Source organism: Eschrichtius robustus, chromosome 5 (assembly GCF_028021215.1).
Source record: "Eschrichtius robustus isolate mEscRob2 chromosome 5, mEscRob2.pri, whole genome shotgun sequence".
Taxonomy (NCBI): Eukaryota; Metazoa; Chordata; class Mammalia; order Artiodactyla; family Eschrichtiidae; genus Eschrichtius; species Eschrichtius robustus.
The window spans coordinates 28,309,721-28,434,234 of record NC_090828.1 but is presented as its reverse complement, the minus strand read 5'-3'; the positions used below and the strand labels follow the sequence as shown (position 1 = coordinate 28,434,234).

General features: G+C 38.5%; 2 protein-coding genes across 12 annotated transcripts; one reads left to right on the top strand and one right to left on the bottom strand.

Moving 5' to 3' along the window:
• Window positions 1–21,741: 21,741 nt before the first annotated feature.
• On the bottom strand, window positions 21,742–40,749 carry IDH1 (isocitrate dehydrogenase (NADP(+)) 1). The gene is made up of 10 exons (XM_068544569.1): window positions 40,597–40,749; window positions 39,513–39,578; window positions 37,031–37,168; window positions 33,335–33,626; window positions 31,074–31,179; window positions 29,617–29,794; window positions 28,341–28,492; window positions 25,525–25,665; window positions 24,659–24,821; window positions 21,742–22,682 (listed from the first exon to the last, which is right to left on the bottom strand). Exons 3-10 carry the CDS (start codon window positions 37,150–37,152, stop codon window positions 22,592–22,594), a joined length of 1,245 nt encoding a protein of 414 aa, XP_068400670.1. The 5' UTR covers window positions 37,153–37,168; window positions 39,513–39,578; window positions 40,597–40,749; the 3' UTR covers window positions 21,742–22,591.
• A 3,933-nt stretch (window positions 40,750–44,682) lies between these two features.
• On the top strand, window positions 44,683–120,829 carry PIKFYVE (phosphoinositide kinase, FYVE-type zinc finger containing). Of its 11 annotated transcripts, none has more exons than XM_068544561.1 (43): window positions 44,683–44,706; window positions 48,364–48,544; window positions 50,126–50,275; window positions 50,526–50,561; window positions 53,314–53,432; window positions 54,299–54,470; window positions 60,079–60,286; window positions 62,087–62,176; window positions 68,811–68,949; window positions 70,093–70,250; window positions 71,389–71,500; window positions 72,467–72,614; window positions 73,156–73,323; window positions 78,761–78,820; window positions 80,439–80,568; window positions 80,999–81,179; window positions 81,791–81,865; window positions 84,971–85,078; window positions 88,256–88,396; window positions 89,068–89,194; window positions 89,431–90,590; window positions 92,352–92,452; window positions 93,649–93,720; window positions 94,390–94,561; window positions 96,594–96,772; window positions 98,725–98,838; window positions 99,228–99,336; window positions 99,441–99,595; window positions 100,497–100,587; window positions 103,789–103,849; window positions 104,728–104,865; window positions 105,686–105,806; window positions 106,598–106,693; window positions 108,302–108,385; window positions 109,147–109,244; window positions 110,889–111,053; window positions 112,452–112,511; window positions 113,198–113,374; window positions 114,163–114,266; window positions 115,190–115,318; window positions 116,418–116,679; window positions 117,102–117,176; window positions 117,729–120,829. In XM_068544561.1, the coding sequence occupies exons 2-43, from the start codon at window positions 48,373–48,375 to the stop codon at window positions 117,842–117,844; spliced, it is 6,333 nt and encodes a 2,110-aa protein (XP_068400662.1). In that variant the 5' UTR covers window positions 44,683–44,706; window positions 48,364–48,372; the 3' UTR covers window positions 117,845–120,829. The 11 variants fall into 11 exon arrangements, with proteins under 11 accessions (XP_068400662.1, XP_068400661.1, XP_068400660.1 ...); XM_068544560.1 differs by having other exon boundaries at window positions 44,689–44,794; XM_068544559.1 differs by having other exon boundaries at window positions 44,689–44,804.
• Window positions 120,830–124,514: the final 3,685 nt, after the last annotated feature.

Here is a 124,514-nt window from a genome sequence, read left to right as displayed (position 1 = left end):
TCACTCTGGCCCATCTAGTCCTGGGTGTCTGCTATCATTACCACTTAACTCTCTTTTCCACCCCTCTGCACCGTCCAAGTCTCTCATTTACCTGATATCTCAGGTGTTCTGTGAGTGACAGTAACACTCTAGATTTGGACTTTTATAGACTAGTTGTTCACTCCATCTTGAATTTATATTGTACTCAGAACATTCCAGGTTTTGTGAGCCTGAAGTTTATACAATTCGGGGACGCTCTTTAAGACAAAGAATGCAAAAATGTGAATACAAGATTGAATGTTTATTTAGAACTATTAGTCACCACAAGTTACACATTTGAAAGAGCTAACAAATACCACAAACATTAAAAATAAAGAAAAGAATCTCAGTATTAATATTATCTTTATTAACTCACCAACATACCCTAAAATCTTTTTTTCTTGCATACTCTTTGATTACCTCTTGATGTGACAAAGATTTTGTAATAATTATTTTCTATAGAGAGATTGGAAAGAAAATTGTCTTTCCTCTAGTGCAGCTGTTTACAATTTATTTGAAATTATAAATAAAGTATTAGAATAGACTAAAAGTTATTTTTCAGCTTATTGACTCCATGTTGGTAATGTCTCCTTTATTACGTTTTCCACAATTTCCTTCTCAGGAGATGCTCCTTCCTCGGGGAAACTCCTGGAAGGCTTTAGCCTTGACCTTGCTAGGCTTCTTCACCCCTGCCCTCCCCCTCCCCTCAACCCCACACCCACACCCACCTCCATCCCCCCGCCCACCCCAGCTGAGGTTGCTGAAGCTTGTCCAACTCAGCCAAGTACTCATCAACTTCAGTGTTCCCCTCCCCAGCTCTGGTCCTTGGAGACAGAGAGAAGGTTCGGGTGCTCAGTGGTCCGTCAGGGGCTGCTTGTTGCCAAGACTCATTGGTGGGACATCCCTGGTGGTACAGTGGTTAAGAATCTGCCTGCCAATGCAGGGGACACACGTTCGATCCCTGGCCCAGGATGATTCCACATGCCGTGAAGCAACTAAGCCTGTGCGCCACAACTACTGAGCCTGTGCTCTAGAGCCCGTGAGCCACAACTACTGAGCCCTTGTGCCACAACTACTGAAGCCCACATGCCTAGAGCCTGTGCTCTGCAACAAGAGAAGCCACCACAATGAGAAGCCCCGGCACCGCAATGAAGAGTAGCCCCTGCTCACTGCAACTAGAGAAAGCCCGTGTGTAGAAGCAAAGACCCAATGCAGCCAAAAATAAATAGATAAAATAAATAATAATTTAAAAAAACCCAGACATTCTTTACTTCTAAAAAAAAAAAAAGACTCATTGGTGAAGGCAATGCTAGCAGTGTGCCTGTCCTGCCGCAATGCCAGGACCACCTGCCGGGCATGGAGGGTGACCTCTGGCTGGGGCCAGGCTGCCTCCTCCTTGCAACCCCCATGGAGGACACATTCAGCCTTGGAAGAACCCAAGAAAATGAGAGACCCTCCACCTTGGCTGCTTTTGCTTTGGGAGAAAACCCACCTCTCAAACTTCTTAATCTCAGGACATTAAAATCAAAACAAAACCACTCTTACACCGCAGTTAGGAAATTCTCTGTTCTCATGGCATGTCCTTGAGGCAGGTGTAAAAATAGTATCCATGTTTTATACATAAGGAAACCACGGATGGAAAGGGGGGTGGTTTGCTGGGGTAAGTCATTTTATCAGCTCTGACTTCCCAAGCACTGCATCTTCACCAGACATTTTAATGTCTTCTTTAAACTTTCTAAAATTCCTAAAATAGTCATGATAGCTGCATGTAATATATTGACTTGATACCGTGGAAATGGAATTACATTTTCACAGAATGTTGGTATGAATTTTTTGTCATCATCAAAATGTATATTTAAATTACTGAAGAATAATACTACCACATAGTATGATAATGGAATAGTAACTCTGTGATCTGGGGTAAGTTACTTAACTTCTGCACTTTATTTCTCTGTTCTTTAAAGCACAGGGAGAATCTACCTCACAGGTTGTTCCAAACATTAGAAAAAATTTCTATATATAAAAAATATATATATACATATATAGTTGTGGTGCACGGACTTAGTTGCTCCACGGCATGTGGGATCTTCCCAGACCAGGGATTGAACCCATGTCCCCTGCGTTAGCAGGTGGATTTTTAACCACTGCACCGCCAGGGAAGTCCAAGATTCATGTTTAAAGTTGACAGATAAAGATTTTTTTTTTGTTCCTTTCAACCCTGAGTATAGATACAATTAGAAATGATGTCACGAGTGGGGTGAATGCGAGGTGGGAGCTAAATGGACCCCCTGCCCTGATCCTCCACTCTCATCCCCACTCTAAGATAGGTCCCGCTTATTAGATAGAGGACTGTTAAGAAACCTTAAAGTGGGAATTGTCATGTTAAAAATAGTATCCATTAAAAGTAAACATGGGTATATTTGTCTCCAGTACAACAGGTGAAATGAGACTGATTCTCTGTGTCACTATCTCCAACTCAAGACTGTGGCTTCTCTCTGTATTAGCTGGTTGGGCTGCAGCAGCCTGCATGTGACAGAGGAGAATTCTGGCTGTGCGGACAGGGCGTCAGGGGATTGGCGTTGGAATCATAGAAGCATAGGCTGTAAGAGCTAGAAGGAATTGGGGTCATTTAGTGAAACTTCCTCTGGCTCAGAGAGATAAGAAATGTCCCTAAAACCAGAGACAGAGCTGAGACCAGAAGCCAAGCCTCCCAACTGAGTCCAAGTGACCTTGTTTTTACAAATAAGCTTTAGAAATCTTATGGGAAGCAGGTGCCCGAGGTTGTCCAAATCAATGCTCCTTTATTCATCTTTCCTTCTTATTGAAGTAAATATGGCTAGCTTTGACATTTGTCTTAGGATATTTGATGCCATGATAAGTCATGCGCTGGTGACCCTAAAGTGAAGAAAAGTGAAAAGTCTTTGTTAGTCATGTGAAACCTTATTTCATTCGGTACCCTTACATTCTCAAAAGCAAATTTGCCTCAAAAAGTGCTATGTAAACTCTACTCAGGTAAGGATGAATCCCAACACCATAATGTTGAAGGAGAGAAGCCAGTCACAAAAGAACACGTATGACCTGATCCATATATATAACATACAAAAAAAGGTAAAATGAATCCAGGCTGTCAGAAGTCAGGGTAGTGGTTACGAAATCTTTGTGGCCAGGGGCACAAGTGAGGGCTTCTGGGGTTCTGGTAATGTTCTGGGTCTTCATCTGAGGTTGGAACAAGACTATGTTCAACTTACAAAACTTCATTGAGCTGTATACTTATGACATGTGCTTTTTTCTGTATATTTACTATTTTTCAATAAAAAGTATCACAAAGGAAGGGGGCATTGTGGTGGTATTGGATCTATCTTGAGTGTGTCTGGAATGAGCAAAATTTAGAAATATAGCTATTTTATAATCTGTTCTTCTGTATACCCCATCTCAGCTGGACACATGAAGTTGAATTTTACTATGCTTTTCTTTGAGAATAAAATGATTCAGTTTTTACTTCTTTGGTGACACATCAGAAAATGTCCACTCTGTAGTGCAGTCGGAGAGAGGTATTTTCTTTGCTCTTGGCTGCCTCTAAAATGCTTTGGTGTGTCACGTGCAGGCACTCATCTCACCAGCTGTTACATGATGGTCTGCAACAACAGAAGAGGTGAGATCGAGGATGGTCTTTCAGAAACAGTGGGTAATAAGTAGAATCTCTACAGTGAAATCCTCATATGTCCACTCCTTTGGGGCGGAATGTATCTAATTGGTGCTTGATGACAACTATCAGAAAATTATTTACGCATCTGCTTTGACTCTCTCTTTCACTTAAGCACTTTTTCTTCTTTTAACAGTTGATCAAGATTCAGTCATCTTCTTGGATTGTAACACAAAATAATTACAATTTTTCTGACCTGATTGTTGCCCCTGTTTAATGTCTTCACCCATACACCCATTTATTCATTTTTACAGACATGTTTCTGTACATTTATATGCATGTTGGGAGAACACATCCCCCCCCCGTAAGCATAGCCCCGTCCATTAGAGAAATGCCCTTGGCCTTCAAACCTATCTTCACCCACACTTGCTCCTCCCGTGGGGAAAAGGAATGAATTATCTGGCTGGTAAGTTGGGGAATATTTTCTGCCTTGCTCCTTCCCATGGGAGAGACCTGGGGTTGCAGAGCAGTGCTGTGGCTGGGTGGGAAAGTCGGCCTCATTGAGAGGGAAGCAGTAGCAAGGCTGCTGGGCTACAAATCCAAGCCATCCTTCAGTATCAGCTTTCTCAGTAGTCAAACTGACTTTCCTTGCCTGGTTTTTGTGTCTCTCAATGATTCCAAAGTTAGGCAAGGAGGAAAAAGTAGATTTTATTTATTAGCGCACCCCACCCCCCCCAATTTCAACTCTTTACAGTCTGTGTAGAGTAGGGTTTCAGAGAAGGATCTCTGGGTTCAAATCCTGCTCTGGCTACTTACACGTGTGTAACCTAAGTTGCTTAACTTTTCTGTACCTCACTCTTCCATCTGTTATAGGAGGATCTTAATAGTATCTACCTCAAAAAGCTATTAAGAGAATTAAGTGGATCATTCATGTGTACAACTTAGAATATTACCTGACATATCAAGACTACTCATTACAAGCAACGAAGACCCAACTCACCCAAAAATAAATAAATAAATTAATTAAAAAAAAAGAAAAGAAAAGTAGGGCTTTTAGGTAAGTAAATAAGATTCGGGGAGACTATTCAAATTAGTTAATTTAATTTTTTTACAGTCCTTTTTAAGAGTGAGTAGTTAAAATGGTACAACTAATTCTCAAATACACCTTGTTAAAAACTCAAATGGTAGAGGTATACTGACTCAATGTGTGGGGGCGTCCCTCCATTTCCCCCAGTAATCTTTTTTCTTTAGTTGTAAGCGCTATCACATCACTCAAGACACTACACTAAGCATTTACATACACAGGTAAATACAGAAACACTTGTTTATTTTAATATAATTGGATTATACTGATATTTTTTGCAGTTCCCCCACCTTCTTAAAATATGTCTTAGGGCTTCCCTGGTGGCTCAGTGGTTGAGAGTCTGCCTGCCGATGCAGGGGACATTGGTTCGAGCCCTGGTCTGGGAGGATCTCACATGCCGCAGAGCAACTGGGCCCGTGAGCCATAACTACTGAGCCTGTGCGTCTGGAGCCGTGCTCCGCAACGAGAGGCCATGACAGTGAGAGGCCCGCGCACCGCGATGAAGAGTGGCCCCCACTCGCTGCAACTGGAGGAAGCCCTCGCACAGAAACGAAGACCCAACACAGCCCAAAATAAATAAATAAATTTATTAAAAAAAAAAAAAAGAAGAAGGAGCAGGGCAGAGTCTTTTAAAAAAAATGTCTTAGAAAGCTCTCTTTGTTAGGATATATAAACATATCACATTCTTTTTAACTGTGGTGTATATTTCACAGTAAAACTACACTGTCATACGTTCAACTGTTCCTCTATTGAGAGACATTTAGGATATTTCTAATTGTTTGCCACAATAAGCAATTCCGCAGTGACATTTTTCTAAAAATACATATTTAACTTTGTGAATAAGCATGTCCTTAAGAGAGATCTTTCATAGTGGAATTGTTGAATTAAGGGACGGGTGCATTTAAATATTGACAGAAGCTGATAGAATGGCTCTCTCCATTTACTTTCCCCCTAACATTGAGTGGAGTCGTCAGTCTCACTGTCAACTGAGTCTCCCTGTATGATGGGGGATCACCAGGATTTTGTGTGAGCAGACAAAGAGAGATTTTGGAAAATTTTCCAGAGTACATTGGACCCCTCAGCTATTGAAAGCAGTTCTTCAACTCCTGGGTTGTAGAGTCTGCTCCAGTAGGTGATGGAGGACAGGATTTGTACGCTTGTGGTTTCTGAGGTAAGCATTTCTTTTCGTGTCTGTGAGGTTTCTTTCATAATGCTATGCTTTATTAATAAAACTTTCCAAGCACATTTCCTCCCCTCGCAGCAGTTTGTGCTCTAAGTGTGGCTACAGCTGTCAGTAGGTCAGTTGTAATTATCTGATCTGGATTGTACTGAGACAACCCTCTCTCTCCTCCTTAACGACTCAGGCGGGAGAAGCCAAAACCATTTTTTAACCCTAAAAATCATTCCCTTTGGCTTCTCCAGAGCTTACGTAGGAAGAGAGACCTACTAAACTCTTAGCTTCTCTCCAGTGAATAGCTTCATTATTGTTCAGTGGTTAAGGAATAACACTGATAGCTGGTATTCTGTGCTGTAACCCCCCTCTAATCACACTGTGCTCTCTTGTCCCTGCAATAGTCCCAGCTCTCAACTTTGCAGGACCCTCCAGGCCTATCTTGAGCCGGAGAATTAAAATGCCATAGTTGTCTTTTTTTTTTTCAGTTTATTTTATTGAAGTACAGTCGATTTACAATGTTGTGTTCATTTCTGCTGTACAGCAAAGTGATTCTGTTACAGATAAATATACATTCTTTTTCATATTCTTTTCCATTATGGTTTATCCCAGGATATTGAATATAGTTCCCTATAGGACCTTGTTGCTTATCCATTCTGTATATAAGAGTTTGCATCTGCTAACCCCAAAATCCCACTCCCTCCCCCCCACCTCCCTCCTCCTTGGCAACCACAAGTCGTTCTCTATGTCTGTGAGTGTGTTTCGTAGATAAGTTCATTTTTGTCATATTTTAGATTCCACATATAAGTGATATCATATGGTATTTGTCTTTCTCTGTCTGACTTACTTCACTTAGTATGATCATCTCTGGGCCCATCCATGTTGCTGCAAATGAAAATGCCATAGTTTTATGACACTTTATGGCTCCTATGACAATAAATTATCTGTAGTGGGGGAAAAAAGCTGTGGAAAATTAATATGTGTTCTCCATATTACATGAAGTAGAGTGGTAATGGGTGGGGGGAGAAGAAGGCTGTAAAAATATTTGGATTTTAGACGTATTTTAGATCAGAAGTAGAAGGAAGGATGAAGCAGAAAATATAACAACAATTTAAGAGGATTAACCAAAGGACATCATCTTGTTGAGCACTTGCTAGTAGCAGCATTTGCTTATTTCTAATCCCCATGACAACTCTATGAAGTAATGTCATTTCTTCATCTGAAGATGTGGAGATTGAGGCTCAAAGTAGCTATATGACATGGCCAGAGCCTCATGAATAATAAGCAATTTTGCAGGATTCAAATCTATGTTCGCCTTGTTTCAAAATCTTTGCTGTTCTCACCATAGTACAGTTTGCTCCAGTCAAATGTGAATTTCAGTTAGAGTAAATAAATTTTTTTTAGCATAAGTATGTCCCAAATATTCCACAGGGGTATACTTATACTATAAAATTATTCATCATTTATCTGAAATTTAACTAGACAGACTGTATTTTTATTTATTAAATCTGGCAACAGAAGACTCCCTAACCTACTAGAGCCAAGAGCAGGGGTGGAGGAGAGGAAAGGGTGAAAATCTCTCTTCCTCCTATCCATTGTTCATTTCCTTGTTTCTGGGTTCTCTTTATAGCTCTTTCCCTGCTTCTCTCAAGGTAGCATGACCCATACCCGGTGATATTCTCACATATGCCCTAGATTTTGATAGTAGTTTCTAGAGAGAATGTGACTGTTTTTGATGACCTGTGTCCTAAATCAATGGGCCAATTTGGACACCAAGGTTAAAGATTGCCAATCTTGTTTTAGATAATGCAAAGATGTTCCTTAGTTTTAAAGTTGTCAGATGTTAGCTTGGAAGATACAAAACTTATTCTAAAGGAAGGATATGCAAGGTGGTGGGGAGGCAATCATGCCCAACCGTGATTAGATATAGAATTTGTTCTACGGGGGTTGTAAATCAGCCAAAACTTGCTACCTCATAACAAGCACTGTTTGGTTCTCTGCAGAATTCAAAGATAACCTCCTATTCTTGAGGATAAGATAAAGGCACTAATAGAGAAATATATTTGGAAATGGTGCTTTTACGAAGTTTGAGGACATCTGTAAAGCAACTATACTCCAATAAAAATTAATTAAGAAAAGAAAAAAAGAAACAAAGTTTGAGGACATCTGTGGACACTCAGCTGTATGCCACTGACACACCATCAAGACTGGGACATCTTAAAATGGCGGCTCTAGATGTATTGAAGTGGTGATGCCATAGACTCACGGGGTCAGGCCAGGAATGTTATATGGGTGTCAAACAGAGTTGTTATTGAAGCTGTTCCTCTTTAGCATTCACCTCAGCATAAAAGAAACCTTTGTGATTGCCTGGCCAGGTTTACTTCTGGCTGCTCTTAGTCTGGTAGCACCCTAGGTCCAGGAGGGCCCAGGGACTCTGCATCTACTCACCGTAGTTGAGTCAGGGGTGATTGGGAGTGTTGCTGTAGCCTTATCTAGCTTGGTGGAGTGGGGCACTGGGTGCCCAGACACCCTGCCAGTGCTGAGAACGTTCTTCAGCATGGGATTTATTAGAGTAAATGACTGGACATGGGCTCTAGGTTTTGAGTGACGATAGTTGCTTAAACAAGTCTTTCTATATAATAAGGAGTCCTATCCCAGTCTATTCCTGCCTCCTCAATTTCTTTTAGAATTTATGCTACATTCTAAAGGCATGTACTATGCTGAGAAATGCTCTGAAAGGCGGTTCTATAAAGAACGTCATTCAGAAAGATGACAAAGATGACAAATACTGTACTGTAAACTCTTCATCTCGGAATTTGGAATAAATGAACCCACTATTGTAATCAGTATAACATAGTAGTATACAAGTGTCAATCTGAGGGGAAATCCAAAAAAATCAGTGAAAGGCTTTTTTCTCTAACTTTCCTTTTCACTTCTAATTCCTTACTTTCTCTGATTTATTTGCTTGATTAAATCCAACTTTTTTGTTACCATATTTGAACAGAGCTTAGTTTCATTCCTTCCAAGGTTCTAACTTAAAGTGAAAAGTTGGTAGGTTCTGTAGATTGTTTTTAAGAGTACTTTCTTAAATTTAATTTTTTTTTTATGTTAAAGTATAGTTGATTTACAATGTTGTGTTTGTTTCAGGTGTACAGCAAAGTGATTCAGTTATACATATATCCATTCTTTTTAGATTCTTTTCCCATATAGGTTATTAAAGATTATTGAGTAGAGTTTCCTGTGTTATACAGTAGGTCCTTGTTGATTATCTATTTTATATATAGTAGTGTGTATATGTTAATCCCCAAGCTCCTAATTTATCCCTCTCCTGCCACCTTCCCCTTTGGTAACCATAACTTTGTTTCTGAAGTCTCTGAGTCTTTTTTTTTGTAAATAAGTTCGTTTATATCATTTTTTTAGATTCCACATATAAACGATATCATATGATATTTGTCTTTCTCTGTCTGACTTACTTCACTTAGTATGATAATCTCTAGGTCAATCCATGTTGCTGCAAATGGGATACATCCAGAGAAAACCATAATTGGAAAAGATATTGATACATGCAACCCAATGTTCACTACAGCACTATTTACAATTGCCAAGACATGGAAGCAACCTGAATGTCCATCAACAGAGGAATGGATGAACATGTGGTACATATATACAATGGAATATTACTTAGCCATAAAAATAAGAGTACTTTTATTTGTCTTTTGGAGAGAGAAATGCATGCAGCTTAGTGATGAACTCAAACCCTGGAATAACAGAGATTTGAATTATCATCCTAGGTTTACCCTTTACCACTGCAGGGCAGGAGGTAGAGCTCAACTGATTGCTATGTTTATTCAGAGCATAAAAGTGCCAACTGGGGATTTTTATGGAAGTTTCATCACATAGGCATGATCGAACATTAACTGAATTTCCAGCCCCTCTTCAGAGAACTGGGTGGGTGGGTGGAGGTGAAAGTTTCAAGCTTCTAATCATGGCTTGGTCTTTCTGATGACCAGTCCCATCCAGAAGCCCACCAAGAGTCACCTCATTAGAGCAAAATACATTCCTATCATCCAGGAAATTCCAAGGGATTTAGGAGCTCTGTGTCAGGATGCAGGGTCAAAGACCACTATTAGAATAAAAGATGCTCCTGGTGTATTTATTTAGGAAATTACAAGGATTTTAGGAGCTCTGTGCCAGGAACTGGGAGCAGAGGTGAATAGATACATTTTCTATTATCTCACAGCAACAAAGGCTAAGCTATGAACGTTGGTGCCAGGCTGCATCTGCCCAGAGGAAAGGGCGTCTTCTTCTAATTCACTTAAAGGTGCCTCTGGGCTAGTGATGGTCCTAGAGAGGACAGAAGATTAACTTATTTGGGGCAGTAACTGTGCTGTGGTTCCAGAATTCTTTCCTCTCAGAAAAGTATTCTGGATAATCTACCTCTAAGATAGGGCTTTTTAGGTTCCAACTTGAGTTAGAGATCTTCCTAAGTAGTAAACATTCATGGAGTATTTCCAGTCAACAGAAAGCTAGGAGATCAGAAGTTCTGTAAAATGAAAAAGGAATTATAATATCTGTCTTTTTACTTCCAGGATGCTTACCTAAACGTTTCTTTCTTTCTTTTTTTTAAATGGGGCAGAAGGAAAGAAGCTTTATTTATTTATTTATTTATTTTTGGCTGCGTTGGGTCTTCGTTTCTGTGCGAGGGCTTTCTCTAGTTGTGGCAAGCGGTGGTCACTCTTCATCGCGGTGCGCGGGCCTCTCACTATCGCGGCCTCTCTTGCTGCGGAGCACAGGCTCCAGACGCGCAGGCTCAGTAGTTGTGGCTCACAGGCCTAGTTGCTCCGCGGCATGTGGGATCTTCCCAGACCAGGGCTCGAACCCGTGTGCCCTGCATTAGCAGGCAGATTCTCAAGCACTGCGCCACCAGGGAAACCCCCTAAACGTTTCTTATCATCATTTTTTTTTTCAGCGAACATATAGGATTCTAATGTTGCCAAGCCTTTCCTAATTGTCTCCAAATTCTTTAAATTAAATATAACGAATGTTGCATATTTAAAATATGCTTATCAGCCTGTTCTTCAATTAAGTTTGTAATGATTTCATTCCCTTTGTTGTGGCAAGAATGGCCATGTTGTCACCCTAAAAATACGGGACCTGGAGTCAAACTACCCAGATTTGAACCCCATCTTTGCCACTTACCCTCTGTGGCAGGTTACATTTTCCCAGATGGCCACAGCAGTCCTCCTGTTCCTCATGCTCTTCTTTTTTTTTTTTTTTTCCCTTATAAATTTATTTATTTATTTATTTTTGGCTGCATTGGGTCTTCGTTGCTGTGCGCGGGCTTTCTCTAGTTGCGGAGAGCGGGGGCAACTCTTCATTGCGGTGCACAGGCTTCTCATTGCGGTGGCTTCTCTTCTTGTGGAGCACCGGCTCTAGGTGCACAGGCTTCAGTAGTTGTGGCACGCGGGCTCAGTAGTTGTGGCTCACGGGCTCTAGAGCGCAGGCTCAGTAGTTGTAGCGCACAGGCTTAGTTGCTCCGTGGCATGTGGGATCTTCCCGGACCAGGGCTCGAACCCGTGTCCCCTGCTTTGGCAGGTGGATTCTTAACCACTGCACCACCAGGGAAGCCCCCTCATGCTTTTCTTATAAGGGGATATTGACTCCACTTTTATCAAGGTAGGGGGCAGATTTCTCCCCTTGAATCTGGACAGGTCTCTAATTATCATAGAAGTAAAACTATGTGACTTTCAAGACTAGGTCTTAAAAGGCATATGTGGACCATTACACAGCAACACAAGGAACTAACAATTGATACATGCACAAGTGGATGGATCTGAAGGGCATTATGTGTAGTGAAAAAAAGCCAATCTTAAAAGGGTACGATGTACTGTGCGATTCTATTTATGTAACATTCTTGACATGATAAAGCTATAGAGTTGAAGAACAGGTGCGCTGTTGCCCAGGGACAGGTATCAGGGTGGGGAGGGGTGGGCGTGACTATAAAGAAATAGCACAAGGGAGTCCCTGGATGGAACAGTTTTGCATGTTGATTGTGGTGGCAATTACATGCATCTTAACGTGAAATCGAATTGCACAGAACACACGCGCAGGCGCACACATACACACATGAGGGCGTGTAATAACTGGGAAAATGGAGTAAGTTCACGGTCTAGTTAATTGTATTGTTAATTTCCTGGTTATCATATTGGCCTCCAGTTACAGAAGATCACTGCTGGGGGAAGCTGAGTGACAGGTTCATGGGACTCTATTACTATATTTGCAACTTCCTGTTAGTCTATAAGTAACTCAATATAAAAAGTTTTTTTTGTTCGCTTGTTTGTTTTTTAAAAGGCTGTACAGGTTCCATCGGTCCTTTCGGGATGCTTGTTTCTGGAGCCCAGCTGCAATGCTATAGGTATGTCCAGGCCACATGGAGAGGTTATTGAGGGGTTCTGCATGACAGCCCCATCTGGGGTCCCAGTCAACAGACGCATGAGTGGGGAAACAGCCACAGCTGCCATCTGACTGCAACCGCACGTGAGACCCCAGGTGAGAATCTCTAAGTAAGAACTGCCCAGCTGAGCCCAGTCAACCTCTAGCGAGGTAACAGGAAAGTAATATTATTGCTTTAAGCCACTAGGGTTTGAGATAATTCATTAGGCAACAAAAGATGACCAGAATACCATCAATGTGACCTGGGCACCTCTGTGCCCCAGGTTTTTTATTTACTTATGAAAAAGTAATAGTGCCTGCACCACAGTTTATTGCAAGCATGAAACAAGTAATCGAGTAAAGAATCTAGGGCAGTGCTTAATGAGGTTCATAAATGTTAGCTCCAGTTATTATTACTGTGTATCCAAACTATAACAACAGGACAAGCAAGATATTAAATAGCCCATTTAGCTCTGGGTCAATTCCAAAATGACACTAAATGACTTGTTTCCTCTTATCCCCAGAGATTGAGAGCAAGACACAAGAACTTGGCAATGGAGTGGCTTCTATCTTGAGCACATCCTTGTATGACCTCTACCCTGTGGTTTGCCTGTGGGGTAAGTGTACATTCTAAAAATAAATGATGGCTCTATTAAGTTACCCCCCTCTCCCTCAACCCCAGAGGGAGTAACTTTTTTCTTCCATATGGGTTAAAAGTATTTGTGGGTGCTAATCTGCTCCTTGGGACGAAGAACATTCTTTTATGGAAAATGTCTGTTGCTTGAGCACCATTTCAGCTAGTTGGAAGCCCACTTTGTAATACACAGCATTAAGAAAGGCCTTCTCCCTTTCCCCAATTTGAGCACAGAGTGTGCTAAATCAAAGCCCTCTTTTCACTGCACCATTAAAAAAAATTATCCTATAATTCCCACCCTACTCCTACCTCCTGACCACACAGTTATTGCACCTACAGGTCAGGACAGCAGACAACCTTTGGAAGGAAGAATTGACAGAAGGGGAGGCAGAATTGATTCAGAGGAGCATGGTGTCCTGAGGCCACCCCCAAGGAGTCTGAATTTCTCTCAAGAGAGAGTGCCTGGTCGGAAACCAAGGAGGGGTCATTTCACCCGAAAGTGCTGACTACAGCTGCCTGGCAGGGCAGGGATGTGCTGCAGCAATAGAAGCCCTTGGGCAGCATCTGGATAAATGCTTAGAACTTCAGACTTTGGAAAATGCCGAATCATTAACCCTTAGGTTTTAGTCCTTGCCTGTGATCTGTATGGGTGTTTCTGGAGGTTGCCCTGGAATCTGGATTCACTATGACTAACTCAGCCCAGTCAACCTTGTCTGTAATAATCCCTACACAGAAAGAAAAAAATGAGAGAGGAAAAAAACTTGATGTGTGGGACAGGGGAAGTAGGATAGGGATGCTGGGGGCACACCCACACCCACACCCACACAGATGATGGAACAGTTTCTGCATCATCAGTTTGAACTCTTTATCTGAGTTATCACAAAACACCATTAAAATATAACCTGAGCTATATTTCCCTGCTGCAGTTGTAACAATATTGTGATAGCATATCTCCTGATGTATCCGTGATTAATGGCCTTTATCATTAAGGTTTTCACATCCAAGGTGGCTTTGAATGCAAATGTGCATTTTATCCAGGAGATGTTGGGGAAAATATCATAGAATTGCCTGAAAACCAGGACAAATATCTCAATAGCTAGAGAATCAAGAACTCCTGCTTTACAAATGACCTGTTGTACAAAGTACCACAGCTGGCCCTGACACCCTCCTGACCTCACCACTGGGAGTCCTTAAAAGAATGACAGTGACACCAACCCTAGCTGAAGTATTTGATAAAGCCTATGGGTTCTGAAGTGGAAGAAAGGAAGGAAGTTGAAAACAACAGGTTGGATAGTGAACCTCAGAGAAAGTTTCTATAAATGAAAATTGCCGATGGGGCATAAAGTAAATAACACAAGGGGCATAAATAATACAAGTAATTCAAGTAAATAATACAAGGGGCATAAAGTAAGTAATACACCTTAAATTGCACCTGTTAGGGATTACTCGCAATTCATCATCATCCCCCTCTTTATTAAATGGCTATTAGCCAATCAAACTTTGCGTAAAACTTTGTGTACATCTGGGGGCTTTTTCCTAACCCTCTTCTGCGGTTCTCAAACTTTAGCATTCATAAGAATCACCTGGGAAGCTTGTTTAACCTAAAGGTTCCTGGAATGCTGCCTTCAGAGTGTGATTCGGTAGATGGAGCCCAGGAATCTGCATGTGAATATCCAGTTGGGGGTTTTCCATTTAATTTTCTGTTTGGGTGTTCTGCCCATCCCTAGTGAGCCTCAGGTTCATGAGGCCCGTGGTTCATGTTTTGAGAAACACTCTGTGTAGCTGACTGAGAAGTCTGACCTCTATTCTGCTACTTATTAGCCGCCTCTGGGCAATCACTTTTATTCTCTGGGCCTCAGTTTCCCCCTATAAAATGCAGTGCTATATCGTGGTGGGAATTAAATGCAAATGCATGTTAAGGACCACATGCACAAATGTGAGTTCTCTCAACCTAGTTAGAAATTAAACACTTACTACGTTCCTTCCGCAAGAAATTGTGTTCTAGTGGCAAACAGCTGAATTATACAAACTTTGGAAACACGGTCTATTTGCAGGTTTGCAACTTCAGCCTGGTATAAGGTTAACCTTATTCACAGAAAACCTCGTGTCCAGAAAACAATTTACTTTCTGATTATATGGCTTGTCAGCATAAATGCTAAGGTCATTAATTTTGCATAGAACTCAGTCTATAATCTGCTTTTCCATAACTCCAGTTTACGTGGGTAATTCTACTCATATACCCCAACCACTCTAACTTATGTCTAGAATTGGTCACCCTTTCACTGTCTAGGACTCTGCAGGTGTTCATTTGTCTCTTTTCTTTGTACTTCTTTTCCTAGTCTACCTTACCCCTGCAAAATGTTAACTAATTTTTTTCCATAAGCAGATCAGAATGAGAAAACTATATTTAAGATATAATTATGCCACTTGAGACTAAAACTTCAAAAGTGCCTACTCACTTTGTATCTGAATAAAAACAAGACCAAATCCTCCATGAGGAATTGATATAATTATTGAAATGACAAATGGATTTACATTTGTTTGATGAAAATTGCCTGTATAATTTATAAATGCAGGCCCTAAATGCCGATCTAAAGTGATATGTAATATACATAATATATATTCTTACCAGCCCCCCTCTCTCTGGGTAGAATGTAAATGGTGTAATATTAAGCTTCAAGAGGGCAGAGGTCAAGTGTAAGTCACCACAGTGTGCCCATTATTTAGGCCAGTAACTGGCCCACAGCGGATCCTCAAAAAATATCTGTTGGATTAATACACAGGTTTGGAGTTTCAGTAGAGTTAAATTTCTCCTAGAACTTTATTCAGTTGTTCAGATATAGAGAACAAACTAGCGGTTACCAGTGGGGAGAGGGAAGGGGGGAGGGGCAAATTAGGGGTAGAAGATTAAAAGATACAAACTACTATGTATAAAGTGAATAAGCAACAAGGATATATTGTACAGCACAGGAAAATATAACCACTATTTTGTAATAACTTTAAATGGAGTATTTTCTATAAAAATATTGAATCACTATGTTGTACACCTGAAACTAATATAATATTGTAAACCAACTATACTTCAATTAAAAAAAGAACTTTATTCAGTTGCTTATGTGATGCCCTTTATATTGTTCCCTTACTGATAATGATTTTACCGCCTTTGTTCAAGGTGATTCTTAATCATAGATGGCAAGGTGTTATCAGTTTAGAAGATGGGAATGTGATAAGCCTCATACAAATGAGTAAAACATTTATTTCAACGTTTATTTTAAAATCTTAGGAGGCCTTTTAGAGTATAATTGTCAGGAGTTGCCAGTGATAGTTTTTCAGTTTTCATTCACCTTGAACCCTCTCTCTAACATTTTTCTCTAACATCTACCTGAATGCCTACCCCTTTCTACATGAATTAGCTTTTCTTCTGACTTTCTTTGACACTGACCTCCCCTGTCTGTCAGACTGTTCCTCCTTTGTCCTTCTTCCTGATTCCTAAATGTGGCAATCATTGACCATCTATTGTTCTTATTTTGCTATTCTTTCTTAGAGCATATCTATTTGCAAGACTTCAGCTACTGACTACATCTCTAGCCCTGACTTCAATCCTTCATCTTCAAATGCTGCTAGGAATTCTCCAATTGGGTGTTCTGCCTATCTCAAGAATGTGTCTATAACCGAACTCATCTTTAGCTTGGAACCAGCAATCTTCTTGGGACTTCTCTATTTTCGACGGTGGTCCCTTAGTGATTCACTCCTCCAGACTCAAAAAGAAGAATCTTTAAAATGCATTTTCTCCTTTTTATTTTGAAAGTGAAATCTCTGACTGCTGAGTGGATAATGTGGAAACTAGGACACTATCATTCCAAAGACATGTGAAATGGCTTCTACCAATATAGAAGATTTACTGAATAGTGTATCAGTTAATCCTAAAAACCAAGTTGATAAAGAGATTAAACAAAATAGATAGTACAGAGCTCCAGACTATACAATGCTTACTTGTATTTTTTCCTAATATTTTTACCATAGACATGAAGTATGTGTGATAGATATAAATATATGCAGAGTTAATAGTTGTTAACAAGGCCTTTTAGTGGTTGTTAGAAATCCATACTCTTTATACAGCAGATTAGGAAAAAATGTTTGTGTGATACCAATAAGATGCTGGATGTTACTTTGAGACATATTCATTGAAATATTTTTAGGTTGAACAGATCCTGGTAGTAAGAAAGGAAGTTCAAAACTGATCTAACTGGGACTTCCCTGGTGGCGCAGTGGTTAAGATTCCACCTGCCAGTGCAGGGGACACGGGTTTGAGCCCTGGTCCGTGAAGATCCCACATGCTGCGGAGCAACTAAGCCCATGCAGCACAACTCCTGAGCCTGCGCTCTTAGAGCCCGCGAGCCACAACTCCTGAGCTCGCGTGCCACAACTGCCAAAGCCCGCGTGCCTAGAGCCTGTGCTCCGCAACAGAGAAGCCACCGCAATGAGAAGCCCGTGCACCACAAGGAAGAGTAGCCCCTGCTCACTGCAACTAGAGAAAGCCCGCTCGCAGCAATGAAAACCCAATGCAGCCAAAAATAAACAAATAAATAAATTTATATATTAAAAAAAAAAGTGATCTAACTATCCTCAGAAGTCATTCCAATTCCTAGGCTATTCTTACATATAGATTCAATAATTCTCAAGTGTGTCTGGACTATTTTTTCACCCCCAGCACTTTGAATAGATTATTCCACTGCCTTTTGGACTCCATGGTTACTGATGAGAAATCAGCTGTTAATTTTATTGAAGATCGCTTGTACATGATAAGTAGCTTCTCTCTCACTGCTTTCAAGATTTTCTCCTTGCCATTGGCTTTTGACAGATTCTTCTTAATGGGGTATGGTAACCTCTACTGCAAAATCAGATTACCTCACAGTTATAGCAGGTTTTATATTTTTAATCTGTGGCTTCGAACCCAACGAAGTTTATAGCAAAGAAACACATGGTATTAGTTACATAAAAAATAAACCTATGGACTTGATTCCTATTATGGTATTTATAGGCAAAATAGTTAGTGGCCTGCTATTTCTCAAGGGTGACTGACACTATATAATTAAAATAACCATCTGCAAACTATTTCAAGTGGAAAGGCTTATGTCTTCTTGACTCTGAGAAGGTATCACATGCCACCTTGTTTCTTACGGGAAGCATTGGAAGCATTCCAAATGTAGTTGAGAATCCAAAAATGGGTTAATGCCTCGTGTACAGGCAAATGATAAGATCTGAATACCACTTCTATATACAAAAATCACTAATGAGTCTATCACCGGAGACTCTGAGAAAGGAATAACCTCAAACCACTTCCTAAAAGAGAATTAGACTAGAAATAAATGTGTCGGTAGGAAAATTCCATCCTCTGATGTCTTAGATCTCCTCCTGTGCTCAGCTGGGAGTCTGTGAAGCAGTATCACGATTACTGATACTTTTCCAGTAATTGTCTGAGGAAATAGAACCAGTATCACTGAACCAGGTGAGTTAGACATAACTGTGTAAAAGGGCGAGGATTAAAGCACTTATTGTACAGATAAAGATGTTGTGTATCTTGCCATAGCTTCAGGACATTTGAAGAATGTATTCATGGAAACAGAATTAACTCTAAAAGTTAATTAACTCTAGTTAACTCTAAATAAATTCTGAAAGTCATTCCCATTACAACAGTAAAGAAACACTGTAATGAACCCAATGACTCAAAACCCAAGCTGCCCGGTACAATTTGAGCATCTGGTATAACCCTAACTGTAAGAGAAGTACCCCAACCTAGAGGTTGTGGGCCTTATGGGACACTGATATCCCAAGAAAGTGTCAGAATTAGAGGATATACTTCATCTGTTTGTTGGGTGAATTGTGTTCAAAGATATAAGAAAAGAAAAAAACCCTCATATAAATAAGTTGATACAGATGGAAAAAACAGAATTAAAACATTGTCTGAGATCCAAGTTGTAGGTTTCATGGACTAGTACTCCACTGTGTTAATTAATTTGCAGCAACAAACAAGTCACCAACATGCAGGCTCTCTCAAACAATAAAAATAGAAACATGAAAAATAAACTCATTGAGTAATTCTAGCAATTGGAATAATTGCAACCAGAAAATATGGAAATTTTTAAACAGGTGAGAGTAGCTCTAGAATGTTAGAATCAAAATTCAGAATCAAAGTTTTCAGTTTCTATCAAATAATAAAACACTTTGGAATTTACATGGGAAATCTGCAGTGTCAAAAATCTTATAGGGGGAATTCCCTGGCAGTCCAGTGGTTAAGACTCTGCGTTTCCACTGCAGGGGGCTCGGGTTCGATCCCTGGTCGGGGAACGAAGATCCCACATGCCACAAGGTGCAGCCCAAAAAAAAAAAAAAAAAAAAAAAAAAAAAGGAAAGCTAACTTCACCAATATTGGGACAAACCAACATCATATGTCCTTTCCCCCTTTCCCCACTACTGTACCCTGAGAAGGATACTACACCACTTCAATTGTATTTCTGGTATTTCTACCAAAAATGTGTAACTTGGATCTAATTGCAAGGAGACATCAGACAAACTCAAATGGAGGGACTTTCTACACAATAACTAGCCTATACTCTTCAAAATGTCAAGTTCTAGGAAGAAAAAGAAACGTTTAGGAACTGTTTCAGACAAAAGGAGACTTAAGAGATAAGACAACTAACTATAACGCATGATCCTGGATTGGATTCTGGAGGGGAAGCTGTAAAGATAATTGGACCAGTTGTTGAAATTTAAATAGGGACTATACTGTATTGATATTAAATTTCCTGATTTTTATCATTGTATTGTGGTTATACAAGAGAACGTCCTTGTTCTTCTTAAGAAGTACACACTGGATTACTTAGGGATAGAGGGTTACAAGTTTTCAACTTTGAAATGGTTCAGAAAAAAAAAAAAGTGTGTGTTTGAGTAAGAATTTGGTAAAGGATTATGGGATTTCCTCATGCCGTTCTCACAATTTTTCTGTAAATTTGCACTATCAAAATTGCAAGTTATAAACAATGCTATAATGTCTGCAAATGTCTGCTGTCTTCCCATGAATAGTACTCAGTAACAAACCAATTGCATTTTAGTTGGGCAATGCCCCTACCCACCCTCAGACCCCTTCCAGCTAAAACTGTTCCGTCCTCCCACCATGTGTTTCTCAGTTTCCCTTTTTGTTTGTTGGATTGTTCCCATGTCCCTCCTCCTCACCTTACCACCCTTCACCTCTTTCAGAGTTTGAGAAACCATCCAAATTCAGAGTTGTTCAAATTTCTTGTTGCAGAGGAATTAGCAGTTTGGATTTTATATTCTCCCTAGTATTAAAAACAGGGACTATGAAACAAAATATTAAGTGATAAAAGTACATTTTTATTAGTATTTATATAAATATTCAAAGTCTTCCTTAATATTTTTTATGTTGCTTTCTAATCTTATTTCCTTCTTCACAGGAAGAGATAAAACCCTGAATTTTGGGGAAATTTTTATTAGGTAAATATTCAAATGGAAGATGGGAAATGACTTGTCAGAAGTGTCTCAGAAAGATTGTATCGGGCAAGAACACAGGCAGCTGTGATTCTAATTAAGATTAGATCTTAAATATTTTCAGTTAGAAATTTTACCTAAGAAACGATACTTGCAATACAGAGAATTTCAAACTCTCATCTTCTCTGTCCCTGGATCCTGCTGCCTTCAGTGTTATGCTAAGCACCAGTCATTTTCCAGGCCAACAATTCTGATCCTCTAGTTACAAAATAAACCATTAGCTTCTGGATGTATTGGTCAGCATCTGTTCATTTGCTGATTATTTTAGAACATTAACTGGTTCTTGGTCAAATGCTGATCCTGACAGACATCGTTCAGAGTGGGGTTTGGTGTCACGAACTCATCTGATTGACTCCCAGGATGAGTGCTGGAAGGACTATTTAAGATCAACCAATCCAACGCCACCATTTTGTTTCACGGGATGCTTTCCCCCTCCATCCAAACCTGAACGTATGCTGGTATAGTAGAAAGAGCCCTAGCTCAGCTATAAGGATTCCTGGATTCCAGGCCAAAATGGCCACAGATGTATCGTGTCAGCTTGATCAAAACTCCTCTCAAGCCTCAATTTTCTTCCCCCAAATACAGATAATGTTGGGATGTGGACCAACCTTTCTCCAGGTATGGAGTCAGAAATTTGGGAAATCTCTGACTTGTTTCTTTCCCTCAACCCTCACATATCTTGGGATCCCCCAATCCCCATCCATTCCACTTTCATTTCTCAGGATCCACCCCGTTCTCTCTACTTTCAGCGCCATTGTCCCAGTTGAGATCTTCACCTTTTCCCACCTTGTAACTGGTCTTCCTTCCTCAGTTGTGCCCACTACTCCCTGCCTCACTCCACTACTATCCATTCTTCATAAAAGCTGCCCAGAGTGCTATTTTTTTAAATGAAAATATGATCACGTCCCTCCCTTCCTAAGTCTTAACTGGCTCCCTATTAACTTACGTGCTAATAATACCTAAACCCCTTAGCATATGCATAGACTCAATTCCCTAATATTCCATTATTACCCTTTTGTTCTCTTTGGTCTTCTTTCCCTTTCACTGTAGAATCTACATCTTACTGTCTGTTTACTTATCCATTTTCCCCTCAGTAAACTCCTTGAGGACAGAGACTTTTTAAAATCAAATTCCTATGGCTAGGACCTAGCCTGGCAACTGAAGTATACTTGATAAATAAAAACTCAGAAGACTACTCATCAGCACTTAATTTTAATTAAAATTGATAGTTTAGATTAAGAACAGGTCTAGAATAGTGTTTACAATCAAATTCTGAAAAATCACATTTATATAAAGGAAATAAAACAGGTCAGCAGAAGTCCGAGAAAGGTGCAGCTTGTAGTATTGCACGTGGATGAAATACGCTGTTCAGGGTAGCATAATACTTAGGCCACACAAGGCGAGGAGGAGGAGACAAACACAGAGGACAAACCCCCAGTTAGTATTTATTCTGGATTCTCCAGTGAGCTCAAAAATATGTAGTATTTTTGAAACATTCAGCTAGAGCTCTTTACAAGGATGACTGTGTCTTCAACACCTTTTAGTTACAGCCATGCTTTTCATTCCAAATCATGCGCAAGTTTAACGTACAGCTTCTACCTCACATAATGGGACATCTGTTAAATCAAATCCACCCAGTGCCACAGGCCATGGAAAGTGGGAAAGGGAATGAATTTCTACTTTATACAATTTTAGGGAATAGTACCGTGGCTATAGTTTACTCTTCCAAGCACTCTTCATTTTGGTCATTTATATCAGAACATGAAGAAAAGTGACAGTGAATACAAATGGACACTAAAAGTAATTCCTAGGCTACTAGTAGAAAATAAAATAAGATTTAAAAAAAGTCCCCTGCCACGTTCACAGAGGTGGCATAACTGTATGGATAAGAAAAAGGCTGTAAACTTATAGAAAAGATAAACTCTGGCTTCTAAACAAATTACAGAATTGATTTTGCCTTTACTCTTGAGTGTTATAGAGAAAAATGTAAACCGGTGGACCTAGTTACCAAAAACACACATCCTCCAAAGACGAGGGATGACCTTAAAGTTTGGCCTGAGCTAGTTTTGTCTTCAAGTTTTCTCCGAGTTTATCCATGAACTCAAATGTATTCAAGTAGTCAGAACGCTGCACACTAATAGCAGAGGAAAAAGAAAAGAAGGAGATTTAGTTTGTCTTTGATCTGGTGGCAGGTAGAGGAAAAGTCCAAGACATGCTACTTAAAGTAACATTCTATTTCTTTCTAGAAGGAAACTGATTAATATGAACAAGCTGTAAGTTTATGGCCAATGACTGCGTTCAAGGTTCAAGGGGCTAACCCAGGTTACAGGCAGTCTGAGCAGAGGCTGGGCCACACACACACTCACAGAAGGTTCCTGGCCATGTAGCTCTGAGGGTGAAACTGCCCCAGAGCTTCATTCAGACTAATGCCTGGGACACTGAAATCATCTCACTTCTTATTCCTCATTCTTAAAAATAACAGAGCATATCCAGGTACAGTCATGCTTTTACTCATATCCCCACAAAATGTCACATGTCCTCAAAAAAAACCTTTTGTAAAAAATGTATTCCTAAGTATTTTATTCTTTTTGATGCTATCATAAATAGAATATTTCAAATATGTTTTTCAAATATTTGAAAAAAAATAGTTTTGCTCCGTGAATGTGATGGTTCTTCCATTTCCATTTTTGTTTATTGGTGGTGTAAGGAAAAGCTACTTTGTTGTTGCTTATTTATCTAATATCCAGCTACCTTAGCCTTTTTTTGTTGAATTGTTTGAATTATATAGATATATAATTTATAAGCTGAAAATAAAAGACAATTTCATCACTTCTTTTCACATTAAAAAAAAAAAGAAAAGCTTTAGTGCTCTTATTTCTACCTTTGTCTTACTTAAAAAGCAAAAGACAGGGCTTCCCTGGTGGCGCAGTGGTTGAGAATCTGCCTGCCAATGCAGGGGACACGGGTTCGAGCCCTGGTCTGGGAAGGTCCCACATGTCGCGGAGCGATTAGGCCCGTGTGCCACAATTACTGAGCCTGCGCGTCTGGAGCCTGTGCTCCGCAACAAGAGAGGCCAAGATAGTGAGAGGCCCGCGCACCGCGACGAAGAGTGGCCCCCGCTTGCTGCAACTAGAGAAAGCCCTCGCACAGAAACGAAGACCCAACACAGCCATAAATAAATAAACTACATTCCTTAAAAAAAAAAAAAAAAAAATCTTCTAAAAAAAAAAAAGCAAAAGACAATGGACTGGCTATCTAATCCTGCTAATAGGTGCCTATTCAAATTGGCTTGGCACCCATAGGAACATTTCAAACACTGTATTCTTGCGGGAAATTTAAGATGAGAAAGATGTAGTGATGGAGTGTATCCCCATTACTGAGGTATACTGAGCCCTAACAGAGATCTCTGAGGACACATGGATGGGACATGGGACTGGCGTTAAATTTTAGTATTGTTTCTTGATGTGAGTCATAGTAGCCAACTTTGAGGGAGGAATTCCTGATCAGCAGCTGATCCAGCTGGGATACAGGCTACCATGTTCTCAAAAAAGTCCTGGGCGATACATGGGCCCTCAAGTATCTGACTGCTGGTTACAGATACTTAAGGAAGGGACTATGATAAACCGGACATCTTATACCTGCACTGCTTACTTTTCTTACTGTAAATTGAAGAAAATAAAGAGGTGGAATAAAATAGTCTTGGGGGTCCCTTTGTTTCTAAATGCTTATAATTTTCTTGTTAAATTAAGCAGAACCTTGCCACCCACTTGATTGTAACTAGATCAGGGGTGAGCAAACTACAGCTTGGCCCATGAACCCAGTCTGGGCTGCAGCCCAGTTCTGTACACAGGGTTTGACTGGAACACTGCCACACCCATTAGCTTTTGTGTCACCACTGACTGCTTTCCTGCCATGGAGGCAAAGTTCAATAATTGCCGTATGTTCCACAAAGCCTGAAATGTTTATTATCTGACAATTTACAGATGTCTGCTGACTCCTGAACCAGATGACAAATACTAATTCATGCAACTCCAAAAAGCACTTGATATTTTGAGTCCAGTGAGGATAAATGGTAATTTGATCACAGAGCTTAGGGCATCTTATACTTACTTGGGTAAACCTTTAATACAAGCAGCCAAGTCCTTGGTCATGAAGCCAGCCTCAATGGTCTCAATACAGACTTCTTCCAAAACCTTTGCAAAGAAGCTGAGGTCTTTATTGTTATCAAGTTTAGCTCTGTGGGCTAAGCCTCTGGTCCAGGCAAAAATGGAAGCTAAAAGAGAGGGAGAAAAAAAAAAAGCACACTTCAATCACACTGGTTAGAAATATTCCCAAGTGCCTCAGTTCCCCAAAATAGAACATTTTTTTTGTTTGTTTGTTTAGGTAACCGACTTCATTGGATGCTATCTGCATGAGCTGTTAAGTTTTAGGAAAGTTGGAAACATTTTACCAAATTGAAACTTTTAAAAAAACCTGCATTTTTGTAGAGGAAGTGTTTTGGATTTTGTTAGACCTTTAAGAAAGCACATATTCAGGGTAGGAATACATGACACTTAAGGCATTTACGAATTTGGAAAAGGTCACAATCTCTTCTACCTCTTGTCTATATTGGTCTCTTCTCCTCTTTCCAGGCTATAATCTGTTTTTAAAGTGCTATCCCTAAAACCTAGTTAAAAGGATCTAACAATGTGGCTTTAGATTCTTAGCTACATGTGACATTTCACTGCAGCAGAGGAAAAGGAAAATGCTTGTTGATAACATTCTTCGCTGTAATGAATATTCTCCCACAAACTGGAAAAGCACATATTGTGTATATTTTAAGAAACATATTAAAACAGTTCTTATGAGTAGAGCAAATCAGCTGTTTGGTGATGATTTTATACACAAGGCATTGGGCAGCCAAAGGAACACGTCTGAGCTCCTTTGGAGATTTCTATTCTGGTTGGCAATCAATGTAGTAGCAAACACTATCTTACCAATGGGATTGGTGGATGTCTCCTGTCCTTTCTGGTACATTCGGTAGTGACGTGTTACAGTCCCGTGGGCAGCCTCTGCTTCTACTGTCTTGCCATCTGGACAAACCAGCGCACTGGTCATCATGCCAAGAGAGCCATAACCTATGAGTGGCAGAACATGAAGTATGGGATTCAACTGCATGAAGAGCACTGGGTCTCCCAGAGATGAGAGAAAATGACTTCGTCTTGACAGGTTTCAGTGAGCAAAATAAACATGAGCGCATGGAGTCACCAATAATTCTTCTGCCTTTCAGAAAAGGCTGTGCTTTTTCCTCACTTATCTACCTCAGAGGCACCTGCTCCATGACGAAGAACTCATGGTCTGACTGCCTGCATTCCACCCTAGTTCCGTGACTCCCTAACTACTGTGGCTCAGTTTTCTTACCTGTAAAATGGGAATAGTAGAAACACCTACTTCATAGGGTTGTTGTGAGAATTAGATGAATATGCATATGTTCGTGAATATATATGAAGAGAATACATATTCCTATTCCTTAGACTAGTACCCGCCACAGAGTAAGAACTCAATATATTACTGTCATGCTTACGTGCAGATACTCTGCTGTTCCAGGAAAATAAAGATTAATGAGTTGTCTCCTGCCATCAAGCTGCTCACAGGCTCATGTGGGACTGGGAGAAGAAAGCTGATTAAAAACAGAATGGGATGGGGCTTCCCTGGTGGCGCAGTGGTTAAGAATCTGCCTGCCAATGCAGGGGACACGGGTTCAAGCCCTGGTCCGGGAAGATCCCACATGCTGCGGAGCAACTAAGCCCGTGCGCCACAACTACTGAGCCTGCGCTCCAGAGCCCGTGAGCCACAACTCCTGAAGCCCATGCGCCTAGAGCCCGTGCTCTGCAACAAGAGAAGCCACCGCAATGAGAAGCCCGCGCACTGCAACGAAGAGCAGCCCCTGCTCTCCACAGCTAGAGAAAGCCCACGCACAGCAACAAAGACCCAATGCAGCCAAAAATAAATAAATAAAATAAATAAATAAATAAAAACACACACACACAAAATGGGATGGATCCAAGCACCTCCCACTCGCCCCTGCTCTTTCACAGCCTCCCCAGAACGACTCTATTCTGTGGTTTCCTATTCAGAGAACCACATTACAACTTTTAAGTCCATACAATTGATTTTTCTTTTCTTCTTTTTTCTTTTTTTACACTTGAATTCAAAGAACACTTTTCTCCAGTTTTGCTACCTCCCAATAACACCTGTGGAGTTAATAATGCGAATTTATAATAGGCTGTTACTTTGTTTGTTTGAGAGTAAGTAAATAAACCCTTTTTAAACTCATCATTGAGTACAATGGCAATTTCTGTGCTGAATTAGCAGCTCCTTTCCTATCACTGTGTTGGTATGAGGCTTTAGTAGAGTCTCAAATATTCATTTATTGGAGACGGTTAGGGCCATATCCATGGTGAATGTGTCTATCTATTTATATTAGGAGACACTAGTTGGTACCACTGTCAAAACTGAGGACAGAAATAAAATGTTTGGTGTGAGTCCAAAGTAGTTCATGCCTCTAGAGAAGAATGAATGTAAGAACAGCTCGGCTGCCTTTTAATCTGTTTAGCTACGTTGAGTTCACCTTTATCTAAAGGCGCTGCTCAGACACAGAGCCTTGGTTCCAGGTATCTTATCAGTGCACTGCTGGACACTGCAATTCCACATTCCTATTTTGAAGTCCTTTGAACCTCCATAACTTGACAATTACATTGGATATATCCCTCCAGATACCCTCTTCTTATTGCCATGAGGACATTTAGAAATGATGGAATGATTTGGGTCCCTTTCTAAGAACTCTGATTACCAGGAAGCTTTTTTACGCACCACAAAGCAACACTCCTTCCTCTGCTGCATTCAATACAAACGATTGTGAGGACTTAAGAGAAACAGAAGGAGGGTAAAGAAGGAGAACTGGGTAACTCATTTATCTGACATAAAAGTTATCTTTAACCAGGCGTATTTACTGATTTTCAAACTGATAGGAGATGATTAACTTTTCATAAGAGAAAGAAAAAGTAGTACTTCCTGGGGAAAAGCAAACATAATAATAAAAGCTACCACAAACATTCATCGGGGGAAATTCAGTTTATACAGCTACCCTGAGTAACTGAAGTTGGAGGGCAACTTGGTGCCGAGGAAATCAGGGAAGGGAGCATTTTTGCTCATTTGGTCCTTATCTCTGGCATGAAGCTCCTGGTTCCTGGAATTTCTGTGAAGAGCCCGGGGCTTCTTTGCTCAATTCTGTGTGTTTTGAGCTAAGCAGTAAACACATGTGTCTTACGTGGTGACAGAAGAGCCGCCAAGGCTGGCAAAAGGGGCATGATTTGTAACTGTCTCCAGATGAATGGGCTCTCAGAGGGAGGCCCCTCGCTTAGGACACAACCCTGGGCCCTCCTTGCCTGAGTCCCCTAGCTTTCTACGTTCTCATCAGAAGGCAGATAAGGGTGGGGAGTGGTTTTCAGATCGGGCTACCGTTGGAGGCAGGGAAGCTTCAAGCGGGGAAAGGGCTGAGACATGAGCTGTGTCAGCCTCTGAGGCTGGAGCCGGGAGTCTCGTCCCTGCCAGAAGTCGCCTACCCAGTCTGAGCTTAATTTCCTCATCTGTCAGCTGAGAAGATGGACCTGGACGCCTTGCGGTGTTCACATTTCATGACTTTTAGCAGCAAAGGGCTATAGAATCCCCCTTCCTGCGCCAGAGAGCTAGCAGGGCACGACTTGTCTGCTGCAGGCCAAGCCCACCTCCACCTGGTTCTCCAGCTCCTTACCTTGGGCCACGGAGTCCGACTGCACATCCCCATCATAGTTTTTACAGGCCCAGATGAAGCCTCCCTCTGATTTCATAGCTTGGGCCACCATGTCATCTATGAGCCTGTGCTCGTACCAGATATTCTGAGCTTCAAACTGAGATTTGTACTGCCTGAGAAACAAGAAAGAAAAGAGAACAACGGACAAAGAAAACTGGTTTTGTTGGGATACCATGTGCCTCTCCAAAGGAGTCGGGGTGGGGTTGGAAGCAGCACATTTTAGTTGAAGCAACACAAATTTGGGAACCAGACAGACATGGGCTCAAATCTCTGCCCACTCATTTTCTAGTTGTGAAACCCCAATTTCCCCTTCTGTAAGGATGATTTCATCCACTCTGCAGAGATGTGAGAATTAAGCAAGACGGTGGAGTGTTCCAAGTACTACTTTTACAGATTTCAATACACCACTAATGAGATTCATGAGATTCAGCTTACTTTAAGAATGTAATCGGGGAGAAAAAGACTACTTTACTGCTCAATATCATTCAGGAAACTAGGACAGCTTCTAGGTTTGATATAGATAGGTAGTAGAAGGAGGAATTAAAATGTCTCAGGAAAGATACCTAAAATCCTAGCCCTGGCCTGAATGCTTGTATCTAAAAGGGAGGGATGCCATCTTAAAAGTCAACAAGTGCTCAGGTAGTGTTGAACTCAAAGTTGTTATAAATGTAGACTTAAGTTCCAATGACTCCACTAAAGCAGAGTTTTATTTTATTTATTTATTTTCAATAAAATCAATCAATTAATTAATTAATTAATTTAAACTTTTTGGCCCACGGCTTATGGGATCTTAGTTCCCCGGACCAGGGATTGAACCCCTGCCCTCGGCAGTAAAAGCGTGGAGTCCTAACCACTGGACCACCAGGGAATTCCCAAAAGCAGAGTTTTAAATCATAGCAGTGGGCTTCAGAAAGAATGGAAATGGGCCCAAACTCAAACTCACACCCATGAAAAATCAGAACTTTCTATCACTAACAGGGTACCTTTACTCACACATTAAATAACTCTGGCCCTGAAGAAAATAAATGTGGGGCCTTTATCTGAGAACACATTTCCCTTCTAAAAGCAATTCAAGAGTTTCGTTTCACTCCTGTTAAATCTCAGTTTTGTCCTTATCTTAATGGGATAGTGATGATTTTCACTCAATTTGTCCCACAATCAAAGGGATAAGCATACAAATTCTATATTATAAATGCCAGCTTATGTGACAAAAAAGAAGAAAAAGAACTGTAGTTACTTGTCATATATCTCCTGAAAGATGTCTTTAAAACGTCCATCATATTTCTTTAGAATAGTGTTTTTGGTGCTCAGATACAAAGGCCAATTCTTAGACAGAGCCATCAGGAAAGAACTGTGTGCAAAATCTTCGATTGCCTTATCTTGATTGTACATCCCCATGGCAACACCACCACCCTCTGTGGGGGGACAACAATGAGGGAAAAAAGAAAGGTAAACAGGGTATAGTTGTAACAAGTCTATATATACACCCACCACCCCCAAAACACCCAATTCCCAGCTCTCATGTCTGAGTCCAGGCTTCAGACTTCAATATTCCATGAGTTCCTGAGACACATAATCGGAGGAAAGTCAGTTCTAGGTAAGGACATTCTAACTTGTTCTGAAAGGGCAACATAAATGAGAAAAACATGGTCTTTAGGATCCTAAAGTTCTTGAAGTACCAAAAGCTACTGATACGAACCAGAAATACACTCAAGAGGTGAATAATTTTTAAACTCTCCTTTCATACTTTAAAAATTTCAAGCATGTTTTTTAAACTCTAAGTGTGAACTCAATCCTTAGCTACTGAGAAAACTTTGCATTTCAAATACTGGATGAAAATTCTTGTAATTTTCTGACGGATACTGAAAGTTCATTCTGTCATTGGTAGAAATAATTACGCTCCATGTAATCACTGGTGTTTCACAGCTCTTATTGTTTGAACTTTGTTATTACTGAAAGCTAGAACTTGAATCTGTGCCACTGCCCAGGGCCAGCTTGGGCTGAGGATGTTAGAGCTGCTGAAACTGGCAGAACTAGATTCCATTAAAACGATTTGATTTAGAGGAGGCAAGGAAAACAACAGCTAGGTAAGTTTTGAGGTTTTGTTTGTGTGAGTGCTTTTAGCAACCTTAACAGTGGAGAAAGAGGGTCCTCTGTTCCTTCAACAGCTTTTGGGAGGGATTTGCCATAATGGACCTTAGAAGCAGCAGGATGGGGGGAAAGAAGAGGCAAAAAAAAAAACATTCCACTTTCACAGAACAAATACTCAGAAGGACAAGAAAACTTCAGCAAATAAATAATGCAGCCATTTTCAAATACAAACCCTAACAGAGCCAAAGGGCAGGATTACATGACAGGCGATTTGGGGCTATTAATGTTTAATTTGTACACTTTGCGCACAACAGACTCCTGTCAACCTTCCCTCCATGTTTTAAGAGAGACGCATTATTATCTACTTGCATTTCCAATTATCTATATGCATTTCCAATTAAGTGGCTAGTTCTTTGCATGCCTTTAGCAATGCCACAGGAAGCCATGGCATTGATTTTGAGTCCTATGGAAATGTTGTAGATTCAGGTTGTATTTTTAGGCAGCCACACAATTTTCACAGAACTTTAAAAAACCAGTAATAACGCTGTCTAAATGATCTGCTAAAAAAATGAAAGATGTAGCTCATGGTGGACTTAAACATACCTGTGAAATTATGTACCAGGTATGTCGTTTTGGGGGATCCATCGTTTGGCGTGTAGGATATCTCTACTTTTCCAGGCCCCGGGACAACAAAATCAGTTGCTCTGTACTGTATGGGGGAAAAAAGGTATATTAAAAAAACAAAAACAAAAAACCCCCCCACAAAAACCCAAAACTGTCCTAGCTAGTTAGTGGTAGTACACATTAGAAATCAATATTTATCAGGCGCCTACCATGCATGGGGCAGTTTTCTGAGTTCAGATATGGGTATGAGAGAGAATAACAAAGTATTTCCCCTTATGAAGCTTACGACCTAGCAAAGACATACAAAAGAAGTAACATTAGAGCTTTCAAATGTCAAAAGGGGGCACAGATAAAAAATGCTATTGGAAGACAGAGGAAGAGGAATGACTATAACCTGGAGGTCAAGGAAGTCTTCCTATAGGGAGATAATATACTAGCCGTAGCACTGAAGACGATGATGCCAATGCCAATGCCTGGTTCTCACTATATGACATACTGTAAGTGATTAACTTGTATCCCTTATTACCTCATTTGATTCTTCCATCAATCTTACAAGGGAGGAACTGCGATGTAGTGGAAATAATGCATCTAGGGTCAAAAGACTCGGGATCTGGTCCTTGGACCTTCAGGACTCGGTCTCTTCATGGTAATCACTGTTACTAATGCCCAGTCCAGGACCTGTCCACATGAAGCCATCATTCTGAAAGTAGCTGCAACAGGCTGATGACCCTTAGGAAAGGGCCTTTGGAGGACAGCTACCTTTGTCATGGGTATGGAAAATGTGCCCAGCCCACACTAGGCTTATGTCAATCTTTGCTGCCTTGTATCTTCTTCAATGGCTTAGATTAGAATACTTTCAGAGTCAGGTACCAGCCGATGCCAGCCAAACCTATTTGTCTACGTTTGTGTAGAATAATACTAATGACAGCTGGTAGAAAAGCTGTCAGATAACGATACAGATTAAATATCTACTCTATGCAGAATATTTCTGACATATAAAGTCCTTCACTATGGGTGGTAATTGATTCCCATTTCTCAAAAGGCAGAAACCGAGGCACAAAAGTACAATAAATGCTTTCTAGAGGTTTGGAATTTTCAATCTAGACTTTAATAAATAGAATGACCATTCTTCCAGGTGATTGATGCCAAAATAATAATTAAAAAAAAAAAAAGAAAGGAAAAGGACATTATTGAACTCGTAAGAACTTAAGAGTGGTGTTCCCAGGATTAGTGAGCTTGTAGCACTCCCATCTACATCCCCTCTCCTGGGCCTCCGAGAGGTATCTGTGAAGGGACTGGCCAGGATGAAGGGATAGTCTGAGCCATACAGTAGAACAAAGTGAACTACCCCTCAAGGACTGACCTGGTGACCCTGCCCCCAGGAACGGAGAGTGGTCTGCTCTATCCATACTATTTTTAAGGACGGCTACATCAAAGCCTCTGGGTGTCAGCATCAGGAGTCTTGTTTTTAAGGTTCTTTTAAGACATAAGCTGCTTTCTATGAAAGTCTAAAACTTCAGTTTCAACACGGAACTTTTATTTTGTTTAGTTGGCAATTTTTGTTTAATTTGGCAACAAGCCTACTTGTATAGAAGTACAGAAACTATACTTTTTTTTTCCCAAGCAGGAAGGGAATGTTTTAAAGAGACTGTTTTCAACTACTGAGTCAGTTTTTCCTTTTATGCATGAAACAATCATGTTTAATATAATCTTTGGTAGTTCTCAACTCTGTCTGCACATTAGAATCACCTGGGGAGCTTTAAAATGCCATGGAATTCAGATTTAGCTGGTGTAGGGTGGGACTCAGGCACTGCAATTAAAACAAACAGAATTTTTTTAAAACGCGAAGCAAAATAAAACAAACACCAAAAAACCTGTAAAGGGACCTTACTGTACAGCCACAGGGTTTGGCTGAATCACTGATTTGGCCGAACCACAGGAAATTATCTAAATAAAAATGTCTACATCATATGGTTTAATCTAATAAAAAGATAAGGAAGAAAAAAACATGCCTGAAAAAAATCATTTGTGTTGAGACAGGTACCTATCTGTAAGTTTATCTGTATTTACTTTTATCTAAATGTATACATACATTCATTTCTCAATTCTGTACCTCAATTAATGGGAGTAGATAAGATAAAGTAAAGATAAGAATAAAGCACATATAAATCAGAACTGCTGGGCAGTCAAAGCCCGTGGAAAAAGAATATGGAAAATCAAGTTATGCCAACACCACTTACTTGATCGCCATAAGCATGACGACCTATGATGATGGGTTTTACCCATCCACTCACAAGCCGGGGGATATTTTTGCAGATAATAGCTTCTCTGAACACAGTGCCACCCAGAATATTTCGGATGGTGCCATTTGGTGATTTCCACATTTGTTTCAACTTGAACTCCTCCACCCTCTTCTCATCGGGGGTGATGGTGGCACACTTGACACCAACGTTGTACTTCTTTATAGCTTCTGCAGCATCCTTGGTGACCTGGTCATTGGTGGCATCGCGATTCTCTATGCCTAAATCATAGCTGGGAGGGGAAAAACTGTAAGCGTAACTTTCCAGGCAAACCGACAGGAGATTGAGGGTACTCCTATTCTATCCCCATGCACCACTCTGTGCATGGTGATGGCATGCACGGCCTGCCCTGCAGAAAGTGAAGACTCCATATGTACCCAAATCTGCCAAGTTTTAGCATTAGTGTATCCTAGACACAGAAGATGGCTGCCAACTAAAAAAAAAGCACCAAGAAAGGCTGGACTGCTAGGCCACGCATGCCTCCCCGTGTTGTGGGAAGCTGTCTAGAAGGAAACTAAATGGAAACCACTGCGCTCTGCCCTGCTGCCTGCTCCTCACCATAGAGGCAATAATATCACACCAGCCACCTTTCTGCAGACTGCCTTCCGCTGCACGATTAACATAAGAATGCAAGCCCGAACATTAATTTTCCCTTAGTAAATATTGTGCTCTAAAACTAAAGGGGTCAGAGGGTTTAAAGGGTTTCTAGTATTTTGGCATTGAAGTGTTGGGAGTTACAGATGAGATGGACACTGCCAGAAAAAGCTAATGACCTCTTCATTAATGACAATTAGTCATATGAAGAAACTTTCCCTAAACCTTGGGCAAATCTCTTTCTTCTGGAAACAAGCCTGCAGTTTATAGAATAAGTAATGGAATCCAGCAGTGGTTTTATATACCCCAGTGAATTATAGCTTAATACACACCAACACCCAGACTGCAGGTTATTCAGAGCAGGAAAGAATGCTGGTTGTCCGTGAAGTATAGAAAAAGACTGTAAAGCGTTATTTAAAGTATGTAATAGTTTGTCAAAAGCAGGAAAAACAAAACAGTAATGAACAGTTTATTTTGTTCTCCAAGGCTTTAAAAATTTTCCAAATTTTTTCAGCTTTCAAAACTTGCTGAACCATTAAGCCTCTAGATTTCTCCCTTTAGTTCCTGTATTTTCCTTTCCTTAGATATCCCAACTTGTGATGGAAATGGAAAAGGGAATCCAATCTTACAGTGTATTTCCAAATAAAAATAATTCCAAAGTGCTTTGACTGTTTTGGCTTCCTCCCTCCCCTTGAGGGTGTATCGTGCATTTGCATTAAGCAGACCTCCTTAGGAGATATCCTTCCTTCTTAGTCTTGTAAGGGGTCATGATGACCCACTACTTGCTTTGTACGCACAGATGCGGATTGTGTGTAAACTGTCAATACATCATTTGACGTACAACCCTTCATTCAAAAACTTACTTAACTGCTCTTTGACCTCTAGCGGGCAGAACAGTCCTCAGAGCTTTCTGAAAGACTGTCTCCTGGGTTATAATCCTCAAGTTGGCATGAATAAAATTTTCCATTTCTTTCTTAGATCGATTATTGGTTAATTTTTTTTTCATCGACACTTACAAAGCCACTGACTTTCTTATCTTATGGTTTAGGGAGTGCTCAATATCTATAAATGTCTACTCCTAACTCAAACAAGCAGTGTGGTCAGCAGTATTTATGTTCATAGGAAACATTTTCCATCAGAAGAAACTGCCAGCAAATTAGTGGATTTTTTGCTTCTCTTCTTAACATTTCTAAGCGAAAAGAATGAATAAATGGCCTCGATTACTGCCTAGCCAACAGAAAATAAAACAAATGAATCGCTCCACTCCCCTCAAAAAGAACCAATCATGTAATAATAATAGCAATTTTGGAACAACTTACACTTGTTTAAGTCTCCAAAAATTCTTTAGTCTTTAGCCAGTGACTCTTTGCCTTCTAGGCATAATGACTGTCCTTTAAAACTCCTTATGCCTCTATACTTAAGCAGCTCAAAAGCATCTTTGCAGCTACTATACTGGGAAGAGCTCTGCAAGTTCACCTATTGTCATGTAAAGTGTTTGTAAAATGCTTCTTTAACAACTTGGATGATGTTTTTAAAGTGTCATTTCCTGTGTGTTTGGTGGACCTCTGCAGATATTTGCTCCCTCCCTCTCATGGCTGCAATATAGATATTATCAACACCTTAGGCTTAGAATAATTAAAAAGGGCATTTAATGACAACATGTGAATTAAATGTCTATACCCAAGCAAATAACAGGTCCTCGGACAGTCTGAGGAATAATTCTGGGTCAAGGCAAACACACTTACAGTTGCCAATAGTTTGGCTGAAACGTGTTGTTCAACATATTACCCTGCCAGTCTTCAGCCACTCCACCCCTGTGAAAATTCTGTCTCTACCTAGTCCAAATGTTCAAGGAGCATGAGCAAATGTATGAAAAACATAGGAGGAAAAAAAAATGAAAGAATTCCATAGAGATTTTCATATCTGTCTCCAAATGCTTTTAATACAGGGCAAAGGCTCCAATCTCCAGGACACAAATGGCTTAGGGAACTTCTGAAAGGTCGGGGTTGTATTAGATAATGTCAAGAATTCTTTCTGTGCTACAATTGTATGAAAAGGGTAAAAGACAAGGAATGAAAAGGTAGCAACGCCCACTGACTAGTTAAGTAGAGTGACAGAAAATACACTAACCTTCTGAAAGGACAAAATTGTGTTAACTACATTCTTTACCGATTAACAGAGGATGTAGCTCTATTATTTTCCCCTCCGCAAATAATACCTGGAGCTGCTCTTGGCCACTGATTTATTACAAATAAAACCCTCACAGGAAATAGAGGCTTGGAAAGACCCGAGAATTACTTTGTTGCCATCATAATTCTTCTCTTCTGAAAAATGACAAGTTCAGTGTTTCTAGTATTATGTTAAAATTAAAATAGAAGATTCATTTGCATATATATTTGAAGCCCAGTCCCCCTAAAATCGAATTCCCTTACTGAGTTTATGATTAATCTCTCTATCTGAAACTTTATCCCCTTGCTCATCTCCTCTGACCTCAATCCTGTGCTAATTTAACACTAATCAACCAGAATCAGATGACTGAAATTGCTATTATAGACAACATTGTTAATGACTAAAATTGCTGTTGTAGATATCATCAGATACTACAAACTCAGGTTGTTTCTCCAGGTCAAGATGAGCTAACAGACCCCCAAGCCATGAACCACCTGGCCAGAGAAGGTAAACAGGACACATCCTGACCCACTGAAACTAACATTTAAGATATGTCACAGAAATTTCACAAGCTTCTCAGTTCTTCCCCTTTAAAAACAACCCCAAATCAAAGACGAATTTGGAGTGGATCTGAGACTTGTCTCCCACTCCCTTCTTGGCGCCCTGCAAATAAACCCTTACTTTGCTGCAAACACCTACTGTCAGAGTTTGGCTTTCTGCACCAGGGGCACACCAGTTACACACTCATTTGCATATAAGCTCACCAAAAGCTTTATACACAAGATACAGTGGTTATCTATGTAAAAAAGCGACTTATACCCTGAAATCACATATGCTTTCTGACTTCGCTGCTTGGCAGAGTGATTCATTTACCTGTGCAGGTCCAATTCCACATAGGGGAAAATAAGTTTCTCTTTAATCAACTCCCAAATGATTCGTGTCATTTCATCTCCTTGCATCTCTACTACAGAACCGCCTTGGATTTTTTGAGACATTTTGACTTCAATAAACCTTCAAGAGGAAAAATGATAAGATACATATCTCATCATTTGCCTCATTACCATGTAAAAACAAAATACAATTTGGTGACTACTAAAAGAACAATTCATAACAGCATGATTGCATAAAAAGCTAATAATAACAATTACATTAACCATTAGAATTGAATACGTTCGCTGTATAAAGCATTGTGTTACGTGCTTCTTGTGTGGTTTCTGAATCAACACTCACAACAACCCTGTAAGATGGAAATTATTTTTCCATTCTACTTTGCTAAAAGAAAAAAAAGCTTTCGCAAGGCCATCCGGCTGGAGGGTCGGGGAGCCTGAGCCTGTCACATGCCCTTAATAATGTAATCATTATTCTTGACTGTTGGTTTGTCCTATAAAATGAGATTATTTCCACAATATCATGTTTATTTGAAAACCTGTATCCAACTCCTCATTTTACTGGGCCCTCAAGAGGAGCAGAATGACGTGTGCTACTATTTCCCCTCTTTTAAGAGGCTGTTTTGGTTAAAACAACTATCCTTGAGGAGATTCAACAAGTTCTAGCGACCCACTTTAAAGAAACTTTAATTAAGTCCTTTTCAAAGTGAAAGATGAAGAATTCCAGGTGGAACTATATTTTCCTAGAGACAATAATGGATATTGGGGATGTCACACTGAATACAAAGTGACTTCTCAGTTAGAGAAATCTGTACGTATAGAGAAGGACTACTGTCCAGGACATGCCCCTGTCCTGTCCTCGGTATCCCAACTCCTGGACTGTTCTTCTGGCTGTTAGTGGGCAAAGGCAAGCTGCCAGTGGGTGGGACAGGGGGTTGGAATTGTTCCAGGAAGAGGTGTCTTCTTGGGATGTAGGGGGATGCCAGATACAAATCAATCTAATTCCCAGAGAGGGCAGGGGTACACCCTTTGGATGAGGCTTAAAGAAAGGCGTGTTTCCTGAGAGGCAGAGGAGGCCTTGAGCCTGCTAAAGGTTCCCTTTCATGGTGCTCTAATGGAAACTTTCTTTTTTCCCCCTAGCAACATAACTGCAGATTGCTTTTATTCTTTTAAGTTATGGCTGAGGACTGGAAGTCAGGAGAACTGACTAAAAAAATTATGAAGTAAGAGGCCTGTAAACAGTATTTCTTAAAAAGTTAAGCTAAAGTAATTTGGCCTTTAAATTTTAAAACGTAATGATTAGTAGACTGTGAGCTTCAGTTCCTCACCACAAGCCAGGATATATTCCTAACCCCTAGGCCCATTTTCACTTCCCAATTTCTAACTCTGGGATCCTGCTTGTTAGTATTTAGGAGGTTCCCTAGACCATTACTGGGGAACCATCTGGAACTCAACTAGAAAAAAAAAGTGAACAAACTGGTGTGAATGAGTCAACTACTTCCCATTTGTAATTTCAAGTACAATTTAAAGTACAGCTTGAAGTGTATGATTTAGTCATGGTGATCCCACTGTCACATCTGTCCTTGTATTTAAAACAAAACAAAAAGAGGCAGCAAACTTATCTTAGTTTTGATACATTCCGAGGCCATATTCCTACATAGTATTATGCAAGGGTTATGATGGCTATTTTTCTTTGACGGCAAATACAGTTAATAAAAGGTTATACATCATACTTGAAATTTCAATAATGAGCGATAATGTTTTTTAGTTAATTATTTTCTTCTCAATTGAAACACTTTCTGCAGTAATCTTTCTATATTTCATAATGCATAACTGAAACATTTCATGTTTTCTTCACGTTACTTATCCATTACATTTTTACTATCTTTTCACTAAAAAAGTGAAGCTTTATTGTAGACCCTGGCTTTCTACAATGTAGGACACTATTTTATTTCTCCTAGATTTGAATTCCATGCGGTAAGCATTAGACACCACTGAATTCACTTCCTACCCTAGTCCCTCAGATTTTCTGTCTCCACCCAAACCCTGACTTCAGAAGGAAGGCCTTTTCCAACAAGCCAGTTCATTTATTCTGAAAGCAGCTGAATTCCAATCTCCTGACACACATGTGCAATGCTAGAAAATAAACCTGGACTAATACAAAGTAGTTTAAGAAAAAAGAGCTGCTCACCCTGTTTAATTTTATTTTCATTATTCCCAAATTTTTAGCCACATTTTTTGGGGGGATGAATTCATAAACTACATTAATTTCTGGGCAAAACCCCCCAAAAAACCAGTCTCTTGCAGAGAAGACTAGACTGAAAGAAACAAGGAAGCAAGTGCAATTTATTGCTGGAAATATTCCTGACTCACTCCCTTGCAGTGGCTCAGACTACTTCCAAGACCTCCAAGACCAATTAAACGCAGTATTGCCATATCAAAGAATGGAAGGAATTGCTAATTCTCACCTTTACAACTTCTAATCACCCCAACGCCTCTCAATCTTGCAGACTCAGCTGAGTGCAGTTTATCTCCTAAAACAAATCAAGAAAGGGAAGAGAAAGGTAAGGTACAAGGCACTCCTGTCAGGAGAATTTAGCTGATTTCAATACGGGCCAGGCAGCCTGGTTTGTCTGGTTTAAAGTACAGTGCTCAGTGTACACAGGGGGGGCAAAGGGCAGTTTTAGGTCCGCAGGCACCTTTCAAATAAAGTAAATATCTCTGCACAAACTGTAGGGTGCGCCCGTGGGGAGTCCCGGGTTCGTCGTCCGTTAGCTAGTCTTGGGGTTTGCACGTCCCTAGGGGACGCTGTGACCAGCGGACTCTTGGCCTGCATGCGTCTTTGGGGCCATTGTGCAAGAGGGCTGCAACCGAAGCTGGCTCGGTTTCTCCTTCCTGGTCTCCACGCCCGCCCCTTCCCTCCCAGGTGCCGGGACCTTTAAAACCCGGGCTCCAGGAGCAGCCCGAAGGACGCCTCCCCCAGAACTCGAGATGCCGGTGGCGGGGTGGTTTCCTCCACCCTCACTCCGCCCCCGACCGCCACCAGGTGGCCTAGCGAACGCCCCTCGCCGCCCCCCTTCAGGATCCCCAGGCGGACGCATTCAGCTCGCCGCACCGCCAGTCCCAGCCGCCCAAGTTCGATGCACACGCCCAAGTCCTCCAGCTCCTGAGGCCGCACGTTTTCTTCCCCGTAAACCCAAGACTTCGTCTTCCACGCGTCCCTGCATCCTCCCGCCCCGATTGTCCTTTCTGTTGCAGACCTGGCCTTCCGTCTGTCATGGCATGCAACCTTCCGCCGCCCAGTTTTCGTCCTCCCTTGCCTAAGAGCGGACCTTCTACACATCCAGGTATCCAGCACCTTCTTCCTCCCCATTTCCCTTTCCCACGCCCAATACCTGGATTTTTTTCCCTGCCTTGCTTCCACGACTCGCCGCTAAGTTGCCCCTACCATACCCAAGATCTGAGCTTCCTTCCTTTTTCCCACTCCAGCTATTGACAGAGCCTCCCCACAAAAGCCAAGGGCCGGAGACGCCCCTCGAAGCCTGCGGTTACCTGCAGGAGAAGGTACGCTGGCGATGACCCGGGAACGCCACAGCCCTCACACGCTTAACCCCACAAGCGCACACTCTGGCAATCCCAGCTGCACTCCAGCTGTTTCGGCTTCTGACACGGCCTCCGCAGAAACCGAGAGCTGAAACGGTGGCGCTTCCAGGCTTTTGTCCCGACCCAGGCCCGGCCCACTCAGTCCACCTCCCGGAGCTCCGCCCCTGCCCCGCCGCCAATCGCCGCGCGCTGACCCGCTGAGATGGGCGGGGCCAGGGGCCAGGGGCGGGTCCCGGAAGGCTAGGTCGAATTCCGCGGCGAATTCCAAGCGCTCGCGGTGGGGAAGTCCTCGCAGCGCATTTGGAGTTGGTCTCCACTCCTCTACGGCGGAAAGACGAGATTGCCACCTGCAGGCTGGGGAGCAGGGCACGCCTGGGCTGGTCTTCTGAATCCTCCGCCGCGAAGGGGCCCCCCGGGCTAACAACCTAGGGCCCGGCGGAGTGAGTTTCCACGTCTGCAATAAAGGCAAACCGGGAACGGCGCGGCTCGGACCGATCCCCTTCCTTGCGCGCCCCGGCTGTGGGGTAGACTGGAACGCGCTTGGACAGAAGGAAAAGTGCCCTGGGCAAGCGTGACGTCGCTTTGGGGGCTTCGCGCAGCTGGAATGCAAAGGATTGAACAGTTGCACAAGCAGGCATGCTACAGTAAATTTCCGCCACCGCCGATGACTAAGTCTTTAGAGCTTCTGTAGCTATAATTTCAATTACTACTGCGTACTATAAATAAACGCAGTCATTTGCGTTAGAAGATAAGGATAATGAGATTATTATCTGGGTTCCAGAGAAGTTCAAATAAAGATCGGAAGTCTTAGGGAACAGTGGATTAAAAAAAAATTCTGTCCTCTGCAAGGAATTATTTTTTGTGTATTCCTTACTCTTGAAAACATGGAAGGAGGAGGAGGAGTATTTTCGATCGTGATTTGTAGGATAATCGCATGCTTGGTCCAGGATTCAATGCCCCCAAATTTATTTTTTAAAATTATCTCTAATATCGGGTTATTATTATCACTCTTATGAAGCGTACTATGCGAGGTGCATTTTGGTCACTAGAGGGCACTGGTATTTTTCCCAAGAGAAAAGGAAGAAGGAAAGCATACACACCCTCGCGCTTGTTGATTATTGAGATGGATTAACTGAAAATAGCGGTCACTTCCATTTATTCCTATAGAACTGATTATAGAGGTATATGGTCTTGTATTTTCATCTCTAGTTTGAGACTCCAAATCACCTGAGATTGTACATTTACTCTATATTATATCAGGCTCACGTTATTATCCCTTGTCCACTACTAAAATTATTTATATTCATTCTTGTTCCAGACAGGATTTAGGGCAACCTTCAAGATACATACAGTATAGCACGACAAAGGACATTGAATATAGGTGAGGAAAAGACAGAATAAATAGAGGAAATTGTACAGAACCAAGGTGAGTTTAATCACAAAATGTATTCCATCAAATCCTAAACAGTGCCAAAAGGAGGCTACAAATTTGGCTCTAAGCCAATATGGGAGGAAAGGTAACACTTAAGGGGGTCTCAGCATCTAAAACAGCGTTTCCTAAGTCAGTAATGTAGGAAGTACTTTTCAACTGAAAAGTTTTTTTGTAGATCCCGAGCAGTGACTTATATTAATATATACAGATATATGCTCCTTATGCTGGTAGCTCTCATACAACTATAAAATGACAAACTTATAGACAAAATGACTAGAAGCAATACTATAGAAAATATATTACCATTGTCAACATTAATTAAATGTAACAAACGATGTTTGGCTGAAATTAAATTACTCCTTGCAATTTGAATATGAAACTCACTGCTTACATTCTGGTTCTTTTGAATTTAGCTTGGCTTTTCCACTGGATGCCATGTGAGGATTCATTTAGAACACCAGTCTTCCAGACCCACAGACATAGGGAACAGACCTGTGGTTGCTGAGGGGGAGCGCAGGTGGGGTTGGAATGGATTGGGAATTTTGGGTTAGCACATGCCAACTATCATGTATAGAGTGGATAAACAACCAGGTCCTACTGTATATCTCAGGGAACTATATTCAATATCCTGTGATAAAACAGATTAGAAAAGAATATAAAAAAGAATGTATACACCTGTATAACTGAATCACTTTGCTGTACAGTGGACTATCTTTACTGGGCTATCCTGTTCATATGATCTCTTGGTCTAATTTATACTTTATTGTATGTTTATGAAATATTAACATCACCAGGCTAACTACAAGAGGGGGGAATTTTTTTGCTTGCCTTTGTTTTTGTTTCTGGAAGGCATAGACTTGAGCACGTTCACAGGTTAAGGAGGAAGAGTCATTGGAAAAAGAGGTTGAAGAGACGGCACAAACTTCTGTAATAGGGAAGACACTTTGTACTCTATTATGAGTTAATCACTAAAGAAATGTTGCCTGTAAGCTTAAATTATACATAATGGCCCATCTCTGGGAATCCTGCCTCCCAGGTAATGAGTATTAAGCTAAAATACCTTTGCTTAGCTCATAGGAAACATCCTGACCAGGCGGACCTGTGGATGGCTGCAGGGAGGAAGAAATTAACACATCTTGTGTGGAGACTGAGTGGAACCAGGAAATGTTTGACTTCACTCCCTCCCCTTTTAGTATAAAAGAAGCCTGAATTCTAACTCAGGCAAGATGGTTCTTTGGGGGCACGAGTTCACCATCTTCTTGGTTTGCTGGCTTTCTGAATGAAGTCGCTTGCCCCAACACCTCGTCTCTCGATTTATTGGCCTGTCGCGCTGCCAGCAGTTGGAGCTTGGACTTGGTGACACTCCCAGGGGAGAGAGGAGAGACTGGCTTGAGAGCTGGGAGGATTGAGCAGGAGAAGAGGCTCTTTTCTCCCAGAAATGAGGGCAGGAGTCAGGCCAGGGTGGATGTGAATGCAGGTAAATGCGATTGGGGTGGTTAGGTAGTTAGGGATCGCACCCAATACCTCGCTCGGCTATTTCACTCAGGTAGATGAGATTCTCTTGCTGAGAATGATAGTCAAGGTGGTGTTGGTGCGGAATAGCAGTAGTGAGGAATGGAAGAGGAAGTTGACTGCTGACTCCTAGGAAGATTGCTGAGGGGCTCAGCTGAGGGTGGTGACTGGCATTTATACCGCTATCAGCCTTCAGGCTTCCATGCTACTCTCCAGTGGCTGAAAAGACCCAGCTCAAGGAGAAATGGGTGGGAACTTGCCAAAACTCTTGGGGAAAATGGGTCTGCAGAGTTTAATTAAAACAGCACCTCACTTTGGGTTTCACTTCCTTTCTGACTGCCCCTGCCAAGTCCCATAATCCTGTCAGCAGGTTTTGGTATGTTCTCTTCAGCTAATGGCAAAACACTCTAGCAGGACAAAATGATGGATAACGCTAGCCCGGCCGAGCAATACGGGGCTTGGTAACTTTATTTGCGCCAGTCTTTGCAACACAAAACTTGAGTGAAAAAAATAGCTATAGAGCTAACATCACTTATTCCGGATTAGACATTGCGCCAAATGTCTACAAACATTTACGTACAATGTTTTACTTAATCTCCAAAAAACTATCTGTGAAGGGTACTATCATTAGCTCCGTTTTACAGATAAGAGGCTTGGAGCCTAAAGAAATTGGTAACTTAAGGTTACTTGGCTAGTTGTTGGCGGAGTCACCCAAGTCTGATAACAGTATTCGCTTTAGGCGCAAGTGTTACGCAAGTGAATGTCAGTCCGTAAGAACGCTGAGCGCTGTAACATATTATGAGTGCCCATATCATCGGGCACATACGGTAACCGCAGTCCAGCCAGCACCCATCCGGTGACCCGGACACTTGACGCTCACGCGCGCAGTCGCCGTGGCTTCCTCTAGGAAGGCTGAGGCGGCCTAATCTTGGTCAAGGTGTCGAGCACGACTCTATCTGGGCTCGACTCCTTCTGCCTGAGCGTCTGATCCGAACGTCGTGCGGGCGGAGCAGGGAGGGCGGAGCCGGCGCCCGGGAGAGTTACGGATTGGAGGGGAGGAGGAACAGGGGGCGGAGCCTGGGGGGGTGGCGGACAAGAGAAGCCGCAGCAACCATGTAAGCAGCTTTGCCTTCCGCCGTAACCGCCGGCTGCCTGAGAACCGCGGCACTGGGCTCTGAAGCTGCCTTCCTGCGCTTGGACCCGGTGAAGCGAGGTCTGGGGTGGAGGGTGGCCGGCGGGGCCGCGGCGGGAGGCGCAGGTAAGGGAGGGGGATGGCGCGCGGCCGGCTGGGCCTGAGAGTGGTGAAGAAGGCGGGTTTAGGAAGCTTTGGGGCCGGAGCGGAGGGGAAGTCTGAAGTTAAGGCGAGAGCTGGGGCTTTGCAGCCGCGGCTGCGGCCGAGGCTGGGCAAGGAAGGGCAGAGAACCTGTGCCCGCATTCAGGCGGCTCCCTTGATTCCCCGGCTGCCGCTTGTCTGGCGAGTGGGGAAGGGAGCCGGGTGGGGCTGTTCTGGAAGAGGTTTCCTTGGAAGCATTTGAAGTTCTCTTGCTCCTCTCTTGTCCCGTGTACTTGAACTTATTTCGGAGATGCATAGTCCAGCTCCTCCTCCCTCTGATGGATAAGCTCTGAGCCTGTGTTTCAGAGGTGTATGCGTAGGCTGGACAAGAAAGTTCCTCGTCTGCAGAAACGGTACCGCTAGTGGGGTTTCAAATATGTATATACCTCCTTAAATGCTTGCCTCTGCTCTTTGAGGCTATTCCATGTGTACCTATGTTTCAAAGTCTCTTGAGGAGAAGACTTGATTTCCCAGTTAGTATTTTCCCCTTGTTTAGAACGTTCTCAACAAAAGGATGAGAATGGAATATTTTTAGGAATTAGGGGTCTTCTGTTCTATTAGAAGTCACTGTTAAGGCATTCAAGAAATATGAGAAATGCTGGAATTCTGTATTAGTCCAGTTATTCCTGTTTATCTGGTGAGTGTATTTATTATATTATCCCGTACTGATTCAGTGCATCCTTTTGTAAAACTACTCCGATATTGACAGTAGAGGTGGTCTCTTGGTATATTGTAGTGTCTTATTTCTGATTTATTTGAGTCTTGATTTTTGGCACTCCCACTATCAGGATTCTTACATAAAAGTTTCTTAGTTCCTTTCGGTTAGATTCGAGTTTGTGACAAAGAAGGGCAGGTTAAGTTTCCTTTGCAGAGCAAGACTGCTTTCCTGTGTCCTCTCTTTTTCTTCTTTCTGGGAAGAATAATATGGATCATATGGTTTTCCTTTAGAAAACCTCCATCTGTTGGTATGTCGATCAAAAATTGAACAAAAAAATCTTTGTAGATGGAAACTAACATTTCTAGTATTCAGTTGTCCTGCATTGTTAGATATATTTTGAGTATTAAAAAAAAAAAAACACTGTACTTAGAAATGACTGAACTGATACTTGCATTTTTCTGTTCGCTAAAATTTTGGTTTGGCTGGTAGAGCAGGCTTATTTTCTAAATTTCAATTCCTGACAAGCCTTTTGATAGTGCTGAGTGGGTCTGCATATACTAGTCGCATTCAAGTGAGAAGAGGCAAAGTGCTGGTGATAACATGAGAGGTCTTTGAATGAGTAAGTGAATGCTTCTATTTACCTCTCAGATAGGAAAGCATCCTAGTTTATATCACAGACAGTTAGTTATTAAGCTACCACAGAATAAGAGTTGTAAGGTAGTTTTTTCAGGGTCCTGGTATTATTATGTAGTTATTAATATTCACTCTGTGTGATTGTATTGTTTTAGAAACTACACTGGTGAGTGTTTGCATGGTAATTTTTATCCTCACATCTTCAGAACCTAATAAAAGTTTCTGCATGGGTGACCCTTAGGTGTGATGCTAAGACTTTAGGAAGGTTGCTAACTCTCCTTCTCCTGTTACTTGTGTCAAAGTAGAATGTAGGATGTTCTCTGAGGCCTTCAGGTTGTTACTGCTGTCACATTATTCTTTCTCTCCAGGACCCTCTTTTTTTTTTTTTCCTCTTTTTACCTTTTTGAGTCTACACTTGATCAATCACCAGCTGATTTCCCAATCCTTTATGCTGGAATATGGGTTGTCAAGACACTTTAGAAGGACGTGTCCTTTCCCTCTTTCCTTCTTCCTGTTCTCCCCCTCCTCCTCCGCCTCTTCCTCCTCTTCGTCCTCTGCCCCTTCCTCTTCTCCTTCCTCTTTTTCTTCCCCCTCCCTCCATTCCAATAAACATTTGTTGCCAACATTCTCCTCATCAGTGCTTTTATTTTTGCTTTGTTTAATTAATAATCAATTAAAGTTTTAATTTGGCAGTGTCCTGAGTAGTTAGAATTCAGGTAGGCCAGAATTGAAAGTCTGGGAAGAGCTACAAGATAATTTTGCTCTAAAGACTAATTCTGTGCCTTTTATGGGCAAGCACTCTGCTAAACGTGCTTCACATATACTGTCCCATTTAATCACCCTAAGCCTCAGTTTCCACTATGTAAAATGAAGATGGTAATACATATCTCACAGGGCTCTTACCCAAATTTACTCAGCTAAGATATTTCAGAGTCAGAATTTGAAACCAAGAGTGTCTGCCTCCAAAACCAATGCAAACTCGAAATATCTCTTTAATTGAAAGAAGAGGTAATTAAATAAAATGCTGCCCTCAGGAAAAAATAAAGAGTAATTCTGGGGTAAAACTTGGCATCTAGTTACAGCTCTACCACTGACTAGCTATGTGACCCTCGAGAAAGTTGTTGGAGGTTCAGTGTACGTTGGTTGCTTCAGAGGTAAAATGTGGTAATAAGCCCAGCTCTGTAACTTTCAGGCTTTTATAAAAATGAAATGAGATGGTAGATAGGATTTTGAAAGTGAAAAGCATTTTGTAAGAGTGTAGTGTCCTCCTTGTAAATATAAATTAGATTACAAGCTATAGCATTTTAATGAGTTATGCATAATTCATGGTCTTCTCTTTGAAGTATTAATCAATATGGCAGAAAATAGACATCAGTGCTTTTCTGTTACCTGCATCTGGTGATGTGGTTAGCTTTACAGCTTTGGTTGAATTATAATTTTTGGTTATTTAAAAAAAAAGCCCTTTAAGATCTTCATTTTAATGCCTATGAATTTAGGCTTAAAAGGAGAAAAACCAGGCTCCTGTGCCTAGGAGGACATATGATGGGGATCAATCAGCTTGTTGATTTGGATAGTTCTTATAGGTGATGAGGCATAGTTTGAGGTAACTTTTGAGGTTATATAGAAATGTCGTTAAGGGATGACTATTTCATTTCCTGTTCTTGGAAATATTCATTTTTTATATTTTTTTGAAAGAAAACATTGAAATAAGTAAAGTAAAACTTTGAGGAATTTGTATGCTTGTGTAAAACCAGTTTTCCCCCTTTAAAAAGCTATTTTTTCAAAAAAAATCTTAAAATGAAAACTACATAAATCATGTGAAAAACCTCTTTTTTCCTTTTTGCCTGCTCACATTTATGCCTTCAAATTTCTAATAATTTTGGTATTTTTCTGTATTTGAATAGTAATTTTGAAAATGAGATTGACTATATGTTCCTAGTTTTAGGTAATTGAGACTCTTCCTTATGATCTAGACTTCAGTGTTTTCAAGTCTTAATTTGGAGTGTATGCTGAACTAGATTTATTTACTCATTGGTTTTTTTAGGTCTGAATTTTTGAAGTCAGATTTCTAGATATTTGGATGCTGTTTGGAATCAACCTTTGGGCTTCCTGAGGAACTTACTTTTGCTTATTTCTTTTGTTTACTAGACTCATGAAATGGCCACAGATGATAAGACTTCCCCTACATTGGACTCTGCTAATGATTTGCCTCGATCTCCTACTAGTCCTTCTCATCTCACACACTTCAAACCTTTGACTCCTGATCAGGACGAACCTCCTTTTAAATCAGCGTATAGTTCTTTTGTAAATCTCTTTCGATTTAACAAAGGTAAGACTTATTCTTAAAGATCAGAGCCCCTACCATCTTGATTCTCTGAAATTCTCTTGTTCAGCTTTCATGCTGTGTCTTTGCAAGAAAGTGAAATATTAACAAGGAGGTAGCTTTATAATCATAGGTCACTGGGGTTAACTGCATAAGAAGAGAAAGCTAGAATTTTCACTTTAATCTTATTAATTATTGGCAACTGAAGATCAGAATTGAAAACTAAATGTTAAAAGGGGGTCTCTTTTTAAAGAGAAGTTAACATTCTTTTTTTTTCCTTTCTTAATATATCTCAGTTTTCTTAAGTTCATAGAATGGACTTTTCTCTTTTAGGGGTTAATAGCCAAAAGATTTTAATTAAAGCGATGAAACTAAAGGACCAGCACATGGGAGGAAGGGTTCATATTTTTCAAAAATTGAAAGCTGTCAGCAGGCTTGTTGTTGATCTGTTAAGGTACACATTTAATGACACCAAATGAAAAGATAATTTTAAAATGAGCTCTTCTTAAGTAATATATTTTTTACTTGTTAGAAGAATTAAAAAAAAAAAAAACATGGCCTACATCTTTTGCTTTATATTTGCCTGTATTGTTTGAAATGTGTTAGAAAGTAATCCCTCTAGTTGTAGCGGATTTGGGGGTTAATAGTTTAATTAACTCAGTAGAAATTTTAATAGTATTAACTGACTTTTATTAGCAGTCATGTTTAAAGCTCTGTAAAACCTGTTAGTCCATTTTGAAGACAATAATCTTTTTTTTTTTTTTAAGGAAACTGCAACAATCTTATTTTTTAGAATAGTTTTAGATTTATGGAAAAATTAGGAAAATAATACAGGAAGTTTTCATATACCCCTACACCCAGTTTCCTGTGTTATTAACATCTTACATTGGTAGAGTACGTTTATTACAATTAATGAACTATTATTGATACATTATTAGTAACTGAAGTAAGTATTTTATTCATATTTCTTCAGTTTCTACCGAATGTCCTTTTTCTGTTCCAGGATCCTGTCTAGGATACGTTACATTTAGCCATTAAATGACAGTAGTCTTTTTATTTAGCATATATTTATTGAGCACCTACTATCCACTGGGCACTATTTTAATAGTACAAGGGATCTATCCCATAAATAAAGCGGAACAACAAAAAAAATCACTGCCTTCTTGTGGAGCTTGCATTCTGTTTCCTTAAATATGCTCAAGAAATTTCTAATGAAAAGTAAAACAGGGACTTCCCTGGTGGTCCAGTGGTTAAGACTCCGTGATCCCAGTGCAGGGGGCCTGGGTTCGATTCCTGGTCAGGGAGCTAGATCCCACATGCTGCAACCAAGACCCGGCTCAGCCAAATAAATAAATATTTAAAAAAAAAAAAAAAGTGAAACAAACTGAAGGTCACATATACCAAGGATGTAACTTTGCCACCTTCTTTGAATTTCTCTCTCTTTTTTCTTTAAGAAAAACCTAATTTTTACTTAGGCATGTAATACAAGTACACATTCTTTCCTAAAAAATTCTCATCTATTTCCTTCTCTTTGCTGAACTCTGAGTCTTAGTTTTTCCAATAATTCCAAGCTTTTGTTTGCTGCAGAGAGAGGAGAAGGGGCTCAGGGAGAGCAACAGTCTCTGAGTGGAAGTTGGACCAGCCCTCAGCTCCCTTCAAGGACACAATCTGTGAGATCACCTACACCTTATAAAAAACAGCTTAATGAGGCGCTCCAGCGGCGATCTTCAGTGTTAGGTATGACACTGTTCTCGTTTCATTCCTCTCTGTGTGTTAGACTTTTCCCACAGTCATTGTGTTTTGCAGGTTGTTTATTGACTTAACTTTTTTGCTATTTGGAATAGTCAGGTGCTCTTAAGAATTAATGAAACTGTTACCTGGATAACTGTTGATACCTAAACAAGAGTTCTTAAACATTTCATTAAACTTTAGGCAAGGCAGAGCTTTCTTTGACTGTTTTTTGATTAATTACTTGCTTGGGTTTCAGCAGAGGACAGTTTGCGACACCCCCAGGAGAACACAGGTTAGTTTCAACTTTGTGACTGACTGCTGCATCTATTCTTGGGGTGGCCAGTGTAATGTGATGTGCATGCCTCTGGCTGCAGAAGTCTCTCAATTCCATTAGTGGGCTGCCACTTGCTCTTGGCCTTCTGTCCTTGTCGGGGTGCACACTGTCAGTGTGGCTGGATAAGCTGAGCTCCTCTTGCCTGTTTGTTCTCCGTCCTGGTCTGCTATGTGGTCATGTCCTTCATTTTCATGCTGTTCTGTTGAGTACAGACTGGGATCAGCCTGAATCCACAGACTAGATAAAGTGAGTTGTTTTATGTTTTATTTCTGTTAGATTATTAAACTCAGTGCAGTGGTTTGCCCAACTCAAGGTGACAGGAGAAAGGCAATGAGAGGTAGCATAAGAGAGGGAAAGGGATGTAGCATTGGAAATCAGGTGTCCGTGAATGTCAGATCCTGCCTTGTCTGACAAGTCTTCCCCATGAGGTCTTCGAGTGAAAGGTAGGCAGGCACAGGTGATGGTTGTTGGCAGAAGGATATTTTATTGCTAGTTGAGACTTGGCTCAGAACCTTCTTCTGGTGGGTCAGAGGAGAAGGAGAAACCAAGCAGAAGAAGAGTTTCACGCTAAGGACTGGAGCGGAGCTGGCTGTATCACCTCTGTAGGTTTCCCAGGGCAAAGGGACTCAGCCTGGGTCATATCAGCTGTTTGGAAGGAAGAATCAGAAGGTAGGAAGGGGGAGAGAGAGAAGTGAGCTCTTTACTCCAAATGGATGGAGGGAAGAGACCATCCCCACTTTTAACCTTAAACTCTCCTTAGCTCTTGAACCTGGCCTGTGTCAACACTCCTATTTTTGTTAAGGGAGCTCTTTTGACTAAATCCTATACTGAGTCAAGCATAGGATTTCTTTGTTTATAAAATTGAGGAGTTGGACTAGAATCTAATCATTTAGGGGTTACAAACTGACAGCCTACCAAACCTTGCCTTGGTGTTTTGATAAACTTGAATTTAAATATCACTAGGTGGAGCTTGTAATGTCTAGTTTGCTGCAATCCCCACCATTCCTTACTGTCTTTTATCAAGTCCACTTGATTCTTTGATTCTGCCTTAGCTGCTAGAGGCATTTGAGTTTCACAAGCCTGGGACTGTTTTACCAAACTTTTCCTACTAAAAGGCTGTGATTCCACAATCTACTAGCTCTGTGACCTTGGGAAGTTATTTAATTTTCTAATATTCATTTTACAAGGGAAGCAACTAAGATGATTTGCTTGAGGGCAGAGTGCTAGACCAGATTTTCTCTCATGTTTCTTTCATCTTCATCCATGATGAAACCATCATCTGTTGGTTCCAGGAACAGTCTTGCTCCTGCTTTTTCTGTGGATGATGCTGTTTTTACTTTCTCATACTCCTAAGTGGCTAAATGCAAGGGGCTTCACAATTAATTGTTGCCTGTGCATGGGAGCACAGCCTTACTGTTCTAACAGCTTCGTCTGTCTCCTTTTTCAATTCGTAAATCATGGAGAGTTGGTTTATCATAGAGACTCAAGAACAATTTGGTCATTCTAATACACATACATTTTTATTCTAGTAATAACACATCTGAGGTATCTGCTGAAATTAAGATATTATTTATAGAAAGATAAAGTTTTCAAAGTTTTCTAACATAGGTGCTGTTTAGATAATTATTTCCGTAATTAATATCTTGGAAAGTTCTTCGTCAATTTAGATTTAGATACCAACTTCACATTTTTTGTAATCTTTTCTTTCCCACTCAACCAAAACAAAGAACACCTAAATCTAATCTAGCAAACAAGTGAGTTTGGGAAGGATTTAGAGAGGGCTATTTTCCATCTTGCTTTACCATAGGTTATTAGGGTAATGAGTTTAAGCTAATAAGGATGTTCATCCTTTTTGTCAAGCCACCTCTACTTCATCCTTAGGTTTAATAACTGCTGGAGCCAGGAATAGGTAGAAACTTCAGTTGTAATCTTGCTCTAAAATAAGGAAATGATACATGACAGCTTTGGTGGACACAAAGCTGGAACATGGGCGTGTTTTATTATTGACAGGACTGGCTTCAGTATTGCTGTTTCAGGAGCAAGTGATCCCGTCTAGTTTGGAACTGTAAGAGTAGGGAGGTGGCAGGGAAGGGTAGCATTGGGGTTCTAGCAATTCTCTGGGGAAGAGAAGTCTGCTTGGACATTGGTGAAGGGAAGTTTGTGGATAAATTACCATCCTGGATGTTCTGAAGTCTGTCAGACTATGGGGTTGGCTATTAAACTCCTTTCTGATGATCTACTCCACGAGCCTTTGGGTTTGTGGTCTGCAGACTGAACTGAACTGTTCAACCCTGTCGCTGACCTGTTTGACTGTAGAGACTGGGCTAGGATAACACACGGGAATTGCTTTTCCTTCTGTTAAATTTCTTGCAGGTATTTCTAGCAGGACCGAAGGGCCCAAGAAATCATTAATGAATTTTGGGCCATGTTAAGTGATGCTCCCATCCAGGCCTTAAAATCATCAGTGGTCTCAGACAGTGTTTGTCTCAGGTAGCCCTCATTTGCTTGTGAAGCAGTGTTTCACATGGTAATAAGAAACACTTTCAACAGCCTCTTACCCTTATAGAGACTAGTTTTAACTTTCAGTCTGTGTCACTGGCTGGGAGAACGTAAGTATTGATATATGCTAAAAATAAGAGGTACTTTGCATTGGTACTAGAGACTATTAAGGTAGTTTTTTGTTTTGTTTTGTTTTGTAAATCTGACTCAGATACCAGAAGGAAGGCAGAACCTGCCTTTGGAGGTCATGACCCTCGTACAGCTGTTCAGCTCCGAAGCCTCAGCACAGTATTAAAACGCCTCAAGGAAATCATGGAGGGGAAGAGCCAGGTACTGTATAGAGGCTTTAGAAGATTACTTTTTAAGCACTTACATGGGGACCATGCGGTACTCACTAAAAATGGTACAATGCCACTTGAAAGAAAGTTCAGTTAATACTAACTTCACCTGTGGACACCATATTTTTTACTCATAAGTTCCTAATTTTAATTTATCAATTTTTTTCATTTTATGGATTGTGCTTTTTGTGTTCTGTTTAAGAAATGTTTTTCTAGCCCGGGGCAGTAAATATTCTCCCATAGTTTCTTTAAGAAGCTTTATTATTTGTGTGAAGTATATGGATCAAGATTCATTTTTTTCCCCATGGATGTCCAGTTGGACCCAGCACCATTTTTTAAATTTTTAAAATTTATTTATTTATTTATTTATTGGCTGTGCCACACGGCATGCGGGATCTTAGTTCCTGGACCACGGATCGAACCCGTGTCTCCTGCAGCGGAAGCGCAGAGTCTTAACCACTGGGGAAGTCCCAGCACCATTTTTTTTTTTAAAGACCACCCTTCACTGACTGCATTACAGATCTTGTCAGAATCCACTTATATGTGTGAGGGTGAGTCCATATATGTCCAGGGCTCTCCTTTTTCTTCCACAGCTCCATTTTTTCCTTCCACTAATACTCTGTCTAAAATTACTGTAGCTTTGGAATAAATCTTAATGGCTGACATTATACGTCCTTCAGTTTATTCTGCTTCAAGATTGTTTTGGTCATTTTGACCTTTTGCATTCCCATATGAATTTTAGAAATAGCTTGTTAATTTCTGCAAAAGAAATCTAGGATTTTGATTAGCATTGCATTTGCCATTGCATTTTAATAATCAATAGTTTCAAGAAGCCTTCACACATTTTTATTGTTACAGGATAGTGACCTGAAGCAATACTGGATGCCAGATAGCCAGTGTAAAGAGTGCTATGACTGTAATGAGAAATTTACCACTTTTAGGCGCAGACACCACTGCCGACTGTGTGGGCAGATTTTCTGCAGTCGTTGCTGCAATCAAGAAATCCCTGGAAAATTTATGGGTTATACAGGTAAATGAGCTGTATTGACAAGTTTACAATTTTTAAAGGTCATAACAATAAGATAGTTATAATACAGTACCCATGTTAAGTCATTTTTTAAATTTTGGACATGATTTGTGAGTTATGGGGGGTACAAACATGAGGGAGACATGGCTTTGCTTTTAAGGACCTTATAGTCAAATAATAAAGTAGATGGGGATATTCATAAATAACATGAGTAAAAGACAGTGTATCATAGATGCTACCAAAAAACCATGGGACCGTTAATGTTTATTAGACAAGTTGGTTGGAGTGATCACTAATTTATATTATTATGAGAGTTTTTATTTTACAAAATACAGATATTCCTTGAGTTATATGACAGTGTGCTTTAACAAATTGCATTTACTCATATTCTTCCCTAAATTTTAGTAATATAGAGATTTAAAATTATTTCTTGAAGCCGAAAAAAACTAAACGGTGTGTGTAGTGATTAGGGAATGGAAGTAGAAGGTGGGCAGAAGTTACCAAAAAGAGAACACTTCTCTTTTTTTTAAAGTATATATATGTGTGTGTATATATATATGTGTGTGTGTGTGTATATATATATAATTTTTAAAAAATATTTATTTATTTATTTTGGCTGCGCCAGGTCTTTAGTTGCAGCATGCAGGAATCTTTTAGTTGCGGCATGCGGGATCTTTAGCTGCGGCATGTGAACTCTTAGTTGCGGCATGTGGGATCTAGTTCCCTGACCAGGGATTGAACCCAGGCCCCCTGCATTGGGAGCGCAGTGTCTTAGCCACTGAACCACCAGGGAAGTCCGAGAACACTTAGTATCTCTCTCATGTTATTTTTATTATCATGTAGATCTTCCTTTTGGCCTTACTCACTTTAAAAAAAAAGATTTTTTTTTTTAACCTAAACTGCTTCAGAGTTCAGACCCCAGTTATCTTTCATCCAGATTATGGCTGCAGCCTTTAAAAGATTTTTTTACCTTTAGTTTTTCCCTATCTTGAATTCATTTTTCATACTCTAGTCAGTATCTTGTTAAATGCTAATTTGATCATGTCAAATTCCCTTGTGTAAAACCCTTTCAGAGTTCTCATTACCTTTAGGATAAAATCCTGTCTTGTTAATATGGTTGGTGTATGGATTCCCTAGGGCTTTCTTAACAAAATACCACAAACTGAGTGGCTTAGGACAGACAGAAATTTGTTGTCTCACAGTTCTGGAGGCCAGAACTACCATAATAGCCCTCATTCCACAGGTCAGGAACAAATGTAGGGATTTTGTCATTTGCTGAGTATGTCTATTCCAATTATATATTCTAGAACTGAGGGATAACCACAAATGGGTTCGGGGACTCACTGAACCCACTGTAAGATGGACCTAAGCTGGAACTCTGTTGATCACCTGACCTCTGTAAGCCCCTGCTGTGACTTGAAACTATAGTAACATTTTGAGCCTCTTGGAATTAGTGTTAATTCAGTGCCAAAGTCCAGTCATCTCCTAAAAGTTTGACTGTTACCTTTTTCTCAATGCACTGTCACTCTGGTGAAAGGCTATAGGTCCTTTGGGGAAGCCTTTTAGGAAGATAAACAGTATACATTTTTTGGCAGTGTAGTGGGGTCCTTCCTCAAGGTGACCCAGCCTCCCTTCATTCAAGGAATTCTGGGTCTGTAAATGGCTTAAGTCTGAGAATTGGTTGAGGGGTCATGACTCTTTGATTCAAGTTTGAGTTTTGTTCACTTGATCTAGAACTCTTTTTCTTATACAAATTCAGTAAGAGTTTAGAAGACTGCCCATTTACTTTTAGGAACACCATGATGAGATGTGTCATAGATCTCTGTATATGTTACACTATTCTGCTTACAGCTTTGACTCTGATGTCTGTTCTGGTAACATGCCTACCTTGTCTTTGGCGATTAAATGCCACCACTCTGCCCCTGCCAGCCTGGGATCCAGTGGTCCCCAGTGTGTTTAGATTACCCAGTTCAGCACCAGCAGTTCCCACTATAATGGGTGACTGCAAAGCTCTACAGGGATGCTGGGGCTCCCCTCACAAATTTTTTTTCTCATAGTCATGGTGAAAGGTATGTTCCCTGGATCCTCCTGGGGCAAGTGAGCAGATCTTACTTGGTAAATCTGCTCTTAACAGTCTCCCTAAGCTTTTGGATCCCTTCCTTTATAGCATTCCAGGGTAATTCTGGCATTTCAACTTCATTTAGTATAGGACACTTTTGGTCCATGTTTTAGCCAACCAACCAATTAACCAGACTGTTAGAGCCCCTTTGAACACCTTGAGCTATAACATTAAATCCAGAATCTCTGCTTAGTGGGTCCATATCAATAGATCCAGTTTGATCTGACTTTATGTTCTTTCCAGTATTATTCTATACCCTTGGTAGCCATTCCCACACGTATTCCCTGGGTTTCTCTTTGTCTAAATTGGAAAATCATGTAGTTCTTTTGGAATGTAGTGTACTTCCTCATGGGTCACACTTTATAACTCTCCTTTCAGGGGACCTGAGTCTTATTATAGGCCTAGAAGCAAAGAGGGTAGTGGGAGTGGGTCCTGAGGAGAATAAGCAAGGTCTTGCAAGGCAGCTAACTCCTGGGAGGCTGTTGTGAATTTCTCAGGCAAAGCAGGGTTAATCTCAGACAGGGTGGAAAGGCTACTTCTACTCGCAAAGAAGACTAAGTAGAAGTTGGCAGTTCAGTGTTCCCAGCTTCCCCAGATATCCCCTTCCAGTTTTCAGGATCTCATTCCTTTCTAATCGATGCCCTAACTTTAATAGACGCACTGTAAGGTTAAGTGATTCAGTGTGTGTTGTGGTTCAGTCACCTGCATGATGAGACTCTTGGTTTGATTTTCAGCAATCTCAGCTCTGCAGCTGTATATGGTTTCTTTCAGGGAAGACATAGACACTTTCAGGTACATTGTACAGTTCTTGAGCTGGGAATCTGAATTCCTGATGTCATTCTTTTCCCTTTTTGTCCAGTGCAATTAGGAGCAGCTAATCTCATACTCATTAGTTTGACAAAAATGTCCTAAGATGTGCAGTACATGGTCAATCAGGTCTTTGCCTCTTATAAGTATTTGATTAGGAGCATCCATAGGTGATACTTTACGTGACTCTGTTGCCCCATCACACCGTGGACTATCAGCATTCTCTTTACTACTGGGCATAGAGTACTTATTGCCTTTAAATCTAATTAGAGAACCAATTCCAGAAACCCAAAAACCAATTCAGAAAATTCAACCTTAAGATTTTGTTGCTCTAGAACTTCTCTTGGTACCAAAATTTGTATTAGGGTTCTCCAGAGAAACAGAACTAATAGGGTATTTACGCCCCCCCCACACCCCCCCCCAGCACACACACATTTATATAGAAAGAAAGATTTATTTTAAGGAATTGGCTCAAGTGATTAAGGGAGCTGGCAAGTCTGAAATTCTTAGGATAGGCCAGCGGGCTGGAAACTCAGGCAGAATTTCTGTCTTAAAGACTTGAGACAGGGCTTCCCTGGTGGCGCAGTGGTTAAGAGTCCGCCTGCCAATTCAGGGGACACGGGTTCGATCCCTGGTGTGGAAGATCCCACATGCCACAGAGCAACTAAGCCCGTGCGCCACAACTACTGAGCCTGAGCTCTAGAGCCCGTGAGCCACAACTACTGAAGCCCGCGTGCCTAGAGCCCGTGCTCTGCAGCAAGAGAAGCCACCGCAATGAGAAGCCTGTGCACCACAGCAAAGAGTAGCCCCCGCTCGCCACAACTAGAGAAAGCCCGCACGCAGCAACGAAGACCCAACACAGCCAAAAATAAATAAATAAATAAGACTTGAGACAGAATTTTTTTTTTTTTTAAGACTCCTCAGTCTTTGATCATAAGGCCTTCAAATGATTGGATGAGATCCATCCATATTATGGAGGGTAATCTGGTTAAAGTCAACAGATGGTAAATGTTAATCATATCTTAAAAAAAAAAAACCTTCACAGTAACAGCTAGACTATTGTTGGACCAAATAATCAGTCTTGCCAAGTTGACATATAAAGTTAACCATTGCAGATGGGACAATGAATTCTGGACACAATTGTATATCCAGGCCCCGAATAAATACCTAGAATACCTAGGCACATAGAAACAGATCAATGAATGTTAAGTTATAGTGGTGTAGCAGTGCTATCTCTGTATCTGCCATGCAACTTTCTGATTGTATGTGTCTCTTGTCTCCAGTGGACTGAGTTCTTTGATGGCAGGGCTGTGTCTCATCGACCTTTATACCACGTCCTTTAATTTAGGCATGCGCTCAGTAGGCCCTTGCTGGTGAGGATTCTTCAGGAAATGAAAACTTTTCTGGTCAGGGTTGGCTCCCTTTATTGATCTGATCATTTTCATTCTAATGGCTGAACGATGAAGGGAGATTTCCTTTACAGTGTAAGAACCAAGCCTTTGTTATGGCAACTTAAAGACCTTTCTCAGGAAGTAATTTCATCTCCTTACTACAATTCTACTTTGGTCAGCCGGTGGTGGTATGTCCTAGCACTCTCATTTATCCTGGACTGGAATTCAATTTTTTGGGGGGGCTCTTGATTGGAGATATCGTTCTTTAGATTCATCTGTTGAATCATGGTGTTAGAAATGAGTAACACAACAAGTGATATTTAATTTTGCTTAAAATACATGCATAATTTAATAAAGCTGAGTACTATGTAATAGTTGTCTTAAAATGAAAAATAAAAGACCCTTTATTGTACTTGGTAGTAATTATGGTAAAAACACAGTACAGTTGACTTTCAGAAGTCTTTTGTTCATGTCACTTCAGTTCTCTAATCTTAATGGTAAAAAAGAATTAAGGTAGAATTGTTACATAACATGTTATTAGTAAAGTTTAATTATCTTACCTCCTTTTTTAGTACACTAAATTGTTATAGAGTCACACAAAAAATTGTTACAGAAAAAGAGGGTAGAAATGAAAACTTACATTTGGGCAGGACTGCATCCTGAAAAAAAATGCATTTAAAATTATTAAATAGCCTTATTTTTTGTCTTCCCAAGAATATTTCATTTCCACCCTTACTTTCACTAAAGAATTTCCTTTATACTTCCCCCCCATATTTCATATTGCTTGTAAGCCAATTTTGTTAGTTTGTTTTTAAAACTGTGCCCCCTTGTGGAGGCCACTCGTCATGGCTTCATATAGATAACTAAATAACATTTTCCTCCTTACTTGTTATTTAGGGAAAAAGTGTTACTTCTATTTGTGCTGGTTTATGTACTCAATTAAAAAATTTTTTTTTCTTGAACCTCCTGTCTCTGATAGATCCCTTACTTCACTTTTGGAACCTTGAGGAATATTCTTTTAGCAGAGTTTTCTAGTACCTTGAGTCATATTTTCTTGTTATAAATATTTGAGGTAATTTGGATACCTGGATGGATTTTGCATAATGATGGTTTTTAAAATATATAACAGAGCTAACAGAGTTACTTCACTTTTAAAAGATGTCTTTTTTGGTAGTCTTTACTTGAGGATGGTTCCTGTTATTAGATTAACTATTAACCCAAGGGTTTAATATGTTCTGGTAAGTAATATATTAGTTATCTTTTACTTAATTTTCTTTTTTTTTTTTCCTCCTAGGGGACCTCCGAGCCTGTACATACTGTAGAAAAATAGCCTTAAGTTATGCTCATTCCACAGACAGTAATTCCATTGGTGAAGACTTGAATGCTCTTTCAGATTCTGCTTCCTCTGTGTCTGTACTTGATCCGAGTGAACCCCGAACACCTGTAGGGAGTAGAAAAGCCAGCCGCAACATATTTTTAGAGGATGATTTTGCCTGGCAAAGGTACTGTCACTTACATGTAATTTTATTTATATTTGGTAAATACTGATAGTCTTGTGACCTAAGGGTGCTTTAAGTTAACATCTAACTTCTTTGAATTGTCTCCTGAAAATACACCGTTTTCTCCTTTTTTCTCAGCTTGCCTTAGGAAGGATCACAAGAAGATGTTTATGGATAGTGATGATGTTGACTAATTAAAATGTTAGCTCCACAGGAGGAGAGACTTTTTCTTGTTTGCTCTTCTACACCTGGCACCAAGAACAGTGTATGGCGTATATATGATCCTGATAATATTTGTTGAATAAACAACAGAAGTTATTTCCATTAATAATTTCTAATGTAGCCTTCTTTGAGAAGGAGGATCCTCCTAAGATTTGTGTTCATAATATTTGCAAATGAAATTAGGTTTTTTCCCTTCCTGAGGAACATTTCATCTTTTTTCGTATGTCTAAATATGCTGCACTGTCTGGTTGTGGAGGATGTTACTCTTTCTTTACCTGGAACTGTTTGAATTAGAATCCTAGGTTCATCAGTTTCTGGTTGTTTTTCGTTAGCTAAGTAATTTTCTCATGCGTCATACCACATATGACCATGTCAAAGTGCTTGAAGTTTTAACTAGCATCTTTCTGTTATTTTCTCAGTTACCTCTTAATGGAGTGAAGAATTAATAGGTAACCAATGAATTTAGGCAAAAGTAAAAAATGAATGAATTATACCTACATTCAACATGTATGAATCTCGGGGATATAATGTGGAGGAGAAAAGAAAGTCACATATGATATAGCCAGTGATTATTTATAGAAAGTTCAAAAATATACAAATGGATACACTATCTAGGGATACAAACATGGTAAACTTAAAGAAAAGGAGGAGAATGATATATATAAAATTTACAACAGTAGTTTCATTGAGGGCAGGGAAGGGAATGGGATTGGGTCAGGGGAACAAGCACTTCAAAGTCGGTGGTAATGTTCTTTTTCTTAAATTGCTCCATGGATGCATTGGTGTTTGTGGCATCATGATTCTTTATACCTTACATATATTTTATAAGTTTTGAAGATTGACTCTGCATTTAATGAACAAGAAAGAAAGGAGAGGGATTCTTCATTTCTTACTTCAGTAAGCAATGCCATGTGGATGCCTGGCCCTGTTGTGTGAGCCCAGAATTGGCAAGTGTGATTTAATAAAACAAACCAGGTTTGAAAGCTTCCTGGGAGATGCCGGATAGATGTCAAAGGCAGAATAACTTTAGGTTCTGTGCTAATAGTTTAATGTTCATTCTCTTTTAGCCATCATATCTCTGTGGTAGGCACTACTTTCTCCTTTTGACAGATGTGGGTGCTGAAGTTCAGAGAGATTAAGTAACGTGCCCAAGGTCACACAGCTAGTAAGAGGTAGAGCCTGCACTTGGACCTAGGTTTGTGTGACTCTGCAGTGCTATTCCACCTAGTTATGGGGACTGAGAATAAAATATTTGAACTCAGGATTCCGGCCCCCCTCAGAGCACTTCAATCTTGTATATGTGATGTGAGAAGGAGTTCTACAAGTCACTCAAACAGCCAATTTTATTATTTCATTGACACCCATTATACTTAATAAACTCTATCACTCTTTTGGTATTTGATATCCTTAAGACAAAAACCATCCTATTTCCACTTCAACTAAAAGAAGAAAACAAAAATGACCCATAAGCTCATTATTGCAGAAAAACAACCTGCTTTTAAATGTTAAAGCATTTTATTGAAATTGGATTTGCCTGTAGCTCTCTTAAATCATCTCAGTATTTTCTTATTTTCTTTATAGTTTGATTCATCCAGACTCCTCAAATACTGCTCTTTCAACAAGACTTGTGTCTGTTCAAGAGGACGCTGGGAAATCTCCTGCTCGAAATAGGTAAACTGCCAAATGAAAGCACTGTCCTGTGTCTGGTTTTTCTTTTTTATAGTAATGAGAAGAACAGACATAAAATGGATGGGATTGATTGTTACACACTTTCTTAGCTCTAAAAGCTGAACTAAACTGTCGTTTCCTTTTTGCTAGTTAGCTGTCACTTGCATTCTCTCAGTGGCCGTTTTCTACTATTCTCTATTGGCTTCAGATCTCGGAACCTTCATTCCTTCTTTTTTCACGCTTAACAGGTGACCTCTCCTTCAGTTACACAGCAGAGGGGAGATAACAGAAGAGGGTGTCCTCAACTCTTAACATCACTTACCAACTTGATTACAGTTGCAGCTCATCCTTTTTCTCTTCACTTCTGGTTCTCCACTTGTGTTCTGGTTCTCATCCCTTACCAGTTTTTATTAGTTACCGTATTAGTGTTCCTTGTCTTTCACTTCTCTCTGCTGACTCCTTACTGTCTGCATTCAAACAAGCTCAAGCCTTACCTATTAAAAACAAACAAACAAACAAAACCCCTCCTTTGTGTTTTACCTCTAGTTATCTGTAGTCTCAATTTATTTTCTTAGCGAAATTCCTTGAAATAATAGCCCATAACTGTTCTATACCTGCACACTTCCTTCTCCTTTTCAACTTACTAGGGTGTTACTAACATCCACACCTCCCCACCAAAAATACTGTCATTACAAAATCAATTGGTAAGTGGTTATAAACCTGAAGAACAAGATATCTGACTCCCCATGGTTTAACATACTTTCAATGTATTCTTTCAACAAGTAATTAATAAGTACCTACGAACTACGTACTTGTATAACAGTGAATCAAATAAACAAAAATTTAAAGCATACGAAAACATAAGGAATAGGGGAGGAGGTTGGACTTTTGGTTTTTTTTTTTTTAGATTTTTTTTGATGTGGACCATTTTTAAAGTCTGATTGAATTTGTTACAATATTGCTTCTGTTTTATGTTTCGGATTTTTGGTGGTGAGGTGTGTGGAATCTTAGCTCCTTGACCAGGGGTTGAACCCCCCCTTCTCCCCCTCCCCCCCCCCCCAGCATTGGAGGCGACGTCTTAACCATTAGACCGCCAAGGAAGTCCCAAGGTTGGAATTTTGAGTAGTGTGGTCAGTGAAGACCTCACAGAGATGGTGACGTTTAAGCAAAGACTTGAGGAAGTGAGGGAGTAAGCCGTGTGGAAATTTTGTAGAAGAGTGTACCAAACAAACAGGGAATTGCTAGTTCCTGAGAGGGAACATGTCTGGCAGGGAATAACAAAGAGTCCTGTGTGCCAGGAGTAGAACCTTCTTACAATTCATTGTAAGGACTTTGTCGCTTAATGAGTGAGATGGGAAGCCGTTGTAGAGTTTCATTTATTATTTATTTTGAAAATATTTTTTACTTGCAAAAAAGTTGCAAGTAATAGAATAAAATAAATTTTCATATATTCTTCATTAAGGTTCACTAATTTACATATTGCCCATTTGCTTTGTTACTTTTTTTTTCTAGACCATTTGAGAGTAAGTTGCAGACATCATCATCCTTTACTTAAAAAAAAATTTATAAACTCCACTTTGTAGAGCAGTTTTAGGTTCACAGCAGGATTGACCGGAAAGTACAGAGAGTTCCCATATACCCCTGCTCCCCACAACCTCCCTCACTATAACCATCTCACACTAGAGAGGTATGTTGTTAAAACTGATGAACCTACAATGACACAGCATTATCACCCAAGTCTGTAGCTTACATTAGGGTTCACTCTTGGTGTTGTACGTTTTGTGGGTTTAAACAAATATGTAATGACATATATTCACCATTATAGTAAAGTACAGAATAGTTTCAGTGTTTTAAAAATCCTCTGTGCTCTGCTTATTGATCCCTCCCTCCCTGCCTCAACCCATGGCAACCACTGATCTTTTTACTGTCTTCATAGTTTTGCCTTTTCCAGAATGTTATATAGTTGGAGTCATACAGTATATTTCAGGTTGATTCCTTTCACTTAGTAATATGCATTTTAGTTTCTTTCATGTGTTTTTATGGCTCGATAACTCATTTCTTTTTAGTGCTGAGGAATATTCCATTGTCTGGAAAGTACCACAGTTATATTTATCCACTCACCTACTGAAGGACATCTTGGTTGCTCCCAAGTTTTGGCAACTATGAATAAGGCTTCACAAACATCCATGTGCAGGTTTTCGTGTGGATATGTTTTTCATTCATTTGGGTAAATACCAAGGATTGTGATCACTGGATCCTGTGGTTAAGAGTATGTTTAGTTTTGTGAGAAACTGCCAAACTCTCTTCTAAAATGGCTGTACTATTTTGCATTCCCACCAACAATGAATGGGAGTTCTGTTGTTACATATCCTTGGCAGTATTTGGTGTCATCTGTATTCTGGATTTTGGCCATTCTAATAGGTGTATAATTCTATCTCATAATTTGCGTTTCCCTAATGATGTGATGTTGAACATCTTTTCATATGGTTCCATCCTTTCCATCTGTATACCTTCTTTGGTGACGTGTCTGTCTAGGCTTTGGCCAATTTTTTAACTGAGTTTTCTTATTGTTGAGTTTTAAGAGTTCTTTGTATATTTTGGATAACCGTCCTTCGTCAAATGGGTCTTTTGCAGATATTTTCTCCCAGTCTCTGGCTTGTCTGCTAACTCTCTTGCTGTTGTCTTTTGCAGAGCATAATTTTTTAATTTTAATGAAGTACAGCTTATCAATTTTTTCATGGATGATGCTTTAGTGTTCTATCTAAAAAGTCATCTCCATACCCTAGGTCATCTAGATTTTCTCCTATGTAATTTTCTGGGAGTTAGTTTTACGTTTTACATTTAGGTCTGTGATTCATTTTGAGTTAATTTTTTAGAAAGGTAGAAGGTATGTGTCTAGGTTAATTTTTTTGCATGTGGATGTCCAGTTGTTCCAGCACCATTTGTTGAAAAGACTGTCTTTGCTCCATTGTATTGCCTTTGCTCCTTCATCAAAGATTAGTGACTATATTTATGTGGATCTGTTTCTGGGCTCTCTGTTTTGTTCCGTTGATCTATTTGTTCTTTCACCAGTACCACATTGTCTTGGTTACTGTAGCGTTATGGTAAGTCTTAAAGTTGGATTGTGTCAGTCCTCCGACTTTGTTCTTCTCCTTCAGTATTATGCTGGCTATTCTGGGTCTTTTGCCTCAACATATAAACCTTAGAATCAGTTTGTCAATATCCACAGAATAACTTGCTGGGATTTTGATTGAGATTGTATTGAATCTATAGATCAGGTTGAGAAGAACTGAAACCTTGACAATATTGAGTCTTCCTAGCCCTGAACAATGACTATTTCTCCATTAATTTAGTTCTTTGATATCTTTCATCAGAGTTTTGTGGTTTTCCTCATTCAGATCTTGTATATATTTTGTTAGATTTATACCTAAGTATTTCATTTTTTTTGGGTGCTGATGTAAATGGTAATGTGTTTTAATTTTTAACTTCACTTATTCATTGCTGTTATATAGGAAAGTGACTGACTTTTGTATATTAACCTTGCATCATGCAACCTTGCTATAGTTCTGGGAGTTTTTTTGGTTGATTCTTTCAGATTTTTACATAGAAGATCATGCCATCTGTGAAGAAAAACAGTTTTAATTCTTCCTTCCCATTCTGTATTCCTTTTATTGCCTTTTCTTATTACATTAGCTAGTGCTTCTAGTATGATTTTGAAAATAAGTCTTGAGAGGACGTCCTTGCCTTGTTCCTGCCTGAGCAGTTGAAAGGACAGAGTTGCCATTTATTGATATGGGGAAGAGGGGGAGGAACATTTAGACATGTTGAATTTGAGATACCTTCTAGACATCCAATTGAGATATCAAATAGTTGGATATATACATCTAGAGTTCAGGAGAGGGGTACAAGTCGGAGATATAAACTTGGGTGTTGTTATCATGTGGATGGTATTTAAAACTATGAACCTGTGTGGAGATCATCAAAAGAGTGAGTGTGGAAAGTGAGGAAGTAAGGACCAGGGACTGAGACTGGGGAAATGAAGAGGAACCAGAAAAGGAGACTGAGAAGGAGAGACTAGTGATAAGGTGAAAGGGAGTCAGGAGAGTGTGTTGTCTTAGTAGCCAAGTGAAGAAAGTATTGTATTTCAGGGAAGAGGGAGTTATCCTGCTGATACATCAAATGAGACGAAGAGTAAAAACTGACTATGGGATTTAACAATAACATTGGTATAGGCAATTTCAGTGGGTTGTTCGGGGTTCTGGCGAGAGTGGAAGAATTGGAGACGAGTTTTGTTATACTGAAGCAGGGGAATGCACTAGAAGAATGTGAAGTCAAGACAATTTTTTAAAAGATGGGACAAATTCCAAGATTCCTGTTGGCACATATACAAATGTAGAGATAGCTGTGCTAGTGTACAGTATATCTCTGTGTGTTTTGAATTAATGCTAATATTGATATATGTCTTTAGGAAAGATGTAATTTAGTCAGTGAGTACTTTCTCTAAATAAAATGTTAGCTAACATTCTTACCACTAGGCTACTTATTTGAATATTTGACAACAAAATTGACTAATTTTCTTTTACTCTTGTTGCCACTATATCAGAATATGTGTAGGGATGATGGACTTTTAGAGAAGAAGAATGCATGGATAAAGCACATATTGGACAAGAGACTTTAACTGGTTGAATAAGACATAGTGGCAACTTTTCACTAACAGAATATGCCAAGTTATGAAGAAGAAAAAAAAAAAAAGAGGAAAAAAAACCCATGAAGAACTGGTTACTTAAAAAGTCTTGTTTATAGACTATATTTCTTTGATACCAGGGTTTCTTATTAAGAATGATTTTTTTGCCTAAACCTGTTACAGACCTGTGAATAATTTCTTAAATTATTTTAAAAGTATCTTTATGCTAGGAGAACATAGGTTTTCAATTGAGACCTGGTTTGAATGGCAGTCCTGTTATTTATTAGCTGAGTTAGACAGATTCCTTAATCTCTGACTCTTGATTTCTTTATCTGTAGAATGGATCTAGTTGTACCTATTCAATAGGATTCTGTGAGACCAAATGAGGGAAAATACATCCTGAGAGGGACTTGAACACATTGTAGATGCTTCTGCCTTTTATCCTTTATATAGAAGCTAAAATTGGGTTTCATTTTTTCTATGTAGAAGCTAACTAAATTTCTAGTTAAAATTTATTTATAAATAAAAGCTTGCTTGCTGCTATTGATATTCCATTTACAAGTCACTTATCTGGTAACTTATTGATATTACACTTACCTAATGATTGACTGTAAACTTTAGAAATACAATTTTTTTCCTATGTTAAAAAAAAAAAGATATTTTGTAAGTACTTATATACCAAGAGAGGAAATAAATTTTCACTACTTTTTCTGTCGATCAAATTCAAAATATAATAATAATTGAGGACAATATTTTTAACATAGGTCTACTAATGAGAAGAAAGGAATTATTTTTGGGGGGATGATTTTGCTGAGTTGGGGTTCAAAATTAGTGTGTTTCTTGTCATCAGAATGTTATAGATGTTCAATTAAAAAAAAACTTGTTAGTTCAGTGGTTATGCAAAAACTTTTTGGATTGTGGGCCATAATTTCCCATGCCTGATCTGCAAGATTATTTCTGCATTTGGACTGTGATGCTTTGTATTCGTCAATTAAAAAAAAGAAAACACCCTAATTTTCAGCATTTTAAGAAGAGTTAGTATTTATTTCCTTTGAGATATTACTGGTGTATGAACTACATCTATAATTTTTTTCCTGTAGTCTTTTCATAATGACTTTTTTTTTTAAACATCTTTATTGGGGTATAATTGCTTTACAGTGGTGTGTTAGTTTCTGCTTTATAACAAACTGAATCAGCTGTACATATACATATATCCCCATATCTCCTCCCTCTTGCGTCTCCCTCCCATCCTCCCTATCCCACCCCTCTAGGTGGTCACAAAGCACCAACCTGATCTCCCTGTGCTATGCAGCTGCTTCCCACTAGCTATCTATTTTACATTTGGTAGTGTATATATGTCCATGCCACTCTCTCACTTCGTCCCAGCTTACCCTTCCCCCTCCCCGTGTCCTCAAGTCCATTCTCTACTTCTGCGTCTTTATTCCTGTCCTGCCCCTAGGTTCTTCAGAACCATTTTTTTTTCTTTTTTTTTTTTTTAGATTCCATATATATGTGTTAGCATACCGTATTTGTTTTTCTCCTTCTGACTTACTTCACTCTGTATGACATACTCTAGGTCCATCCACCTCACTACAAGTAACTCAATTTCGTTTCTTTTTATGGCTGAGTAATATTCCATTGTATATATGTGCCACATCTTCTTTATCCATTCATCTGTCGATGGACACTTAGGTCCATAATGACTTTCTTTTAAACTTAATTTGAAATAATTACAGACTAACATATAAGTTGGAAATAATAGTGCAGAGAATTTCTGGATACTTCTGTCCCAGCTTCCCCAATGATAGTATCATATATAACCATCATAACTACTTTTAAAAGTGCCCTTAACATTGGCAAGTAACCATTTATTTAAAAATGAACTTTCATTATAATCCTGTTTATTGATGAAGAATTTACAACTGTGTTTTCACTTTCTGTTTTTATTTCCAGATCAGCCAGCATTACTAACCTGTCATTGGATCGATCTGGGTCTCCCATGGTACCATCATATGAGACATCTGTCAGTCCCCAGGCTAACCGAACGTATGTTAGGACAGAGACCACTGAGGATGAACGCAAAATTCTTCTGGTACCGGTCCAGTATCTTTGACCCATTGCAACTTTAGAACATAAAGAATGTTTATCTCACTAATTTTTTTTTTAAGACAAATACAAATGAAATAGCCCGTTATCATATAAATTAAATAGAGGAAATAATTTGCTAAGTTTTTATTAGGATGACCTGAAATTGGTCAAGCATTCCATGCTCATATGCTACATTAATATTTTCTTGACTGCTTTCATCTGGCAAAATCAGAATTCAGATGCCTACATAATACTAGAGCTTAACTTTGAGTTAGGTCCCAGATTGCTGTTTAAACTTTGGAACATGTTTCTTATACACATGGAATACTTTTCAGACATTTAATATTATATGTTTAAGTAGGTAGTAATCAGTTGTTTATTGAATTTATCTTTGTAAAATACTGTGTTCAATCATAAGAGTGACTCAAAGAAATGGAAGATATGGCTTCTGTCCTCAGGTTTACAATTCAGAAGGTATAGAGGTGAGAATAAGCATGGCATTTTTTGTGGACTGAAGTGACGTTTATTAATTGGGAGATGTTGGGAGGGATATTAAGTTCAGTTCTGTGGGCAATGAGAATGGAAAGTTATTTGGGGCTACTTGGTGGAAGGTGGTGAATTCAGTCTCTGTAAGTTTTAGATTTGGACCTGTAGGTGCTGAGCAGTGTTGAGGTTTTGTTGAGCAGGGAGTAATTCCCTGACGGCCTTTCTGTAGGAAATTCACCTGGCAGTTGGGTATATGTGAGAATGGTAAGAATCTGGTGGGGTAAAAGCTACAGAAAGTTACTTTAGATTAATGTGATTCACTGTTCCCTCCTTCTCTTTTGTTCTGTCTCCAAAGAGGGGTGTGACATTCTGTGTTTAGATAATCAGGAGACCGATAGTATGTGCCATTGACTGAAAAAAAAATTATTTGGGATAGTTTTTTGTTTTTTTTTTTCTCAAGAGAAAAAGTTACGTTTGCAATTAGATGAGCTGAGTTCAAGCTGTTCCCCATGCATGTGTCATTTCTATTAAATCATGTAAGTTAGCTATGACAAATCTGAATTGAGTTTCCTTTTATGAATCTAAAAATCACAAGAAGCAGTCTGAAACGGTATATAGCATCCTTCTCAGGAGTAATTACTTCCTCATAATGTGATTTCAGGACAGTGTTCAGTTAAAAGACCTGTGGAAAAAAATTTGCCATCACAGTAGCGGAATGGAGTTTCAGGATCACCGCTACTGGCTGAGAACTCATCCCAACTGCATTGTAGGAAAGGAGTTAGTCAACTGGTTAATCCGAAATGGACACATTGCTACAAGGTAATGGAGCTTAAGAAAGACTTTTTGATATTATTTATGAATTTATTTTTAATGACATATCATGTAGATATAAAGGGAGCAAATTTCTTTGTGAGTGGGGTGCTGCTTGTTTTCTGCATTTGGTGTTTGGGCTGCTAATTACTCAACCCTCCTCCCTTCTGAGTTGTAATCGGTAGAGAGTAGATGCAAGGAGCCAAATGGGGTCACAGTTCACCTTATTTATTAAAGGCAGAAATGTGCAGTTAATTCCCAAAGCCCAGAGCTCTCTAGTTAAGCCAGATTGGGGAATGCAGCTAGATCCTGAGGCCACAGTAGATTCTCCTGCTACTGCTCCCTAATCTGAACTTTCAACCTGTCTTGAGAATTGGGTCCATTAACCACACCAGGAGTGTCCTAGCCTGCCTCACAAATCATTTGTGAGAAAGAGACAGACAGGTCTTGTTGCCTTTCAGGGTAATGCGTCACCTGGCTTTTCTGCTTGCTTAGAAGAAACAAGTATGTAGGAAGAGAAGAAACAGCTGTAAGCAGTGAAGCCCTGGGTTCCAGTTTGGGTTGTATCTCTTTTTAGTTTTGTGCCCTTTGTCAAGTTATTCAATCTCTTAGAGACTTGACCTCTCAGCTCTAATATGAGGACAATATGTGATCCTATGAAGAAGCTGTGAGAATGAAATAATATGGGCAAATGTGTTTGGTACATTGTGAACTGCCATATAAATGTAATGTGTTAATAATTATTTCATGTATATATATAGATATACATTTTATATCTATATTTATAATATTTGGTATTGTCTTCTCATCAAAGACTGTAAGCTCCTTGAGGACAGGAGCCATGCTATTCTCAACACTTTTTACTCCTAGTAAGTACAGGGGTGTGCATGCACTGAGTACTTGTAAATGTTTGTGTAATTGAAATTAGGTTTTCTTGGGACTGGTTCTCCTTTACTATGGTACATGGGAAGATCTTTTAGTTTAGCTTCAAGTCTCTCTTGTTTTATCCCTCACCTATCCAAGGACCATTTGAAATTCCAACTCTGATTAGAATGGAAAAAAAAATTCAGTTTGTGTCTGATCTTGTACTTGTAAAATTATTCTGACTGACTTTTAAAAGTTTTCACTTTTCTTGGTCTTGATTCAGGGCACAAGCTATAGCAATTGGACAGGCAATGGTGGATGGACGTTGGCTGGATTGCGTCAGCCATCACGACCAGCTCTTCCGGGATGAGTACGCGCTGTACAGACCACTGCAGGTAGTGTTCAGCGGCACTGCTAAGGGGAGTATAGTGAGCTTTGCTGCCAAGTCTTCTCCATCAGCGGGAATAAAAACTAGCTGAATAACCCAAAGATACACTTTTCTAACATGTTTTCCCTGCCGTTTGAGGAAAGTTAAACATTTTTACTTGATAGGTAGTGGTGATTAAAAATCCCATTGGAATCAAACACTGTTCAGTTGGTGTGGCTTCTCTTAAGCTTGGCTTTGTGATATTGTAGTTGCTTGTCATTTATCTTCAGTGGTTTTCAGTTTTACTGTGTCTGCATTTTTAGGACTAAGAGGGACTATACATAATAAAACAATTGAAAAAACTTCATGGTACCATTGCAATAGATTTTGACTCTATAGCAGTATTCAACTGTACAGTAATGGTAAAACGGTGAATATTCTCTTTTCTGTTTTTTTTTTTTTTTTTTTACTTTAATTAGGAAATTGGAAATTACTTAAAGATAGAACTTTTAAAAAAAGATATACTTTCACTTTTGGTTTATGTTAATTTGATATAAATAATATTCAGTAATACCTTTGTGAACTAAAATTGAAAAATCAATGGTTAGAAAAGACAAAGACCCAAAACACTAGTGTGGTGTTATGTGTTAAAATCTAACAGTTGTTTTCCAGTATGTTGGCACAGGGTTAGGATAAATTCTGAGCTGTCTTTACTCTCAGGAATAAAAGATGAGACACTATAAAATCTGTATGTTTTGTTCGTAATATGCTGCCTTTAAGCTTACTGATTCATAAATATTATAATTGGAAGAGTGGAGTTGCCAGCATGATGCTGGTTTACAACTTAGCTTCTATTAATTTGCTTATTTTTACATAAATTTATTTAGTGGTTAGCCTTGTACAAATATTGGGCTAGAATTTATTTGTAGTGTGACAGCCTCAACATTGTTGCCATTGAGGGTCAATCGCTTGGATCCTGTCTTGACCCTTTCAGAGTACAGAATTTTCCGAGACCCCTTCTCCGGACAGTGACTCAGTGAACTCTGTGGAAGGACACTCTGAGCCATCCTGGTTTAAAGACATCAAGTTTGATGACAGCGACACAGAGCAGATAGCTGAAGAAGGTGACGACAATTTGACCAGTGAGTTTCACTTTCTGACATTTTAGTTTTTATGGATCATTACTGTGTATGTATGATAAAATGAGTGTTTTGTTTATTTAGTTGAAACAGTCCTACTTTTAAGATTTATGGCTCCAACTAAATGTAACAACATCTGATAGCAATCCTTGTCTTAGATACAGTATTTTCTTAAGAAACCAACTTGTTAGGCTACTGGTGTTTTCAGATTTTGCCGTAGTCTTTAGTTTGCAGCAGCTTAAAAATAACTCCGAGCTAATATTGCAGTAGACAACTTTCTCACCTCTTCACTATGATATCAGACCTTCTCTCTGCAGAACCTCCAACATATTTCTTCATTTTAAAAATTCATTTTACATTTAACTTGCTCAAATTTTATTAAGTCTACACAGAAGTACATGAAAATACTGTATCCATTTTGGTATTGCACATTGGGCTTGTATATTAAAAAAACCATTTTTCTCCTTTCCTCCGATACCCTGATGAAACCCATTTTTACTCCCCTCCTCTCCCTGTATTTCTTTCCCCTCCCCAACACTAAAAGACTCTGCCAGTCCTAGCAAGCGCACATCAGTCAGCAGTTTCCAGTCCACAGTGGACAGTGACTCAGCCGCGTCCATCAGCCTGAACGTGGAGCTGGACAACGTGAACTTCCATATCAAGAAGCCCTCCAAGTACCCACATGTGCCCCCTCACCCTGCTGACCAAAAAGGTAGGAGGTAGTCACCATCTGCAGTCCAAACACAGGCTGGAGAGATCTCAAGCCAGCTTGTCCTTCTGGCTTCCTCTGACCCCTATGGCTGAGGGGATTTGGTGTGGGTTTTGGTCCACCCCTCCTCATTTTCCCCACACCTCTTCCCCACATGTTTTTTCTTTTTGTTTTTTGGTTGGTTCTGGTTCCTTTTATTTCTTGTTTTCTACCTCAGTACCACCACACCCAGTTTAAAGCTTGTAGTCTTTAAAAGGAACTACATCTGACTGCTTTTCCCTTAGCATAATGTGCAACTTCCAAGGTGGCATTTCTTTGCATTTATAACATGGATGTTCTGCTCTATTCATTTCTTTTTCTTCATTTAATATTTTAAAGCTTATTTGCTTACGCTGTTGCCCAGTAGCATAGTATTCCACTAAACCTTTCCAGATGCTTGAACTCGATTGGTGAAAAACGTTCACACATTCCAAAACATCTTTCTACTCTAATTTAAAATGCTTATTGTGCATATGCTATATTTATAAACAAGGTTTCTTCTTTAATACAAAACAAATTCCTTCTTTTAGCTGTCTTATTTGAGGCTTTAGTCTACTGAAAAATAATAATTCAAAAGACATTCGGTATAAAAGGAAAAATAAGGTAAACCATTACTAAAATCTAACATAGCGGTACATAGAAATGAAATGCTTTCTTTAAAAATGGATGATGAGGTTTACTTTGTTGGCTATAATTAAAAGGCAATTTAAATTTTAGCTCTAAAGTGGCATTAGTAAAGGTAAATAAATAAAAAATACATAATTGGGAATTCCTTGGCGGTCCAGTGGTTAGGACTCCGCACTTCACTGCAGGCGGCACGGGTTCGATCCCTGGTCAGGGAACTAAGATCCCGCATGCTATGCGGCCAAAAAAAAAGAAAAAAACGTAAGTAATAAGTAACTGTGGCATTTCATTATGTTACAGTAACTGAAAAATCATTATTCTACAGATGAAGCAATTTATTCCATGATTTCACCTGTAGTTTGAATTTTTAATATTTAGCGCTCTAAATTTGAATTGTCTCCTTACTTAGATCTGAAATTCCTGCCTAATTCTTTGCTGCTGCCTACTTTGAGCCTCAAAATATTATCAGAAGAGAGAAGCTTTTGAATGTAAACATCTATGCTAAAATAATTGGAAACAAATTCACATTTCTACAACAGATTTCTCATAATTGTCGATATTAGCCACTCTCATCAAGATGTGGTAAAATGTCATTTAAGGGTTATAGTAATAAAAAGGTATATCTTATTTAAGAATAGAAACTTAGAGAGGGTGTGAGAAAAGAGGACACCTGACTCGCATTGAGCACAAGTAAGATACACATCGTTATGGGAATCCTCAAAGCAGAAATTGGAAAAATGATGGCAGACATTTGGGTGAGTATGAAAGGACAGTGAAGCAGACGTGGCACTTGTGTGAGAATTAACTGTAGACTCTGGTCACGTGGAGGATATTGGATTTTTGTAATATAAATGACAGATGTGGTTCAGAGGTGGGATGATCTGTCATGACGGAGGGTATCTGTTCTCTGGACACTTCTGTTGGCAATTTCATTGTGCTGAAAGAAGAGTGTGAAATACATTTTTGACTTGCTGGTGATTTCATCTCTTGGAAAGTTAAGGAACTTTTGAAAATCATGAAGAAAGTGACCTGTCATCATGCAACTAATAATAGCAAAAGGTGGACTGCTGAGCACAGTCAGGCATTTGCTTTAGGAAACCTAACTTCATAATGTTGGGGGAAGAATGGGAATAGAAGGCTGCGATAATGATGTTTTTACAGTACAACCTCAAACTGCATTTATAAGGAAAATTAAAGGGGCAGCACCTGCAGTTGAAGAAAACCATCATGACTCCTCTGGCAACTTTCTGATCTCAACCTTTAAAAATTTTTTTTCTAGAAAAATTGTGAGAGGAAACCTTCATATGAGGAGCAGTCTGAAAGAGGGGCCAGTGCTTTTAGAAAAGTGGCAGGATAGCTGAAGTCCAGACTGCACGGAAGATTGGAGGAAATGCCAAGGATATCTTGGGAAAGATTTTTAAAATTGTGATGTAAAGAGAAAAATTAGGCCAGTTATTTGGGGAAGTTGATACAATATTAATTGAACTTTTTTTTTTTTTTTTTTAACCTCTGTTAAGATAACCTTACCCAGGAAAGAACACTGTCTGTTAAGAGGAAGTGAAGTCCAAAATAATGAAGAGTTAGAGGATGCCTCGTTGTTGTTTGTTTTCCCTTCTAGTTTTACTGAGATATAATTGACATAAAGCACTGTATAAGTTTAACGTGTGCAGCATAAGTTTACTTATGTGAACATCCATCATCTCCCATAGATAGAAAATTAAAGAAATAGAAAAAATTATTTTCTTTGTGATGAGAACTCTTAGAATTTACTCTCTTAACAACTTTCATATATGACATACAGCAGTGTTAATTGTATTGATTGTGTTGTACATCCGTCCCTAGTACTGGAAGTTTCTGCCTTTTGACTGCCTGCGTCTAATTTCCCCTCCCCCACCCCCTTCCTCTAGTAACTACCAATCTAATCTCTTTTTCTGAGTTTGTTTTTGAAGTATAATTGATCTCCAACTGTTACGCATCATAGTGATTCCATATTTCTATACATTTTGAAATGATCACCAGTTAAGTCTAGTTACAGTATGTCACCATACAAAGATATTACATAGTTATTGACTATATGCCCCACCCTGTACATTTTACACCCATGACTTAATTATTTTGCAACTGAAAGTTTGTACCCCTAATCTTCCTTACCTATTTCTTTTCTCCTTCCACCCCCCTCCCCTCTGGCAACCCCTGTTTGTTCTCTGTATCTATAACTCTGTTTCTTTTCTGTTCTGTTTGTTCATTTGTTTTGTTTTTTAGATTCCACAAATAAGTGAAATCATACAGAATTTGTCTTTCTCTGACTCATTTCACCTAACATAATACCCTCTAGTTCCACCCATGTTTTCACAAATAGCAAGATTTTATTCTTTCTTGTGGCTGAGTAATATTACATTGTATATGTGTACACACACACACACACACACACACACCCACACACCCCAGAAAGAAGGTAATTATTAGATTGACCTCTTAGGTCATTTGCAACCTTGAGAGCCTGTAATTTGAGGACTTTATAAATCCCTTAATACACATTTCTGGCTTTCACAGTTCTCTCTTGTTAAGTTTTAGCATACTAACAGGAATTATTCTTTTTTCTATTTTTCTTGTGAAGTTGAGATACAATAAATTATTTTTTTCTTCATTGTAGTTAGGAGGAACACTGGTTACCAGAAAATAAAGGTCGTCAGAGTGACCTAGTTAGGGAAGTGAAAGACTTCCTCTGCTTCTGGTTTTCATTTCTCTTAAATAAAAATGAGAATGGGTGCTTTTTATCTTTCCATTAAAGGTAAAGGTAATACTTATTAAGTCTTTTCTTTGGGATCATCTGCTAGCTTTTAAGGCTGAGGAAATTTGAATTTATAAAATTGATTGAAATAGCTATACTTAAAAAAAAACTGGTCATGTTTTTTATGTTACATAAGCAAACCCCTCATTTTCAGAAACTTGTAAAACTGAGACAGCGTGATCTTCTGGTTTGATTAATTTTTCATTATTGGTCTTGGAGAGTTATGCAATTAAAAAATATTTTATTCTGTGTTGGTCGCAGGATTCTGAACCATTGTTGGAAAGTTAGCAAGTAGAACCTAGAGAAGAAAGTGAAAATCATGGCTTCCGCAAACCTCTAGACCTAACTTCCCATTTATAGGGAAACAGGGGGTATAAGAGCAATTTAAGCAGCACCATGAGGAAACAATCCATCAGATCCAGAATGTGGGATGTTCACCAGGACATTTGGCCTGGGTTCTTTCAAAATTCAATATCATGAAAAAAAAAAGGTAGGAAGTCTACTTTAGACTAAAAGAGAATAAAGAGAATGTAATGTATGAACCTTAATGGATCCAGGTTTGAGGGGGAAAAAAACATTTATTAAAGCATTTTGGGAACAGTTAGATAAATTTGAATGTGGACTAACTCAATGATATTAAGAAATGGTCAGTTTTCTTAAGTGTGTAAATATTACGGCTATAGAGGAGAATGCCCTTATTTTTAAGAGATGCATGCTGAAGTATTAGTGGTAAAATGTCATGATATGTGTAATTTCAAATGGTCTGGAAAAAAAGCACACATATAGAGAGAAATCAGATATGGCAAATCATTAACAATTGTTCAGTCTAGGTGGAGGGTATACAGGATTTTCTGTATGTTTGAAATTTTTTCATAATGGGGAAAATCCATTGCTTCTGGAATTTTATATATATATATATATATCCTTTAGTATGAAGAGTAAAGCTTGTAAAGCCTCTACATTAGTTGAACAAATAGGGGTAGGCATTATTAATTTCTGTGCGGGAGGTATAGGAATAAAGTATAACATCTGTTTTCACTGGTCCATATAATACTTGATTTTATTGTATTTGACATGGCACACTTGTACTTTCTAAATTTTTTTCTCCACTTTCTTGTTTGAAGGATGAGCATATTGGCTTATAGACACATTGACTTTTGAAGCCCATTTGTTTATAAATAAACTCTACCTGCAAAGAATTTTGTGGAGCACCTTTGCCTTAAAGGGCTTAAAATGCATTGTGGTTAAATTTGCACGGTAGAAAGAACCTCATTTGAGCTGTGCTTGGGCACAGACCTAGAGAAAAGGTCATGGGGAAGTAAAGAGTAAGTTTCACTTATAAGAAAAATAATTACTATTCTAAAAGTTCTAAAAGAACACATTCACTGTGTGTTCAGAAGTTATCTTTCAGCAACTATTTGGAAGTATTTGGTTAGAATTTTTGAAAATTAAAACTCTAAAAACTAATATAAATCCTTACGAGTTACATCTTTATTCCCTGCCATTGTCACTTTTGTATTAATTTATTTTATAGCTTATATTCTGAAATTTTAAAAACCCCACCTTATATTGTATTATGAGGTGGCTTCTCTATCTGAACTCACTGTTTGTTAAATAATACAATTGTGCATGAGAAAAAGAGTAACTTTTTAGGCTTGTCATGAAAATTACTGACGATCTCAGTTTTCATAAACCAGTTCAGTTTTGATAAGGGAAGAATGATCTGTTAAAGATTATCTGTCATTACTGTTTCAAGGTTTTGTTGAGTTATTAATTTAAGTCTATCAAGTTTAGTATGAAGTGTGCGGAACAAGTTATAAAGCATCATTTTAGCCTAAAGTTTTGTGACTTGGCTGTGTACTGATGGGTTTAGTATGAGTAATACTTTGTGTGTGGGTGTGTTTTCTGTATAATTATGCTGGCATGTTAATAGTCATAAGCTTCTCCTTTCCTTCCTCCTCTCTCTCCTCTCTCCCTGCTATGCAGAGTATTTGATTTCTGACAATGGAGGACAACAGCTCTCAATAAGTGATGCCTTCATCAAAGGTAATTTTATCAAAAGCTATACATGGGATGGTGTCTCTTTTGTTCATGGGGATATACTTGGGGCCTAGCACATTGATAGGTGCAGAGTAGGTACTGACAATGTATATGATTATTTTAGTATCATGGGAACACAGATTTTAATATGTGTAGTAACTTTGAGACTGTTGAGAACCAAAAATATAAACTCGGACTTGGTTTGAAAGAAGGTCTCTGATCTGAAAAGTAATTGTTTAAAAGCTTTTAAATAGATTTTGAATTTTATTCATTTAAAGGCATGAATAGTTTATGCTTTCCTATATCATGAGTATAGTATTAAGTATTGACATACATATCGTCAGTGATTGTCAAGCTTATCAAAAAGCCTACAGGCAGATCTCATCCGATTGAGGATGCCGCTTGCCCTGTGGAGTTGGGGAGACAAGTGGACAGAAGGGGATAAAGAACTAGTTCTGCTGACCATTTCCCTGGGGACAAGAGGAAGTACAAGCCTTTTCCAGCCGTGACCCTACTTAGCTTGCTGTGGAGTGAAGACACACTTACTTAATTGGTCCATAACACTCTACAGCTTAGGCCTCAGATAATGGGAGGGTTTCACATAAAAGAGAGAAGGTAGGGCAAGCTGGTACAAGGGCAGCCACTTGCAGCTGGTGTCATAACTTAGCAGTGTTTCTGAATTCACCTCCAAGCATCTGGTTCAACTAGATGTTTATAGACCAGGGGTTTAAATAATTGAAATGTGCCATTTTTGTACTTCACTTGTCATGGACACTTGCTTTACTGTGTAAGCTGCTGGAATGTTTAGTTGAAAGTTTTTTTGTTTGTTTAGTTTGCTTTAAGAGGGGAAAGATTTGAGAATTTTTGTAAGCATTTCTCACCTCTCTTCTTTCCATTTATTCAATCACATTTTTCAGCATTTAGTGAGCATCTTTTTTTGCAAAGCATGTAGTATTATCTATTATTTTTTTGGTCTTGATCCATTAACAGAATTTTACATAAATTGTTATTTACCATGTTTTAATTTCTTTACAGTTAATTTTTAGGTCTGACTTGTAAAAGTTTTGCCAATTAAAAAGAAAGCCTTTTGTTCCTGTATTGAAAAAGAAACACTAAAAGGATTGTCTGAGTAGACTTTCTATACTGTCATGTACTGGTTCAGACGTATCAGGGCTGAACTTTTTAAAGTTCAGCACCCACACTATCACATGTTCTGCTTGCATTCTGATTTCAATTGAATGCAGTTTTCAGTTTGTGATTTTATAGGAAAAATTAACCACCTTGTTTTGTTTATGTCCCCAAATAAATAAAAAGACTGTAAAAAAATCTCATTTTATTTGCTTTTCAGAAGCCGTATTTATAATTATTTTCTTGAGAGTCCTGGTTGCTTATGTAAATTTACTTTTCACACTTCTGTCTCTGATTTTGTCTGTTGAGAATATTGATGATCTAACTCAGAGTTCATTTTTTTATTTATGAATTTAAACATGTCCTTGCTTTTTTTACACCAACAATTGAATTGGCTAACTTAAAAAACGTAAAAACGTAAGTTGGCAATTTCTAAATCTATGAGTAGATGGTATAAAACGTGATAATGAAGTATAATTTCTTATTTTACACTTAGAATCCTTATTTAACCGTCGAGTTGAGGAAAAATCCAAAGAGCTGCCTTTCACACCTTTGGGCTGGCATCATAACAACCTGGAGCTGCTGAGGGAGGAGAATGGAGAGAAACAAGCCATGGAGAGGTTGCTGTAAGGCAGTGAGCTTTTTAATTTTAATTCTCCATTTTTATAATCTTCAGTGACTTGATAGGCATGTGCATAGTTCTTCCTTAGAAAGTCAAAAATACTAACATTACTTAGGAAATAAAGCCTGTTCTGGTGAAATTTCTTATAAAACAAAAAGTGTCCTAAATTGTGCTTATCTGTCCCCATTGTCATTTATGTGTTAAAGTTTAATCAAATTAAATGGGTCGTCTTAGTTGAAGATATTCACAGATTTTCTTTATGTGAAAAATCATTAAGGTGCAGATATGCAGAAAGAATAAAATTGACCAAGAAGATCTCATCTGTGAACCATAATTTGTGTGCTTATTTCTTTGGTAGACTGTGTTGTGTCTTCAAAACTGTTGTCTCTGGCAGTATTAACTATGCAGACTTCTTTCCTGTAACATTTTTGTAGCTCAGCTAATCACAACCACATGATGGCACTACTCCAGCAGTTGCTCCATAGTGAGTCATTGTCACCATCTTGGAGGGACATCATTGTATCACTAGTCTGCCAGGTTGTTCAGACAGTCCGACCTGATGTCAAGAACCGGGATGATGACATGGATGTCCGTCAGTTTGTCCACATCAAAAAAGTGAGCTCTGCTAATGCTTTCCTAATGCTAGGAATTGATGAGATGGGCCTGATAGTAATTCGTCTCTTAATGGTAATCTGAAAGGCTCATTACCAGGAGGGGTGCTAGGTGAGGAGGGGGAAGTTTCTCTGCCTGCTCTATTTGTTAGCAGTGCACTTAAGGGTCATAGAAGCCACTGTTAGGAAGTGAGAGGTGAATGGGGGTGGGGGGTAAGTTGGGCTTGCAATGAGTTGGGAACCCAGACTTTCTTGCTTCCTCTTCTTGATGTGTCATCTATGAAAGGGCCTCTTTCCACAGATTACTGTCACTGTTCTGAGTAAAAGCAGTGGGTAATTGCTTTATTTAGAGAGTAGTGGAGTTTTGCCTGTAGTTTTTGCCTATGATATGTAACTTAATAGTGGTCTTAATTGACATCTGGCATCAAGTACCAGGTAGTATGTTAGAGTGTTGATGATCATGCTAAGAGGCCATTAATTATTGGTTGAAAGGAAGAAATGCATCCTGGAACTTTTTGTACTTATTTGAAAATAAATAATAAATAATAGAATTTATTTGACTGGATTCTAAGGATGTGTCATTGAATTTTATTGTTTTCTTAATTGTTTCATTAGATCCCAGGTGGAAAGAAGTTTGATTCTGTGGTTGTCAGTGGGTTTGTTTGTACCAAGAACATTGCCCATAAAAAGGTAATGTGATTCAGTTCAACAGTGACGTTCAGCAGACTGTGACTATGTGCCAAGCTAACAAGCTGGGGGTACCTTAATCGTGGAAGAAAAGGAGATTGGACATTGAGGGGTGACTAGCAATGTTTCCCATAGGGGTGAAATTTTGGGGGTTGAGGGAGAGTCTCCCAGAGCCGTTGATGATTGGGACTTGTACAGTGGGAACTCATCAGACAGAAGAAGGCTTCCCAACCAGCAGGCTGACAGGACACTGGTATCATTGTCTCCCTTCACCCCACCGCATCTCAAGGAGACAGGATTTTCTAACAGACTGGAGTCCTTCCAGAGGCCTACCATTTGACAACTTTGTTCTCCCTCATAGGGCTGAGCTCAGAATTATCACTGGAATTCTGTTATCCTTCTTCCCTTTTATCTCTACCTTCAACCCTGAGGCTCTTTCTAGCACTAGCACAGAGAGTAGGGTGAAATAACCTGGTGGACTAAGGAAACTCTGAGATCCTAAGGTGCAAGATGGGAAATGGCAGGAGATGGGGCTGTGGAGGAAGCAGGCAGGGGCTTTGTATCTCACTTTATTCTGAAGGCTGCTGATTAGCAAAGTGTAGTGTGCATCAGGATCACCTGTGGACCTTGTTAAAAATGTAGATCCCTAAGTCCAAACCCTGGAAATTCTCATTCAGTAGGTTTACGGGGGTGGGAATTGGGGGGTGGGTAGGGGAAGGGTGGGACTACTTTAAAATCTTTTTTTTAAGGAAGTATAGTTAATTTACAATGTTATGTTAGTTTCCAGTGTACAGCAAAGTGATTCAGTTTTTTATACACATATATATATTTTTTTCATATTCTTTTCCATTATAGTTTATTACAGGATATTGAATATAGTTCCCTGTGCTGTGCAGTAGGACCTTGTTGTTTTATTTATTTTATACACAGTGGCTTACATCTACCATTCCCAAACTCCCGATTTATCCCTCCCTGCACTGCTTTCCCCTTTGGTAACCATAAGTTTGTTTTCTATGTCTGTGAGTCTGTTTCTGTTTTGTATATAAGTTCATTTGTGTCATATTTTAGATTCCACATACAAGCGATATTATGTAATATTTGTCTTTCTCTGTCTGACTTACTTCACTTAGTATGGTAATCTCTAGATCCATCCTCATTGTTGGCAAATGGCATTATTTCATTCCTTTTTATGGCTGAATAGTATTCCATTGTGTATATATGTACCACATTTTCTTTATCCATTAATCTGTCGATAGACATTTAGGTTGCTTCCGTGTCTTGGCTATTGTAAATAGTGCTGCTATGGACATTGGAGTGCATGTATCTTTTCAAATTAGAGTTTTCTCTGGATGTATCCTCAGGAGTGGGATTGCGGATCACGTGGTAACGCTGTTTTTAGTTTTTTAAGGAACCTCCATACTGCTTTCCATAGTGGCTGCACCAATTCACATTCGGCTGGGACTGCTTTTAATGGAGGCACTCTGGGTGTTTCCAGTGTCGTTTATTGGTTCTCACATTTTGAGAAACCGTTGATCTGTAACAGTGTTCTCAAACCTTGCTGTGCTTCAGAATCACTAAGGGAACTTATCAAACATAGAGACACCCTGGCCCCACCTCTGAGGATACTGATTCGGTTACAGTGAGAGCTCAGGCAGATCTCAAGCCTGAACAACTAGATGGAGAAACTGCAGTCCTGTTTTCACTCTTTTCTAAGCAGAGTCTAATTATTTTTTGTAAGTCATTAAGCCTCCTGAAAGTTGTTAGTGACCAAAGAGAAATAAAAGTATGTTTGGATTTGATATTATAGCAATGATCCAGAGTTCATATTTCTACATAGAGTCTTATTAAAACATTTTACCCATCAAAGTAGTACTTTATTTTTTTAAAGATTTATTTTTTTTTTTTTTAAAAGATTTTTTTTTTATTTTTGGCTGTGTCGGGTCTCAGTTGCAGCACGCGGGATCTTTGTCGTGTCATGCGGGTTTTCTCTTCTCTAGTTGTGGTGCGTGGGCTCCAGAGCACGTGGGCTCTGTAGTTTGCGGCACACGGGCTTTGTAGTTTGCGGCACACGGGCTCTAGTTGAGGCGCGCAAACTCAGTAGTTGTGGCACGCGGGCTTAGTTGCCCCGCGGCGTGTGGGATCTTAGTTCCCTGACCAGGGATCAAGTCCCCTGTATTGCAAGGTGGATTCTTTACCACTGGACCACCAGGGAAGTCCCCAAAGTAGTACTTTAAATCAAATTAAATGATCTGTGTTGAATTCAGAGGTAGGTATGTTGTGCTCATCTCCGGAATTAAAAACTGTTATGTGGGTGTGGTAGACACATATGCATGAATGACTGTCTTGCTCCACTGACCATGTTTAGAGTTAGTCTTTAATTTGTAGTTGCTAAAAGAGCCCTGAATGTAGTTTCCCAGCTGATGAGTCACTGTTTTCAGGACCATTTACCGGTTTGGCCCTGATAGGCTTGGTCAGTCGGAAACTTGGATTGCAGGCCCTGGCTGTTCTGCTTGTGGCTTTAGTTGCATGGTTAGGATATATTGTTTGAGTCACTGCTTCAGGATATGCTTTAAGGTTTTCTGTTTTAACTTCTTATTACCCAATTTGGCTTGCAAATTTACGACTGCTTGGAAATTTATTCCATTAAAAATATATTCAGCAGGTGTTTTAATTCTTTTCTCCCTCATCTACCCTTCTTGAATTTCAGAAAAGTTAAATTCTGCCTTCAGAGTTGCTGATTTGTGGGAGTTTGTGGAGTAGTCTGTCTTTAAGCCCCTCTCTGCCCTACCCAGGGCTGGATAGCTTTTCTTGCAACATTAGAAATTAAAAAAAAACAAACAGTTAAGAGTATAGAAGATTAGGTAAAATAGCATTATTAGAAAAGAAGCCAATTTTTGAAGAATTTTGCATAGCCCTAAACTAATAATTTGCTTTGAAAAAAAGCAAGAGAATACCACAAAAGAACTAAATGAGAGTATTTTAATATGAATATAATGAGATCATCTATTTAAGAGGAATTATGAACAGTGTGAATTTAAAGTTGTGATTAAAGGAGGACTATAAGGTGCAAACTTCGAAGTTCTAACAAACTGTTCATTTATTTTTTAGATGAATTCTTCTATTAAAAACCCCAAAATTCTTCTGTTGAAGTGTTCCATTGAGTATCTCTACAGAGAAGAAACTAAATTTACTTGCATTGATCCTATTGTGCTTCAGGTAAGAACTTACTGAAACAGTAATCTGGAGGGATGTTTGCGTACTATGATGCTTGCCAGCTCTTATAACGCATTCCAGCTGGTTAAATTGGACAGACAAACTTAATTGCTGTTGTTTCATTTGAAAAATTTATTATGAAAGATGTTTTTATGTATCACACTTTAGAAGCTTACCAAAACCTCTGTCACTATTTTTAGTTTCAAAGTGTTAAAGGCAACACATGACTTTTTGGGAATATATGAAGAAAAAGTGACAATCCAAATCCTGTTTTTCCTTCCCACCTGGGTCATGGATTTACTTTAAGGATTTCTCTAGCTTAATCAGGTTCCCAATGATAATACCTGATTTTTAATACAGTCTGTTCTACTAAAACACATGTTTCTAGAACACTAAGTAGCTTACACACAGTTGGTGAAAGGGAATAACATCAGATGGAAGTTGTGTCAGTTTCTGTCTGGTTTTGCTTAAGTGAGGAGGCCCAGAAAAACTGCGGTAGGATTATAACCCTCAGCTGGAGAGAAAATCAGCCTCAGCTCAGCTCCCATAAAGGCAGGAACCCTTTTAGCTCTATTTTAAGAAATTAGAAGTGAGCTCCTGTTCGAAGAGTTCTCTCCCTAGAGAGATGCAACCCCTGGTCCTGGATGGCTCTTAGGCGTTCACTGTTCAGAGTTCCATTTCCAATTGTACTGTTGCACTTGCTTTTGTACATTTTAAATTTCCCTTGAGGCCACCTCCAGCTACACTGAGCTGCCTGTCTGGGCTGTCCAAGTTCTCTGTCAAGGTACCAATTTTTATTCTTGTTAGTGCTCTGAATATTAAGTTACATAGGTTTTAAAAGTTGTCTGCCTCAACCTCTTTTCTCCCATAAATGCTATTAATTAATTTGTAGTTGTTCAAAATGGGAAGTTTTCAGGAATGTGTATTCCTATTATAGCAGAAACACATTCAGTTCCAGAAACATTTAGGAAAAGCATTGCTTGAAAATTCATAGGTGATTGGTACATTTTCTCAAGAGTGGTTAAGAGTGGTTAATCACTTTTGTTCTGAATTCGTAGACAGCAACAGAAAAAACTTAATCGTGGTGAAAGGCACCATGGGTTATGAAACTCTGCTCTATTGCTTAATGAACTCTGTTAACTGGGACTGTTTCCTTTCTGGAATTCAGCTGTGTATCAGTATAAAGCTAGGGGTTTCAGCTAGATTTATACCATTCCTTCTAGCTCTTATTTACTATGACTTTTCAGTGACAACTGAAATAAGGAAAAAGGGGAAACACAATTATCGTTCATGGAATCTAAGGTACTGTGATGCTGGGACTTTTCTTGATCTCACTGAAGGTGTCAGTGAAAGACTTTTCTAGGTTTAGATCACAACCACATGGATTGCAAGATGCATCCTAATTGCAGAGATGTTAAAATATGTAAAATTTTATGTCTTGGAGTTGATGAACTAGTAATCAGAATCCATAGATATTTAGTTACAAAAAAGTTATACTTAAATTTATCTGCTTTATTTTAACTCCACCCTTACGACCAGGTTAACAGACTAAAATCTTTATGTTAGAGAAGTATGCTCTGTGCTCTGGGCAATGTATATTAGTAAACATGATTTAATTCATATAATTTAAAGCATCTGGTTCATCAGTGCTATAAAACATAGTTTATTATATCTTTAAGTTCTGACCTATTAAAGTTTTTAGTTTGAATTGATAGAAAGTATCAATTGATATGACTTTTTTTTAATCCTTTTTTTGGTCCACTCATTGTGGAATAACCAATCAAAGAAGAAGCTGAAAGGTAGACTGTTAGAAAAAGGAGGATGAGAAACAGTGGGCAAAGAGATAATTAGCCTGTGGTGCCATACTGTCTTCACAAGGTCGGCCCTCAAGATCTGTTGGTCTGCCACTGCTCCGTTGTGTTCCTGCCCTACCTTCTGATACTTTTTCCTTGCTGAGCCTCTCCCAGGACCCCTTTTTAGCATGGTGCTTCATGCATAATCGTAATAGTTGACTGGAGCTGGAACTGAGAGGAAATGTATTTGCTATCCCTGTATCAGAGGCCAGAAACTTAAAAAAAAAAAAAAAATCAACTTATTTTAGTTATTCTTTATTGGAGCTGCACAAATAAAATCATTTAAAATGTCATTAAATAACAATTTAGTAAGCAGAGAAGGAAATTAACACGTTTCAAGGAAAAAAAATTCCGTTTTGCTAATAATGGGAGAATTTGAAAATGTGCAACTTCTATCAGTAAAACAGAGAAGGGTGAGAAGAAATATACTCCATAACAGGGCAGGTTCATTGCAAGGAATAGGCTCGTCCATTACTGGTGGCACTGACCATGAATACAGTGTTACTCAGAAAGCACTGGGCATAGGGAGCAGAAGTGACAGACGTGCTCCCACATTCCATTGTCACCTCTCTGAGCCCAGAAATTTTATGAAACAATTAATGAATTATATTGTTTTAACTCTGGTTGTTATTTACAATATTCATTTGCTTTGAAAGTAAGCCTTTGTGATGAAATTGTATTAAAAATGTTTTAATTTTTAACTATAGCTGTTCTAGGTAGAATATTACCTGTTCGGAGATTGAAATTAGGAAGAAGCTGAAATAGCATCTGTTAGAGAGTTATTTATTCAGATACCCAAAAGAAGAGATATTCTGGTTACTTTCAGATTGTAAAAGGGGGAATTCATAACTATATTAAAAACGTTTAGAAATTGCTTTCATTTAGGGTTAGGGTTTTTTATTTATTTATTTATAACCTTTGAGAGCTAGCTAATTGGATTCTTGGCTTTTATGTCATAGGTTATTAAGAATTCAAAATCCTCCAAAGTAAAGTTAGTGAGTTGGAGAATGAAATTTCTCCTGAAACTCTTTGCAGCATAATCAGCAGATTAGAATGATGAAAAATATTCTTGGTTGTGTTTGAGTTAATTTGCTTATAGCAATGGTAAGTGATCTTTAGCATAGTTTCACCTGAGATTGGGGGACCTGAGAAATGAGTTAACACATCAGTACTACAGTGTTTACTTAGTAGGAAATATTTATTAGTGGTTTGTGGGCAAAGAAAACTTAGGCGGAGTTTGATATTAATAGTCAAACTATCCTGATATTTTTACATGTCTAGATCTTGAATTGTACCACACATAATAATTTTGATTTATCTTACTTAGGAAAGGGAATTCTTGAAGAACTACGTTCAGCGAATAGTTGATGTTCGGCCCACATTGGTTTTAGTTGAGAAAACGGTATCTCGAATTGCCCAGGATATGTTACTGGAACATGGCATTACTTTGGTCATTAATGTAAAATCAGTGAGTGTTCTTATTTTTCTATTTTTATATCATTTAAAAAAAATCACGGCTTGTAAATTTATATGCATGTATGGTAGATATGCAGGGATCTTTAATTATTTATTTCTTTGCTGCGCCATCTATATTGAAAGTAGGACAGGCATGGCAGTGATTTCATTATTTATAAGACTGGAGGATCTTAGGCTGGAAGAAAGTATGATTCATATAGCACTCATACGAGTTATATAATGCTCATCATAGGTTCTACAAGACCAAAGGTGTGATAGACATTAGTTAATAAGTAGTATTTGTGGAGACTTCATTTTGTAGCAGAAAATGTTCTCTCCCTTGAAAAGTTACCCTCTTCAGAACAGAGGTCAGTTCTGGAAGTTTCCCACCCTCCTGGAAGCTTCCCACCCTCCGCCCCTGAATCAGTACCTTTTGCCAGTGCATGATGCTTAAATGTCTTTTGATAATGTCATTAATATGAGTATGGTTTATTTTAGTAGGCACATACTGATTTCTAAGTGTAGACTAATCTAGAGTCAGTAAAAGTCATTTAATTATTAAAATCAAGGAAATTCATTGCGAGGGCATTTTCATATGTTCCTATTATTTTTTCATATTAAATTTTCTAAGAATTTTATTCTTCTCTGTCTAATTTTGTAATATAATGTTGTTCTGTGTTCTAGCAAGTTTTAGAACGAATCAGTCGGATGACCCAAGGTGATTTGGTGATGTCGATGGACCAGCTGCTTACAAAACCTCACCTGGGCACCTGTCACAAATTTTACATGCAGATGTTTCAGTTGCCTAATGGTGAGTGATCTCTAGTATAGATTTACCTGGAATTGGGGACCTGAGGACATGAGTAAATTCATCAGTACTACAAGGTTGACTTAGTAGGAAATAGCTATTAGCAGTGGTTAAATGAGGACAGGCAACTGTGGTTTTACTTAAGGGTTTTTCTCTGGTAGATGTTAAGATGGTGAGTTCTGTCTGGACTTCTGGATTGCCACCTAAGCCTTCTTAACCTTGTGTTTGTTTATTTGTAGAACAAACCAAAACACTGATGTTTTTTGAAGGCTGTCCACAGCACTTGGGCTGTACAATCAAGCTTAGAGGAGGCTCTGATTATGAGCTGGCTCGAGTTAAGGAGATCCTAATATTTATGATCTGTGTAGCTTATCATTCTCAACTAGAAATCTCCTTCCTCATGGATGAATTTGCTATGCCTCCTACATTAACACCAAACCCCTCCTTCCATTCTCTGATTGAGGGACAGGAGGATGAAGGGGCCGCACAAGAGCCATTCAGCGGAAGTCCCCTCCCCCGGGAGCCTGACTTCCCTCCGGACTTTCTGCCCTCTGATGATAGCAGTTTGCTAGAATCAAGGATTCTGTTTGAGAAGGGTGATCAGGAAACTAAAAGTGTGCCACAGGATGTTGCCTCTTCGAAGCATCAAGAGCATGCCGCAGCAGCTTGCCCAGCAGGCGCCCCCTGTGCTCTCTTTCCATCGGTACCGGAATCGCTGCTGCCACTCCACATAGACGACCAACAGGATGCCGTAGGCAGCGAGCAGCCAGAGGCTTTGCAGCAAACAGAGGAGCTGCAGGATCCCAAAAGCCAGATGAGAGCCTTCAGAGACCCTCTACAGGATGACACTGGCCTGTATATCACTGAGGAAGTTACCTCCTCTGAAGATAAACGGAAGACTTACTCTTTGACCTTTAAACAGGAATTGAAAGATGTGATCCTCTGTATCTCCCCAGTAATCACATTCCGGGAGCCCTTCCTTTTAACTGAAAAGGGGATGAGATGCTCTACCCGAGATTATTTTGCGGAGCAGGTTTACTGGTCTCCTCTCCTCAATAAAGAGTTCAAAGAAATGGAGAGCAGGCGGAAGAAACAGATGCTCAGGGATCTCTCTGGCCTTCAGGGCATGAATGGAAGTGTTCAGGCCAAGTCTATTCAAGTCCTGCCCTCACACGAGCTAGTGAGCACCAGAATTGCCGAGCACCTGGGTGATAGCCAGAGCCTGGGGAGAATGCTGGCCGATTATCGGGCCAGAGGAGGAAGAATTCAGCAGAAAAATTCAGACCCTTTCGCTTATTCTAAGGATGCATCGGGTACTTCAAGTGGCAAATCCGGAAGCAAAAGTGAAGGTGACGAAGAGAAAGGGTTGATTACAAGTGATGCAGTGTGGTCAACAAAGGTGAGCAAGACCACTTTGTGTGCTTGTGTAAATTTAAAATGTGTTGGGGACTTTCCTGGCCGTCCAGTGGTTAAGACTCCACGCTCCCACTGCTGGGGGCGCAGGTTCGATCCCTGGTCGGGTAACTTAAGATCTCACATGCCTTGAGGTGCGGCCAAATAAATAAATAAATCTACTTAACATACATGTCTTTAAAAAAAATGTGTTGAAAATCTCTGCTATGGCAGGGTAAAAATAATCAAATGTGGCAAATTGCATGCAGATTTATTAAATATTTCCTCTATGCTTTTTTTTTTTTTTTGTCTAGGTCTTTCGGCTTATGTGTTGCTTTAAAATGTATGAAATAGGAGTGTAATGTAATGAAACTGGATTTTGAGGGTTTCAGGCTAAGCTCACAGTAAACTAGGAGGAGCTCTGAGGTAGGGGGGCAGCGTGGAGCTGCTTAAAATTTCTGGCATGATGACTTGGGTTTAGTGTGATGCGTCCTTGATCCTTTTAATGGCAATGAGCAGGACAGTAAGGGTTGGAAGTTTATTGTAGGAAATGGATGTGTTTTAAAAAAAGTAAGATTTATTCATGGATACATTATTGATAATGGTGGTAATAAAACTAATGAACAAATCTATCTCTAGATGAGGAAATAGTTTTTTAATAAAACAAAAAGATGTTCACTTTCACAAGTCTGGGAATGATTAAATAATAATGGTACACCGTTTTTAATACATGAAATTGGCAAAAAAGAATGTGATAAGAGCCATGGTTAATGAGGTATGGAAAAATACTTATAATAAACTTTAAATAAATTTATGTTTATATACATTTATGTAAACTTATTAAAAGTGATAGGGAGGTCTTTTAAATTTACATGAGCACATATATGTTTTTGACTTAGGATTCCTATCTTTTATAACTTATTCCTGCAGATAAGTAAGCATTTGGTATAAGGATACTTACATTTTATTATAATATATGTACAAGGGTGTTTACTGAAGCATTATTTCTAATTGTTTGCTGTTAAAAGGATGAGTTGGATCTCGTTTCATGACCCAGAGAGAACCCATGATATATTTTCTAGTGTTAAAAAGCAAATTGTGTTTTAATATATGTAGCATCAAACCATTTTTGTAAAAAACCAAAATCACCTGTGTATACTTATGTGGGTGTTTTTGTGTGTTTATGTGTATGAGCTAGCAAAAGTACATGGTTTTTAACCATACAGTCAAATTTGTCAGTTTGGGAGGTGGGCAGCATCAAAGGAGGAGAGGCTTTAAGTACTTCATGAACTTCTTCATATACCTCTGTACTGTTTGAATTTCAGCAGAGACAGGTGTTACCTTTGTAATGATCAAAAACAGGTATAAAGTACAAATAAATAAATACCTTAGGATTTAGATTTCTGGGTATCTCAGGTGGATGTTATATCCAGCTATCAATTCAGACTGTTTCATATTTAATTAACTACTTCCAAGATAATTTAATGTAGTTTTGTAAAAATAAGAGTATTTAAGAAAACAAGCTGTTTAGACATCTATTTGTATGTTTACGTTTCACTTAAACCTTTTGGATTGCTTTACCTCAAAACCTAACTGCTCTTCTTCCTTATATTTAGTGTCTTGTAGTTTTGAATCTTCACTGAAACCCCTGTAGTGATGGCAGAGGCTTTACAAATCGAGTGGAGTGTGTCGGATGTTGGAGATGGGCCTTGGGGTTGGAGTGCGTGATGGCTTGCGGGTGCTCATCTGGATGTTCCTTCTCTTGCAGGTGGACTGTCTGAATCCTGCCAACCACCAGAGACTGTGCGTGCTCTTCAGCAGCTCTTCTGCCCAGTCCAGCAACGCTCCCAGTGCCTGCGTCAGTCCGTGGTAGGGTTCCTTGCCCACCCCACTTGCACCCCCGCCCCCCCACTATTGTACTTGAGGATAGAATTCCAGCAAGTCTGAACAAAATTCAGCCTTTAGGCTCTGTTTTTAGGTGAATGGCATGCTGCTGGTCATATGTGAATTGATGGAACTTTAGAACTTGTGAATTACATATGAAATTTGTATTTGTTCATGGGTAGAAGTAAATGAAAGTACCTTTAGTGAGAGTGAAAACGGATGTGAGGGATGGAAGAGAAATTTGTAGTTATAAAAGTGAGAAAGTTGATACATAAAAGCTAGTTTTAAGCATTTTGATAACATGTACAAATCAGGCAGGTTTTCTTTAGGCATCGTTTTCATAAGAGCAGTCAGTCTTCTGTCTTAAGTTTTATTCTAAAACTTAATTCTAAGTAGATTGATAGAAACACATTTTATAATGTTATAATTTATTTCCAGTGATAGTCACAAAAGCCTAGTTATTACATAGTTTAGTTTTAAAAGTACTAAAGAACATAACTGCTTGTTTTTGGAGTACTTTCCATGACAAAATGTGTTCCGTATTTTAATTTTGGACACCAGAAACCCTTATTTCTACCAGTGAGATCAGGGATTCTTCCAGCATCAGTAGAGCTCTAGCAGTCTGACTTGGGGCTGGGTGAGCCCATGGGAATTTTCTCTGGGAGTTTAGGTCAAGGCTTGATATAAGATGTGGGTTTCGACAGGTATGTGTAGCTGAACTCTCTTATTTGTGGGCATTTATAAGTTGGGTATAAAGTTAAGAAGTGCCTTTCCTGGAGGAATATGAGCTGCTGCTCTTCGTGCTCAGCAATGGTGTGGACTAGAGAGCAGAGGCAGGAGTCCCATTTTATACTGACCAGGCTTAAGGCTTTGTAAGGGAAACTTTTACTTCTTCCTAACTCAGATCAGTTTTACTCATTTAATATTACAGTTTGTGCATCCTGATTAAATAGTTTCATAGGATACTAATGGACTGGGAATGGATACGATGCTGTAGTGTGGCTAGTACAAACCTGGTCTATCAGATGAGGTAAAACCTGTTCCGTAACAACAAAAGAGTAGCACCTGTTTTAATACTGTATTATAAGCAGATCTAACAGGTATCAGTTTGGAGTCTCATGAAATATCTTTTGCTGGGTGGTAATTCATATGATATGTTTCTAAGAAATCTTTTCTTTTAGGATTGTAACAATGGAATTTTATGGAAAAAATGATCTTACATTAGGAATATTTTTAGAGAGATACTGTTTCCGGTAAGAACCAATTTTCTCCTTATGTTCCATTTATGCTTTTTTGATGCCTAGAATTTCAACCTAAATATAAACATGAGTTGGAGCACTGTTGTGTGACCTTCCTGTTCATGCCACGTGCCAGGGTTTACTATACAGAGAAGTAATCCTTTCATATTCAACCCGGCATGTCTTCTCCAGTTCATTCCTCAGATCTTTGCCCATCTAATTGCCCTCAATCCCACAGACTTTTTTTAGAATGTCTGTTTTCACAGTGATTCAAATGAGAGGCAAGAGAAGCTAAGGACCTCAGTTTAAGTCTTAGAGCTATCACCTGCCACTTAATATGACAAAGAGCAAGTAGTTTAATCTTTACCAGCCCCCTTTATAGGTATTAACAAACTCCACAAATGTCAGGAGTTTTAATAGGTAAAATGAGATGATGTTTTAGAAATACTTGGCAAATAGAAGGTGCTTAACAAGTGGAACCTGTCACTGTGATGTGGTTGAAGGCAGGATGTTCAGCTGCAGGCTCTGAGCAGGATGAGCGGTACCCCGAGCAGATCATCCACCAGTCATCCTTACTCTTGAGAGGATGCTGCACTTTCTCTACAGTGGTCCTGATTAGCCAGGATTCACTATACACTGCTCCTCGGTTTCGTGGTTAATGTGAGGACTTTCTTTTTGTCAAAGGCCTTCCTATCAGTGTCCTAGCATGTTCTGTGATACCCCCATGGTGCATCACATTCGACGCTTTGTCCATGGCCAAGGCTGTGTGCAGATAATCCTGAAGGAGTTGGATTCTCCAGTACCTGGATATCAGCATACAATTCTCACCTATTCCTGGTGCAGAATCTGCAAACAGGTAAGTGTACCCTGTTGCTGTAATACATCACATAGTATCTTTTATTTCTATATTTATATAGTTCTTTTTTGGGGGGGAGGGTGGCCTCTATTTTTTTGGATTTAGTATTTGTCTTTGGGCTCTTATTTATTTTACCTTCTAGTGCTGTATGTTCCCTTTAATGTTTGTTTCCTAAAGATTCCATTTTAGGATTTATCAGTCATTATATAAAACATAGGTACCATGTCCAGTAAAATAGATGGAGATTTTATCTTGACAGTTCTCCATTATGTTTGTTTATTCATTCAGTAAATGCTTATTGAGCACCACCTAGGTGCCAGATACTGTGCTAGGCCCTAGGAATGAAGGAAGAACAAGGTAAGGCTCCTGTCCTCTAGCGGGGAAGACAGACTTACAGTGATTACAGTATGCTAGAATGTTTGTGTAAGTTTAAGTCTATGTCAACATTTCTATCTTAAGACACACAGATGAGAGACCATGTTTAATTGATCTCTGCTGGTTTTCATATACATTCTTGAGGAAAGAACCATGTGTTTTATTTCTTCTGTGTGTTTTTCTAACTCTGGAGGGAATATTTGGTGCCAATATTATGTTTTTAATATATACTTTTTATTCAAATTGTTTACAGTGAGCATATGCCAAATTTAACTTCATTGTTATCTTAATTGGCTTATTTTGGAGTGTATGTTTGGAAGCACATATGGGAATTATAGATAAAATAATAGTGCAACCTATTTCAGTATCAGAGGTTGAGGAGGGCAAAGTCAAAGGTAGTGCCTTCTTCGGTAGGAACATAGAGCCATGAGATCATTTCTTGCAATGACTGGTCTTTTTATACTTGTTCTTCTAGGCCTTTAGTTGCTGTTAGACAGCTGGCAATATTTTGTTGTAGAATATGTGAAATTCTGTAGATTGACCAGTGAACTAAATGAATAACTTAAGTTCGATCTTTATATCTTGCATGTTTGGTGTATGCACTTTATTTTAAAACAAAAACTTCTGCCTTTGGGGTTATGTTAGAAAGGAAAAGGTAAACAGTTTTTGTTACACAGAAATGAAAACTTTTAGGTGTCCAAAAAAGTTATAATATATATGACCAAATATTAGTATACTTACTATTAAATTTCTGTAAGCCATGATAATAGAAAAATGGGCAAAGAGTGTGACAAAGCAATTTAATACAAATGGCCAGTAGACATGTGCAAATACATTTTACTCATTAGTAATAATCAAAGAAGTATAAATAAATATAAATAAATAAAATAAGTGGAATGTGTTTTTATTTATTTATTTTTTAAAGAAGTTACATTTCAAAGATTTATAGTTCCTGAGATTGGTAAGAAAGTAGGGAAATTGATATTCTCAGATACTGTTGGAGATTGTCTCCTGAAACAGGTGTACTGGTTTACACAATGTGGCAGAAAGTATCAAAGACCATATAAATGTTCATGCCCTTTGACCTACCAATTTCCACTTTCATTAATTTATTCCAAGGAAATAATAATTATGGATATTTATAAGTGTATACACACACACACACACACACACACACACACACACACACACACACACAGGGACGTTCATCAAAATAATGAAAAACTTGTAATGTCTTAAATGCACATCAATAGAGATTGGTTAAATAATTCCATATTATGGGATACTTTGCAGCCATTAAAAATTAAATTGTACAAGAATATTCTATGTGGGAAAATATGATATATTGCTAATAAAAAAAGGTTATGAAGCTAATTATAGGGAACAGTTTTTATTTATAAACATCCCAGCTAAGCATATATGTATTCATGTATAGAAAGAAAGCAAACATACTAGCATATTGATGGTGGTACTGGGATTACTGGCAAGACAGTTTTCCCCAGCCATCCCTAACTCCACTCACCTCGAAGCATTTTTTTCTTCTTCTAGTTTTATGCAGTCAGAATACACTAGATTTGTACTAGAGAAGAAAATACATTGTTTTTTAAAAAAGAGATTCTCAATATGTGATTAGATAACAATTTATGCTGAATTTCAGGTAACACCAGTTGTTGCTCTTTCCAATGAGTCCTGGTCCATGTCATTTGCAAAATACCTTGAACTTAGGTTTTATGGGCACCAGTACACCCGTAGAGCCAATGCTGAGCCGTGTGGTCACTCCATCCACCATGATTATCACCAGTATTTCTCCTATAACCAGATGGTGGCATCTTTCAGGTAAGAAGTCTGAGCGACCTTGTCACAATCACATACTCCCTGGAAGGCTTTGTAACATTTCCAGTATTACTAGATTGAATTAATTTTTGGTGTGTGTTGTTCCCCATTCCCACTCTTGCAAAGGCAGAGGGCCATACTCTGTGAAGAGCTTTCAGTGTTATTATTTTATTTAATCCTTTAAGAAATATGTATTATTATCACCCTAACTTAGAGAGCTTACAGCTGACAAATAGAGCTAGCAAGTCATGATCCATGATTCTTGCTACTGCAGGTATTACTCTTAACCATTGTTTTTCCATCTGAGAGCTTATCAGAATTTTTGCTAAGACATTACTTAGCATAAGGGTTATCGGATATTCCGGATAGAGCTAAAATCACTAGTTCAAAGAATGGGTATTTACACTTGTTTTTTTTTTTTTTTTTTAAATTTATTTATTTATTTATGGCTGTGTTGGGTCTTCGTTTCTGTGCGAGGGCCTTCTCTAGTTGCGGCAAGTGGGGGCCACTCTTCATCGCGGTGCGCGGGCCTCTCACCACCGCGGCCTCTCTCGCTGCGGAGCACAGGCTCCAGACGCACAGGCCCAGCAACTGTGGCTCACGGGCCCAGTTGCTCCGCGGCATGTGGGATCTTCCCAGACCAGGGCCCGAACCCATGTCCCCTGCATTGGCAGGCAGACTCTCAACCACTGCACCACCAGGGAAGCCCTACACTTGTTTTTAAATGATTTGAGAAAGCCTTCGGGCTCTGCCTTCAGAATATACCCAGAACATGTCTCACCACCTTCACCACTGCCACTCTGGACTGAACCTCTGTTGTCTTTTACTAGATTATGGCAGTAACCTCAGTCAGTTTCCTTTTGGCCTTAACCCGCTGCAGCCTGTTCTCAAGACAGCAGTCAGAGTGGTCCTGTTATATGAAAATCAACTCAGGCCACTCATGTGCTCTAGAGCCTCCAGTGGGTGTCTGTTTCAACCTGAGTGAAGGCCAGAGTCCATTTACGGGCCTGTGAGCCCCTACATGCTCTGGCTTCTCACCCCCTACTACTCCCGCCTCGCTCACCGTACTTCAGCCTCACTGGCCTCCTGGCTGGACCTCAGCTATGTCAGGTAGGCTCCTACCTGGGAGCCCTGCACTTGATCTTCCGTCTCTGAGCTGCCTGCTCCCAGATATCTGCCTACTTTTCCTTATTTCCTGCAGGTCTTTGTTCAGATTTCACCTGCCCTGACTCCCTCTCACCCCTGGCACTCCTTGCTTCCCTTTCCTGCTTTATTTTGCCCTGTAGCACCTACTATCTGGCGTAAGATATGTTTTAAGTATTTGTTTTTGTTTATCGCCGAAGTCTTATTATTCCTGAATCACGAGAGCAAGAATTTTGGCCCTTACTCCATGCTGTATCTCAGCACCTAAAACAGCATCTGACACATAATAGGCACAAATAGGCACACAAATAGGAAATACTTGTAATTGAACCCTATATCCTTTTTTAAGCAAGAGCTATTAACCATGAACCTAGGGCCTAGGTGGGGTATAGCATTTACTAGACATCATGAACTTCAGGTGGAAAGGAAACTCACAAAGAATCCTTGGGAACTGAGAAGGTAGTGAATACCTGTGTCTAAGCTAATTGTAGGAAGGAGTCCCTCTCCTCATTCATGGAGGTTTATATCCCAGTCATTTGTTTTTAAAGCACATGAGAATGGCCTCGGGGGATAAATGATGACATCACAATGCAAGGGAAAAATAAAACAAAATCTTTTTAAAACTGGGGAGGATATTTGTAATGTCTGAAAGTTGCCTTCAATGTTTTTGATTGTTTTAAAAATGCCATTTCATAGAAACTTTATGATCTCTTGTACCTCATAGGACTTAGCTGGCTGTCATGATACACCTCTACTCAAAATATTAAAATATTTTTCACTTTTCTACTATTACTTGTATTTTTTCCTCTCAGTTATTCTCCCATTCGGCTTCTTGAAGTGTGTGTTCCACTTCCCAAAATATTCATTAAACGTCAGGTGCCACTAAAAGTGTCCCTTCTTCAGGATCTGAAGGACTTCTTTCAAAAGTAAGTTTTATTTTCTTTGATCATCTGTTTTTGTTTAGTACTGCCTGAAATCTAAACTATTTTAAATATCATGTTTGTTCATTTAGCTTTCTTTGAAAACAAAAATAACCTATTTTTCTAATTGTATGTTATATATGCCTGATGTAAAAAAGGAAAAGTGTAGACAGTTCATAAAAGTATTAACAAAGAAGTCAAACGCTCTCAGGCATAACAACTATTAAAATTTTGATATACGTCCTTTTTTGTTCTGCAAAATTGTATGTGATTCTTAATTAGGTAAGACCTAGTTAAAGTTTTGTGTGTACATCTTTTTTCTACTTGTGTGAGATTAGACAATTTGATTCTGACTTTTCTAAAGTGTTTAATATTGTTTATATTTATATTGTTAGAGTTTCACAGGTATATCTTGCTGTGGATGAAAGACTCGCATCTTTGAAAACTGATACATTTAGCAAAACAAGAGAGGAGAAAATGGAAGATATCTTTGCACAAAAAGAGGTAATTCATTTTTCTGACAGAAACCCAAATGTTAGCTGTGAACTTGTTAGAGGTTCCTTTTGGGGTGTGTCTCAGATTGCTGGAGCGCTTTCTGTTCCTCGTAGATGGAAGAAAGCGAGTTCAAGAACTGGACTGAGAAGATGCAAGCACGGCTCCTGTCTTCCTCTGTGGAGACCCCTCAGCAACTGCAGTCGGTCTTCGAGTCACTCATCGCCAAGAAACAAAGCCTCTGCGAAGTGCTGCAGGCTTGGAATAACAGGTGTGACTTTGCAGTCTGGTGTTTCCTTTATATTATTGCAAAATTTGCTCTGCTATCATGTTTTTGATGTAAATGTCCTTATTAATTCGGATGTTTCCTTTTACTCTCAAGTTGTAGGAGCTTTATTTTTATTGCCACTACGACCCTCCACCTCTTTCATCCTTTAAAGTGTAGGTTGTGAAGATAAAAAAAACAAAGATGAGAATAGCCTTCATTGCTGTTTCAAGTACAGTGTGTGTGCTTACTGAATCTAATTTATCTGTATTAGTATGTCATGGAGTGATTATTGGGTTTTAGGCCATGACTTTCAACTCTATTATTTTGTGTATCTTGTACCTTTATTTAAATATTTATTTGGGGAAATATTTCCCTTTAATGCTTATTGAAAAGTTCAGTTATATTATTATAGCATTTATTTATTGAGCACTTGGATCATGCTAGGCACTAAGTAAGGCAGTAGATGGACATGCACTCTTTTATTTGATTTTGAGTCCTACAATGTATATATACTGATTCCATTTTACAGAGGAAACTGTGGCTCTACGAGACTAAGGGATTTGCCCAAGTTATATAGCTGTTAATTGTCAGAGCTCGGCTTTGAGCCCAGGTCTGTTGGTCTTTAACACTCGTATTTTTTACGTTATGTTTTATTGTCTCATAACTTGCTATTCTTTTATAACTATAGTTGTATCAGTAACAAGTGATTAATTGATTAGAAAGAAAACAAAAATTTAGTCTTAGTTATGTACAGTTTTAAAATCTATTGCATTCGAAATAGGAAAATCTAATCTAATTCTTGTGGTTTCAAAGTTATAAGGAGAATATGTGTAAACATTATTCAGGATATTAGAAGGAAAATCATATTCTTCTTTTCTCTTTTCCTTTTTTTCATTAACTATAGGTTGCAGGACCTTGTCCAGCAAGAGAAGGGTAGAAAGCGGCCTTCAGTTCCTCCAAGTCCTGGAAGACTGAGGCAAGGGGAAGAAAGCAAGGTAATGAAATGTAGTTTTGTCTTTGGGCCTATATATATTGGTATAGATATAATTAATTTCTCTTATGACACTTAGAAGTGGTAGTTTAAGGACTTCCCTGGTGGTGCAGTGGTTAAGAATCCACCTGCCAACGCAGGGGACATGGGTTCGATCCCTGGTCTGGGAAGATCCCACATGCCACGGAGCAGCTAAGCCCGTGTGCCACAATTACTGAGCCTGTGCCCTAGAGCCCGCGAGCCACAGCTACTGAAGCCTGTGCACCTAGAGCCCATGCTCCACAACAAGAGAAGCCAATGCAATGAGAAGCCCGCGCACCACAACGAAGAGTAGCCCCCGCTCGTTGCAACTAGAAAAGCCCACGTGCAGCAGCGAAGACCCAACGCAGCCAAAAAAAAATAAAGTGGTAGCATAATATATACTTTATTAATAATAGTAGGAGTTTTTAATTTTGAAGTTATGAGGTTTCTTGGTGGTGTGACCTGGATTAATTTTTTTTGTCTTAGCCTGAAATAAAATACATTATAATTCATTTATTGGAAACATTTATCAAAAGCTACTATCTACTGGCATCACTGAGGATAGTATCACAGAGGCAGTAAGTGCTATAAAGGAGAAGGTGTGGATGTGCTGAGTGTATAATAGAGTCCTAATTTACTTTACTATGAGTTTTGGGTGTTCTTATCTCTGTGCTTAAGTGAGAAGCTTTTCTTAAGGGGTATGCACCAGGTTAGTTCTACATGTTGATTTAATTAACCTTTCCTAACTGTATTAGTTTTCTCTTGCTGCACAGCACATTACCCCAAACTTAGTGACCCAAAACATAAATTTATTATCTCACAGTATGTCAGGACTCTGGCACAGTGTGGCTGGGTTCTCTGCTCACAGAACTGAGATGAAGGTTTTGGCCAGGGCCGTTACCTGAGGCTCAGGATCTTCCAAGCTCATCTAGGTTGTTGGCAGAGTTCAATTCCTAGTGGTTATAGGACTGAGGTCCCCCATTTGTTGCTGGCAGTTGACTAGAGACAATTCTCAACTCCTAGAGGCTGCCTGATTCCTTACATGTGGCTCTGTTCATCTTCAAAGCCTACAGCAGTGGATTGAATCCTTTTCATGTTTCAAATCTCTGAATTCTTCTGCTGTGTCTGACCTCTGGACACAGATTTAAAGGGCACATGTGATTAGGTCAGGCCTACCTGGTTAATCTCCGTAGTTTAAGGTTAACTGATTTGGGACCTTACATACATGGTAAAATCCCTTCACAACAGTATCTGGATTAATGTTTGGTTGAATAACTGTGTGTGTGTGTATGCCAGGGGGCGGAGTTCCTGGGGGCCATCACAGAATTCTGCTTACCATGCTAACCATGAACAGATGAGTTAATGTCAGTATATTATAAGGGCTTAATATTCTGTTATCATGAGGGCTTTTGAGAGAATATCTTTTTGTACAAGTGTGTAGTATCTGTAGCAGAGTATTTTCATGGAATGATGGGTTCAAGTGCCGTGGATCTTTGTGTTATTTAGTAACACTGTGTAACTGAATTCCTCCTTTTTGTCTCATAAATAACTGTGTAGGAATCACTTTTCCTTAAAGTTTAGGTGAGAGTAAGAATAAGAATTACTGAAGATGATTTATTAGTATTTGCCAAGTAGTTCAGGACAGTTAACGGCTATCACAAACTGCTAGTGGCCTTTCTGTTTGCTTACTGATGAAACAGTGAAGCTAGTGGTGTAAGACCTCTCATTATAATATTGAGACATAGAATTGAAAATACAAAATCAGTCAGTAGATGATTATCTTTTTGAAAGATGGAAAGTTGATTTGAATCTGTAGCACTGCCTTTGTATTCATTCATTTGATAAATAGTTCTTGAGTGCTTTTAAGCACTGTTCTGAGTGCAAGGAATTCACGTTTGTGAATGAAGGCCGTAGTTATTGTCCCTATGGAGCGTTTGTCTAATGAGACTGACAATAAACAGATGAACCAATAAACATTTAAAAAACAAATGGAAACAAGGCTATGAAGAAAAAATTAAGAGAAATGGAGAGTATTGCTAGGGGAGTAGGTGATGGTGAGTTATTTTATATAGGATGCCCAGGGAGGTCTCTCTGGTATGGTGAACAAATCAAAGAACGTTTTAAGTAGCAATCTAAGAAATGACTTTGTAATGAAATTGTACACAGGGCTGATAGTCATTTAAAATGTATCTTATCTATGAATAATGGGACTCGTGAAAGTCCAGTGGGTAATCAAAGATTACTAGGCTTAATGGATAATCATAAGTAGTTCCTAGATGCTTTAATGGGTTTGTGAGCCACTGTTTAGAACAGTATTCTCAAAGTGTATGGTTCAGGGATCCTGGGGGTCCAAGACCCTTTTCAAGGGCTCCACAAGGTTTCTCTTTTTCTTTTTTAATTAATTAATTAATTTACGGCTGTGTTGGGTCTTCATTGCTGCGCACGGGCTTTCTCTAGTTGTGGCGAGCAGGGGCTACTCTTTGCTGCGGTGCACGGGCTTCTCATTGCTGTGGCCTCTCCTGTTGCAGAGCATGGGCTTTGGGCGCGCGGGCTTCAGTAGTTGTGGCACACGGGCTCAGTAGTTGTGGCTCATGGGCTTAGTTGCTCCACAGCATGTGGGATCTTCCTGGACCAGGGATCGAACCTGTGTCCCCTGCATTGGCAGGAGGATTCTTAACCACTGCGCCACCAGGGAAACCTTCCCTTTTTCAACTGTATATCTGTGTGAGGCTAGATTTTCTTTATATACTTTAATCATAATAATATAGCTCAACAGGTTAAATGCAGAAGTCAGAGAGGAATTTAACTGTCTTCTATTAAGCTAGGCATTAAAGTATTTGTAGAAGTATAAAACACTGCCACTCTTAACAATTTTTTTTTAAAAATCTATTTTTAATTAAAATATGTTTTTTATGTTAATATGTAATGGGCTTATTGTTATTTTTAAATGAATTAATAAATGCATGTTCTATAACTTTTTCAGTTTCAATTTTCTAATAAGGAAAAATTGGACGATATAACCCACATAAACAAAAGCTATCTGAGTGTCTTAATAATTCTTAAGAGGTTGAAAGGGTCTTGAGGCCAAAATGGTTAAGATTCACTGGGTTAAAAAAATTTTTTTTTAAATTAAAAGTTTTAAATTTAATGTTTCCTTAAGAACAAAGTATTTTGTTCTCTGCAGATAAGTGCAATGGATGCATCTCCACGGAATGCTTCTCCAGGACTTCAGAATGGGGAAAAAGGTTGGTCCTTGAGTCTGGTGATCACCTGTCATTGAATTTAAGACATTTCTTAGTCTATAAGTTGTTTTTAACTACTAAATATTGAGAATTTTTTTCTGTTGCAATTGGACCTAGACTTTTTTTTCCTTCCTGTAAAACGTTTGTAGCACTCTAAGTTTAAGATTATCATAGAGTACATTGCATAAGATAAGTTAGGATATAGAAGTACATGATAAATAGAGAAGACTGCTTTTAGGGAAAGAACAAAAAGACAAAAGGAAACTGAATTTCTGTCTTGACTGTTATGAAGTCAACTGCCAGGTTTCATGGAAAAAAATCTTATAAAGTTTAATTTATATTTTTATATCACTAAAATCTTTTCCAGACTTAATTTTTCCTCAGTATTTCATAGAGTAACTTTTCTAGGTGCTTTCCTAGAAAATTGGTAGGGAAATTTACTTAGACTATCTTTGTAGAACAAGAGCTCAACTCAGAATTCTTGGCATTTTTCTATCATAAGTAAGTGAATTTCCCCCCTGAGAATAAGCATGTGATTTTTTCCCCCAGTAGTGTCATAATTGCATTCTCTATTAAATTGAATGAACTAATATTTAGGTAGGCATTATGGTCTAGTGCAAAGAATATGGCATAGGAGCCGGAATTGGTTGCCAGTCACAGTGCTGTCACTAAGATCTGATTGGGGTCAAGTCATATAACCTGTCTGGATTTTTGTATCCATTTCTAAAATATGCACTGAAATGGCCTACGTAACTTTTAAGAAGCTAAAATTCTTTGGTTTATGAAGTAGAAATAGGAGTTGGCATTTTAAAAACATTGCTGTTAGATAGAAATGGACATAATGTTTTAAAGTGACTCATTTGCACTCTGTTTTTCTTTAGAGGACCGCTTCTTAGCTACCCTGTCCAGTCAGAGCTCCACCAATTCCCCCCACCTCCAGCTGCCCACTCCTCCCGAAGGCGTGCCTGAGCAGGCCGTGGGAGGGCCTCCAGAACTTGATACCGCCAGCAGTTCCGAAGGTACAGGTCAAGTCACTTTTACTGCACTTCATCCAGTAGAGACAAACACGCTAAGTGCTGTGACACAGTGCTTTCTTAGCCCTTATGATTTAAAGTTTTTACTATTGAAAGGGCTCTTTTAGATGTAGCTTTTTACCATATCCCTTCTTCAGTTGCACTGCTTGACATGTAAATATCTCAGTAACAAAATGTTATTCAGCTTCATCTACTTTCTGGGGCTATTACTTTCTTAAGTCTCATTAAAGCACATGATTTTTGCCTTGTAAGAAAGAAAGAGAAATTGCAGCCATTTGGCTAACAACAAATATTTGTTTCACTAATAACAAATTTATACCTTTTTTCTTGCTTTCCTTGCTTTCTGTTTAAGCACCAACTACTTAATTGTAGCGTAAACTTTAAAAATAACTTTTAAATTGCAGTTAAACTCAGATGTAATAGCCACAGTGTGCATAACTGAGTTGAAGTGGCAACAGGAACAGCTGTGACTGAGTTCATGCATGCTCGGCCAGTAATTACGCCATGGCTGCTGCCTGGCCCTGTGACGGTAAGAGGCCATCGGTTGCAGGGTGATCTCAACTTCAAACATGTTGAAATGTTAAAAAAAAAAAAACGAGCCACTTGGGGTCAGTGCTATGTATGCTTCACTATTGCTTCCTGTTTGATAGTCATTATTCCTAGATCAAAAATTTTACACCATAATTGGTAATTATGGTGTGCACATGTCTGTGTTCCAAAAAGGAAATGAAATATAGTTGACTCTTTATACTTTCTTTTACTCTTTCTGAATATTAACGTATAAATAGAATATTTTTCATTCTAGATGTATTTGATGGACATTTGCTGGGATCCGCAGACAGCCAGGTGAAGGAAAAATCAACCATGAAAGCCATCTTTGCAAATTTGCTTCCAGGAAACAGCTATAACCCTATTCCGTTTCCTTTGTAAGTATTATAAAAGCCAGTGGCTGTTGGGTGGTTTTATTTTTACTTCATTTAAAAAAATCTCTCTATAGATATACTCTCTACATATTTAAATATGTTTATTTAACTGTATATATGTATTTCTCAATCCAAAATTATACTTCATCATAGTAAAAGAGATGTCTTTTGGTATAATATGATTTGTAGAACATGTAATCATTATATAGTAAATGAGTGGATTAAAAAAGCATTAACTAATATTACTTAATGCTTAAGAGTACTGATTCTGAAAAGAATTGCTTATATATATATATATTATTAAGATATACTGCTACATCTATTGATCTCATAATCATAAAAACATATTGCTGATTGTATATGAGGTTATTACTGACCCAGTAGTTTACTGGGACGTGATGCTTTTTTAATAGTGATGATGAATTGCAATGGCTATACAAGTTTTCGTGTGATCTTGTTTGTACTGGACTCACTCAGAGTGGGGAAAAACATAGGCTGGCTTTCTACACTGCCAGTGTGGAAAGCTTTGTTTGGAGTGATGATTCCATAACGCTCTGATTTGAAAAAAAATTCTGATGATTTTCAGTTGTCTTCAAAAACTTTCTGTTGATGTATTTTCCTTGGCTGTTTGTTCAAGTTCTGCATACATTTTGGCTTAATTATATTCTTGTAATTGTACATTATTTAGTTAACTTAAAATTGTCCTGAGATTTACTTGTAATAGTGCTAATGGTTTGTATGTGTGATTTTCTGCTAATTTTGTTCTGATTTATGTATTTAAAAATTTTGAACAGTGATCCAGATAAACACTACTTAATGTATGAACATGAACGAGTGCCCATTGCGGTCTGTGAGAAGGAGCCCAGCTCCATCATTGCTTTTGCTCTCAGGTATTATTCATGGGGCTTTTTCGCCTATGGTTATATCTTTATATTTTATGGGTATTTATTAATTGCTGTATTTTGAGTTCTGTTACATAGAGTAGAGCAAAATATAAGTAAATGTAAAATATTAAATATAAGTAAAAGAATATATTCTTTGGGTGTGACAGCTTATTCTTTTTGTATCTGATAATGTACTCTTTACCCAAATAATAACAGGATGATTCTTAAGCTTCTAATAATTAAATTAACTAGGCAAGTTATTTACTAATCCTTATATCCTTTAACCATTCTCTGTATTATAATATGTATCCATTGTATCCTTTCCTTTGCTTTATTTATTGGCATAATACTTGGAACATACCTGCCTTATATCATCTGAATGTCTTTTTTGTATTCTTCATTCATTTCCTTCCTGCTTCCCACACATAGCAGGTAAAGTTTCCTTACTTAGAGTAATGCTGTTCCTATGCCTTAACCCATTTACATGCCCACAGTTATCATGTGTCTTAAAGAAGGACCCCTCGTTAAAAATATTTATATATCATGTCTAAAAGAACAAAGCTTTTTTGTTTTGTTTTTTGTTTTTTTGTTTTTTTTTTGTTTTTTTTTAGAACAAAGCTTTTTAATCTTAATGGTATCTTGGCAGTGATAGAACCTAGTTTAAGTAGAATCTAAGATGTTTAATAAAAAACATTTTTTTTCCTCTTGGAAGACATTGAAATTAAAATTTTATTTTTAATATTGGTTACAAGTTGTCCATTTATCAACAAATATTTGAATGTCTGCAATGTGTGGTATACTAGGTACTGGGTATACAGGGGTAAACAAGATAGATTTATAGGCTTCAGCATTTATGTAGTTTAGAGTTACTATTTGGATAATGAGGAATTTTTTTCCTTTAGAAGATTCCATATGATAAATTTTTTATCTTTGCCTTTTGACGTTTATGAAGATAGTATTTGCTTCTCCTTTTATTGGTTAGACATACTACATTAATAGATAAGAAAGGCAAGAAAGTCAACCAAGAAAAACATATATTTTGTACTATGAGGAAGCAAGTTTTCTAGTTGAGGTCACCTTTTTCTAATGTTTTGGAAAAATAATACATGCTAAGATGCTTCCCTTGTTCCCTAACATCTGATTTATCTAAATCAGGGCTTCCAGACTGCTAGTCCAAGAGTTGGATTTTTTTGGCCAGTGCAAACTAAAAAAATATGCTTTTTCTTAAAGTTCAGTACCTTTAAGTTGAAAAGTACTCTTACGTTCCTTTCCTCTCTGTTATACTAAATGGTGAAGTTTCATGCTTTTCAGTTAGTTGTTCAACCCCTGAAGGCATTTGATCTAAATGTTAGTGTGGAGGCCTTGACAATCATAGTTTAGGATATTGAGCCTGGTTGGTGTGTTGGGTCGTATTTTGTATTATTTTTTGTGAAGACATTGACCTTCTTCATGAAGCTTGTACTTGACAACTTTTGTTAGTTAACTCGTGTTTGTTTAATTATGGATGCTTACAATGATTGTGTTTCTACAATGCAAAGCTTATTCTAAAGCATATGATTTACTTTAAAAGAAGACCATAATGTTTAACATTTTTCAACCTATTTCTACCCTAAGTTGTAAAGAATACCGGAATGCCTTAGAGGAATTGTCCAAAGTGACTCTGCGGAACAGTGCTGAAGAAGGGCTTCCAACAAACAGGTGATTTGCTATTGAGTAAAATCTATTTTCATTGAGCTACGTCATCATTTTCTAGGTGCTCCTACTCCAATTTTATTTTAGCTTATTGTCAATATAAAAGTTTCTAGAATATAGTCAGTGGCACTCATCCTTTAGCCAATAGTTGCTAGAACAAAATTCAGGTATAGCAAAAGACCTTAAGAAGTCTCTTAGGATACAGTTTTCTGATAATTTGTCATAGAAGTTTATTGTGTATTGCAGATTTAAACTTTTAACATTTTAAGTTCTCTTTATCGTTTTCATTTAAAAAATAGTAACTTTGAAATTAGTAAACTACTGCTTGATTTTGTAATTTAAAGTATTTATGAATTTTCCATAATAATTAAAGATCTTAACAGTTAAAAAATAAAACAGCCCCCCACCAAACCAGTTCTTTTAAGTGTGTTCAGTATTTTAGACATTTGAGACAGAAATTGTCATAATTGTTGGACTTATGGATGCTAATATAGCTCTGATAGACTTGTGAAAAATATTATAAGAGCCTATACATTCATATATTTTTCCATACGCTTTTATAGCTTTACAGTTTGCTTTTTCTTAAGCCCAGAAGATATTTCAAGCCTTTTTCTTCCATGCTAACCTGTGTTTATATAAATTATGAATCAGATTTCTGATATTGCGGGTGGGGTTAGGTGGGGGGTAGATTAATACAGGAATTAGAGTACTTGCTATTTTGTGTCTGAATCATATAAAACCAACTTTTCTTTTGTTTTTCATTTTAGCACTTTAGACAGCAGACCAAAGAGTAGCAGCCCTATTAGATTACCTGAGATCAGTGGAGGACAGACAAACCGTACAGCAGAAGTAGAACCACAACCAAGTAAGATTACAAATAGAGAAGTAATTCCTAGTTTTGTTTGTAATTGTGGTTTGAAGAAGAAAACACATTAAGTAAGAAATGCCATCTGGCAAGGATATATTACTTCTGGTCTTTGAAATACAGTATGGATGTAAAATTTTTTGTATATCTTCTTTTGTACATATTTCACTTTTCTTTGATTCTTACCTTAAGTTTATTGAATTTGAAACTCCTAGAAACTCATAGGTCTATGCAAAAAGAAGGAGAATCTGCCTTCCTGGCTAGAGCTTTCAGTTTAAAGCATATAACTGAAGAAATATAACAGCAGTTTTTGCTTGTTTGTTTTTGCAGCATTGTTGGCATTGTGAAAAGAACTTTTCATGTATTGTCTCCTTTAATTCCCATAATAACCCCATAAGAGTTATTTGACATATCTCCATTTTTCAGAAAGTAAGTTAAGACTTAGGTAATGCAATTTGCTGAAGGTTACACAAGTAATGGGGAGCTGGGATTTGAACTTGGATCTCTTTGACTTTGTCAGTTAGGAATATTCACTACAAGTAGCAGAAAACTCAAGTGACTATTGGGTCTTGAATGACAGTTTATTTTTCTAAGATAGCAACTGCAGGTAGACAGTTGCTAGCATTGGTTCAGCTACTCAGCATTGTCATGACAACATAGGGGTAGTTTCTCTTTGATTCTCTTAAGTTTTACTCATGGTCAAAAATGTCCCACTTAATCTCTGCACTTGAGGCAGAAGGAAGGGAGGTACAAGCTGCAACTGTTCTCTTTTATTGGGAAATTCCCTTCCCCCTTCAATCTCATTGGTTAGAAGTGAGTCTCATGGCCACCCTTTCCTGCAAAGGAGACTGAGAAAGTGGTAAGCAGCATTGTCCTGGTTGGCTTAAATAAATCATGATTCATTTCCTGGGACTCTACACATTGCTGCCTCAAACAAAATTGGAGTTCTGTTAGCAAGGAACAAGGTGGGATTGGATATTAAGGAGGCCATAATGGTGTCTGCTGCCCTACGTAAGCACTTCATGATCGACATTTGATGCGGGTTTTGTTAATGGTAAATGTACAAGATTAGGATCATATGTATTAGTGATATGATGAAGCTCAAAACTAAGAATAAAAGTATAGAGCAAGCTTTAGTGATATTTTTGGTCATCCTGTACTACTTATTTCTGAAAAATGCTAAAACTAAAACTGTATATTTTGCTATGTTGAAATGTAGGAAGACAGATGATATAAAAACCTTTAACTTTGACGCATTGTAGCTTGGAATACTGTTTTGTATTAGTTTAATTAACTATACTGCGATACTGTAAGAACCCAGCCGTAACTTAATCTTGTTGCTGAAGATATTCTGACAGCCTTGGAAAGATATTTTTAAAAGGCCTTCTATATAATTTCTCACATTTTGATATATAGCTATCTGAACATTGCTCTTCTTTTATGTTTCTGATGATAAGAGTACTTGACTGCCCCCTAAAGATCCCATAAAACATGTGGAATAATAATCTGTGCAAGTAAAACTATCAGTGTTACTCATATTTATTACTCTCATATAATGGTTACTGCTAACAAAGGAATGAGTTGAAAATTTTTATTTTTCTACCTGCAGTGACCTGTACTTAATATGTTACCTCTTATTTTTAGCCAAAAAGGCTTCTGGAATGTTGTCCTTCTTCCGAGGGACAGCAGGGAAAAGCCCTGATCTCTCTTCCCAGAAGAGAGAGACCTTACGTGGAGCAGATAGTGCTTACTACCAGGTTGGGCAGACGGGCAAGGAGGGAACGGAGAATCAAGGCATTGAGCCTCAAGGTGTGTTAAAGGAGACCAAATATGCTTATTCTAGGTTTCGATTTACTTATTTTAGTTGCTTATGTTCCTTGTAGCTTGAAGTAGATGCTTCTATTGCTGAGACCAGGGCATTCCCTCTCTTCTCACACCTTGGTGGGGGTAGAGTGGGAAAAGCATGGCGCTTGGAGAATCCAACTGGTTTCAGATGTCATTGCTATCACTTACTGTGTGGTGGAATCAGAAATCCTTACTTTCTGTACTCATGAACTGGAAAAGCAGTGTCTTCCAAGGTTTACTGGGTTTACTGAGGACTAAGGTTTACTGAGGACTAAGTGACATTATACATGTAAAATATCTGTCTCACTATGTAGCTCACAGTATATATTCAAATGTTTTCATCCCACTACCCCCTCGGACGTTTCCTTTCTTTTCCAGTGTCTGTGTAAGGTGGAAGTTGTTGATACCCACCTTCATTTGGATATTTAAAAAATATATCTACCTGATTGTGTTTGAATACAGGGTTGTTAGACCAGGAGTTGGCAAACTATGCTGACCTGTCTTTGTAAATAAAGTTGTGTTGGAACACAGGCACACCCTTTCGTGTACTTACCGTCTGGCTGTTTTCGCATTATATCGGCAAGTTGAGTAGTTGCAACTGAGTAGAATACTTACCATCTGGTCCTTTACAGGAATAGTTTGGCAACCCCTGGGTTAGATCATGAATTATTTGTTTAAAAAATAGGAACTGCATGATAAGCTTTCATCAGTAATTAAGATATGCGTTAAGTATTCTATAGGCTGCTATTGGGCTGTGATCCTTGGAAGGCATTGGTGCTTTGAAAAAAATAACTTTGAAATGTGAAACTTAGTGGATGACTTGTTCTTCTAGATATTAAAATGTATTCAACTCTACAATAATTAGAGTGGATCTGGCAGTAGGTTTGCCAGACAAATCAGTCAAATAAAAAAAATAGCTCTGAAGTAGACACTAGTATATTTTCTATATTGTACATATATCTTAGTATATGATAAAGAAAGCATCTCAGACTATTGGGGAAGCATTATTCCATACACAGGGAAAACTGGTCATAAACTCTGGTAAAGAAGCCACACAGAAAGTCGTGATGTTAGAGCTGAGTTATTTTATTGCTATCATAGAGATTACTTAACTGTAAGAAAAATTATTCTTCAATCTGAATTCTCTGATTTTTAATCTAAAAATTGATCTTTCAAAAGGTACATAGATTTTTATTGTAATTTACACAGTTAATTGTATACATGATGCTTGCTTGAGAGTGACTTGACTAGGATAACATGAACTGACTTGTTTTTAGTGTTATATCAGGGGAAAAAGAAGAGACAAAATGACCTGATAACTATCTAAAACTTTGGCTTTACTAATGATGTTAAATCTTTTAGATGAAGTAGATGGAGGAGATACACAGAAGAAGCAACTCACAAATCCTCATGTGGAGCTCCGTAAGTATGAGATAAATACCTTTGGTTTGGGGACCAGGACTATAATTGAGCAAACTCCATTATTTGAAGCTTCCAGCTTCTCACTAGATAAATATTCTACTCCTTGAAATGAATATTAAGTCTGTGTACTGATGAACATTTGTTTAGTCTAAATTTAGTTTATAAAATATACATTATTTAATTTAGAAGGAAATTTATTTATAAATTTAATTAAAATTATAATTTAATTTATAAATTATAATTTAATGCAATGTCTGATCTTTAAATAATTACTTTTTGTATAATCTAGAGCCACAGAGCCTTAATAAGGCATCTAGAATTGTGTGTGTACGTGTGAGTGCCAAAAATTTATTATCCAGAATTATAACACTATAGAAAAATTTAAGATGTAAAAGTACAATGATGAAAATACAGTAACCAGCATAAAATTAGAAATGGGTCTTATTTTCTGTTTGATTTTTCTAGAAATATGAAGGGTGGTCATAAGATGCTCTTTAATCCTTCCTGAAGATAACTTTAACTGAACTGTGATAAACAGGGATGTAGTAGACTTAATGTGAAAAATGCTATCATGGAGAAACTTAAATGATTGCATTTGGTGGGGGTGGGGAGTGAGCAAGAAGGAAAAGGAAAAGGTATTTCTGATCCAGAAGAGCTTTTTTTTAAAAAAACACTTCTGTTTATAGAATTTTCCGATGCCAACGCCAAGTTTTACTGTCGGCTCTACTATGCGGGAGAGTTTCATAAGATGCGAGAAGTGATTCTGGGCAGCAGCGAAGAAGATTTCATTCGTTCCCTTTCTCACTCTTCTCCGTGGCAGGCCCGAGGAGGCAAATCAGGAGCTGCCTTTTACGCAACTGAAGGTAAGTCTTTTTAATCATTTACTAATTAAGCGGTATCCATCTTTTTCCCTCGGATAATTTATGAATCCCTTGAACTGAGGTAATACGATACTGCCTTTTTGCAAACATGTTTTTCTTTTTATGCTTGAGAGGATGAAAGAAGCATATTTAAAAGAATATATGATGTATGGTGTGTAATGAGAGACAAATATTGATCAAATCCTTACTAAATTCTTTCTAGTCCTGAGTTTTCCAAATGTAAATAATAACAGAGAACTTCTAGAAGACTCAAAAGGTACCTCAGAGCTCATGAGAGAAAGATAAAAATAGAAACATTTGACCTGAAAACCAGAAGGCCAAGTTCTTAACCTACAAAGTTTTGCAGAAGATCGTGACCATTTTTATTTCACATTCCATTTTCCATACTCACTGAAAGCGAAATTATTTGAGAAAATGCATCAGGAAAGATGTGCTAGATAAGAACTTTCATAACTGTCACTTATGGGATTGTAAACAAAGGAATTTATAACATTTTACTTGGTAGTTTAAAAAAAATAGATCATTTAGCGATGACTTTAGGTGTGGTACTGTCGAAAGTAAAGGTTTCTTGACTATGTAAATCCTCAGAAGCCCTTCCAAACCTTCAATTACTTGAGAGCTGTGTTCTGATCAAAATCTTCTCAGTGGTGTCAGAAAATATCCCTTAAAAATGTGAAGCAAACAAATCATTTGGGATTTTTAGAATGATTTATTTTAGATTACCTCAGTAAATATTGCAATTGAATAAACATGAAATTTTTGCCTTTTAGATGATAGATTCATTTTGAAGCAAATGCCTCGTCTGGAAGTCCAGTCTTTCCTTGACTTTGCACCACACTACTTCAATTATATTACAAATGCTGTTCAACAAAAGGTAGAAACCCAAACCTTGATCTGTAAGTTTACTGGGCTTTTTCACATCCTGAGAGTCCTAATGGCAGTTTTCTCCATGGTAATATGTGAACAGAACATGACTAGATCTCCGCTATGCTATTGAGGTGTGGTAGAATGCATGGATTTCAAACTCTTTTTCCTACATATATATATAGAGAGATATAGATTACCCACTTGTCATGAAGCAGTGACCCTTCCGTGAATATGAAAGAGTCACATAGATTTTTTTTCCATTTATGGGTTTATTGCCTATTATTGGAGCAATTATGTCATAATAAAATTTGTGAGTTTGAGAAATTGAGAACGATTACCCCTTGGGAGAATGTTAAAGATCTGATAATTTTATTGGCATTGCTGCTTTACTTGCTTCATAGATTCAAAGGTTTGAGTTTGTTTTAAGGTCCTGTGACTGATCATATTAATAGAAAATCTTGTTTGGGTAATACATGAATAATCCAGATATTGGTATTAAATTATAAGTAATCCTTTTGAAAAATTGAAGTATAGTTGATTTTTACAGTATTGTATTAGTTTCAAGTGTACAGCATAGTGATTTGGTATTTTTGCAGATTATACTTCATTGTAAGTTGTTACAAGATAATGGCTATAATTGCCTGTGTATATAATATATTCTTATTGCTTATCTGTTTGATACAGAGTAGTTTATTAATCTCATACAAAAAATTTGTCCCTCCCCCATTCCCTTTCCCTTTTGGTAATAACCACAAGCTTGTTTTCTATATCTAAGTCTGTTTCTGTTTTGCGTGTACATTCATTTGTATTACTTTTAGATTCCACATATAAGTGATATCATACAGTATTTATCTTTCACTGACTTATTTCACTAAGCATAATATTCATAAATAACCCTTTTTGATAAGAGTTTACTTTTTTCTTGATTAGAGGCCCACTGCATTGGCCAAGATTCTTGGAGTTTACAGAATTGGTTATAAGAATTCCCAGAACAACACTGAGAAGAAGCTAGATCTCCTTGTCATGGAAAATCTTTTCTATGGGAGAAAGATGGCACAGGTAAGGATACTGGACTATGCAAAGCATTTAGCTAGCATTTACCCTTTGTATTTCTGGTTCCTGAACATAATGAATCAGAGAGTAACATGATATTTGATAGTAAATACTAAATTTTGGTTACTAGGCAAAATTTAACTTTTGAGTTATTGAACCCTGTAGGAAAGAATAAAGAGGAATATTGTGGACTGGTCCTAAAATTTAACATATCCAATATCCTAGAAACACAGAATTATAGAAAAAGAAGGCAGATGCAACATAACAGTTTTAAAGATGAAGAAACTGAGGCTCAGAGACATTGAGTACTTTATCAAAGTCACACAGCTATGCCTAGAACTCAGGTTGGTCTAGATTCTAGAACAGTACTCTTCACAGTGCTGGTCCTTGAACTGTTTCCAGTCCGTGGTGCGATGAGAGCTTGTACTAATCAATAGAATGTAATTTAATACACTGCTTTCTTCATCGAGAATGTCTTGCTATGGAAAAAGCATCTGCTGAACTAAATTGTGGGTTTAATGATGTAATTGATTTACATTCTGGCACTAACCTCTCTGTCATCATGAGCCAGGAAAGCCTGTCTAGCAGTGGTCTGTCGAATAACACTTCAGGTCGCACTGGTCTAGTACCCAAGTCTCTGACCTTTGAGTGCATTGCTTTTCCTAATGCCCAGAAATTCCTAGAGATATGCTGTTGCTTCTACATTGTCCTAAGTAATTGCACAGTTTTGGTATCGATACTTAAAGTTTCCTCTGAATGTTTGCATCTGTTTTTTAAACTGCGTTATGATTCAACAATATATTTTTGGAGTTACTTGTTAATGTTTCTTAGAGTTGATTAAATGGGTCAGTATATTTCTGAAATATTTCAATAAATGAGTACCTAGCTATTAATTTCATATGATACAATTACATGACCATGTGTTTTATGTATTGTACAATTACAATGTATGCATTTAATGACTTATGTAAGTTATTAGGTTTTAAAATTAAATTTTAAAGTGTTTATAACAGTAGTGGCTACAAGGAAGCTTTCTGCCTTTTTAATTTAATTAACCATTTGTAACAACTCACACAGAAATGACAGAGAGTTTTCTTTCTGCTAGGTTTTTGATTTGAAGGGTTCACTTAGGAATCGAAACGTAAAAACCGATACCGGGAAAGAGAGTTGTGATGTAGTCCTGCTGGATGAAAATCTCTTAAAGATGGTTCGAGACAACCCTCTGTATATCCGTTCTCATTCCAAAGCTGTGCTGAGAGCCTCAATCCGTAGCGACTCCCAGTTCCTTTCTAGCCACCTCATTATAGATTATTCTTTGCTGGTTGGGCGAGATGATACCAGCAGTGAGCTGGTAGTTGGAATTATAGGTAAGTTGATGAGCATGCCTTATGTATAGTTCATGACTGAAGCCAGAGTAAAATCTGAAGACTATCTGGTCTAGTAATAGCTTATTGAATAATTTCACAAACTTTCATTTGAAATTTTAAAAATAATAGTTTTTCTATTCTGGTACCTTTTATTCAGGTTCCTCATTTCCATTTTCATTAGTTTTACCAAAAATATCTGTATTCAAAAGTCACTTGAAGATGAAGCCCTATGAGGTTGTTATGAGGATTAAATGAATTAATATGGTAAAAACCCTTAGGACAGTCCCTGGCATATTGTCCGCACCTGCAGTATTGCCAGCACTTAATAACTATTGTAGAAGTAATAGTAATGGTAATTGCGGTTGTCATCTGCTTATATTTATTAAGAGAACCTTTACTGCTAATCTCGCCCCCTGCAACAGATTATATCCGAACATTTACATGGGACAAAAAGCTTGAGATGGTTGTGAAATCAACAGGAATTTTAGGAGGACAAGGTGAGCAGAATTTTTGTTCTGTTTACTCTTTAAACTGTTCTCATTATCTTCCTCATCAGTTAACATATACTAAATGGACACTTTAAAAAAAATTCTAAAACGTAAGTGGTTATCTTTGATTTTATCATCATTTCCAAGGTGATCAAATAATAAGGGGAATTGTTTAGGTGGGGAAATATGGGGTTTTAAATTTGTGTTAAGATGCCAGAGGTTCTCAAAATGATAAGTTAAAAAGGCCAGAAGTTCTGAACAGGAGGTTGTCCTGAATTAACACTTGAAATCCTCTAAGTTCTCTGAGAGCTGCCAGTGCCATTTGTGCTTTTAGACATCTCTCGCCTGTAAGCAGGAGCGTCAGCTCCTACCGAGAAGGACCTGTCCCTTGTCCTGTGGCACAGTGAACACCCTCCCTCCTTTCTGAGCCCGCCGTGGTGTGTTTGTTTACAGACCATGGCATTTTATGTCTGTTTACATGAAAGAACATAGCCGTTGAAGTCAGTTGTCTTATCAATTATGTGACAGCTTCCTTTTCCCTCTTCTCTTTCATAATCCTAGGTAAAATGCCGACTGTTGTCTCTCCAGAGTTGTATAGGACCAGATTTTGTGAAGCAATGGACAAGTATTTCCTGATGGTACCAGACCACTGGACAGGCTTGGGTCTGAACTGCTGAAACGAAGCACATATTTTGAAATGGACCAGGGAGAAAAGGGGCCTGGAACCAAGGACCAAAAATAAGCTACATGTTTTATTCCTTCATCACATTCACCACTGTATGCAAAGCCCCTTCAGTTCTGCGGCTGTGGAGGCCATCTGTAGCCTGAAGGGTTAAAACTCCATGGATTTGCACTTTGGTTTTTGATACCTACAAATGAGCTATCCATAGGCTGGGACGTTGCATGAACATTTTGTTCACTTAAGCTGAAATCTAGGCACATTTCGAAGGGCTGAGGACAAATGTATGGTTAGAGATGAGATAGGGTGAAAAAATGGGTTGTCATATTTGCTAACAATCCTGTTAAGAAAACAGTGTCTCATAGATTATGACTCTCCCGGCATCATATTGGACAGATTCTTTACCTAGAAAGCATTTGTAGAGCTGGTGAATTTGTTTTGTGTTTCTTATGTAACAATTTAATGTTACCTCTTAGCAGAATTTCTGAAACCTTAAAAAAATTCTGAATTATTTTATTAATGGCCAGTTAAACAAACAGATTGATACAATCTATTCTTGTTTTACTGAGGAATTTGACTTAAATTGAGAATCCTGTCATGTTCTGTATCTTGCCCTGTTTTCAAGTGTGTTTGATATTTTTCAAGTTCTGTCTCTACTTGTCTGTGGGTGACAGGAGGCTACAGCCATTAACTTTAAGCCTTTTCCTGGACCTGTTTTTTTAAGCTTGTTTACAGCTTTTGTGCAAGTAGTATGCTGAACTGCACTTGTCTACACATGCTCATACTCAAGGTTTTCTCCCACTTTCAGGGAAACATTAGTAAATTAGTCTACAATGACTAAATCCCCAAAGGGATAATTATTAATGAAGGGTTTTTTTTAATATAAAAAATAAATTAGGCCTGATCCAATAAATTGGGTGAAGGAAGCACTTGCTTTATTTTTTATAAACGTAAAGTATCCTTTTCAATATAACTAGCAATTTATGTGGCATCTATAAAATTAAGAAGTTTCCAGTATGGACATCCCTGTTTTCTAACTTTCTGTACCAGTTTCTAGGCCAGTTCTGACTATTGAGAAATGTTAACAGGTAAGATATTCTTAGTGAGAAACTTATTGTTTAATAGAGTTTTTGTTTATTTAAAAAGTGATCAGAAGTATACTAAACTGTCTTTGAGGAAATAACACAACCCTGAATATTTTCTCTTGGTTTCTTTTCCATAATAAGGATAATTTGGGGTTTGTAAAGTTTTAAGGGTTCCACTCTTTTCAGGCTTCCTATAGTAGCACGTTTCTATTGCAACTTTCACATAATAAGAAAAAAATCTGGTTACATTCCAATTACAGAGACTAAGCATGTAAAATAGGAACATTTTGGAAAGTTTGCTCGAGAAAATGAAAGCATTAGTTTGGTGTTTGGTGCTTATTAGAAACATGGTTTGTTCTGTACTAGAAACAAACTGACCAAGGACTTATGACTGATCTGATGATAGGCACTTTTTTCTTTTTTTTTTTTTTTAACATGTGATGTGCCTTTTGAAAACGTACAAAACAATGGCGATTTTAGTTTTGATATCAAAGGCCAGTAAAGGAGTTGTACAGGGCTGAAAGATGTGGAACATTATTCACTTCTCATGTGTCAGGAACATGGATTTTGCATCTCATTTTGAATGCAAACATATTTTGCATCTGTTTATTTTTTCTGTCAGGAGACTTAGGGTTATTTATCCTGTCCATTTCCCTCACCCCAGTCAGGAGCACTTCCAGGAGCAGGTGTCTTCCCCCAGCTGTAATCAGGTTGTTTCTTTGTTTTAGTCTCAGTGTATAGCTTGAATGCGCCATTGGAATAGCTCTTGACAATAATGTGTCATGTTGATTTTGTTTTCCTTGCCCATGACTTGAAGAACCAATTTTTTTTTAAAGTACTGCTGCTGCTTAGGTAATTTTGTGGCTAAAAAAAATTCCAATATGATATAATCTGAAACAGTACTTGTTGCCTTGCAAGGGTGATCTGTCCTTTTAAAACTGTCTTAATGAAGGGGAAATATAAAATTTAATTTGTTTTGAGTGGTAGAACTATATACCCGGCCTCTTGCTGCTCTTGTTTAGGCCACTACCAGATACATAAGTCTTTTCAAATACTGTGTACTCAGTGTCAGGCACTGAATGGCTGTTTACCTCTCTTGAATTCCCCTTTGAGGCCTGGAGAACCTTGATGATGATAAGAACGAGGAAGAAATCTTAATACTTTCTTCTTTAGAATAAAAAAATGAATTCTGAGAATAATTGATAGTAGCACAAGAAAGCTATGTGAACATGTTGCATTGTATAAAAATCTTATTTATAAACGTGAAGTGTTTTGATGCCATCAAAACTTTATTTAAAAATGAAAAGGATTCACTTTTTTCTTACCCAAGCCTAAGAAAAATAAGGGGAATAAGCTGTTGCAAGCCCTTTTGTAGTCTATTGAATATTTTAAATTTATAGATACTCAAATTTTCCTACAGAATGTCCTACTTATAATTTTTTCCTTGATCCAGCAGTGAGTGGTTTTCTAGCTTTGGCCTTTATGGGGTATTGTAAATAGTAGGGTTGTATTGTTTTTTGTGGCATTAGCTTCTCCTTGGCTTTTTACCCGTTAGTGTGGTGGGCTTGTATAAAACTGCTGAGGAAAGTAATCTACCTGTATAGAAAGTTTGCTTAGCTGGCAGAGTGAAAACCCTTGCGAATGAGCCTGGTGGTGAAACAGATCAGGCCATTCATTATTCCTCAAGTGTTAACATACTGACTTAAGCAGTATTCAAACCATCTAGTGCAATGCCTTTTTTGTTTGTTTTTGTAACACGGGTGCAGTTGTATTATAGAAAAATAAAAATTACAATCATGAGCAGTTTTATTAATGCTGCTGTGCTTGTTTTGTAAAAAATGTATATTACGTCTTTGACAGGTTTAATTTTAACTAGAGAAATGACATTGTAAATCAGAATAGCCTCTTTTAATTTAATATGAAAAATTCAATTAACAATATTGAAAATACTTAATGTATTATATTGTATATATTTCTCTACTTTGGTTCCAGCTGTTTTATATGATTGACATGTTATTTATGAGATAAAACTGCATTGACCTTTTGGAGACTTATACTGTAAAAAGAGGACTTAACAATAAACTGAGAATCAACTTCACTTTGTTTTGAATCTGCTTGAGGAAATTAAGAGGAGATGGAGTTGGTGCCCCTGGCCCAGCAGTGTTGTCTTCTGTTCATTCTCTCCCCCTTCCGATGGGAGAATTGACGTCTTTCTCCAGTAAATAACCCTCCTCTTTAGGTCTCAGAAAGAGGGTGCTAAAATCCTTGGGTTCACTTTGCCCAGTATGGGCCTGGCTTTTTCTGTCCTCCCGCCTCTCTTCAATTCTGTGTTTCTGCTTTCCTTATGGGGCGCTCTAGAAAGCTTGGCCTTGCCCATCGGGGAATGGCTGAATCCACCTGGAGGGCAGCCTCCACTATTAGTTGTTCCCACCCTTTACAGGATCCCTGAAGTGGATCCATTGTGCTGCAACCCGCAGCTGTAAGCACAGCGACTCCTACTCACCATGCCCAGACTCACAGGGTGAAAGTGAGAACCGCTGGACAGAGGGGATGGCCCCTGTGCCCAGGGATGCCCAGGCAGCCTGTCTCTGCTCCCTCTCAACCCCCAACAGTGGTGGAAAAGGCGTATGCATAGTACCAGTTTTCTGTCCCCACTATCTTGACATCTCTTGTGTCAGAAATTTAATTACTTATAAAATTCCTGGGTTAACGCTGAAAGAGACTTTTTAAACCTATTTTTTTTTAAATTTATTTATTTTTGGCTGCGTTCGGTCTTCGTTGCTGCACGCAGTCTTTCTCTAGTTGCGGCGAGTGGGGGCTACTCTTCGTTGCGTTGCTCAGGCTTCTCATTGCAGTGGCTTCTCGTTGCGGAGCATGGGCTCTAGGTGCGCGGGCTCAGTAGTTGTGGCATGTGGGCTCAGTAGTTGTGGCGCACGGGCTTAGTTGCTCCGCGGCATGTGGGATCTTCCCGAACCAGGGCTTGAACGTCCCCTGCATTGGCAGGTGGATTCTTAACCACTGTGCCACCAGGGAAGTCCCTAAACCTATTTTTTTTAATTACGGAAAAGAAGTTAAAAATTATCATCTTAATTGTTTTTAAGCATATAGTTCAGAAGTGTTACATTGCACAATACATCTCCAGAACTTTTTCTTCTGGCAAACACTGAAACTATACCCATTAACTCTTTTTTCCCCCTCACCCTAGCTCGTGGTAACCACCACAGTCTACTTTCCATTGCCATGAACTTGACTACTTTAGATTCGTCCTTATAAGTGAAATCATGCAGTATTTGTCTTTTTGTAACTGACTTTTGTCACTTAGCATAATGTCCTCAACGTTCATCCATGTTGTAGCATTTCCTTACTTTTTTTTAAGGTTGAAAGGTATTCCATTGTGTGTATGTTGCTACATTTATTTATTCATCAATGGACATTTAGATTACTTCCACCTCCTGGCTATTATGAATAATGCTTCTATGAACATGGTAGTGCAAATATGTCTTCAAATTCCTTTAAAAATTCTTTTGGGTAAATAGAAGTGGGATTGCTGGATAATATGGTGGTTCTATTTTTTAATGTTTTGAGGAAACTTCATACTGTTTTCCACAGTAGTTGCACTATTTTACAATCCCATCAACAGTGCGCAAGTGTTCCAATTTCTCCACATCCTCTCCAATGCTTATTTATTTATTTATTTTGATGGTAGGCATCCTGATGAGCGTGACATAATATTGTGGTATTGATTTGCATTTCTCTGATGACTAGTGATGTTGAGTGTATTTTCATATGCTTGTTGGTCATTTAAATATTATCTTTGGAGAAATGTCCAAATGTTTTGGCCATTTTTTAATCGGGTTACTTGATTTTTTTGTTGTCGAATTGTAGGAGTTCTTTATATATTCTTGATATTAATACCTTATCAGGTATATGATTTGCTGATATTTTCTCTCATTCCATTGGTTGCCTTTTGATTCTATTGTATCCTCTGATGCACAAACGTTTTTAAGTTTGATGTAGTGCCATTGGTCTACTTTTATTTTTGTTGCCTGTGCTTTTGGTGTCATATCCAGAAATCATTGCCAAATCTCATGTCTTGAAACTTTCCCCCTGTTTTCTTCTAGGAATTTTATAGTTTTAGGTCTTACATTTAGGTCTTTATCCCATTTTGAGCTAATTTTTGTATGTGGTGTAAAATAAGGGTCCAACTTCATTCTTTGGCACATGGATATCCAGTTTTCCTAACACGATTTGGTAAAGATACTGTCCTTTCCCAATTGAGTGGTCCTTATCAAAGATCATTTGACTGTACAAACAAGGGTTTATTTCTGAGCTCTCTATTCTATCCCATTGGTCTATGTGTCTGTCTTTATGCCAGTACCATGCTATTTTGATTATTATAGCTTTGTAGTATGTTTTAAAATAAGGAAGTGTGAGATCTCTCTCCAACTTCATTTTTCTTTTCCAAAATTGTTTTGGCTATTTTGGGTCCTTTGAGATTCTAGAGGTGTTTTAGGGTGAATTTTTCTATCTCTGCAAAAAATGCCTTTGGCATTTTGATAGGGATTGTGTTTAATCGGTAGATTGTGTTGCGTAATATGGACATGTTAACAATATTAAATTTTCCCATTCATGAACACAAGATGCTTTTCCATTTTTGCTCCTTCTGTAATTTCTTTCAGCAATGTTTTGTAGTTTTCAGAGTATAAGTCTTTCACCTTTTGGTTAGGTTTATTCCTAAGTATTTTATTTTTTTTTGATGCTATTATAAATTGAATTGTTTTGTTAATTTTCTTTTTGGATTGTTCATTGTTAGTGTGTAGAAACACAACTGATATTTCTGTGTTGATTCTGTATCTGCAACTTTGCTGAATTTATTACTTCTAACTTTTTTGTGTGTACTCTTTAGGGCTTTTTGTATACATTTCATTTGCAAACAGAGATCATTTTACTTCTTCCTTTTCAATTTTTGTGCCTTTTATTTTCTTGCCTAATTGTTCTGGCTTGGACTTTTAATACTATTTTGAATGGAAGTGACAAGTGTGGGCATTCTTGCCTTGTTCCTGACTTTAGAGGAAAAGCTCTGTTTTCACCATTGAGACTGATGTTAGCTGTGGACTTTTCATATATGACCTTTATTACGTTGAAGTAGTTTTCATGTATTCCCAGTTTATTGAGTATTTTTATCATGAAGCTGTATTCACTATTGTCAGGTGCTTTTTCTGCATTGATTGAGATGATCAAGTGTTTTTTGTCCTTCAGTTAATGTGGTATATTACATTGATTGATTTTCATATGTTGAACCATCCTTGCATCCCAGGGATAAATCCCACTTCATCATGGTTGTCTGATCCTTTTAACATGCTGTTAAATTCAGTTTGCTAGTATTTTGCTGTGGATTTTTGCATCTATATACGTTAGGAATATTGGCCTATAATTTTCTTTTCTTGTAGTGTCTTTCTCTGGCTTTGAGATCAGGGTAATACTGCCTTCATAAAATGAGTTTGGGAGTATTTCCATCTCTTCAATTTTTTGGCGGGATTGGCATTAATTCTTCCTTAAACGTTTGGTAGAATTCACCAGTTA

What these genes read in the sequence shown, in the direction of transcription:
- IDH1 (XM_068544569.1), bottom strand. Translation starts at nt 37,152, where the DNA reads ATGTCTCAAAAAATCCAAGGCGGTTCTGTAGTAGAGATGCAAGGAGAT. An exon ending in CCTGGTACATAATTTCACAG is followed by an intron (nt 29,795 to 31,073) that starts GTATGTTTAAGT and finishes GTCCCCCCACAG; the next exon opens with AGGGTGGTGGTGTTGCCATG. An exon ending in GACATCCACCAATCCCATTG is followed by an intron (nt 24,822 to 25,524) that starts GTAAGATAGTGT and finishes CCTCTCTTTTAG; the next exon opens with CTTCCATTTTTGCCTGGACC.
- PIKFYVE (XM_068544561.1), top strand. Translation starts at nt 48,373, where the DNA reads ATGGCCACAGATGATAAGACTTCCCCTACATTGGACTCTGCTAATGAT. An exon ending in GCGGCGATCTTCAGTGTTAG is followed by an intron (nt 50,276 to 50,525) that starts GTATGACACTGT and finishes CTTGGGTTTCAG; the next exon opens with CAGAGGACAGTTTGCGACAC. An exon ending in CAGATGGTGGCATCTTTCAG is followed by an intron (nt 96,773 to 98,724) that starts GTAAGAAGTCTG and finishes TTTTCCTCTCAG; the next exon opens with TTATTCTCCCATTCGGCTTC.